The 144,179-nt window shown below is 35.5% G+C and overlaps 5 protein-coding genes across 10 annotated transcripts; 2 read left to right on the forward strand and 3 right to left on the reverse strand.

Moving 5' to 3' along the window:
- Positions 1–2,235: 2,235 nt before the first annotated feature.
- Positions 2,236–53,439, reverse strand: LOC128868205 (V-type proton ATPase subunit C). 2 transcript variants are annotated; one of them, XM_054110037.1, is made up of 11 exons: positions 53,187–53,439; positions 37,251–37,393; positions 35,017–35,170; positions 22,369–23,320; positions 19,140–19,300; positions 12,689–12,875; positions 8,613–8,711; positions 8,288–8,543; positions 8,124–8,221; positions 4,332–4,476; positions 2,236–4,226 (listed from the first exon to the last, which is right to left on the reverse strand). In XM_054110037.1, exons 2-11 carry the CDS (start codon positions 37,380–37,382, stop codon positions 4,128–4,130), a joined length of 2,283 nt encoding a protein of 760 aa, XP_053966012.1. In that variant the 5' UTR covers positions 37,383–37,393; positions 53,187–53,439; the 3' UTR covers positions 2,236–4,127. The 2 variants fall into 2 exon arrangements, with proteins under 2 accessions (XP_053966012.1, XP_053966011.1); XM_054110036.1 differs by lacking the exons at positions 19,140–19,300; positions 22,369–23,320 and having other exon boundaries at positions 53,187–53,425.
- A 1,376-nt stretch (positions 53,440–54,815) lies between these two features.
- Positions 54,816–64,535, forward strand: LOC128868204 (alpha-N-acetylgalactosaminidase). Its single transcript, XM_054110035.1, has 10 exons — positions 54,816–55,274; positions 56,112–56,870; positions 61,629–61,806; positions 61,893–62,162; positions 62,278–62,439; positions 62,541–62,680; positions 62,746–62,856; positions 63,012–63,126; positions 64,117–64,192; positions 64,352–64,535. The coding sequence occupies exons 2-10, from the start codon at positions 56,716–56,718 to the stop codon at positions 64,384–64,386; spliced, it is 1,242 nt and encodes a 413-aa protein (XP_053966010.1). The 5' UTR covers positions 54,816–55,274; positions 56,112–56,715; the 3' UTR covers positions 64,387–64,535.
- Positions 64,536–83,244: 18,709 nt separating this feature from the next.
- Positions 83,245–106,809, reverse strand: LOC128868739 (hydroxymethylglutaryl-CoA synthase 1). Of its 5 annotated transcripts, none has more exons than XM_054111179.1 (3): positions 106,624–106,809; positions 84,891–86,562; positions 83,245–84,829 (listed from the first exon to the last, which is right to left on the reverse strand). In XM_054111179.1, the coding sequence occupies exon 2, from the start codon at positions 86,437–86,439 to the stop codon at positions 85,057–85,059; it is 1,383 nt and encodes a 460-aa protein (XP_053967154.1). In that variant the 5' UTR covers positions 86,440–86,562; positions 106,624–106,809; the 3' UTR covers positions 83,245–84,829; positions 84,891–85,056. The 5 variants fall into 5 exon arrangements, with proteins under 5 accessions (XP_053967154.1, XP_053967156.1, XP_053967157.1 ...); XM_054111181.1 differs by lacking the exon at positions 106,624–106,809 and adding an exon at positions 103,124–103,233; XM_054111182.1 differs by lacking the exon at positions 106,624–106,809 and adding an exon at positions 102,998–103,099.
- Positions 106,810–107,103: 294 nt separating this feature from the next.
- On the forward strand, positions 107,104–108,880 carry LOC128868741 (mitochondrial ribonuclease P protein 1 homolog). Its single transcript, XM_054111185.1, has 3 exons — positions 107,104–107,802; positions 107,892–108,258; positions 108,320–108,880. Exons 1-3 carry the CDS (start codon positions 107,192–107,194, stop codon positions 108,725–108,727), a joined length of 1,386 nt encoding a protein of 461 aa, XP_053967160.1. The 5' UTR covers positions 107,104–107,191; the 3' UTR covers positions 108,728–108,880.
- Positions 108,867–110,602, reverse strand: LOC128868740 (dynein axonemal assembly factor 3 homolog). Its single transcript, XM_054111184.1, has 2 exons — positions 109,704–110,602; positions 108,867–109,632 (listed from the first exon to the last, which is right to left on the reverse strand). Exons 1-2 carry the CDS (start codon positions 110,478–110,480, stop codon positions 108,877–108,879), a joined length of 1,533 nt encoding a protein of 510 aa, XP_053967159.1. The 5' UTR covers positions 110,481–110,602; the 3' UTR covers positions 108,867–108,876.
- Between the last annotated feature and the right edge of the window lie 33,577 nt (positions 110,603–144,179).

A 144,179-nucleotide genomic window follows, 5' to 3' on the forward strand; every position in this document is an offset into this window, starting at 1 on the left:
CGTTTAAGAATACAATTCCCCTAAAATACCTCAGAATCACGGATTGTAGATGCAGATACCAGACGATGTGCAAAATTAGGAGAACGTTATGGCCCATCTACAACCTCAAGCAATCATCAACATTGATAAATATGAAACGACGGAGACTCACGGCAGTGATAACTGGCTTTTGATCTGTTGGAGAACAAGCAGCCAAAATGGTCATCCCTCACAACACATTCTGTCACAGTTGTAAACCACCGGAGAAACGGGGAACAATCTTCCATTTCCTTCGTGAATGCTCTGCCCTTTGGAAGGACAGAATGTTAACTTTGGGAACCTCGAACGACTGTCCGGCTTAGATGCCAACAACCTAATAAGGTCCTTAAACCGCACAGACTGGATATAGTCATGCTGTAAATAACTGTTAAACAAGTTCGTAACGAGGATGTCACTTTAACCAACCAACTAATCACTACCAATTCAGTGCCATTGTCCATCTTTGAGTTGTCAGCATAAATATGATTACTGCTATCCTGCGATATGACTCTGGTCTGCCAGTCTTTGCTCAGATCTGTCTTGGGAAGAGGATAGTCTATTTTCGATGCGCCTTGCAAGTGTTCCACAGATAGCAAAACTAATGCACGACCGTGCGTGCGTTCTTTTAGCATACCTGCAGCAGATTTGACCGCTATCCCTTTGGCATACACATATATCAATGGCTGTAAAATGTAGGATCACTTTCACTTCCAGAATTTTATAAGGTCCAGTCACAAAACAAAGAAACAATAAACTCAAAACTCCAAATTTCGTTTAAAATTTACAAAAATTTAAAATAATAAAAAAAAACAACTATTGTGCCAGATCTCAAGTATTCTCCTACATCAACAATGCTTTTCGTTAGGGCTGTACTGTTGTGGAATTCATTATTTAACAAATGAAAACTGCTTGCAAATCTAAAACGCTTCAAAATGCCTGCTTATTCTATGCTCCTTTCCTAAGCCTTAGCACCTGTTCAATTACCTTCACTTTCGTTCCTCTCCATCGACCCTTATATTGGTATCTTCTTAATTTTTATTAAAGTAATTTTTTTCAATTCGGAAATTCACAGAGAGAACGTAAGTTTGAGTCTCGGTGAAACACCAAAAATAAGAAAAACATTTTTTCTAATAGCGGTCGCCCCTCGGCAGTCAATGGAAAACCTCCGAGTGCATTTCGGCCATGAAAAAGCTCCTCATAAAAATAACTGCCATTTGGAGTCGACTTGAAACTGTAGGTCCCTCCATTTGTGGAACAACATCAAGACGCACGCCAAACACCCAAAAATGGTTTAATCGCCAATTATATATAATATATATCCTCTAGTCTGTTTTAAGACTAGACCCAACAACTGTGCGGGGTTAGAAATGTGTATTATCTAAAGTACAGGGTGGGCCATATAGCGTTTGCTTTTTGAACCACCTATTTTTTTGAGAATGGTAACACAAATGACATGTCAAATGTGTTCATAATTTACTTAAAGGTTTGACATTTACGAAATGGGACGCTATACGCTTGAACAAAATTGGGAAAACCTATTTCCAAAGTGGTGCGTCTTCTTCTCCTTCTGCGGTTACAGTAAATGGCGAGCATTACCGTGACATGCTCATCGAGTTTTTGTTTCCAAAAATTGAAGAGGATAACATGGACGACATTTGGTTTCAACAGGACGGTGCAACTTGTCACACTGCCAAAGTTACACTCGAACTTTTGGCTACCGTTTTTTAAAACCGAATAATCAGCCGAAATTCCGATATCAATTGGCCGCCTCGGAGCTGTGATTTAAGCCCGTTGGACTATTTTTTGTGGGGAGCCGTTAAGGACAAATGCTATGCGAACCATCCAGAGACGATTGATGCTTTAAAACACGAAATCGAAGTTGCCATTCATAAAATTGGAGCCCAAACAATCGAAAATGTGCTTAAAAATTGGGTTGATCGAATGGCCTACTGTAAAGCCAGTCGTGGCAGTCATTTGAACGATATTATTTTTCATTCATAAATGACAATGTTCAATCTTCAAAATAAAAAAAAAAGTTTGAAAAAATATTGATTAGTTTTTTTTTTAATAGCCGATTCAAAAAGCAAATTTGACATGGCCCACCCTATACAAGTTATTCATTCCCGAAATTGTACAAACTTTTATGCTCCGCATTCGACAGGTCTAAGTACTTTACCTTTTCCATAGCTAAGCATACCATTAGAAGAAACAACAAAATTGGAATGTCTTTTTTTCATATAATTATTTACAAGGATGGCGTTAGCTGTTTACTCTTTTACGCTTCATCAAACTCATTTATCTTTTCATACTGACTGCTTAAATACTCGAAATGTACAATTACATAGAGTTTGTTCTTCTTGTTTTTTTTTTGTTTTTGTTTTGTTATTTTTTTGTTTCAAATAAGTAGTGTGTTTGTGTTTCAAGGTATGTCGGTGTGTATGCGTGTTTCTGTAGGCTTGTGTAAGTCGATGTGTACCTTTTAATATGCAATAAAATTTGAATTATTCACTTTTTCTTCATAACAATAGTATATATAGTATGTATAATTATTTAAATTTAAGTTTAGAGTTTACAAATATTATTGTACGTTCTCTTTCTCAACAATGTCGTGGGGTAGAGGGGACACAAAGAGGTTTTTTATGTATGTGTTGTGTGTGTAAGAGAAGTTGTGGCGGTTGATGAAATTAAACTGTGTACAATAATTTAATTTTCGCTTTAAATTGAATTCTCAAATTTGTTTGTAGCGATAAAACAAAGATGCAACAACCGCTAACTACTTCTCTTACGCCCTTCTTTAAGCGATTTAATTGATTTTTGAAATACATTTTGTTTTGTTTTTCACGATTTCAAGTTTAACGCAAGCAATATAGCGCCAGTTATGGTGTATTATTATTAGAAAAAAAATAGCTTTTTTCAATAACATTAAACATACATTCAGTAAATATAAATTTTACTCACTTCAATGCTGGTTGCAATAGGATATAGCATTGAGTACTGCGAATTTAGTATTCCGTTGATTTATTTAATAACTTTAATGTTCTAATGATGTCCTTTCCTTATTACAATTTTCTGTGTGTTTTTGTTTTTGTCATTTATTATGAAATTTAGTTTAACTAAACTCACAACTCGCTTTGCGTTCCATTACATTTGCTTCTTTCGCCTTTACATACACCGAAACTGTGAAACATTTGTATGTGTGAGTATGTAAAAACTTAGAACACTTTTGGGGTTAACAAATAAATCAACGCAAGAATTTTTTAGTATGTATGTGTATAATAGCTGTAAAATTGCTACATCCTGCTTCATGATTCGAAAAACAATGCTATTAGTCGCTATTATCTGGCCGTTTCATTCGCTAAATTGCTACATTGCTACATTTTATAATAAAAAACAAAAACACCCCGTCGATATTTGAAAAATTTAAGAAAGAGTTTTAACTATCAACACAATGACAGATAAAAAGGATATAGAAAATACTGTCAAATTGGCTTAATAAACCACACACAAAAAGTAGAATAACGAAACAAAGAAATCTACAGTTCTACAATTAATTAAACTTTCACAATTCCAGCCAAGTGTTTGCTTAAAAACTTGTTGGCCAAATTATCTTTACAACGATGCTGCTTTCAAATACACAATAGAAGAAATATGTATGTGTGAACTAATTTTCACAATCAATGATAAAACAAATATATAAATGAAAGTACTAAAAATTTAACAACACAGAGAAATAATTACAAAATTTTTAGAAGACGCTTCTTTTATGGCAAAAAAAATATATGAATAGCAGTGTGTTTATCTCTATTATCTGTTCGCTTGGCTGCGAGCGAGCTAACTAATGTTGTTTCGTTTGCACCCTAGGACTGCGCTCCTGCTGTCCATTCACCAAACAAAGTACTGGAACTGACAACATACATACATATGATTTAGTATTTACTTTATACTATTTTAAAGATTTTTATAAACTTTGTTTTTGCTTGATTTCTTTTGTGGGATAATTATAGTTTGTAGCTCTTCTCTCTTATTTTGTAAACATATTTTGTAAAGGTATTTCTCTTCTTTTGTGATTAGGCTAAATTGGATTATTGAGCGTTCAACTCAAAGCAACTTTAGATTTTTGCTGTTTCCACCATATCGATGTTCAGTTTATAAAACACATAAGGATAGTATTCTGATTGGCCAAAGCCCAAACCGGGGATGTCAACGGCCTGCATGAAAGCAATTAAAAATAGTTATTAGATAAAATGCGTTTATTTGTTATTGCATTGGTTTATTGCAATCTACTAAAAAAAATATATTTGTAATTCACTTACATCCATACTGGCGGCATTGCTTTGACCACCAGCCGAAGCGCCATCCAAGTGTCCGTACAGCTGGTTAAGGCATTCGCGTAGACGTTTCACGCTCTTCTTGTTGGGTTCGATGAGGATGGCTTGGAAATTGACGGGTAAACCGTATCTACGTGGGAAAATAGTGAATAAGATGGTTCAATTTAAATACTTTCAGTTAAAATAATAGTGAATTTAAAATAAAACTGCTTATTTCGAGTTAAAATTATATTTTTCCTCTTTAAAACCTATTTTTGGTAGCACTCGTTGTTGGTTGCATTTCAGCATTCAAAATTCTTTTTTCTTTGAGCGAACTAATAATACTGCATCCGGTTAGGGGGCGTCCATAAATTACGTGAGATGTTTAAGGGGGGGGAGGGGGTCGAGTCAAATCTCATCTAATCTTACGTTGGAGAGAGGGGGGGTCTCGGCAAATATCACGCAATTTTTTTCTGATTGAAACAAAAAAATTGTACATGCTTAAGATTTCATCTCAAGCGTAATCGTAGTATGATTAAGATCATTCACTAGATCGTTCGAAAGAAAATAATTTCATTCATACTTCGACGTTATACATTACTACAGTCAAACCACCATATTTGTTTTATACCAAATAGCTCAATTTAATCTGAATTTGCGGTACAGTGTAGCCCGTCGGTTGTTTTCGCGCCACTATGAGCCGAACGCCCTATCACTCAGGTTGACGATTGACAATTCCGGACTTTAAAGAACATGACGGAAAATCATTTGCTCCATTTCTACTTGAACCGCTGAATGCCTTCATCAGCACGCCTATTGATCTCTATTGCCCAAGTATACGTGATGATTTAGAGAAAATATGCTGCAGTACATGCGGTATTTACTTCGCATCTATCACAAGAGCTGCAGAACACAGGAGAGCAGCTCACATTGCACCAGCTAAGCAAGCGCGTATGTTCCGCAAAGTGCGACCCTCACGGATTGTCACAAGACGAGCTAATGAGTTACTGTGCGCATGCGTCAACGGCTTAGAGTGGCTAGATTAGAACGAAGTTGAAGGAGCACATGATTTTACTGAAAATCATATGGACATGTTGGTCCCAATAGTCTCTCTTGAAACCGCGCATGATTCTCCCTGGACTGAATTAGAGTAGATATTCTTTTTTTAATCGCAGTAGTTACGATTTAAGTCTTCTATTGTTAAATTTTTATTACACTTATAACTCTCAGCAATATTGATTACTAGTCTTAACTAGTCGTAAATAAAAGCAGATTTAAGATTAAGAATAGAATAAGATTTTAATTCATCGTTGGGTGTTTAGCCGAGCTCCTCCCCAATTTGTGATACACGTCTTGGGATGATGGACCTAAAGTTTTGTGACGCACCTGAACGGCAGAAATTTTTAAAAGGCGCTTTTTCATGGCAGAAATACACTAGACGGTTTACATGGCTTACAGAAGGGCGGCCGCTATTAGAAAAAAAAAATTTTTTTTATCGTTTTGGTGTTTCGTGTCCATAGCGGGTTTCGGGCCCGGCCTCTACCGAATGATGGTCACCCACAAATCCATTCGACTCTGGCCGTTTTTCGTTAGCGATTAGATTATATATATACATAATTGGCGCGTACACCCTTTTTGGGTGTTTGGCCGAGCTCCTCCTCCTATTTGTGGTGTGCGTCTTGATGTTGTTCCACAAATGGAGGGACCTACAGTTTCAAGCCGACTCCGAACGGCAGACATTTTTATGAGGAACTTTTTGATGGCAGAAATACACTCGGAGGTTTGCCATTGCCTGCCGAGGGGCGACCGCTATTAGAAAAATGTTTTTCTTAATTCTGGTGTTTCACCGAGATTCAAACAAACGTTCTCTCTGTGAATTCCGAATGGTAATCACGCACCAACTCATTCGGCTACGGCGGCCGCCACAGCGATTAGATGAAGCTAAGTAAAAAAACTACCAAATTTTAACAATCCTATGCAATACCCATGCAATAGTTGTTAGTTTGGTTGCTGTTGTTTTTCTAGCGGCACAAGAAGTTCGCATCAACTTTTAGGGAATGCTGCTGTGACTGCGATACCAAAACAACTTCTATTTTGAATTATCAAAAGCTGTTATGACAAAATTTAGAGGGTATACGTTATGAACGCTGTCGTGCCAGCAACAAAAACCGAAAACTCATTCCCTGATATTCTTCTTCTTTCATAGCGTTACAACGCGGGGTGCGTCAAAGCTTCCTTCAAAATGCTCCTCCAAAGCGGTCTATCTTGAGCTGTTGCTTCGTAGTTACGTATTCCTAGCTTCTTAAGATCGTGTTCCATTGCGTCTATCCAACGCTTCCTCGGTCTGCCTTTGGCCTTCACGCCCATTAGCTTTCCTGTCAAGGCTTTCTTCACGGTACAGTCAACAGGCATACGGATCACATGACCTAGCCATCTCATACGTTGCGCTTTAACAAAACGCACAGCTGTCTCGTTCTGAGTTAGATCGTTCAGTTCCGAGTTCAATCGGATTCTATAGGTACCATCATCCATTCTTATTAGGCCAAAGATCTTTCTTAAAATTGTTCTTTCCATGCGAGCAATCTGTGCACAATCATCAACCTTAAGAGTCCATACCTCACAACCATATGTTAGGATTGGTCGAATAAGAGTTTTGCACATAGTGAACTTTGTAGCTTTAGACCAAAGTCGGGACTTGAGCAAGTTAAGGTGGGGGTAATACGCCTTGTTGGCGGCGTTGATGCGATCCCTGACGGCGGAAGTTGAATCACCGCTACATGCGAACATAACTCCTAGGTACTTAAAATGCTGCACTGCTTCAAAAGTATAGGCTCCCACATGGAAATTTGGCATCTGTGCAGGCCGCCTCGATTTCAACAGATATTTGGTTTTGACCTCGTTTACAAAAAGGCCAATATCGTTCGTAATTTTGTTAATTCTCAAGAAAATTTCTTTTAAGTCATTCCTATTTCTTGAGGGAATTGCGATGACATCTGCATAGGCACATATTTGGGTTGTTTTAGCCATCAATGTACCACCTTTGTTGACTTCCCTTACGACAAAGTGCAGCATCAAATTGAATGTGACTGTTGATAAGGCATCACCTTGTTTTACACCTGTTTCAATAGGGAACGACTCTGTGAGCTTCCCTTGAATGATCACTTTTGCTTGTGTTTTTGGGAGCGTTGCGTTAACGAGCCTTATTAGTTTGGCAGGTATTCCAAGAATAAGCAATATGAGCTGGATCTTATCTTTTTTAACACTGTCGAAGGCTTGCTTGAAATCAATGAACAGGCAGTGAACATCTAGCCCGTATTCATAGTGTTTTTCAAACATTTGGCTAAGAACGAAACATTGGTCGATTGTAGACTTGCCTCTACGAAATCCGTATTGGTAGTCTTCAATTATTCTTTCAGCATATTCGTTGATTCGTTCATAGAGAACATTTGTAAAGAGCTTGATATTTCCTGATATTACAAATCTAACAAAATACATTTCACACCAAATAACAGGTCATAAATATTTTCTTAAATATGGAAACCTTACGTTTATACAAGGCGTCGCAAAATTATCCACCCCATCCGAAAATTAATAATTTTTGCAAATGGTGTAGTATCTAAATCTTTGACATTTATAAGGTAGCCAGCTGCAGTATACAAAAAGATAACTAACAGAGCGCACCTCCATCACTCAAAATCATTCTTTTTTTGTTTAGTAAAAAAAAAGTTATTCAAAAACAAAATGATTGGTGTTTAATTTTGTGCCATCTTGTATATGAGCGAGCAGTCTGGTACTTACCTCAAAACGGATTCTACAAATACGCGCAGCGCCTTCACATGCACCAAAGCACAGAAAGCTTCGCTGAAGTTCACCTTCAACCATCTGACCAATGGGCCCTACAAATATTAAATTAAAATATTTACGTTTCATTGAGTATGCATTCGCTTTATCTTAATACGCACGAATTGCTTCTTCTTGTCGGTTATGAGCTTGGTCATCTCATTTTTGCCAGCTGCCAATTCTTCTTCATTGTACACAAAATCACGTACAATGAATTTACGTTCACGCGCATGCAGCTTGAACTCTTCCACCACCTTCTTGAATAGTGTCACATTGAACAAGCAATAATCATTGTCTTGTGTGATCATTTGCGAGGAACGTGGCACAATCATGTCGGTGATCTTCTCATAGTTGGTCAACCAATCGTTAGCAAGAATTCTGTGAGCACAAGATATAAAATTCAATACAATAACGGTGTTGTTAATTACATTAACTGGCAATACTTACTTTGGCACAATTACCAGCAATGTGGTCAAATACTCCGAATCGAGAATGAAGTGCTCCTTCTTGACCAAATCGGCCAAATTACGGGTCAGCAAACTGCCGCTATAAGTGGAGGAAAAGTAAAATAAAAATATGTAGTGAATTTGATTACGAAAAAAGAATCTAGAAGACATTTTCTATTTATACTCTGACATCAAAGTTGTGTGTGTGTACTTTCGACTACGTCGGCTAGCTATCTCCAAAATAGGAACGTATGAACTAACTGTCTAAGTAATTCAAGTGTATTACTCACGGCTCGGAGAAAATTATAGTCTTAGATGGTGGTGCCGATCTGATTATGGAACGATTGTAATACGACTATAAAAAGATGGTCAAGATTCAAACTGGGTAACTCCTGTAAGGAGGAGATCAAATCTCTTCGACGTGCAGGTAGCACTTCTCCGATCTGGGTTCCAGGACATGGCCAAGATCCAAACTGGTTAACTCCTGTAAGGAGGAGATCAAATCTCTTTGACGTGCAGGTAGCATTTCTACGATCTGGGTTCCAGGACATAAGAACATTAAGGGAAATCATATTGATAATGAGCTTGCCAGGAGGGAGTCGACTGAATTGGTCTCAAACGTCTCCTGCCCACACATCGCTATCCCCTTAACTGCTGTTAAAGGGGAATGGCACAACTTATTTATCAGAAAGGCGCAGTACAGATGGAGCTCCATTTTCTCGTATGCTATTTTGAAAACACTTTGGCCCCAGTACATAGACGCAGGACGCGATAGTTCTGGGAACTCTTCGCTATTTAATTTCCAAACTCGTAGCTGTGTTTATCAGTCATTGGATGATCGGCACGCACGCAGGAAAGCTAGGTTTACCATTTAATCCTCATTGCAAAAGCTGTGGGGATTTTTCAGAGAAGGAGACTGTTGAACACTTTCTCTGTAAATGTCCGGGCTGGCTTGGACGCTAGACGATTAAGATCACTGGGTACTGGGTACTTTCTTCGACAGCCTGGGATAGTGCTCCAACCTAGATCCCATCAACCTTCCTCATTACATCACCAGCTCTGACTGTCTGACCGTTGGAGATCTCAAAATGGGTTAAAAACGGCGTTTTAATGCTACTTGGGGAGTGCCAGACTGGCACTTCAACCATTTCACCTACCTAGACGTTGAACAATACCACTACCTACGACAGGAAAGCGATGGACACCGAACTATTTGCTATAAACGAGGTTTCAGACAGGGTGACTCTCTATCGCATGCCTTCTTTAATCTAACGCTGGAAAAATATTTCGAGCTACATAACTAAACCGCTTGGGCACCACTTTTGTTTTATAAACCATTTTTGAACTGCATACAGAAGCGCAGCGCATGGATCTGGAGGTGAAAGCGGGAAATACAGAGTACCTCCTGCCACCAAACAAAGAGTCAGCGTATTCTACGCCTCCAACACATTGACATATACATACATTGCAATGGACTTCGTTTGCTACAAATATCAGTATTGAATTTTAACGATTAATTTCACTTGAAAAATGCTATTAAGTAGACAAATGAGGAGTAACGTCTTATTTTGATGCACAAAACACTTTATAAGTCCTTCATCAAGCGCAAAAGTAAAGACGATGAGGCGGCAGTTAAAAAAAAAGATTCTGCGAAAGACAGTGGTACGACGAGCTACATAAGCTTTACAGCAACATTAGCATAGTACAGCGCATAAAGATTCAGTGGCTCGTACGAGTTGCTACAAATGTCCTAGGTTTGAAAGTATTCGAGGCAGTATGGGACGAGAAGCGCTCCATCGGCGATGCAAAAGTCAAGAAAAAAATTAAGTTGCCGAAAAGTTGCTTAAATAGCGTAAATTAACGATTTGTTTCGAGGAATTAGTGAGAGACGCCACCCTGTGCAAAAGGTGCAGAAGTTTTATAGGTGCTCTTGGTATTACAACTAAACTCATTTATATACACTTGTATATGCAGAAAATTTACAAGATTGCTGTATAGGCTTGGTGTTTTGCAGAAGCTGACGCACGCACAAAGTTCTAATGACAATATTACACCTTTACCGTTACTGTCTACACCTTAACCAATGCACATACACACATAACTGAAGTTCATTTCTTAATTTTTATTCAATTCGACGAATTTTGTAATGCTTTGACGCAGAACTAGTTTCCATGAGTATTAAAATGGGCTAGCAGCCAATGTACGGCCTATTCTAGGTTGCTAGCCTAACTAACAAATACATTTCCCAGTACTACAGAATTCAAAAAAATGTACTTCGAATTAGTTCCCTGTATTTCAGAAAAAAGTCAATTATAGTTTAGTGTCCGTTGGATATGCACCAGAAAGTGTCAAATGTACTTCAGAGCGGGAGAAATGTACTTAAAAAGATGCTTCAGAATATTTTAAATAGATTCCAAAGTAAATACATTGGATATATCAGAAAAACATTTTACAGTTTTTTTCAATTGAATCGACTATTCTGAAGTACACTAGTGAGCATAACTGAGTGCATGACGATTTTGCTTTTCATATTTCCATTGTTTTTCGAGTTACATTTGTTTTCAAATGTGGTTTATTCTTTAATCAAAACTATAAGAATAAAACGTTCAAATTCTATACAAAATTAAGAAATCTGAATTTAAAAAAAAATAAATTTTTTTTAGTCGGAATTTTCAGGTTATGCAGTTTATGACCCATTGAATTTTAGTGCAATAAAGTGTAAGTGTGAAGTGGCTACAAAATCGCGTTAATTTAATTGCTTTTGTTTTTACAACAACAAGCGCAATTTATAAAAACTGGAATTGATTATGTTTAAATTTTTTGCCAATAAACTTCTCCAATTTTTCCACAAACAAATTCATTTTTATGTGGAATAAAGTGCAAAAAGTAGTAAGAGAAAAATTGCACAGGCCCACAACCAAAAACTTTTTCGATAATTTTAACTAATTACTTTGTAATTTGGTGTCCTGATTACGAAAAAAATTATTAAAAAGTTATATCACCCATCAATTTATCACATTTTACAATTAAGTAAAAATAAAGTTTATGTACCAAAATGTATCGGATATATTTCACAGTACTGCGAGGTACAGTTTCTAAAACGGCTATGGGAGTTTCTTGAAGGTTTTTTTTATGCTGAAAACGAATATGACCTTGAAAATGCTCTAGCACGTCAGGATTTTTGGCAATTTGAGGTTAAATAGTCAAAAAATGCAGATTTTGACCATTTTTGAAATTTTTTTTGAGCAAGGTAAAGTTTTTTTTTTAATTTTCCACAACGGCATCGCAAAGTACTAGTCTTCAGCTTTAAAATCCATTTTTAAAAATATTTTTGCGATTAATATAAAAAAAGTTATACTATTTTGAATTCGCCCTTTATAGGGGCGTTAGAGAGTTAGAAAGGTTGAATTTGCATATCTAAAAGTCTCCAATTCAAAATAGAATAACTTTTTTTATATTAATCGTAAAAATATTTAAAAAAAGGACCTTAAAGCTTAAGAGTAGTACTTTGCGATGCCGCTGTGGAAAATTAAAAAAAAACTTTACCTTGCTCAAAAAAAAATTTTTTAAATGGCTAAAATCTGCATTTTTTGACTATTTAACCTCAAATTGCCAAAAATCCTGACGTGCTGGAGTATTTTCAAGCTCATATTCGTTTTCAGCATAAAAAAACCTTCAGGAAACACCCATAGCGGTTTTAGAAGCTGTAAAAAAGCGAGATTTTGCAGGCCTGTGTTATTAAAAATCCAAGCGATTTCTTACTCATTTTTTTTAGTTTTTATTAAAAAAATGAACAATATTTAAAAAAGTAACAAACAAATTTTAACTCGAAAAACATTCTAAATATTAAAAGCAAAATCTTCATGCACTCAATTATGTTCGCTACTGTACTTCAGAATAGTAAAATTTGATTTTCTTTTTAATTTTGTGCACACTTCGAAATTTTGAGTCATATGAAACTTGTTGCAGTATAAACAACATCTTTTATGAAAAAATAAAAAAATTATAAATATGCAATAATTTGCAATGTGTCGCGCTGCTATTATTGTGAACACGGGTGTATATTTTTGTACTTACGTTTGCTTCTTCTCCAAATTTTGCAAGTTACCCTTCAGGCTGTTGTAGGCCGTTGACTTGGTCTTCAAATCGGCGTCAATTTGCCCAATTTGCTTCGAAATAATATCGGCAATATTGCGTAACGACTGCTTAATCGGGTACTTGGCCATATCCCATTGAAAGCGGGTAATGTACACGGAAAGATCGGCTGTAGGTTGAATTTGGTGGATTTGGCGATGATGAGAATGTGGCGAAAATGACGAAAAATGACAATGATGAAAAACGGAAATACGAGATTAGAGAAACTCAGTGTATGCAGTAATTGAATATTAAATTAAAGTTATCGACATTTTATTTTTTATTTTAATAAAAATAAGTATATAAGTTGGTATGTAAAAAAGTAATAAAAAAAGAAATAAATAATTGTAGAAAAGCTAACGTCAAACACTTGTGAGTTATTGGGAATATTTAATACTTTTTCTGTAAAATTTTTCTAAGATGTTTGAAGCTGAAGGAACGAACAAGCGTCTGACGTTAAAGCATAGATTCAAGCCAGAGGTTATATGTGAAATATAAATAAAATATGTATAAGTATTTAAAATATTTTCCTATATCATTTTTTTTTTACTTTTGTACTTTAATATTTCACCTGTGGCTGAAATCTACGCTCCGTAGAATTTTCAAGAAAAAAGTACTAATTAAAATAGTGTGAAAAAAGGTTCAAAGCATTTTTACTCAAGTAAAGGAATTTTATAACAACACATTGAAGTATGTAAATGGTGATTTTATTTATTTATTTTGCAATAAATTAGTAGATATTCAAAATGTGAATAGAAATTTGGAATTTCGACAATATATTTTGTTAGTCACAGCAACAAACACACGACCATTTCGGGACGACACAGTAGTTAGGTTGTTAGAGAGGACAGAACGGAAACATAAAACGGAAATAGCGAAAAATATTATTACACTGAACGAAATTGGTTAAATAAGATTGGACGATTAGCAAAATTCAAGCAATGAAACTGAAAGTAAAAATAATCAAGCTTATCTTTAAGATGACACAACAATACAGATGTATTTATTTAGGCATACAAACTCGGTGCTGTGATATATTGGCATAAAGCTTGAATATTATATTATAGGGGACATGGAAATCTAATATATATATGTACGTAAAACAAAAAGTTTAAAATAAAAAGTAAAAAATAAAACATATATACAATTTATTGCCTTTTAAAACTACACTTTTATTAAACAAATAATTGTAAACCAGTATGAAATTGCATAATAAAATACAAAAAATTATTTAATACATATTTTCCATACAAATTCATAAAAACATTGAATTAACTTAGATAATTTATATATCACAAAAAAAAAAAATTTTTTTGCTAAACCAAAAGGCAGTAAATGATTTTATTTAATGTTATATTCACAATGGCATAAAGTTCAAACATATTTAAGTGTAGTACGATTTGGTTTTTTGAATCTGCACAATACATATCTATTTGCATAAAGTAGTAGTAAAACAACAGCAGCAACAAAATACACACGACGTTGTTTGATGTGGTTTTTTTGAAAACAAATTTTATTCCAGTTACTAATATTTTCATATAAAAATAATTATATCATTTATTGTTCGTTCATTTATTCGCTTGTACTAAGCGCAGATGAGCGGTGAGTGGCGGTGAAGAGTTGTGGAGCACAACACACGGACACATTGGTGGACATTGACAACTAGGTACATCTAGGAGATAATATACATAAGTACATATGTATGTATGTATGTATGCAGTGATGGTAACACTCAAGGATAATCAGCGCTTTACACTGTGCGGCGTGAAAATAGAGCAAAGAAAATATGACACTCAAAACGAAGTTTTAAAGAAAATCAAAAAATTAAATGTTCAGTATAAAAACTGCAGACAGACAAACTCATATATGTGGAATGTGGTATGTGGAATGTGGAATGTAGACTAGACGCTAGATATCGCAAGTAAAAATTTAAATATAATAGAAAAGTTAAAAAACAAAAAATGAAATTTTCATCAATGAGAGCAAACGAAAAACCGACTGAGGAGGAGTTGAAGAAAACGGGATATATGAACACAGATTACACACATATATTTATTTATATGTGAGGTATAGTGTTGTTGTAGTTGGAGTAGAGAGAGAGGTTGGCTGTGTTTTGGGTTGTCTGTGAACTTCTTTTGGAAGATAATATAATGTTTCGACATGTGTACATATTAAGTATATTGATTTGGACACATTCGTATCTGTATGTGTATGTATATGTGACAATTGAAGGGCAAAAACAAATAATTACAATATCCAAGTGATTTTTTTATATTTTTGGATTTTGTTTTGATTACTGTACATTTTCCAAGTATTTAAGCTGACGTATTTCGAAATAGTGACTCACAAAGTTCATCTTTTATTATTATTATAACAAATAACGCATAAGAAATAGAATAACATAAATAAATGTTGCATATTTTAAGGGGTTATACGCAGTTATGACTTTCAAAAAAATCGATTTTTTTTATTGCATTTTTGTAATGTACATATATTCAAAAGTATACGCGCGAAATTTGAAGTAGATCTAAGCAATACTTTCGGAGTTATACCTAAATATGTAGAGATGCCTCGGCACGTTTTAAGGTAGGTATTGAAACTTTAAACGTGTTTTTTTCAAAACGGCATTTTTCAAGTCGGTGTACACGATATCTCGAAAACGGCTTGTTTGATCGGTCAACCGTTTTAACTCAATCCTTAAAGATACATTTTCTAGTAATTAATCGTTCCTTTTGTAAATCTGATACTTATTTTCCATTTTATAATCAATTTACGGCCAAATTTTAACGTAAAAATCGAAATCATTTCTTTTGAAAGCTGCCATTTTGTGAAAATTCACTATTTTGATTAGCCGAACGATTAATTACTAGATAATCTAATATATTAACAAAATTTGTTTGGTTTTTTGATTTCAGATAATCCAATCCTGAGTTACGATGTACACCGTAAATCGTCTTTTTTTAAAGGAGGCTCCAGAAATCGCCTGCAGCGCGCTCTATAATCAACATTTTCATAAATAAAAAATTTTGTTACGTTCTTGAAGGATGCTTTTATAACCGCCAAAAATTTTCAAATTAAAATATTCTGAAGTTTCTTCAGGATAAATCCTTGACAACCCGTCTTTTATTTGCTTCATAACTGCGTATAACCCCTTAAGGGAAACTACTTTTTTTATTTTCTCTAGACTCTAACTTTCTTCGTGTACAGATTTTAGAGCAACTACTAATGAAGTTTTGAAGACAATAATTTTCTAGTACATCTTAACCCTTAAGGGATCTGCGTAAAATAAAAAATAAATGTAAAAAAAAAACAGCACCATTCTGTTCTGCAAATCTGTTTCTCATGAATTTTTACTACATAAAGGGTGATCAGAGTGGAGGTAATTTTTCCAACAGGGTTGTTTTGACAGATTACTTGTGACTACTGTCAAATTATATACATAATTTTTTTTTCAGTATTCATTGTCATTTCATCGTGGAAAGACTTACGCCTCAACAACGTTTACAAATCGTACAATTCTCTTACGAAAGTCGACGCTCTGTGAAAAGTTTTCATCGCGCGGTCAGACCAACTCATGGTGTACATAACCGTCCCTGGCTCAATAGCTGCATCAATAAGCAAAATTTCCGTATTTGGGTTGAAGACCAACTCGAAACCATTCAAGAACATCCATTACATCCATTGTTTTCAATGAATCCATTTGGTGAGGCCTATGGGCTGGAGGAAGCATCGGCTCATATTTCCTCAAAGACAAGGCTGGCGCCAATGCAACAGTGAATGGCGAAAGCGTTCGTGTCATGATGAACGACTTTGATGATGACGGAAATTGAAGCCCGTGATCTCCACAACATTTCGTTTCAACAAGACGGCGCTACTTGCCATACAGCCCGTGAAACAATGGATTTACTGCATCGTCATTGCAATGTGTAATTCATCTCACGTCTCGAACCAGTGGATTAGCCACCAAGATCGTATGATATCACAACTTTGGACTTTCATTTATGGGGGTATGTAAAGTCTAAATGCTTTGTGAATAAACCAGCTTCGATTGAAGCATTGGGAGCCAATATTACTAAAGTTAATCACGAGATACTGACTGAAGTCCTCCATCGAATTATTCAAAATTGGTGTTTACAGATGGCAGTTGCGGTTAACATTTGAAAGGGATTATCTTTAAAAAATAAATGTCGTGAATGGTTCTATCTAAAATAATAAAGATTGCCCAATGAATTTGAATTTTCGTTGTTTTATATAAATTTAAAAACCCGATACCTCTAAACTGATCACCCTTTACAAATCAATAAACAATTAGTATACAATTTCTTTATTTTCTTTTTTTCTTTCCAGCAATCGAAGACTCTCCAATTACTTCCAATAAAACCTATTTGAGCAGTGGAAACATTATTTTAAAAATACTCGATAAATACGCATTTTTAGATATGGATTTTGAAAAAAAAAAAATCTGAAGATACAAATACTATGAAAAACTTGCGCTTGAAAGACGAATTATAAAATTAACTTTCTCTAATGCTGTGATAAGAATATTTACTACAACCTTTGGAAATAAAATGCAATCGAAGCGAATTTCAGTATTCCAAAGCTGAAGAAAATAAGTTTTCGAATTGAATACGTAACTCATTATTATAAATATAAAATCGGAATTTAAACAAAACTTGTTTAACGCTAAAATAGGTATCTACACCTGCGTTCACATAAATAACAGCGCGACATATTGCAAAGTTTTGACTACAAATTTATTTTTAATTTATTTTATTTGTTTTGTTTTTCTTTTAATATACTACAGCAAACACCAATAGTTAAAAGTTTCAAACTTTGGGAATTCAGAAAACAAATTAAAAAAATGTTTATCAAAACTCCAAACTTTTTAATCAGAATTTTTAGTACAATTTCGAGCATTCCGTTTTATAGCCCATTGAATTTTGGTGAAATAAAGGAAAGTTTGAAGTGGCTAAAAAATCGCGTGGATTTTTGATTATTTTTTTTTTTGTTGGAGATTTTAAGTATTTCCGTTCATTTGTTATGTGAAGAAAATGCACAGGACCGCTACCAAGAGAAAAGTAAAAAAAAATTTAATTAGCGCGAATTTCGCGCTACTTCAACTTAGCACAAAATTATACCAAAATTGAGTGGGCTACAAAGCTGCCTACCCAGAATTTTTCTTAAAATACTGATTCAAATTTTGAAACTTGAAACATTAAATTATACGGTGTTTGCTTTAGTATAAGTAAACCATATGAAGACTTATGAAAGCTATGAAAAATATGCAACAATTAAAAAAAAACAAATTAATTAAAAAATAAATAATTGGTATTATTTGGAACACAGGTGTACATCTTTTCCACTAGTACTTCGAAAACCGTTAAATGTGCTTTAGAAAGCATTTAATTTATGCCAATTGCACCTCAGAACTATTTGAAAGTACACCATTTTCAAGCTGCACTCATTTCTTATGGAATCATAAAAAATCGAAATCGTAAAAGACTCATTTACCGACAAACTTTATGAGTCACCGTGTATGGGAATATGCACAAGTATGTATGCACATTCTGTCAAAAAAGTAACGAGAATGTATGTAGATAAACACAAATTATTTACACTATAAATCTATAACATTTTTTTTTTATTACTTTTATACTATTTTATTACTTAAATTCAAAGTAGACCCCTTCCGAAGTAATCGCTTATGAAAAAGAATAACACTTTGATGATTGGATTGCCATACAGTCAAATGAATTTTTCGGATCGCCTTCCATTCTCGCTGCGATTTCTCCTTTATGTATTCTATCGACTGAAAACGCTGTCTAGAGTTGGTAATTTGAGTTTTCAAAAGAGAAATTCACCAGCTGTAGCTATATTAGGTGCATACGTAGGTTTTGAATCTATATGGGTCGAATTTTTTGGATAAATGGTTACCGTCAATGCATTTTTGTTTAAATTTTGACAATCAAGCCATTTTAAGTGACCATTACAGGTACTTTTTTGACAGAATGTTTGTATATTGTGATAATTATTTATTTTGTAACATGTTTGGTAATTTTACAAAATATTTTACACAAAATTTACGCATTGGTGAAGGCAAAGTGTGCGGCAAAGTGAAATATAGAGAAAACGTGAGAGAAAGAAAAAATCTACACAAAAGTGTAAATAACTATAAAATAATATTTGAAAAAAAATGTATATAAAAAATGCTAAGTTCATTGTAGTAAATGCATTTTGCTATAGAAAATGAAAGAAGTGACTTCAAAAAAATATATTCAAGAGAAAAAAAGAGGAAATTAAAAAATGAAGTTCGTTTATAGTTTTTTAAGGAAATAATAATCCATAGTTGACTTAACAACAAATTCAATAGAAATTGTAAACCAGGCATGCTAACCTGGACTTAATGGGAATGCTGGTTGTTCGCACAAATCTGTATCCGGACTGGAACGACCTTGACTACTACTGCCACAACAACTACTCACGGGGGACGATCTATGAGTTGGTGTGAAATTAAATCCATTGTTTATATTTAATTGCAACGTTGATGAGCGACTGCTATAAAAAAATGAGCATCGAGAGAGAGAGAGACACAGAGAGAGAGAAAGAGAGATAACGAGGCGCGCATGTACGTGATTGGATTGATTTGGTTAGGTTGATTGGCAATTATTGATCTTTTTTTTTTTTGGTGAATGGTGGTGCATTATTATGAGCGTAGATTAGTTTTAGGTATGTGTATGTAAATATGTATGCATGGTATTTTCTAAATGTATGGATTTGTCCATTATTTGATGATTTTTTGGAATCGGTTGGTCGGTTGGTTGGTGAGTGAACGAGTTAATGTGTACGCAGCGATTTTATGATTTTTTGTTTTTGGATTTTTGGTTGGACGCTATACATATGTATATATGTGGTTGTGCTGTCAGTGTTACAATGTTGTAATGTCAACTTTATTCGGATGCGAATGTGTATTAAGGATGCGTGCGCGTGTGCATATTTTCTCTGCGTTTTTCTGTACAGTTGTGTGTATGTGTATGTGTGTGTGCGTGCTACAGGTTGTACTAAATTATTAAATTTATTTATTTATTTCGATTAGATTGTCTCTAATATATATTTCTTTTAACAATATGCATTGTTTTGCTATAAAACGGTTAGCAATTCTTCGTCTATTATAAATAATTTTGGTAGAATGAATGTGACTATCAATATTATTAATGAAACAAATTAAGTAAATGTAAGCCATACAAATAGGCCATTGAAAGAATGTGTGTACTAATGAGAAAATTCAATTTTCTTTTTAATATTTACCGTATTCTATATTAAACAAAACGGTCTAATTATTATTAATATTTATTGTAAATTTTTTAACTAATTTATATAAAATCAATTAGTTGCACTAGATACCATTTTCTAAAATTTATTTTTATTCTATAATAAATTAGTTTCGTATGTACATATGTACATAAGTAAGTAATTATCGCAAGTGAAGTCAAGTTTCATGCTCTATAACTATGGAAATGATCGTATGGACTTCTAATGAGAATAAGAAGTATTAAATATTTAATTATTTGTTTCACTAGTTAAAACTGCGGGTAGAAAATGAAATATGCGTATATTTGCTACATCATAAGTAACTACGTTTCTAAGCTGTTTCCAAAGAGTGCGTATTGGCGGAAGTTCTTAAAAGGGTTGCCTTGCTCCTTTGCATCAATACGTGCGATGAGCTGTCATTTGATATTTTTATCATCGAAAAGTTTGGTATTTTTAACATAAATTTACATATAATATTTTCACTTACGAGTTTTATTTGCTTTTTTTAATTTAATTAATTAACTTGTGAAAATTTTCGTGCAATGATTTGATGCATTGCACTCATCAACTTACTTCTACTTTTGGCGTTGAAACACCACACTTAGCCATTGTGAAACGCTGGTACAACGAGTTACAGCGTGGCCGTCGATCCTTGCAGCATGAATTTCATGAAAACACTCCAAAAACGGTTGTTGTGCCAGACGCACAGTCAATTGATAACGCAAGATCGTCATGTGGCATATCGCTAGATAGCTGCATCTTTGAACATTAGTGGGATCAGCGAACATTCGATATTGTATGAATATTTGGTAGTCAAGAAAATTTGTTCTTGTTGGATACCGCATAATTTGACAATTGCCCAAAACAGGACTCGTGTGGATTGGTGTAAAAAATGTTGAAGAAATTGAACCGCGGCGATTCAAAGCACGTCTATGACATCGTAACAGGTGACGAATCTTTGAGCTAAGCATAAGAGCCGGAAATAATCGAAAGTATGTGTATTTCAAGACGAGCTTAATTTAACAAAAGTGGTTAGAGGAAGAGGTCGCCTTTTTTTCGGAAAATCTGGTCACATCACAACTGTACCATTAGAGCAACTTAAAAAAGTCAATTTCAAGTGATACACAACCATTTGTTCATCAGAAGTTTTCGGGGAATTAATGGAAATTAACCGCCAAAAGGAATCATCATTTACTACGCCAATGCGAGCTCTCATGTAGCGGTTCACATAAAAAGGTTTTGAGCACACAAAAGATTGAATTAGTCGGTCATCGCCTTGCAGTCCTGATTTGCTAACTAATGAATTCCGAATCTCAAACAGAAAATACGAGGTCGACGTTTTTCAACTTCTGAAGAAGCTTTTAAGCCTGGTTTTGGATGTATCCACTTCCGAGTGGCAAAAGTACTTTGAAAATTGGTTCAAGCGAATGCAGAAGTGTCTTGACTTCCAAGGGGAATATTTGGAAAAACAATAAACCTATTTTCATTATTGGTTTACTGTATTTTAATTTTTCTTTAGAACTTTTTCACAAACAACTTTTTTTGGCTCCGTGTGATCTCGGGCTGTTCCATAAACCAATAAGACTGCTCTAATCGGATAGGCATTACTTTAAAGTGCACGAAATATACTTGGGTACCGACATTCTAAAATTCTTAGAAGCTTGAAAGTTATCTCAGTAACACGTATTTTTTTAATTCAGCTTTCCGAGTACAACGGATATAACTGTTATTAAGGAATTATGGATAGACTGATAATAGTAGATACACTCGTGAAATTGTGAAGAAAATTTTCTTATAAGTAGTTACAACACCGATACAATCTAATCCACTTATGAAGGAATTTACCGCAGTTATTTGTCCTCAAAAGGGTTTCTCATATGTCTGTCTCCAGGATTTTAAAATTTTTTCTATCATAAACTATTTAAACATAAAAATTTAACTGATATGCATTTTATGAAATTGATAATTTGTCACCGAAATTTTTACCTCTGACTTCATATGCGATTTTTAATTTTTAATTTTTATTTTCAACTTTTTAAATCTTAGCTTCGTCGTATCATGTTTTTCATTCCAACTGGCTCTCGACTTTCGCCGATCTGTATCTCTTCTCTTTGCATGGCGCTCATCTTCACTATAGCTGTTGTTGTTTGGTTTGTTTAATTGTTATGTGTCGTTGTTGACTGGATGGGAGGGGGGTGGGGTGTCTGTTAAGGTATTTGGTGTGGGTGTTGGTGTTGCTGTCGGCTGGTGTAGGATGTGGATGGGAACGTTTATGACTGATTTGTTTGTTTGTTTGTTGTTGTTGTTGTAGATACCTGCTCTTCTTCGAATTTCTTTTATGCCTATGGAACCACCAATCGAATGTATCACTCAAGTCCGACGTGCTGTTGCTGCCTTTCAGATTTTGCTGTTCATGTCCTTCGCCACCATCAGAGAGCGGCGACTGATGGTGCGGGTGGTGATGTTGATGATGGTGGTGGTGGTGGTGGTGTAACTGATGCTGTTGCTGCGGCTGATGGTGGTGGTGGTAGTGATGATGCTGTTGCAACAGTGGATGCTGTAGGTGAAGCGGTTCGTGGTGATGTTGTTGGTGGTGATGCTGTTGCTGCTGCTGCTGTGTCTGCGACTGATGATGCAGTTGTAGTATATTAGCGCCGCTACAACTGATCGTCAAACCCAAACGATTGTTATTGTTTATGCTGCAAGTGTTGTTATTGTTGTTGGAAAAGCTGTTAATTATTTTACTAGTAGTAGCGATTCGGCGCTCATCGGCGGCCAAAGTAGTGGGCGCAGATGTGGAGCAATAGGAGGCATTATTAGTGACAGCAGAATTTGCGGAGGCGCAATCGGCGGCGGAGGTGCAGGCGTAGGCATTTGCGGATGCGGATGCGGTGACGGGCGCATGGCATGTAGGCACATTCAGGGAGGAAGAAGTAAAAGGATAACATTCATCAGCCTCAAGGGTGGTGGCTGTGGCACTCGCACTAGCGCAGGCGCTAACACCGCTCGCGCTCGCGCTAACGCTAGCACTCACATTGGCACTGGCAGCACATTCATCACACGCGCACACAGGCGACGACGCACACAAATCGAATTCACGCTCAGACGCAGACGCTGCAGATGCCTCGCTAGAGGAGCAATTATTTAGGCTTCCGGTGTGGCATGCGGAACAAGTGGTAGTGGTCGTGTCACGACTATTCGATAAATTTGATGCTTTACCCGTCAATTCCGAGTGCGCATGCGTGTTGTCGTCGGGCGGCCCGGGACCTGAGAGACACATATACACACACACATATTGATAGTTGATAGGTGACAATCGAATAAAGGAAATTCAATCAATTGGTTGGTTGGTTGGATGGTTCGTCGTTCGGTCAGTGGACGACGTTGGAAGTGCAGACATTCAGAGGGGGTATAGCGGATGGTTGGTGTCGGTCACGGTTACGGTTTCGATTTCGGTATCGGTGTTGAGTGGATGTGCATGTAGGAAATTATTTGTTGTAAGTGTGCGAACATGTGGATGTGATTTGTGTGCATGGAGGCATTCCAATGCATATCGATGCAACACAGTTGAAGGCATTGGAGACACGTTTACATAGTCACGGTTGATTGCAGTTGCCGGGTTGCAGGATAAGTGAGCGCGATTTTTTCCCGATTATGTACGCCGCACGGATTGGTTGGTTCAGTGTTCAGTGTTGGTTTATTATTTGGTTTTCATTCAATTCAGGTTTAGTTTTCAGTTCGAAAAAATACAAATTTAACGTTTGAGTTATACAAAAAATAAGATTTTAAATGTACTACTCAGAAGAGGAACACATTTAAAACAGTTTTAAATAAAATTCCAAAAAAAAAAATTAATTAAAGTTCAAGAACAAAATACACTACCTAGCCAATTCAACAATTTTTTGTTTTTTGCTTGAAATTTTTTCTCTATAAGAATCTGGAAAAATGTTAAATCGTCTAAGTTTGGTCTTTGGCACTTTTGTGTAAGCCGCGATTAATTAACTATTTTATAATTCAATACTACAATGTTGTTCATTTTTATAAAAAAAATGTTTAAATGTAAGCGCGCACCAAACGACAAGGTTTGAGTTTTAGAGAGTAAGTTAAAGTAAAAACGTAACGAAATTTAAATTAAATATTTTTTAAGAAAGTAAAATATATTAAGAAAACAATAAAAAATTAATATATGAGTTGCAAAAAACATCTAAGCTCTAGAAAAAGAGAAATCAAAAAATCTAAGAGAAACTTAAAATTAAAATTGTACGTACAGTGTAGCAAATTAGGCATTTCAGCAAACAAAATACAATATAACAAGATGAAAAGCAGAATCAAAAAAATATTTGTGCGCATAAAAGGGAAAACACAGCCAGAGTAAAATACATGCAAATCATAAAAAGTACACCAAAGTTTATACTAACACACACAGGCCTTTGAAACGTCCTATTCTTTGTTTATTACTTAGTGAAAAGCCATTAATAAAGTTTTTGTGGTAAAGTTAGAATCTATTAACGATTTTTTCTTACCAGGGATGAAATTAATTCAAAATTATAACTTTACTTATGCTATTAGCAAACCGATTTTTACTGATACTTCAATTTCATTAACAGGGTTGTATTCAATGGTAATAGTTAATACGAGTGGAGCTCAAAAAATTATCGTAATGGAGGGATTGATGAGGGAAGGCTAGGAAGGGTGTTTACTTGGCGACTCGACACAACTACAAATACGAATTTGTGATCAAAGCCGCTAAATAACAACGTCGGATAAACAAGTTACTCAAGGAAAAAACCTCAACTATGGAAAAAATGAAATGAAGACATTCCACACTAAGCAAGGAAAAGCACGACAGATTATTTTGGAAGAGATGCCATTTGTTTACAGGAAATCTTGTTTAAGAAAAACAATGACTAGTGAGGGTCATTGCCTACTCAGGCAATGTTCAGAACGATCAGCGCTCAACGCGGCCAATTTAGGCGACATTCGCAGACATTGTTGAGATAATCCCAAAATTTGTTCGAAAATATGTACGTTTGAAAACGGAAGAAATTGCAGAAATGCTCGGAGCATCATGTAAAACCTTGTTGAACACCCTTCCTGATAATATTGGTATAACTAAGGGCAGGTGGGTGCCGAGAATGTCACACCAGAAGCAACAGGGTTGTCAAGTGCTCAGGCGAATTTTTTAATCACTGTGTTTCTGTCGATGAAACTCGGGTTCAACAGCTGCTAAAAGTGGTTCAACGCTGGCCTAGACACTCAAGGCAAAGCAATCGGCTGGAAAGATGATGACTAAGGTTTTTTCATATTCAATAGGTGGCATATTAGCGATTATAACGAAAAAGCTGTCAAAACTTATTAAGAAATCATACAAAGCTATACTTTTATAGTTATACTAAAATATGTCATTAAGGAAAAAACTAAGAGAAAAATTTAATGTCGCAATAATGTCACTCGTTCGCAAAAGTTGTGTTGTGAAACACTTAACCACGCTGGGTATGGTGTAGATTTGACCTCGTAAGATCAATTTTATTACTCGTACTATTTTTTTTTTAATAAAAAAAAGCTTAGAGGGAAATCATTTCTGATGATTTTTTTCCAAGGCCTAGACAAAGAACTTTTTTGTGATACCTACAAATAAACTTTATAAGAGATTTGAAAAGTGAAATAGGTTTAAATGATTGATTTCACATCCCTTTCGCTTCATTTCGCGACTTTTTTGACCTTAACTCGTATACTACTATGCATACATCCTTTGGAAATAAAAATTGCAATCCACTGACACTAATGAATCAATTACCTACTATAAAGTTTTTCCTTGTAATAATCTCCACTTTTGACTTACGAGCGATACCATGTCATGTTAACCAAGTATTTTGGACATTGTCTTAAATCTTATGAAAATTGGCTTATTTGTAGTATTGAGTATAATAAAAAGAAAGCTGACATTTTTTTTTTTAATTTAATATTTTTGTTTTTTATTCAATGTTGAAATGTAGTTTTTTAAAGTCAAGTGACTATTATACGTTTGGCTTCAGGTTCAACTAGTAAATACCGCTACTTCAAAAGCTCGAAGCAAGATAAATGAGGCAACTGCAGACACTACAAGAATTAAACTGAAAGGTTTGCGGCGCGGGACGTTTTGATTTTTGTACGACCATTTCGCCAAAAAATCGATTCCTTTAGCTCCCTCATCACTGCATTTATCTGTTTTAACTCCACTTTACTTCTGGTTACTCAATAAACAAAAAATAAAATTCCGGGAAATCGTATGAGTTCTTAGAACAGACTCAACTCAATGTAAATTGCTGCCTGAGAGCTGAAGGCCGTTTCAGAAGGAAAAGGCACTTACGGTAGACAGACGTACTCAGAAGTTGAGTCCGGAAACTGCTTTGAGAATGGAATAGAGTACATTTTGTCGGAAGGGTCTTACTTTGAAGGTTACGAAATGGATTTTAATTTTATTTCTTCAATTCAAAGCATAATAAAGAATGCAACCTTTTTTTCATTTTTTTCCCAAGATTGGAGGAGATACTTTTTCAAATAGGCTTTTTTTTGTCAGATCACGTAATTTTTTCCAGTATTCATTTACATTTCACCATGGCAAGACTTACGGCTAATGGGCTGGATCCATATTTCTTAAAAAACAAGGCTGGTCAATCTAACAGTAAATGGCGAATTTATACTTTAAAAAGGATACTCCTGAAAACCATGCGCTACTATTAACCCTTTGCCTTAAAACAACATGTGGAAGACGTGATTCTGATTCTGTGCCTAAAATGATAACCTCGTATCAAATACGACATTGTTTTGACGCACGAGAAAAGCTTTAATCGAAAATAGCATCCAAAATCGTCGCTTGATTCATAAGGCAAGGGGTTAAGGGTGAGTTTCGTAGCTTTCGCAGATGTAAAGGCAGCAAATAAGAATAAAATCAAGACGTTTCACATAAATTACTAGCGAAGCACGGCGTAAAGCTTTTAAGGTTATACATAATTATTGGCTTGGCTTTTCATCTGGAAAATGTATATGCCCTCAAACGAATATCATAATATTCGAGGTGTGGCTATAAAAGTTTTACTGGCCGACTGGTGATGTTAGTACGCATGCGCTAAATGATCTGTGACCTCTAGCTGCCTAATGTGAAACTCTCTCTTTCGAATGCAGTACTACTCTTTGTCTGTAAATAAATCGGTGGAGCTGTAATTTTCATTTACATTAGTTTGGCAAAACGTTGAGTGTAACTTTAGTGCAAGACAATGCGCCGGCTCAGCCACAATTGTCGGTTGGGGCATTTCTACTCAAGTACAGCATTCAAGAGTTAAATTATTCACTTTATGCGCTGTATTTTGCGTAGTGCTGTATTAAAAGTAATAAGATTCGGGTCCGTTGAAGCTATGAGAGAGAAAGTGACATGTGTCGTGAAGAACAGAAAAATACTTCCAACACAGTGGGAAATTAGCATGGAGCGTTTTAGAAATAGAGAAAGGGTGCATATTGGTAAGGTAGCGTACGGTAAATGTGTATGAAATAAAAAACAAAAAACGCTTTGCAGCCTCAGTCTCGGTATTTAGTAGCCGCACCTTGTGTTTAGAAACCAAAAACATTATGCTAAGCCGCACGATTTTTTCAGTAAAAGGTTACTATTACATTTTTTTCTTTCCATCAATCGTTAGTTAAATCGTGCTAATTTTTTGAATTTTTTTTTATTTTTTTATTAAATATAATTTTTTTGGACGTTGAAAAGCTCTGCTTTAGAAAACCTATTTTTACTTTAAAAAATTTAAATATTCATTTATTAGCAACGAAACAATTTCTAGCACAGTATAATCAGATGATTAGTAGGTACAAATAAAAAAGAACACTGTGGCACAATTGACGCGCACATATTTAATAAATACATACATACACAGTACATATAAAAGTATTTTATAAACACATGCATGCAATTTTAAAATGCAATTCAAAAATCAAATCAAATCAAATGCATATAAAAATTGAGAAAAAAAAGAACAATAAAATGTTAAAATAAATATATTTAATAAAAAATTCTCCCAAAGTGAACTGCGTTTCTGCATTCCCAACAATTCAACTCAGTTTATTTTTCGCATATTTCCACAAACATTGTCATAAAAAAAGAAGAAAATATTGCAAATCCTTTTGTGCCACAACAACAAATGCACAAAAATAAACCACAGGCACAAAAGCAAAGTAAAAATTGTAAATTATAAAATACAGTGGGTGATTAGGCTGGACGGAAGTGTAAAAGTGACATCAAATGAACTACACAAATATTAACGTTACAACGAACGAACGAACAAGAGAGAGAGACAATTGAACGACAATAAAACACTGTTTTTGGTCTCTGAGCATGATTTAAAAACTAATTGGTTTTCTGGGTGGATGGTAGCTCGGTTGGTTGCTCGATGTGGGCTATGGGAGAAATGCACATGTGCTACAGTTATTTATGTATGCGTGCACATGGCACATCCCCCACACCACGTATTTATGGCATTCATTCACAATTTAGTCAACAATTCATTATATGCTTGAAAATTATACTTTTGTTATTTTTTCTTTAAATATATATGTATATGAATATTTTACTATCAATATTACAACAAATTTAATGTTGATAAAAATTGTACAGAAAAAAAATGAAAAATGAAGATGCTTAGCATTGGGTTGGTGGTGAGTGGTAAGTAGTTGTATGTTGTACATTTGTGAATAACTTTCAGCTTTTGTATAAAACTCTAGAAAAATAATGCAATTTTGTTGAAGTATGAAAACAATCGACTGCGTCTAAGGAAATTCTGCATAACAGGCGCGTCATAATGGGTCCGTTGCATCAACGAATTTGACTGACAGCAAAAAGGATACAGGATGCACAAAAACTGGCAACTTTCTACTTTTGCCATAAAGTAGGTTAGGTTAGGTTTTTGTGGCAGCCGGTTTAGAGTATCCAACTCACTTAGGCCAGGTAGGTCCGTTGTGGTACCAAGTGGGTGGTAAGTGCTGCGAAAATGAGAACTGTTTGAAGAAGACCAATTTTGTATCGCGCAAAATTTTATAGATGGTATTTTTTATTATATCAAATTAAAGGAATTTAAATTAACGGAATCAATTCAAATGCACCCTTATATTTTCGATTAAAGATTGAAAGAGTGGAGAAAAGGCTAGACTTAACCAATTTGTCCTGAAAAATGAATGTGCGTCGCGACCTCGAACTTATTGTCGCAGCCACATTCCACGACTACCATAAATTCTATTAAACACCTCTTTCGCTTCAAAATAAGTAACCAACAAATACGTGTTTATACTGAACGGAATATAATATTTGCTTTCACGACAAGAATATCTGTTGCTTTTTTGTTTATATGCGGAAATAGTTTCATTGCGGCATCACGCGGCATCACCCCTTTTACAGGCCACGTTAGTGAAATGCGTTACCGCAACGGACTCATTGTGAGAACCCAATAATTGCCTTTTCCCACTGATCCTTAACTACAATTTACGTTTATGTTACGTTTATAAATAAATAGCGGCTTTAAGGTTCAATTAAAGCGACCATAACCAAAACCATATAAATCAGCTGCTCCAACCAACCTTATGGGCATCACTAAATTCGATTAGTGGTTTCCTACCATAATGCCGTCACCATAACCCTATCCAGAGATATCAATCCGATTTTGGTTTTTCGTCATTAACATAAACAGCTGATTGCCGAATTTTTGCATTTATTGAGATTTTATTTTTCGCATTCACCTCACTTTGTTTCGATGAGTTTTAAATTGCAATTTTGACCTGTTTTTATGTTTATTTTTCATATTTATTTGGAACATATTTCAGATATGACTTGGTGCGAAGTTGTCCGTGTTTGCATGACAAACCAATCCATACTAATGGCAAATAATGCTCATGATGTCACTTTTTCTTTTGTTTCTGCACTTTCGAAATGAGCAATTAAATAACTACATATGTATGTAATAATGGTTACGGCACCAATAACGGTAGATAGTAAATATCATTACAAGGCCACTGCTACGGTTATGTCATTATGGTATGGCACCTCTAATTTAACCTTTAAATGCTCATAGCTCCTAAACTCTCTTTCAAAACGGGGTTACTAAATTTTTTGTTTAACAGAAAATGGTAAGTTAGTAGCGCGTTCTTTGAGGCGTATCTAGAGCCGTAACTATACTAAAAAAAGAGATTTCGATGTTTATGAAATACATAGAAGAAAGAATTAGAAATGGTCGTGGTCGTTTAAGTAGCATGAACAAACTAAAACTGTATAGGCGACGTCAAGCAATTTATATTTTACCAACAGCGCAACGATATACACTTATAGACAAAATAATAGAATCGCGATATTTTGGATTTTTTTTTTCATTAATTTTTTTATAAAAATATAGCTCTTTCTACAACTTTTTACAAAATTTATACAAATTCGACACACTTTCACCAAAATTTAAATTTCTTAAAAAAAATTTCAAAAAAATAAAAATGGACGCAGTTTTATAGCTCATTACATTTTAGTAGAAAAAAATGCATGCTTGAAGTGGCTCGAAATTCGCGTTGATTGTTGATAGTTGTTTTCCTGACGCATTTTCTCCCTATGAAAAAAAAATGTGCATTTGTTTTTTTTTCGAATTTTTCTATATCCAGTACGAAGTTTGAAACTTTGATTTATAAAATATATGAGCTATATTTTCATACAAAAATGTGAAAATGAAATAGATAAAAGAAAAGTAGTCAAAACTGATCGCGAAATGACGATACTATTATTTTGTACATAAGTGGAAGGTCCTTTAGTACATATCGAGTAAATGTATAAAAATACTGGTTACACTAAATATTAGAGTAAGAATCCAAAAATTTCAAATACAAATTTTTTATGTTTTTATTTTAACTTTTATAGGTTACAGTATATGCAGAAGGAGGTAACTCGAACATACATTTCAAACGACTCCACTTAATTGCATATTTGCGTTCAATTAATTGTTCCAAAACATCAATAATATTGTTTCGACATAAGTGATATTGCAGATATGAGTATTACAGTAAAGGAATATTTTCGAACAAGAGTATATACATTTTACATTTTTTATTTGCAGTGTGAGAAATTCTCCTTAATAAGTTTTCTGGGCCGTACGATTTTCTAAAGTGCATACTCTTTCGAATGTTCAAATTATAGAAAAAATACATTCTTAGGTGTTGGCAATGTATACCGAAGGTTGCCCTGAACCAAATTTTTTTTGGACGAGTATTTAGTTTCCTACTTGTCTCCATTTTATCCAAAGTGTTTGCTATCTTGTCATGGACTATGCGGCTTTTAAAACCAGGCCATTATAAGAGTGATTCTAATTTGTAAAAGTATTACAAAACCCCTCTTATATATTTGTTTCATAATTTTATAGGAATCACTTTATATTTAATTTCAACAAGGCTCTTAGAATATAATTGTATATTGGTGAAAGAGCATTTTTTAATATTTAAGAACATTTATTTAGATCTAAAATTTTTTTTTTAATTCTAAAGAGCGACCCAAGCACTATTTTCGACACTAACAGCTTTTCACCATTCTCACAGTCAGTTTCATGCAGCCGCGAGACGAAATGAATTGCTTTACTCTTAAACAACATCGGTAAATATTGTAAACTTATTTTCGAGCGAGTGTTGTCCAAATTTCACGAAAAATGAGGCAGACGCTTAAGACGGATATCTCCTCCGAGCCACTCCTAAGATGGCGCTAGAAGCCGTACATTAGTGAAATTGTGTACCATAAATATTGGAAATATTTGCTCATATAGCGAGGGCAAAATATTTCAAAAAAGACCAAAACCAATTTTTTATTTTAATTATTTAAAAAAAATTCTTTTCATTAGACCATTCGGTGGCAGCTAAAGGTAGGTGAGTCTGTAGTTGTCGCAGCATTACTAAATGCTGTTCGCGTCCATTTGAGTTATCATCGTGACCATCATGGGCGGTAAGCCCAAGAAAATTTACGGTTTCGCCTGGAGCGCAATAGAGAAATGGGCTCAAACGACTTGAAATTTACAGTGACAGTTCAATCAAGAATGCAACTCTCTCAGTTTCAATTGAGGCAAAATTTCATTGACAGCCAAATTAATTCTAATTAATTTCCAGGTTAATAAATAGCGGTCAAGATCTGGCTATTGATCGTCGGGTTAAAATAATTACATACGTATTTTTAAATGTACAGCACACAGCGATGCTTACTGATATATACAAGCATAAAGACGATTAAACTTCAAGAAGACCTTGACTATGGTGGTTTCTACCTACGTTCTTTTCTTAACGTCTCCAACTATGTTAATAAAAAGTACTAGATTTTTTAATAAATTGATTTAGTTTTTGCACGAATCCAAAAGAAATCCAATGAAAACAACTTTCAACACTAATCCAAACTAATGTCGTTGAAACTTTTTGATTAGTCATCGTGCAATTCAAAAGAGCTGTCTGAATTCGAATGATAAATACGTTAATAATAAAATCTTTATTATTGTGCGCGTGTGCACACATAAAATTGCGCAAAATTCCATAGAGTTCTGGCAAACCATAGAAGCCATAGAAAAGGGAAGGGATGGAAGATGAGGAGATTGGCATGTCCTAAAATTGATTTACGTAACATCACTACAAAGGACCGAACAACATATAATCTCAATCCTATATACAGATATGCATATGTACCTTTTTATGTTGTATGTATGTACATATGTATGTGTGAATATATGTATGCAGCTACCCTGCAGGGAAAACTGGACTAGATACTGTTTTTTTTTGTGGATTTTTGGTTTTTTAAACACTTAGGCATTGATACTGCTAATAGCAGTCATCTACCTGCAGTGGGCAAAAGTGTCGAAAATAAATGCAACCTAACGCCTTTTTCGTATACTACAACAGTAACGTTGAGACGCCTAGTGTGATTTTAATTCAGTGTACATATTTCTTTCTACTTGGAACGAGGCAGGCAAATGAGTTTGAAGTTTGAGTTTTTTTTGTAGTTTTTCCCATGTGCTCGGGCTTCCACCTAAATAGCACGCCACTGTCTACACTATTGCTTATTGTGGCATTATCCGAGATATATACTTATATTTATAATTTGGTGAATTAGTACTGCGAATTTAATTGGATCTTAGAAAGGGTCAATATAGGATTATAGAATAATAAATTGGATTTTTTAATGATTCACACACTATACCATAAATTTTATTCTAATTAATTTTAAATAATGCTACAGGATCACGTCATAAATATTTTTTATTCGGTTTTAACAATATAAGATGTTCAATATAATCAACGCGTGCGTGCAGTATTAAAAAGAGAATAATTAGATATTATATTATTTAAATAAAATTAAATTAAAATCCAATTGACTATTCAAAGACCAATTTACGCTTTCTAAAAGCCAATTGACTATTCTAAAATCCAATTTACGCTTACTAACATCCGATTGACTTTTTATAAAATCCAACTGGAAATGTTGCAGTTCCGAATTATCGCAAGAAAAATGCAGCGGGTGGCAATTAAGACTTCCTAGTACCCGCCGAGTAAAGTTCACAAGTTGCTTGCATGGAAAAGAACAGGAACGCTGGTCGTAGTTCTAAATTCACTACATAGGAGTGCACCAGCAGTGTAGAGTAAAGTTCCCCAGTTGTTTGCATGGAAAAGAACATGAACGCTAGTCATGGTTCTAAATTCACTACATAGGAGTACACCAGCAGATCGGTATTAGTGGATTTCCCTGCAGGGTACACAACTTGTCTGCGTGTGTAAGTAACTGATGATGTGCATGTTCAAATGTGGTAAGTATTGTATATACGTGTATGTATGTATGCGTGTATGTATGGATATGAAATTGTTCGCACTTTAAAAAAGGATTACAAAAAACATCACAATAATTTTTTCCATATTGAATTTTTTCCGAAAATATGTACGTTAAAAAAATAAAGCTTGAAAAAAAGCTCATCTCGACGAAGCGACACACAACGTTGTCAGACTGAGATGGAATGATTGTGCGCATCAATTAAGTAATGAAATGAATGAACTTTACACAAAAAAGAGTGTAGAGGCAAAATTGTAGCAAAAGAGAAGAATAAAAAAACCAATACAAAGTAAACACAAACATTAAAAAAAGCAAATAACAAGAGAGATACAAGAATAAAATACAAAAGATTAAATAAACGAAGTATAAAAAAACGAAATGGTATAATCGTATTAAAAACTAATAAAAGAAAAGAGAGGGATTTACAGGAGTATTAATTTTGTTAGTCATATATTGACACCGCTTGTTTCCAGCTGAAAATCGATTAGTTTTTAAATCCGTACTTTTAACTCAATAATTACAAGAATGTGGTAAATTGTCTGAATTTCAATTAATTAATTTCGATAGTGTTTACTATAAGTGGGAGTGTATCGGGACATTCCAAACAAAAATTAAAACGAAAAAAATATTTCATTCCATTTTAGGGAGGCAAGTTGATCCACTTTTTTTTAAAGGGCTTTGCAAAAAAAATGCACCAGTTAACATGTTGTTAATACGCTTTTTGTTATTTTAGTTAATTTTGTTTTTGGGATTTACTGTTTTTTTCTTTATTTAAAGTTTTAATTTGGCATCGCAATCAACATTCCAAAAGATCTCTACTAAAAAACAAACAAAGTGTGTTGGTATTAGTATGTTTTAATTTTACCCCTTTTTTGGATTTTTTTTTCTTCTTTTTATTTTAATATTTATTTAATATTTTTTGTTTGGTTGTAGCACACGAGAAAATTTGCTTGCGTGCTTACTTTTCACATATTTTCTATACAAAAACGTGTTTTGTCAAAAGTAAGTAACTGTTTCAGTTTTAAAATTAAAAAAAAAAAGTTCCAACTAAATTTATTAGTTATTGTATAAATTTAAAATTAAATATGTGTTTCTATGTAATTGTATATGTACTTACTGTTGTTGGCGAGCAAATTTTCGTGCAACTTATCGCGTTGATCCTCGAGCACCTCACCCAAATAGGCGGCAACTTTGCGTGTAATTTGCTCCACATAAGTATCCAGTTTACCCAAATCATCGGAGAGTCCGACCAATTGATCGAGTGTACCAACCTGCCAGATAGTACGAATGTGTGAAATTATTTCGTTAGTTGATAATTTTTTTCATAACGTAATAAAAATAACCTAATCCCACCACAGTTGTAACTAGAAATATTCTAAAATGTAGTGTTTATTTCATTTAATTTAGTTATAAAATAAGATCGACAAGGCATCTGCACTAAAATTACGGCACATTGAACAGGTACCAGTAGAGCAACTAATTTTATTTTATTTTTTCTATTTATTTGGTCTGTAAATTTTCAAATTTTGTTTAAATTACTCTAAACTGTGAATGTTGTTTATAGCCTTTGAAATTCTGTGGACCAAAGCAAAAACAAAATACATTGTTCTTGTATTTTTTATTCTACTACTACCACCAATTTAATGTGCCTGGACTTATAAATATATCAAAAGAATAATGTTCTGCAACTTATACTGGAACGAAAAATTGAAGGAAGACGAGGCATCGGAAGAAAAAAATTATCCTGGTTGCGAAATATTCGTCAATGGATCGGAGTCCAAAATATTGGTCATCTTTTGGAATTAGCCCGAAACAGAGACGCTTTTTTAAATACAATATAGTTATGAAAAATGTATAAAAATGTTTTTAATTTTGTGAACATATTTGTTAAGCTTTATTGTATTTATTTAATTTTGTATGCATAGAATTTTATAGTTACACTATATTTTATACATGATCGCTTACATTCGGTAACAAATTGCAAATAAAGAAGAAGAAGGACTTATTTTGGCGTTTACATCCTCTCTTGGCCGAGCTCCTCCGCCTATTTGTGGTGGGAGTCCCGATGTTTTCTCCACAAATAGAGGTTTATACAGTTTTAAGCCAACTCCGAATGGCAAATGGTTTTTATGAGGAGCTTTTTTATGGCAAAAATACACTCGGAAGTTTGCCGTTGTTGGCCAAGGAGCGACCGCCATTAGAAAAAACGTTTTCTAGCAATTGATGTTTCGTGGCCGGGCTTCAAGCCTACGGTGTTTTAAAATTACGCTTCAGAAATCTATACATACCTATAAATAGGAATAGGAATGCATAAACTGGAAATAATGGGTTTCCCCAAGCCTATAGTTTTATTCACATTTTATTAAAATCTAAGATTAATTTGTACGGCTGAAAATTTAAACTGATGTAGGTAGGCGTGTATTTGGAAAATCAAATTTAAGGCCATATTCGGTTCATATTCAGAACATAGTTCTAAAAAATGCTTCGAACTAGGAACTTTAGACAAATCGTGGCAGAGATATTGCCAATATCCTTGTTTTTTGATAGATTTTCAGTTGTTTACAAGCTTTTGAGCCCTTTTTGGGTTTTTGGCCGAGCTCCTCGTGCTGTTTGTGGCGTGCGTCTTGATGTTGATCCACAAATGAAGGGAGCTACAGTTTCAAGCCGATTGCGAAGGGCAAATATTTTTTATGAGTAGCTTTTTCAGAAATACATTCGGAGGTTTGCCATTGCTTGGCGAGGGGCGACCGCTATTAGAAAAAACGTTTTCTTAATTTTGGTGTTTCACCGAGATTCGAACCTACGTTCTCTCTGAATTCCGAATGGTAGTCATGCAACAACTAATTCGGCTACGGCGACTGCCATCTGTTGGATAGAATGTGCATAGTAGCATACGAAACAATGATTTGGTGATGAGGGCGAGATGGATTTTTCGCAAAAATAGTTTCGCATTACTGCCCCTAAAAGCATACTTTCTTTGTTGAAATCGAATTGGTCAAATAGAGTCAAAGTTGTCGGTCACGTTTCTATTAGACAGTTTGTTTACTTTCCGCATTGAGAAGTTGAGCTGTTCTTCTACTCTGCGAGTGTCAAGCACCTTCCATCATGGAAATCATATTTTATTAAAACTTTTTGTTAATTTTCAACCAAATTCACTTATATATTTTACCATAAATAATCGCACTTAATCACAAAACTTTTTGTTTATTTTCTTTTTTTGTCTCTTTCACTGTAACATTTCACAACAGCAAAGCGCGCCGTCACATCCACTTTTTTTTACCTTTTTCTTTCACCTGCTTAAATAAATATATAAAACATACCAGTACCAGTATCCAAGGATTTTGTAATTACCTTCAAGTCGGGTATATGAAACTTGTAGTTGTTGCACAGATTATTTTGTTTGCTACAGAGATTGTTCATGGTGTCGAACGTTTGCTGGCATGTTTTGTCGCCAGGGGCTGAAATAAGCCAATACTCGGACATCTTGTTGATTTCTAAAAGTTTAAGATATTTATTAAGCAATTTCAATTAAATCCATAGTCAGCTGATTGGAAACGCTATGTGTTTTTCTTTGACACACATTTTTTTATAAAAAACAAAATATTATTCTAGAAAAATTTAATCTAAATCAAAGTTTTAAACATTCTACAAAATTTATAACAATTCGAGGGAAAAAGGAATGCATATTTTTTATATGGCGAAAATAAGTAACTCCATTAGGGGAAATATTAAAAAAAAAAATTACCGAGAATTTTGAGCCACTTCAAACATGCACTTCATTATAGTAAAATTATAATGTGCTATAATAAACCTGCATACCCAAATTTTTAATTATGATTAAAAGCTTGAAGTTGTGTACAAAGTTGAGGAAGTTGAGTTGTGTAGATAATTAATATTTTTTTATAAATCTCGTAAAAAGTTTATAAATTTAATGATATTTATTGTAGAAGGAACTACATTTTTATAAAAAAGTATTTAAAACTGTTTAAAATATTGCGTTTCTAATTAGCCGGCTACGGTTGTATATGTTCATATGTATATTAAGCACAAAATAAACACATAAAAACACTCATTCAAATTAAGCAAAAATCATTTCATAAAGAAAATAAAATAAATAATTGGCGCGTACACTTCTGTTAGGTGTTTGGCCGAGCTCCTCCTCCTATTTGTGGTGTGCGTTTTGATGTTGTTCCACAAATGGAGGGGCCTACATTTTCAAGCCGACTCCGAACGGCAGATATTTTTATGATGAGCTTTTTCATGGCAGAAATACACTCGGAGGTTTGCCATTGCCTGCCGAGGGGCGACCGCTATTAGAAAAATGTTTTTATAAATTTTGCTTTCACCGAGATTCGAACCAGCGACCTCTATGTGAATTCCGAATGGTAATCACGCACCAACCCATTCGGCTACGGCGGCCGATCATTTCATACAATACCCAAAAAACAATTACCTGCTCAATACTTCAGTAAGCTACCCCAACCCACCCCATTTCAATACACGCACGTCGAACGCAACGTAACGATATGACATCACGTTGCATTGCAGAGCAGAAGTGTCAATGGTCACTTAATGGGAATGATGTCTCGACGTACATACATACATATGTACGTGCAAGAAGGACTTGCGTTTAACTATTACATAAAATATTCAAATACGTTGAATAGTTGTATGTGAGCACATTACTAAAGCGATAGTTACAAAAGCCTACAATTCAAGAGAAAAGGGTGAGAGACAGAGAGGGTAAACAACTAATAGACGCAGTCATGAAACGAAGGACGCTTCGAATGAAAAAAAAAAAAAAGATTTTTATGTAACTTTAAGTTTAAAAAGCACAAAGAAGGTAGAGGTTAAACTTAAGCGACAAGTCAAGTCGTTGTATGAAACGGCATTTGGCCGCCGCACCGCCGGATGAGTAAATGCATTGCGCTTGTAAAATCAATAGATCCCTTTAATTATTTATAGTGTTTGAAAACTTTCAATTGCTATTGCATTGAACTTGAACGACGATAAGTTAAACGAAGGACTCAGGAAGTGCCATTCAATGGGAATAACCAATACACTGTAAGCGCACGTATGCACATACCCATGCATTACATATGAATATATAATATAATATGTCCAAGGTGCATGGGCATGTCGTATGAGTAATTTAACAGTAACGAACACAATCAAGATTGGAGTGCGGCAAAATCTAAAAACTTGAATGCTAATTAATAAAATAAAATGAATAACAAGAAAGTGACGGATAAAATAAAAAAATAAAATAAAGTGAAATAAAAAAAGGTTGTATAAAAAAACAATTAAAATGAAAAAATAATATACAGAATTAAATAAAATGATGTAGAATAAAAAGAAAGAAACAAAATGAAAAAAAAAAATAAAATAAAAGGAAATAAAATAAATAAAATGAATAACAAGAAAATGGAAAATAAAAATCAAATAAAATGTTGAAGAAAAATACAAAATAAAATGATGAATAAAAAAATTAAGTACAACAAAAAATTGAATTAACAAAAAATTAATAAAATAAAATGAACAAAAATGTATAACAAAATAAACTGAATAACAGGAAAATGGAAAATAAAACAAAGTAAAGTTAAAAGATAAAATGATGCAAAAAACAAAAAAACATTAAAGAAAATAAAATAATATGAAGTGAACTAAACCATGAAAATAATTATTAAAATAAATACATCTTCTATACTATAAAGGTGAATGTCTGTACGTTGTCCGCGCATCACTACGAAACAACAACACCAAATGACATACAATTTTTTATACATTCATATTTTCACCCAATGAAGGTTATAGGCATGTTTTTATGATGGAACTCCCTTCCCACAGCCCCCAGGCCGCGCCACCACTCTCAATCGTCACTAATAATCGAATATTTGCTTAAATTTAATCTAAAAAATCTTAGTTTTTCCTAGACTTTATAATCCGCATAAGCTGCTCAACTATGACCCAAATGCAAATTTCCAAAACGGTTTGATACAGAAAATTAATAAAAATAATTTTGCTTGATATTTTTCTGATTGGTTGTTTTGATTTTATTCAACGAGGCATAGCAACCGATGCCGGGTATTGTAATACTATGGTTATTAATAAAAAAATATTTTCTGTGAAATTATTGTTTGTAATTCTTTTATATACATATTTTAAATCCCTCAAAACTACTCCTACGCGAGCGGCGCCGCGGGTTAGAGCTAGTACTATACTAAAATGAAGTACTATAAAATAATAAATAAAATTCAATTAAATAAAATAAAATGAAATTAAAAAAACTTAAAAAATAAAATAAAATGAAGTAAAAAAACTCCAGATATTAGAATGAAATACAATAAAATTAAAAATTTAATAAAATTAAGTAAAATAAAATAAAATTAAATTGAAAAATGAAAATAAAAGTACTAAAATAAAATAAAAAAGTAAGCAAAATAGGGAAAATATTGCTTTGTTTACAAAGTAGCCGATCGGAAAGCTCTAAAAGCAACGCAGTTGGCAAGTAATAAAAGCTAATTGAGTTAAACTTAATTAAAAATCTATAAAACAGAATAATAAAAATAAAATAGCAATTAGATAATATGAAATAAAATCAAATAAAAACAAAAATCGAAAAATACAAAAAAAAAAACGTTAGAAAAAAAAAATAAAAAAATTATATAATTTACATAAAAAACATTATGAAATAAAGAAAATAAAAAGAAATGAGGTAAGGAAAAAATTAAAATTAATTAAAACCAAAAAAAAAATATCATAACAGCATAAAAGCATAACATAAAACAGAAATTAAGTACAAAAAATTCCTATAAAGAATAATTAAAAAAATATTGAAAAATGTAAATAAAACGGTTTAAAATAAAAATAAAAATATAAACAAACAAAAATTAAAAAATATTTAAATACTTAAATAAAACGGTATAAAATAAAAATAGAAAAAATATTATTAAATTTTAAATTATTAAATAGAATAAATAAATAAAATAGGGTACGGGAAAAATTAAAATTAATTAAAACAAAAAAAAATATTATACAATACAATAACATCATAAAAGTATAGCATAAAACAGAAATTAAGTACAAAAAATTCCTATAAAGAATAATTAAAAAAATATTGAAAAATTTAAATAAAACGGTTTAAAATAAAAATAAAAATAAAAATATAAACAAACAAAAATTGAAAAATATTAAATATTATACCATATATAAATATGTAGCCGTTTTTCTGCGCATATTTGTGACCAGTAAATTGAAAAAATATCCAGTTGATTAAGTTTCGAACTCACAGTATAAGTTTGTCTTCAAGCCAATTACAAGAAACTCGCAGGCTTTTTTGATAGATGACATCTCTAAGGATGTATAGTCCGATTCGTCCCAAACTCACAATATACATATGTACATACATACACATTATATATTAGCTACACGAAGATACATACACAGCTGGTCGGATTTACACGATTATTTTATTTGTATTTTGATTTATTTATTTTTATTTTATATAATATAATATAATATTAGTATTTCACATCCGACATTTCTTGTATACCTACTATAGCTATAGTATTCAATTGTGGAGTATGACCCTTGCAAACACACATTGATGGTATATCCGCAAAGAAATATTCACAAAGATCTTCAAATACCCATTAAGGCCAACAAACAAAATCATCTAACATAAACTCGAAATCACCTTCGTGTCACAGAAAAGTGGCGTAAAACCACAGACTGAGGTTGAACTCAGTGTTTGAGCTAACATCTTGACAAACATGTTTTTAAATCTCAAGCTTATTGTTTATTAGAATTTAAAAAACACGAGTTGTAAACTGACTAAAGCTTACGAATCCCTCCTATCCTGAACGTAATGTGAACAAATTATTCCAGTAAATTACAATGAAATCAAATAGATTAACGAAACTAACGCAAGATAAGTCTTGTTGAGGCCCTATGCTCCCGAGAGGAGTGAACAAGGAACAAAAAAACAAAAAAATAAGAATAAAGGCTATAGGGAGATAGCCATGAGAGAGATGCGCCCACAGGGAATTGCGGATGCGCAATAATTTGTCTTGCTACTTGTTATCAATATTAAGATTTGCTGAAAATTCTCAGATTAGTTTTTTATATGTTTTAGATATTACTAAAATACATTTGAGAAAATTAAAAAAATAATTAAATGGGTAATTTTTCCTACTTGCAAATTTTGTTGAGATTAGTTTAGTTTTTTTGTTTTGTATCGTAATTTATGTTGGCACATAATTCATGAGAAAGTTGAAGTTGAATTAAACTTTAGCAGACATTTTTTAAATAAATAAAGTAATTTGTATGCAATAAAGATCGAACTCATTGCTTCGTATACCGTCAATAATGCGCCCAAGTCTAATGGTAAGCGTAACTTTTCTATATTCAAAAAATTTAATAAAACGAAAGAAAACGAGTAAATAAATTACAGCAATTGCCAGAGTTATTTTACTGATGCAAACGGAGATTCACATATAAATTGCTCACAATAACCTCAAAAATAACTTAAAAATCATTCAAACACTCATAAATAAATTTTCAGCTATTTTTGTACAAAATCAAGCTTTATGTACATACTCGTCCGTTGATGGCACACAACAATTCAATCCGTGAGTGTATTGGCTTAGCGTAAGAACTTAGCTGGCCTCTCAACATTTTCCGCAATAATTAAAACTTTCAGCATTGACAATTTTCACTGTTTGATTATTATTATTTCTCTTTAATATTTGGACTTCTAACAATTTTTCTTTCCCCTTTAAAATATCAGTTTAGTATTTGACACTTTTAAAATTAAATTAATTCAAAAAGTTTTCTATTTATTTATTTTTTAATATTTTCTCAATAGCACCAACAAACGTTTCTGCACACAACGACGCTCTGTCCGCAACTGAATTCGTCCTGAGAATTTTTCGTCCTAACAAGCGTACAATGTAAAGCAGCTAGCCAGTTCTGCGTTGTCGATATTCAAACTATCGAAACCAACGCATCCCTCCCCAAAGTTACATATGGAGCATAAGTCAGGGTGAAATGGTAGTAGATGAAGAGATACAGACACTCTGTATGCGCTTGGACATGATGGCGTCTATTGTTGTCATTTAGCCTTACAGTTGTGTAGACTGTCTGGCTGACTCCACGTCGTTTTATCTTCTTCGTATTGCTATTAGAGGCGCTTCACCGCTCAAACTTCACAACAAAAATACAAAAAAAAAAAAAAAACGTTTAAAGGAATTTTTGGCATTAGAAATGAGTGCAAAATGTCAACAATGCTTACGTTGTTGGCATTTATGTAATTGTTTTTGTTGTACCATGTATAGTAAATTATTGTGTTTTTGATGCAGAAAATACCATGCGATATTGCTATGTGTATGCGTGCTTGCGGTGGAATAAAGTGGATTTTTATACGAGATAAACAAATGGCGCGTAATTTTGAAAGGTGGCTGTGTTTGGCAGTGGAGATGATGGCGACACAGGAAAAAGTATTTCTAATGAACATTTTCATTATTTATAGTGCCGATATCTTCCAAACATTGAAGGCCATCAAGCGCATATATACGCTTATCGTCGCATTTGTTTGCACTATATGCATACATACAAACGTGAGTCCTCTTGTAGACCTTTTTCCGAAGGGCGGTCAGTTTTAGTGTACAAACTTTTTATAACATCAATGCAGTGTAACTATTTACCTATTTATTAATTGTAATTATTTGAATATTTTTGTACTTGCATGCAGTGCCGTGCAAGGTATGCGGAATAATAATAATAGCCGACGTTTGCCTTTCCCCCGACCAAACGCCACGAAAGTCGTAGTCCTCGTAACGAACGGATTATTTTTGTTTTGGCGCCGAATCAAGAAAGGCAGGATTTTATTCCATTCAATTTCAAGTATCGATATTTAAAACTATTCAGGTACAAAAAAAAAAAAGGAAAATGCATCAGCAGAAAAAAAATTTGCAGGTATATAATCATGATGATAGCGGAGTAGAAGAACCGTTTTAGAGCGATGCCATTTAAAACAGCTATTGCTTTGGCACTTATTTTCCTTATCTTTAAGGTTAAACCACTGATTATTACCTCATCGAGGACAGGCCTACTAGGCATTCAAAGTAGTATTTTTGGAATTGACGGTATCGCGTCTTTGCTATAACAAAACAGTGGCAAAGTGTCTCACTAATTTCGCTTGTGAATATCTTAAGCTACTGTGCGTAACATTCGACCAGAGTGAAAGATACTAAAATTGCTGGTTAACAGAATGTGAGACAAATCCAAAAAAAACTTCTATAGGCTACATACCTGCGAAAAGACTGAAGACTGCAACTTCGCCTTCTGATGTCCTCAGAATATCTCAATGGAGCTTCAAGTTAAGGAGCCTAACACTATGCTCTGTAAGCAAATTTTTCAGGAATGTTACCAGCCCAATAAATAGCTGCCTACCGAACATGTCAAAAGTCATCTCTCGCACCGACGGGACTTAGAAATACTTTTGACAACCACTGGATCTGACCGTATATCGACACGGCTTAACAAGCATTGATAGAGTGTCAAATCCCATCTTTAGCTGACAAAGAGCCTTAGCTACTTCGTGGGATCCCCGTTACAGTGGCATACATATTGTTTATGGTAAAGTAACTACCTATCCAGTATCAACCCCGCATATCCAACATACGACTAGCTTAACCATACAATAACCATTTCATTAACATTTCCAAAGTATATAACAATATTTTTACTTTGGCCCGACTACGTCGAAAGAGCTCATTGGCTGACATCGACAACGAAAATTGATAACCGACTGGGGCAGAGTTTGTTTTAGCTGAGATCATTCTCGTTCGCCAAAATCTTTGGGAGATGTTTTATGATGTTCTACTTAAAAAAAAGACGTAGGTATTATCCCAATAAGACTAATTTTCAGCGAACTACGCATTTTTAAGTTGGTAAACTCCGTTATATTAAGAATAAACAGATTTTCTAAACATGTATTGGAAATAATAAACTTTTCTTCTTTTCTGGAAGGAATACACTTTTCCTTCTCCTGGTTAGCTCAAGCGCGCATTTTCCAGGTATATACCTGGGGCCATAACTCGAAGAAGGTAAGCGATTGCAGAGATCAAATGACAACTTTGCTGTAATAATAACATATAATAAGCTATATCTTTGTTGGAAAATTTTTCATTCACCCTAAGAAATGCTGCAGTAGCAAAACAGGCTATGCTTTAATAAGAATTCATTTCAATGAATACCAGTCCTACTACAGCGATTTCAGTGAGAAAATTGTATGAAGTGACTCTGTGAATCCCACATTGCGGGTAGGCGGGTAGTGCGCCTCCTTAAAATGGTTAAACAAGCTGTTGTTAGGGTTGAGCTGCTTTAAAAGCGAATATTATGGCGGCCGCCGTAGCCGAATGGGTTGGTGCGTGATTACCATTCGGAATTCACAGAGAGGTCGTTGGTTCGAATCTCGGTGAAAGCAAAATTAATAAAAACATAATTCTAATAGCGGTCGCCCCTCGGCAGGCAATGGCAAACCTCCGAGTGTATTTCTGCCATGAAAAAGCTCTTCATAAAAATATCTGCCGTTCGGAGTCGGCTTGAAACTGTAGGTCCCTCCATTTGTGGAACAACATCAAGACGCACACCACAAATATGAGGAGGAGCTCGGCCAAACAGCTAACAGAAGTGTACGCGCCAATAATTTATATATTTATTTCAAATTCATTTAGTAATGCGCTGAAAAATCTTATGAAAGCAAAAAGTAAAAAAAATCTAAAGAATACCTTCCTATACTCACACCCAATAAAGGACAACAGAGTTCAGCTTGAAAATTTTAGCTTTCACTGAATGTAGACACAAAGAAAGACTCTTAATTATACGTGCGTATACTCATATTTATTTGGCGTGCATGACTAATGTAACTACACCCAAAACCAAAAGAAAACAAATAATAGAATAACTAAATAAAACAGTAAAAAAATACAATCATATGTATGTATGTAAAATTTCACCAAACAATTTGCAAACGGCGCCTTCAACGGAAGTGTGCCACCCAAACCCCCAAAAAAATTTCAATTGCCACGCGATGTAAATGCAATCAACGATAGCACATTCATACTTACATACACATGTACATATTCATGCATGCATACAGTGCAGTAAAATAAATGTACACACATACAAATAATAGGGGCTGTCAGACAAGTAGTCAGCATGGTAACGAGTCACGATGAACAACCTTGTAAAGTTCAATAATACTTCCAGGACGCGTGGCCAGTCGTACGAACAAACGAATTGTATGATGACTAGGCGGACAACAGGGCGTATGAGTGTTATATAAAGCGCATACAATTCTCTATACGAGTACATATGAATTCGTATAGTATTTATTCCGTATTACACTTATGTGCACACATCCGCACACACACACATGCACTTATACATACATAGTACACATTATTTGTATATACGCTACACAAATACTGACTTGTATAGGTTAATGTAATGTTTTTATATAATTCTTCCCTTTAGTATTTACTATTTTTAGAATTCTCACGGCATCAACTCCCCCATTGGCTTCATGCCGCTGGCTTCCGCAGCGTATGGACGAATTTCGCTAAATGGCTCTGTGAAGGGGAAACTTGCAGTACGAATGCATTGCACAGGACATTGTGGCACCACAATACTTCAATGTTTCTCACCCGCTACGTCGCCAACCAACAGATAACAAAACAAAAGACAAAAACACATAAAACATATACATGTGTACATATGTATGTATGTATTTATTAAGCATGTACATTAAACGAAATTGAATTAATACAGAAGAAAAGTAAATAATTGAGCAGAAAACAATGTGGGCAATTGAATCTCGCGTGACGCGATGCGGTGTAAAACGAGGTGCAGGCGAATTGATTGACTGACAGTGACTACCGGCTGGCGACAAAGCGAATGAATCAAACAACGACGCAGACCCACATTGCGAGTATTTCCTGCCGACACACGCTGCAGAATAGAGCAAACGTCAAAGCACCAAAACCAGTTGTAGCGGTAAAAAAACACCAAAAATAGTTGGAAATTACAAAAACAAACAAAAAAAACATTGACAAAAACCAGAAAAATATTCACAACACAGTAGCACCCTGGCGCCGTCAAGACTAAGTGCAGTGTGCTGGCGGCGCAGGATTCAGTCTATGAGTGCTGGGTGGTTGACTACTACTTGCAATCCACGTCGTATGGCAGCGCTTAGTTCGTGAGCGTGCAAAGTAAACATGATTAGCAGCAAGTTTGTGAAAGGGAAAACAGCAAATGTCATCGTCACTGCGAAAATTTGCGCAAACGAAGCAGCTCGCCCTCTTTGCTAACCTCGAAGCTACACAAATTGATTGCGAGGCGACACTGCGATGTGTGTTGTCGGTACTTGGCTGGCGTCGGCAATGCTAACGAATGCGTTGGTAATGACGGTAACGATATAGTTTCATGGCTAAAAGGCAAAGGAGAACGGGCGATTAGAAGGAGAACGAGAGAGAAGGCGTATTGCTGCTCGCTAACAAAGCGGTGCCGCTTTTATGAGTGTTGCTACTACATCTCCATATGGTGGTGGCAATAGCAAAGTTTGTTGGCACTGTCGGCGTATATGCACACACATACACAAACACTGACGCACTGAATGTCCATGGTGGCGACGATTTCAATATATTTCGACGTCGATGGTGCCGGCAGACATTGGTTATTGTTGTGTGGTGGGTGGACACCCTAAACGCTGACTCAACGGGTGTGCTGCTTGCTAATTAATTAATAATAATCTACCTATTTAATGCTATTTGAACATTTTATGCGGTTTTATTACTTTTTGGACCCCTGCTTAGTACAGTAACCTGCATAGGTTGGTGCACCAACACAACTAGGTTTGGGAACCTACAATTTTTGTTTTATAACGTTTCTCAAATATAGGCTAAGAAGGGCATTTAGTAGTCACTTTTACAATGCGACTTCTACTTTGGTGAGTTTTGAACTAAGTATAGTGATATCAAGAAAAAGGGTGAGAGCACTCAAAATTGAGATACATTTCCAGATCCCCTTCTTTAACCTTTAAAAGCTTCTAATTGCAAGAAACAAAAACCTCTTTATGACAGTGTCGTTTCTCTATAAATAAGATTGACACTTACTTGCTAAATTTTCTATAAGTGAGATTCGAGCGCATTTATTGTATATGTTATTTATGACGTTTGCTAAATTTGCTGCATGAACGCACGAATAATCTAATAAACAAAAACTGTGAGATTAAGTCGAGTGAATTGATGGCTCAGGTCGTTCATTTCCAACAGCATACTTTTATGAGGGCCGAAGTTGTGCCTACATCACAATACCTTTTATTTCGATATTTATATATCTGTAAATGAGAAAATTACACCAGAACTTGTGAAAGCAGAGCATCTATAAGTACATAACAGGGGAAGCCCTCGAAACACCACAACATCTACCCTGTGAATGTGTAATAATAATAAGAATGGTATAGGTCGAAAGGTACTACCTCGCAATATTACATATTTAAAATGAGCCGTTAGTAAAGGTCAGGTCCTTAGACGCAGCCGCAATAAGCTCATCGTCATAAGGGTGCACTTTAGTGGAATGAATAATAAAAGAATGTTAAGTGCTTTTAGTCTTTAATGAACGGAACATCTGTTTGTATTTGGAAGTAACTTCCGTAATAGTTTGCTTAAGTTTATAGGCTGGCTTGCAGCGAGTGGGGGCAGAAAACCGATACTTATACATACGCATATTTGTATATGAGAACATTCCCAAATATAAACACTAATACTCCTAGCACTTATATTTTTATTTAACCCTGGATGGTTACTCTTCATTTTAGTACATTAAGGATACTCTTCGTCGGATCGGCGACCTATTTTTTATGAAGATTCTAGAAAAATACTTTTTAAAAATAAAAATAAGAAAACTCTTTTTTTAGTTGCATTTTTTATTTAAAACAATGAAAAAGAATTAAATACAAAAATAAATAGTCTTTTTCTCTCTTAAATTCAATATGAGTTTGTACTCTTTTTTTTGGTCTTTTAAAAATAATTAACTTTTTATAAAAACAAAAACTAACAAATAAAAATAAAAGTTGCTTTTTTCATATACAACATTTAAAGAAAATAAATCAAATAATATAATATAAAAAAGTTTTTTTAGTAAATAGCCTTTTCTCTACATGAGACACAAAGTTCAACTTTGTGTTCACCACAAATACTTCTTTTGCATATATTGCACGTGGCTTTTGTCATTCTTCGTTTGCTACTCGGACAGAAGTGACAAATTCTACGTTTTTTTGGTCCTTTATCAGCGTTGTCAATGCCTTCCTGCGGATTAGGTATTATATTTTCAATACTCTCCTTAATTGAGGTCTGCAAGGTAGGTTTCTCATGTCTGTCTCTTAAAAAGGGAACCACTAGAGATTCATGAAGATCTTTCAGGTACTGTCGTCGGTTTTTGGGTTTTTGATTTCTATGCAGCATATTGTGTGTATATATGACGTAGCTGTTCACAAAAGTGATATTTAAAATTCCAAAAAATAGGCACATTGGCCACCTGTTGGTTTTTCGAGAACACGAGACAACACTGCACATTTGGTCTAGAGTATCGACACCGCCTTTAGTCTGATTATAAAATTCTACCATGTGTGGCTTTCCGGTTTTCATATTTATTGTTCCTTCTTCATTGCAGCTGGATAAAAGATATACAAATTTATTTGGTTTTGGCTTGTACGATAATAAAGTCAGTTCATTGTCGTAACAAAACATGGATGTTCCGGCTTTCCGTCCTTTAACGTTGCCCATTTCCTTCGGTATTTCTCTTTTATTCGACCGTAAAGTGCCAATAATTGTCAATTTATAGGGTTCGGAAAGCAGAGATTTGGCAAGGGGAACTGATGTGAACCAGGTATCCATTGTTATGTTGCGATTCTTTCCATGGACAGTTTTCGTCAGTTCTTTTACATAGTACTCTCTAAGAGAAATTGCTGTTGGATTAGAGCCTTTCCCCAGATATGGGCTAGCATCTACCATATATTTTGTACCACTATCGCATAACATTACTAATTTTAACCCAAACTTAGCTGGCTTATTTGGGATATACATGCGAAAGGGGCAATGTCCTCTGAAAGCCAGTAGCTGTTCATCAATTGTCAAGTACAAACCGGAGACGTAGTTTTGGCGGCATTTTTGGATGAAAAGATCCCAAACCTTTCTTATAGGAGCAAATTTGTCATTTATCAGTCTCAATCTGACACTTTTGTCATCAAAGCGAAGACACGACATCAAAAATTTAAAGCGAAATTTACCCATAGTAGCCAAGTAGCGCGAACCACAATAAGTAGGATCAAAAAGTTCGTCTGTTGTAAGGTGATTATCCTTCTTAATAGCCGTAAGAACTAGGAGTCCTAGTAGCGCATATATCTCAGATAAATCAGTAGGACCCATTTGCGAATTAGATTTCTGACGATTCTGTATTTCGACATTTGTCCACTGCACAATCTCATCAACAATTTCAGAAGTGATGAATAATTTAAAACATTCAAGAGGATCTACTACTCCTTTGCATTCACGAGACGAGCCTCTAGCTTTGTGCACGTAGTTCATAGCCCGATGATGTGATTTTCCTTTTTTAGTGGACCATTTATGAAAATTTTTCCCGCGCAGAATTGTTTTTGAAAAGTCAATTACATTCGTTCTTGAGCGAAGCATATTTAGCGGAATATCATCTTCATCGGAAAGTTCTTCTTCAGAAAACTCAGACGATAGTGAAACGTCATCTCCAGCAACTGGTGTCTGCTCTTCTTCATTGTTTTCGCCACCTTGATTGCTATCGTCATCTTCCTCTGAACTACCCAAGAAATTGAAATCGTCGTCACAATTTTGCAAAAACCTCTCGATATCAGCTTCAGTTAGTACTTTCTTAGAACTCATTTTTTGCTCTAATTAAATAAAAAGTTTAAAATATTTAACATAAAAAATAATAATTTTTAATAATACTAATACAAAACTATTAAACAAAACATCAAAATATAACAACAAATTTATTACACTGTGAGAGCAAAAAGTCACAGTAAAGTTACTCTTCGTCATTGTGACGAGTACACACCTGTAAATTTCAGCTTGAACAAAATAAATATACAGCATGCGTCCGCTCACTGTAAGCTTTAGTTACCAACTGACGTTGTTGACAAAAAGAGCGTAATTAGAACACACATAATAAAGTTATGCAGTGAAGAGTAAACGAGTCTCGTCGATTCGACGAAGAGTAACCATCCAGGGTTAATAGCCTATCTATACAAGGCGGTTAATTGAAGTGATTTTGTGTCTCAATGAAAGTTTTTATAGTCCACAATTCCAAATGACAACCTCAAACCATAGTAAGTAGAAGCAAAAACAGGTTGTATAATTAGCGGTTATCAATGTAATATATCAATACAAAAAAGTAATATGTATGTATGTGCACACCAAATGGGGCATTGGTTCTTAGAAGCAAATATGAGTTTTGGGCGATAAGTGGGTGTAGCACGAACGAAGTACTAATATTTGAGACACTCAACTACATTTACATACTCACAAATATGCATGCTTGAAGGACATAATTTTATAATTAAATACGTGGTGTCTGCGCGAAGCGCGTGTCATGACTGGGCATGATATATAACAAGGAATTCATCAAGCATTTATACACGTGCCTGCGGAACCTTGACGAAATGAACATAGTACAACAAACAAATTTTACATAAATTAGAATATACTTTCGTAGCTACATAAGAAGTATGGATATGTATATCAGAGATTTTTCTCTTTCTTTCTCTAAAAGAAAGCAATTTAGGAAGCCAGTAGTTAATAATTGATTAGGAAAACAAATATAACCACTGATGCAAAAAAAAAAAAAAAACACAAAAGCACATGGTTGACGACCTTTAAAGCGCGCAATCGCAGAAAAAACTGAAAATAAATAAAATTTTAAAACTATGGAATACGATTTTCAGCATGCAATATTTGGGTAGACTCAATTTATACAACAGAACATGTCCAAAATGTTATATTCTCGCAACTAAATAAATTGTTTGTTTGATTTTAGGCGTAGTCAATTCGTGGTCACTGTCCACCGTGACAGCATAGAGGCCGAAATCACGAAATACACGCAATGGCAGCTGTTACAAACCCGCTATATTTTTATTTCCATTTCACACGGAGCGTTCACAATTTTTGGCCAATTTACGTGCTTATTAAAGAAAATGAGGTAGGTCAAAATCGGGTCAATGCCACTAGTTTCCGGCACACGAAAAATGTGCAGGAAGTTTAAATCACAGCTTTACTTGCGTTTCCTAAACTACATCTAACCAAAACACTACAAAAGTATTTGGACTTTGTTGCTTTTAGATTGTCAATATTCAAATTTTGCGGTAATTTTATCTTATGAAGTGCACGTGAGCTTTGATGATTTAGACCATTCTCATTGATTTGTTAATACCTGTTTTTCTTTCATTTCTAAACAGCTTGTGGAAAGGGAAATTGTATTGCTTGTAACAAATACTAGCAAAGCTTAAATTAAAGCATACGATGCATAAGTTTAGCAATGCCTTTAAGCCCAGCTTGCCGAATTTACTATATTGAGGCGCAAAATTGGGGTGGGAGAACAAACACGCAATCAAAACAAATACAATAAAAATTCACCATAGCTGCTATACGATTTTTGACATTTCTATGCAGCACTGCGCGTATAAACGCAATTTCCACCACGACAGCGCGATGTGGTGTCAGCTGTTTGATGACAGTCACATGACAGCTTTGGATCGATAAATTTTTCGCTCACGGGTTCGCACAAGCTTGAAAATATACTTTTTCAGGAAGATTTTTCTGCTATTTCGCAATATGTTTGTATTATGCTATGCATAGGAGGCGATTACTAGGCAATTGAATTCTTTTCGCGCTTTAGTTAAGTGCCCGAAAATAATACAACTGATGCACACATGATCATACCAGCTTTTACACAAGCACCCAGAAAGTCATGTTTTAACCTTCAATGCAACGTCGCTTTATACACTTTATTCAATTTGTATCGCAACCTACTACATAATTGTGCCTTGATTGGACAGCCATGAATTACATTGATCAACTAACCAACTGGGAAGACCATGAAAATTAGCTATTCCACAAACATTTGTTGCTCCCCTATACTTTTCTTTGCACACTCACACACACTACTTATTGGACATTGGCACAATTTGGCACTTACGTTTTTACTTTCGTGTTTTCTGCGGGGCTGCGAAAACTCACTTTAACTGTCACGGAATTTTGTAAAACTTGCCGAGAATTTGTGCGATATGATGGTGCAACGAATTGGCGTTGGAAACTTTTCACTTACAATTTTCTATTGCCCAAAAATCAATCGACAAAGAATAACGACGGCAACGACACGACGGCCACAGCGACGGCGAGAAGACAGACTGTGCAGAAACTCAACACTACGAATGTGCGAGTAAAGCAGAATTTGTATGAGCACAAAATGAAATACAGAAAAATTCACGTGATAACATTCAGAAGGGAAATTTTCCTTGTGATTTGACATTTAACAGTTTGAGATGCACTATACATGGTGGTTTGAAAACTCGACGATATGATGAACGCTAATAATTTTATTGAAAGGGAATATGATCATGAACAACGAAAAAGGGTAGCATATGAACTGCACTGAAGTAAATTAAACAAAAGCTGTTTATGATTTAACTATAAAATTAAACTATTGAATGTTCACTTCTGATGTATGTGCTTTCTTTAAAATCTTAACAAGTTGCTGTAATTTTTTATTTCTTTAATTAATTAAAAAAATAAATGAAAAGATCAAAATGATTTAAAATGTAAGCTTTTAAAATAGAAGCAACGAAATTCTACTATGCCTCCAAAAAAACTGAACATAACTTCAATAAGCTGCACTAAATTGCCATTTATAATACACAATACAAGTAGTTGCGTAAATAATTCAATCATTACTGCGGCAACATAAAAGTAAATTCTTTCTGCAATAGATAGCCAGGAATAAATATTACAAAGCATACCTCTACTTATAGTAAAAAAATGTACTTATGTATACATTCATTTAAGTAGGTATGTATGCATAGCATACAGTTATTGAATGCAGTTAACAAACTGGGACTGTTTACACTTAAGAACATAATATCCCAATTAGGTCAAACTATAGTATCTGCGTTGGGAAATAGTTGCGAGTATGCTCATATTTTACTACTGTATAAACATACATACATACATATATTAAAAAAAATATACCTACAAAATTTAGTATTATGTTACAATATTACATATATAATATTACAATAAATATACTTAATAAATTTAGTGTTATGCGCATATTTCACTTATGTATATATACATATGTATTATTACAATAAACATACTTAGAAAACTGATTATTAAATTCATTTAAGAAATTATAGAAAATTTATATCAATAAAAATAAATCCTTTAATAATAAATACTTCATAAAATTAACAATTCCCCATTAATACATTTATTTATGAGCAGATCTGACTTTATATATTCACTTAAGCAACATTTTCAATTTAAAATACAAAGTATTTAACTGATTTTAAGATCAAGCGTTGAGTAGCAACTGTAGTGATTACCATACCGCAACTAATCTACCTACATACATACATATGCATATGTGTAAAAAGTACATTTCCTTACATATGCACATACATATGCACGTTTATGTGCATACACTTGCCCTTCTTTATTTATGTTCTGAACGTCAAAATAAAGGCATGTTTCAGTTACCGTTAAATAAATTAAAAATGCAAATTCAACGATTTCGACCATCCATACTCGTAAAACCTGTATAACCTGACAGATCAACAATTGCGATCATCGTGCAATTACAAAAAACAAAAAAAAAGCAACAAAGTAAAAATTGGTAACAGACAATTCCCATTGCAGCGCGCCACACTAACAGTACGGCACCACATTTCCTTTGCCAGCCACACGGATAGGGGGTCTGAGTGCTTAATTTCGCTATCGCTGGGAGTTTACATTTACATTTGGATTTGCGATTAGTTTGGAATTTTCGAAAGTGCGGGTGCCCGTCGTGTATTCACATACTTATATTGTTTTCGAGTTGTTATACGTCCGTACCTTCAAATTTTTGATGAAAAAAGTTTAATTGACAAAACATAATATGTGAAACATTGGATAAAAAGTGCAATAAAAAACAATAACAAACAATCGACAACTAGCCTCGGCGACAGCGGCAAAACCTGCAGCCCGTATTGCGTACATGCCTACATAAATGGAACATGAGTACCTACCAGTATGTTTGTAATCGGTGACTGACAAAGCGGTTTCCGACACCCAGCGTCACAATCACCAGCCTCAAAGTCAGTGGGACAGCCAGTGTGAACGTGTAATCCAACCCTACACGGGGCGGATACTCAGCAAAGCGCACTCGTGCAAAGTTATACATACATACATATATGTATGCTTATCACTTGTCGCATACAAGGCGTCCCGGTTTCAGCGTATTGTGCTTGCTTTTTATTTTTCCTCAATTTCTATTTCCATCTTCTCATGCGTCGGACTCCTTATGATAAATCGTTTGAGTACTCAATTGAAGAATAGTTTTTATGTATGTGCAAATTCCCATAAGCGGGTGTACTTCGTATGTGCATAGAAATGCGTTCATATACATAAATACATACATATTTATGAAGTATATTATTTTGGCCTATAACCGTACATAAAAATTAAAATAAAAAGGTTTAAATTTAATTCTATTGAATTCTAAATCAAAAAAATACCGGAATACAACTTACTGTGACTTTTTGAACATTTCCTTTTATATGCTTAATAATTATATTGAAATCCCAAGGAGTCACCGGAGAATGTGGGAACAAGCTGCAAAAGATTTGTAATGAAATTAGATAAAAACAATCATTGCGGATGAAAGTGTGCAAACATAAATAAAGCATAAAGAGCATTAAAGATTTGTCGTGTAATAAGATCGAAGCATCCACTGAGATGCAGCGGCACTTGCTTTTGTTTATCAACATTTGCTACATTGATGCCCTCATATGCGTCATATGCGACTTATGTATGTATGCATGGAATATGCATGTACACTAATGTTTGTTTGCTTCTATGTGTGTAGAATTTTTAATTGAAAAGCTGAGGAGCACTTTAAAAAGTCACAAATCGGCAAATTAGTAAGAGCGACGACGGCAATCGAGTAGAACCAAAAACAAAAAAACATTCGAATAAAAAAAACTGCGAAAAAGAGCACAACAACGTTGAACTTCAAGTCGGAATCTCAACTTAAACTGATAAGACTGTGGCCACATTTAGCTGCTGAACGTTAAGTGGCTATTATTGCTGCGGTATACATAAGTACTCACTCCGTCGTGTGTAGATTGCCGCCGCCGCCGCCGTGTTGTTTTAGTTTGATATTAGAATTTTAACGCAAGTCTTGCGTCTGCTTCATTGTACGAGCAGTCAGTGGCCCCTTCAGCACCACCTATTGCATACACGAAAGAAAAGCAGAAAAACGCCACTTATCTAGTAGGAGAAGAACATATATAAATCGCATTCACCCATCAACTGGAGACGGCATTAATAGCTCACCGGTTACAAAGTGCAAATAGACTGCGCACAAACGCTGCGCAATACATACGCGTTGACAGGAGGAGCACATTTTTAATCCTACAAAAGTGAAAGTGAAAAACAAAGCATTTGCCGTTTCTACTGCTATTCCTAAAATGTTGTTAAATATCCTTTTTGTATTGCTGGCATCATACCAAGCCACACAGGCGTTGGAAAATGGGCTAGCAAGGACACCACCAATGGGTTGGATGCATTGGGAACGCTTCCGGTGCATCACTGATTGCCAAAAATACCCGAATGAGTGCATAAGGTGTGTATTTATGTGTATATATATATGTGTGTGTAATAATAATAGTAAGCGAGTGTTGGTGCTAGATGAGCTCAAAAGCTCTGGTTTAAATCAAGTTCAGTGCGAATAAATTGCTTTCTACTGGTTATTGACCTTTATGAATTAAAAGTATAATAATAATAATTGAGAATTATGAAAAAATAAACTTTGACGAAGTTTGAAAGGTTTTTGACTTTTACTAATGGCAATTCCATGCTATTTAAAAATCAGAATTAATAAAAATTCAATAAAAATGAGAGGAAAGAAAAAAATGCAATTGATGCTACCTGATTAAATGAATGCCTGCACACTACGTCTTTATAGCATTTTCAAAATAAGTTTTATTTACTCTTACACATGAGAGTAGCAAAATCTAATAAATATTAAAAATCAAATAAAACAACAAATAAATAAAAAAATTAGACTATAAACATTAAAAAAGTGTATAAACAGAGATGAGTTATCTAAATACACTAAATAAAAACTGGAACATTTGAATAAGGAAGGATGAGCATTGCTAAAATTATTGCTGTGCAGTTATTTGATCCTGTAATTCACATTTTCAGTTACCAACACTACTTACTATGTAAAAATGTATTATATAGCTTAGTTAATTCAGTTTATAAATTAAAATTAAATATTTACATCAAACAAAATAATTCTTTAGCTTCAGAAAATGCTTTTTGATCTGAAAATCTTTATAAATTGCTAACTATTACAATTTTTTAAAATAATTAATGCACCCAACTCTCTTTTTATACTGCCTGTTTTACATGATTTTGATATAACACGGTTCAGCTCATTGAGGGGTTATATACCTTGTGGTCCGGTGAAATTAGCGAAAGTTGGGTTTTTTTTTAAAGATATGTAGCAATAATTTTATTGTATAAAAGTTTTTATTATTGGATATTACAATGTTTAAAGAAAAAAAAAAGGCTTTGTTTGTGTAAAAATATTTAAAAATGGCGGAGTTATGGCGTTTTCCCCCAAGACCCTTTTTTTGGAAGAGGCTTGCGGTGGACGCGATTCAAGTCCACCAAGTCAACTGAAATCAAAAAATCGAAAAGATTTCATTAGTATAGGGTTATATCTTCTTAGTGAACGATCAATATATTAAATATTTTGATTTTTGTGAAAATAGGAACATGTTTTTAAAAAACTCCACTTCTACAGTCCTAAAATTGGCATTAAAAAATTCATATCTGCAAAATAAAAATTTATACATAAAAAGTTGATCGTTCACTAAGAGGCGACATCAATTACGAACAATTTAAAAAAAAAATTATAAAAATCGGTTGAATACTTTTTTTGCAATCGCGTCCACCGCAAAAGCATTTTTGGAAAAACACGTTTTTGAGATAATCGCGTTTAAAGTTTCAAGCGCCGCATGAGGCCGTACGCTCAGGACGTGACGACGCACAATTTAAAACGCTGTAACTTTCGATCTATGGCTCAGATCTCTATGAAATTTTTGGAAAATGTTCTCAAGGGATTGTACTTTACGATAAAGAAATAAAATTTATTTTGATTTTTTTGAAAAACACAAGGTATATAACCCCTTAATACAAATGTATACAAGGCGAATCTATTAAAGGTGGTGGTGGTAAATGAGCTGATTTATTTTTTTTGTCTTTCACCGTGTCCATGTAGCTGTCCGTACAGAATGAAACAAGGCGAATTCATTCCTTGTTTTCTACTTTATTGTGACAATCAAACGTACAAAACATTATTGTTGGTCTGGTGCCACCACCTTTAGTGAATTCGCCTTGAATTTATACATGGAATTTTTGTTCTTGCGCGAATTTCAAAACAAAAACTGTTTTTTTTTAAGAGTGTCTTAATAAGAAAACTTTTAAGTAAAGATACACACATACATATGATCCTTCAAAAACGAGTGTGCATTTTAGAACTAACCAAGTATGACTTTGCAATAAAATTTCAAAGTAATCTTTAGATGACGGGTAGCTGGATAACAAGTATTGTACAAGGTGGCGCAAAATTAATCACACTAATTTGTTTTTGACTCATTTTTTAAAGAATTAAAAAATAATTTTAAATGTTGGATTTCTGTATTTGACCTTTACGCGCTCCATTGCTTGTCTGTTTGAATGAGTATACTGCTGCTGGCTTGTTTACAAGTGACTGACGTACGGCAGCTTTGTAAATATTATAAGTTTTTCGAATGGGTGATTAGTTGTGCGCCACTTTGTATTAACAACTTAAGAAAGCGAAACACAGTCGCTAATAATACGTTCACTTATAAGCAGATGATCTACTTTTTCGCGCTTAACTCAAAATCCGCAATTAAAAAGTGAGATTTCCCATACAAAATTTGAGATTATAAAATAATCCTAGATAATAACGATACTTTTTGACAAACAACCCCGTGTTTTCTGTGTTATCGATAATTATTATTACGAATGTGAGGAGAAACATCAAAATAAAAACTAAAAGAAATGGATGCCGGCAAAGAAAACAGATCTGTAAATATAATTCTAGTGAAATTTTTGTTAAATATTATTAATTATGGATTCATTTTACAGAAAACAGCGTGTGTCCATAAACGTTTTGTTCCCTTATTACTTATTATAAAATGCAATATAGAATATCCCATGCGCATTGCTGCCATAATTTTTGCAACCTCAGTAAACGTCGCATACGGATTTCCTAAAACTGTTTATTATTAGCAGAAAATTGCGCAATTAAATTAGCTATACCTTCTCCTTATATTTTCTTCATATCGTTATAATAATTAAAGAAACCAAAACACCGAAATATTCCACTAAAATAATTTCTATGAAGAAAAACCTCTCCAAGCAGTATTGACAGCTGATTGTCAATTTTGCAGGTAATCTGCCATATGTGAGCGGGTAAATTAATTTGGTGGATTTATAGGTGTTTAATGCATATGTGAACGTATTATAATAACAGGCTTTGTTACAATGAAAAATCAACAGAAGCCGTTAATAATTTGAATAAAACCCGACAGATGGGCTGGACATATCTGACATATTTGCCATTGACTGCCTTTTTGGTCCAGTCCGTAATGAATGTGCACGCTTGTTTTCAAGTAGGGATGAATAGTTGCAAAATTTGTTTTTAATCCTAATTTCAATTTCAATTATTATATGTTTTGTAGGATTATTACAATATATGGATTGAATTTTCACTGTACACAGTAATAAAAATTAATTAGTTTTGTTTTACACTCATAAACACATTTGTTAATATGGCTTTTATTATTACTTCTTTTGCACGGTTTATTTTTATATTTACCAAATTTACCATATGTCGCATGTATTTGCACGATTTTTTTTCCATGTTTCTCTAAAAAACACATCTACTGTGTAAAAAAAGAGTTGGGGTATTTTCTAACAAATATTTTTTGATAATTAAATATCAAAATACAAAACATTGTGTATTATAATTTAAAATTGACGATTGTAACGATTTTTAACCAAAAACTGAGCCATAAAAAATTTGCTTCTAAATTTTTTTTTTTTTGTTTTTTTTTTTTTTTTGTATTTGTTGGCGGTGAGGTTGGGTTAAAACTGCCTTCCACCATATAGTAACCATCGCTACTACGTGTGTGGTGATTCCACTAAAAATATCCCTCCTCTTCTCTTGGATGGACTGCTTCAGCATTGCTTCGAGGTCGAGGGCCAAGACGGCGTCCTAAGAAGGACACTTACTTACTCACCCTGCGTCCAGGGCCGCCTGTTGTGAGAAACCTATACTCACTGCTCTTCACCATAACTTTCCATTTCACGCTTCTTTTTTCGGATAATATCCTCCACGAAATTTGCGACGGCATTCTATTTTTCTTCGTCTATCATCATTTTCTCGTTAATTTCTTCAGGTGTACATATACCAATAGCTCGTTGCAGACCTATTCTTTCTATGTTCCACCTCTCGCATCCACCTCTAGTATCTCCATATATGCAGTTTGGTAGACTCACTTTTCCCATTCGCCACAAATATATACTTGCGAAAGGACCCATGTCCGGGCAAAAACTGTGTGAGGTAATAGTTAACCGTGCTTTCCTTCTACCCACTACTTCCAAAGTTTAAAAATAAATATTTGCAGTTAGTGAATTTACATTGCATGCTTCAATACATTAGAAAATATCTACAACAAGTGCATATGTGTGTATATGATATCTAAATTATGATAAATAATTGCAATTACTAAATGCATTTCTAATTAAGTACAATAAATATGGGCATACTCGTATGTATGTATGAAAGTACATATGTATATGCCGCCAGCAATTGGAAGACAATTAGTAGGGCATCTCTCAAAGCGCTAAATTCACGACTCTTCTATAAGAACATAGTATTTGTTGTTGTTAATATATAATAGCATAAAAAATTAGCAATACATTTTTAGAAAATGCTATTGAAATAATAGCCATCAGCCGCATGAAAATCTGGATCATTGGGGCAGTATAGATTAACCGCTTGACAATCATTGCCTCAAGTCTATCGATGAATTGATTGAAAATATATTTTGAGTTTTTTATTTTCAAATTATTTTATCGTTCTTTTTTTGTTTTATTTAATTTAATTTAGTTTAGTTTTAGTTTAAAATGTTTATTTTATTTATTTATTTTAGTTTATTTTTCATTTTAGACGCCTTATTTTATTTTGTTCAATTTTTTTTTTTATTTGTTGTTTTTTATACCATATTTTTCTAATATAATTTATTTTTTTTTGCTCTTTTCTATTGTCATTTTCAAGTGAGAACCTTTTCAAACGCACGACGGACTTGCTGGTGTCAGAAGGCTATGCTGATGCTGGTTATGAGTATCTCATCATCGATGATTGCTGGTTGGAGAAGAATCGCGATAATGCCACAAATAAATTAGTAGCCGATAGATATCGCTTCCCCAGTGGCCTCAATCATTTGGCTGATTATGTAAAATTGATAATTTCTTAATATGCACAAACGCACACATACACAATTGCTTTTATAAAAAATACAATTTTTACCTACATACACAGATACACGATGCCGGCTTGAAATTTGGTTTATATCAGGATTATGGCACACACACATGCGCCGGCTATCCAGGTGTTATCAATCACATGGCATTAGATGCGCAGACCTTCGCCGATTGGGATGTGGATTATGTAAAATTGGATGGTTGCTACGCAGACACATCCACCATGGATGCAGGCTATCCGGAATTTGGTCGGTTGCTAAACAAAACTGGACGCCCAATGGTATATTCGTGCAGTTGGCCAGTCTACCAAGAATACGAAGGCAAAATTGTAAGTTGCAATGTGGCATACATTTGAAGCATAAATTTCTATATTTACTCGTATTTGTATGATATTTAATTTTTTAAGTGGTAATACATTTTTTCAATGCGCTCTTTCATTCAAGCCCGACTACGAGGCTCTCAAGGAGCATTGCAATTTGTGGCGCAACTACGATGACATTGACGATTCCTTTGAATCGGTTGCTAAGATTATGGATTACTTTTCGAAAAACCAAAACCGCATACAACCACATGGTGGACCTGGTCATTGGAATGATCCGGATATGGTGTGTAATGAGAATAACTGTAATATTTGCGCAATTTATTTTTACTGCTAATTCTGGGTTTTTGTGTTTATTTTGTATTTTTTTGTTTGTTTATCACGCAGTTGATTCTTGGCAATTATGGTCTTAGTTACGATCAAAGCAAATTGCAAATGGCGGTATGGGCCATATTGGCAGCACCGCTGATCATGTCAAACGATTTGACCGTTGTGCGTCCTGAAATTAAAGCGATTTTGCAAAATCGGTAAATTTGATGGTAAATTTTTAAGATTTTTGTTCTAAATTTTTATGCCGTTTCTTACTTTGCAGTGAGGTAATTGCTGTAAATCAGGATCCGTTAGGTATTCAGGGTCGCCGCGTGCTTATACAAAAAAACGTTGAAGTTTGGACGCGTCCAATTGCGCCAAGAAACGCTGCCGGGTATGTTATGACAGCAAAAATATACATAAATTTATTAAGAGAAAAATAAAAATATTTAATACCTCTTTCACGAAGGCGGAAACTTATTCCCATACCCAATAATACCCATTGCTTATAAATATAATAATCATACATTTTTATTTCGCTCTTCATAGTGACTATTCATATGCTGTAGCATTTGTCAATCGCCGCACAGATGGCGCTCCCTTCCCGATAGGTTTTATGCTAAAAGAGATGGGTTTACGCAGCCAGCGAGGCTATGATGTGGTTGTAAGTATGATATTAAAAAAATTTACTTATTTTTAAAAAAATTTTAATTTATTTTAATATTAAAATTGTGCATAATTATTGGGCAAGACACAGTTAGATGATACTGAAATAAAAATAATTTGCCTTGTTGAAAGCTGTGCTTATGAGCCAGATCGAAGGATATAAATTTCAGAATATCATTTAGTAAAAAAGCAAAGTAAATGAAATTTTCGATTCGAACGATTTTTTTATGAAATAATGAAACATACTAAGGGGTTACATATGTACGTCCAGCAGCGCCTAAAATGCGCTGAAAGAAAAAGTGTTTTTGGAAGGGATAACATAGAAATAAATATTAACAAATTTTATGCATACAATTATCACAAAATTTATTTTAATTTTTCTTTACAAAAATTAGTATATAAAAAATCACGTGATACAAAGTTCAATGAATAAAGTTGCTCCACGGTCTGCATCACTTCTCCTTGAAATGTTGATGGATCTGTAAAAAGTAAAATAAAGTTGTAGTTATAGTCTGTCGAGTCGGATTTTTGAATTTCGAAAAACTTGGCAATTTACGGCATTTAAAGAAAAAGTATGCGTTTTAAGTCATAAATGTCACCCTTTATGTTTATAAATTTTTTTAATAAAAATATCAAAATCCAGCTCGACATATAGAGAAAACCCTTTCGAATATTAAAAAGAAAACGCATCTAAACATATTAAAAACTGTATGAGTTAACATGCAGACCGTGCCGGTAAAAGTAGTTTTGAGAAAAACGAGTTTAAACTTGCAAACTGTGCGCATCAAACTCCCATCAGGCAGTTACATTTTCTACCATAACTTTGTATCTATGGGAATTTTTACAATCGACTTCCACAGAAATACGCCTAAAACTATAAAGAGTAAAAATAAATAATATTTTTGAAATTTCTGGACGTATGTAATCCCCTCACAATTCAATTTAGCAGCCAACAATTTTAAAATTTTGCTTCTTTCTTTTCCTTTAGGATCTCTTCGATAAGACACAAAAGTTGGGACTATTCAGACAATTGGATACATTTGAAACGCGCATCATTCCAAATGGTAAATATATGCAAATAAATCAAAATACAAAATGAAAAAATAGGTTTAATATGTTTTTTCAATCAGCGCTATTTTTTGCCTCCAGGTTACTGGGAGCACTGAATAGCTATATTTTCTGATTTTTTTGCTCGTAATTTTTTAATAACTTTTTAATTCCAGGTGTCAACTTCTTCAAATTTACTGTATTGAATTAATTACTGTTTTATACATAATTACTATTTCATGTGTTTTTAACAAGTTTTCCCTTAACGAATGTACGTTTGTTCCATTTTTAAGACTAAACACTGTTATACAAAATGCTTTAATAAAAAATGGAAATATATACATACATAAGTATGTACAAAATAAAAAAAAACCCATTTGTGTTTTTACATATTATATTAATTTACAAGTAATTCACAAAAGAATGCTTAGCAATAGATAGAACTCTTTATCAGCAATCTCTAATTACATTACAGACACTTGCATTTTTCTTCACGGAAATTAACTGCTATACTCGTACATGAACACAATATCAGGGATAGCGAATCCATGAAGCACGATGCCAGAGGGGATACTGGGTGGTTCAATAAGTTTTGCGGTTCGATAGGTACACTCTTCATGTGAACGTATAGAATTTTGATTTAAACCTGTCACTTCATTATTTGTTTACAAGCCATTTAGTATCGACGAGTTATAGTTAGTACTGCAAGTATATTTTCTACAAGGGAAGAAATCCAGTATCCAGTATTATTTTTTGAAGGTTAAAGCAAAGAAAATTTATGAACGAATGTTGAAAGTGTATAAGCACTTTTCGCCATCAATTAGTATAGTAGAAAGTTGAGTTGTTGAATTTAAAAGTGGTCGTACAAACCTTGAAGACAATCAAAAACAGCAACAACACCAGAAATCGTAGAAAAATACAAGAAATCGTATTGTAAAATCGTCGAAAGAGATTTAGTAGAAGCCCGTGGCATCTCATTGGGCAGTGTAAACAATATTTTGACTGTAGTATTAGGTTTCAGAAAGCTGTGTGCACAATGGATGCCGTATTCGCAAACAATGGAACAAAAGCACACTTTCTCATCAACATTTAGAGCGTTTTCGCAAGGATAAAGTGGATTTTGAGCGTCAATTCATCATTATGGATGACTCTTGGGTCTATCACCATAATCCTAAATCAAAACAAGAGGCTAAAGGGTTGTGTGAAACTGGATCTTCGACTCTGATACGAGTTCGTGTCCAGAAATGAACCAAGAAGGTTTTAGCATACCTTTTTTGGAATGCGAAAGGAGTTTTGTTGGTGGATTACTTGCAAACTGGTAAAACAATAAATTGTGAATATTACTGTGGTTTGATAGGCCAGGTGAAGGAAGAAAATCGTGAAATACCCAGCTTTCAAAAGAAAATATATTAACTCATTTTCATCAGGACAATGCACCATGACTCAAGAGCATTTTGATAATATCTAAAAACCATTAAATAAACTTCGAACTGGTGAAACATCCACCGTATTCACCAGAATTGACTTCCATCTGTTTCCAGAGCTAAAAAAATGCATGCGTATAAAGCATTTTTCATCAAATGATGTGGTCATAATAGCTGTGGAAGCGTATTTTGCAGCCCTTCCATATTCTCACTTCAGGAATGGAGTTCAAAAATTGGAATCTCATTGGAACAAGTGTATTGATGTTCAGGAAGACCATAGTGAATAATCACCATAAAATTGTGTTTTTCTTATCGAACCGCAAAACTTATTGAACAACCTAGTAGGCACGAAATATGCGAAACTAAATAGCAAACTAAAGAATACATTAATTGCAACACCTATTATAAATATTTCCAGTTACAATCATAAAAACAAATTCGCATCAATTTCACATGGAATCTCATGAAAGCAAAAAAAAAAAAAGACAAATTGAAAGCCTCACAAGCGGTTCAAAAATGATTAGTGGAATAGATTAAGGCGCCCTTCCCAGCAACTCTCATTGAGTGAAGTTTAGATGTTTCCAGACTTGTGCAATGCTTTTCAAGCCGAGATAAGGCAATTAACATGGCGGAAAAGCCGGCAAACATAATAGAAACGCTGCTTCGAAACTCACCTTCTTTCTGGATAGTTAGGCTGGGATCAAAGCTCTTGGGTTGCTTAGACAGCTCAGTGTGAATCAATACTGAACAAAGGGCATAACACAGAACTTAGAAACTGAGACAAAGCATACAAGTCTCTCTGGGTTTCTGGTTTTCACAACTCGAAGAGAAGCTACATAGAGTAGCTACTAATACGAGTAGCAGGTGGTCTAAGCTTTAGCATACCCTTGAAGCTCTCAGAAATGAATATATGGCTTACTAGTAATATACATATGTACTTATACTTACTCATCTGATAGCCAGGTTCGGATCATTTTTTTGCTGCGCCTATAGCATTTCCTGTTCGAATGCATTACACTTCGAAGAATGCACTTAAGAGTTATCGGAAGGGCTGATTCGATTCGGCAGAAGTTCGGCAAGGTTTAAGGACATATAGGAATAAGATTGGGGAATCTTACCTGGACACTGCAATGCACCTCCACGACCATCAGGTGATCTATTTTTATCTAATCTAATAATCTGGCGACCGCCGTAGCCGAATGGGTTGGTGCGTGACTACCATTTGGTATTCAGAGAGCATAGGTTCGAGTCTCGGTGAGACACCAAAATGAAGAAAAAGTTTTTTCTAATAGCGGTCGCTCCTCGGCAGGTAACGGCCCCCTCCATTTGTGAAACAACATCAAGACGCGCACCACAAATAGGACGAGGCCAAACACCTAAAGAGTGTAATCTGGCGAAATAAACGCAACAGAGAACCGTAAGTCCTGAGAACTAGGAATTCAATTCCCTAAACTTTTATTGCTTTAAAAGAATTGATGTGGCTTTAAATTTGAGTAAATAAAACTTTAATGTAAGGCATTTCTTTTAAGTTCTTGGAGCATTAAGTTTGTAGCACCTGGATCACATTGCTAATAAACATTAATAGTATGCGCACACTAAAAGATTCTTCATTCTTGCTTCTAAGTCCACTGAAAAATATAATCATAAAATAAACAAAATCTAAAATCTTATTATTTATGGAACACGGTTTCCTTCATACGACTATGTCGGCTAAGCTTGCAGTAATGCTTTGTGGCAGACAATTCATCGCAATAACAGATTGACGGTGACTCGTATTATTATCTAAAAATTTAATGGGCAACAGAATTTCATACGAAAAATTATTCTAAAAATTCTCATTATAAAGTTTAAAATTTTGGAAAAAATTGCACAATTTTCATTATTTTTTTGAGAGAGTTTGAAAAAACGATGTATTAGGTTGAGAAATAAGTTCGTAGCGTTTTTTCCGAAGACTTTTATTTAAACAAAAAACAATAATTATATCAATAGTTAATTAATTATATATTCGCCGTTTCTGTTTACCAAGCTCTTCCCACCTCTCGTCCAATTTGTTGATGTTCGGACAAAAATCGCCTGGTTTGGTGTCAAAGAAGTTGTTGAGCCAGTTTTTGAGGCTTCTTTGTTATCGAAAGTAACGCTCTTCATATGGTTTCACAGGGAGCGGAAAATATGGTAATCGGTCGGTACAAGGTCTCGAGAATAAGGCGGAGGCTGAAGGACCTCCCATTCGAGCTCTTGGAGTGCGGCTTTGACGTCTTGTGCAACATGGGATCTGGCGTTGTCGGGAAGAAGTGTGGTTTGAACATGTCGATCAGATATTTTCAGTCGCAGTCTCATCGCAGAATAGTCTCATCCACGCGATGTAGTTGGGCATTGGAGAGCTCCCGATTTACGACTGGTTTGGCGACCGTTCTCCTTCAAAAGTGATTTGAGACTTTCTTCATCGAATTCAGAAGGCCTTCTGCTGTGGGACGTGTCATCGACGTCAAAGTCGCCATTTTTGAACTTTGCAAACCATTTCCGTGCTGCAGACTCGTCTATGACACTTTCTCCATACACGTGGCAAATGTCCTGGACTGCTTTGGTAGCTTTTTGACCTTGGCTGACCAACAACAAAGAAGAGCAAATGTCGAAAATTTTGATTTTTGCCTCTTGGGTATTCCATTGCTAAGCCTTAAAACTTAACATAGTTTTGTAGAGCAGAAAGAGTTCTATCGAATGAATACTTACCCTTTGCCAAACAGCAAACAAATCGTTATAAAATAAATGAAATATAAAAACGCTGTGAACCTAGTATATGGTTTTTGTTGTATAATGAGCTAAACGTTTATAAAAAAATAACAGATATTAAATAAACCAACGCACATATATTTTATTGTACCTGAGTGCATTATGGATAAGATTACCGAAATTAGCGCACGAAACGATCTGTATGACACGGTTTACAATCCTGCGGTAACAAAAGATGAACCAAGTTGAAAACCATAGTTTCATGCCTCTATATACTGACACACTCCACAGATGCATTGACTGTTCGACAATCATGTACGGGTTTTCCGATCCTCAAAGGCGACAATCAATTTCTTTTGTCAACGTAGCTACCAAGATGAAAATATACCTGTACCAAAACTTCTTTTCATTACAGCCCAGACAGATGCGGCGGCGTTAATCGGGATTACAGCGCAGTTAATTCTGATTAATATTATAGTGTGACAGACGGTTGTTACGCGGATTAGTGAACAGCTGATTTGTTCATTGGATAGTTTTGTCAGTAAAAGATGGATCTTATACGACAAATACAGGTATTAGCTGCCCTGATACTAAAAAATATTTATTAAATTAAATTAAAAAAATTAATTAGAATAAATTATTAAAAAAATCTTAAGGGGGGGGTAAGGGATAAACGCTACAAAAAAACACTTTTTTCATGAATTTATTGTAGCGAAACGGTTCAAGTCAGTTTATTAAAAGTTGTTGCATATTATAAAGTAACATTTCAAGAATATTTGATAAAATTTTCATGTAAAAATATTGCAAAATGAGCGAATGAGAGCACATTTACGTAGACGTCTTTTCAAAAATACATTTTGCAGTAGTCAGCATATCTCAGCGTAGAATCATCTGAAATCAAAAAAATTGAATAATTTAGTTAAAGTATGAGTTAAACTTCCCCCCAACGTTTATTTTGACGATTTATTTTCATTTTCAGCCATTTGGTAGTCGTTTGAAGTAAAAAGTGATTTTTGACGAAAAAATGCCGCCATTTTGTAGGTGTAAAACCACCTTAAATTGCTATTTCTCAAACTGCTGCGCAATACAGAATGTGTTACCGCAAACTAGCATTACATTCTTTAAAAGTTTCATTATTTTTCATTCACAATAGATATTAACTGTCATTTTTCGGCAATGTTGCCATCGAAAATTACCCGAATCCACTTAAATTATGAGAATTAAATCTAGTTGTCAATCCGCATTAGTTGTCGTTAATTCCGATTAACCCCGCCGTCTGTCTAGGCTATTAAATGCACTGCTTAAGCAAAAGTGCACCCATTTTCAAAGACAAAAAAAAAAATTATTCTCCGTGGAGGTCACGATTTTGAGGGGAAACAAGTGGTAAGTAAAAAACTAATTTACGATAGAAAAACATTCGTTTATTTGGACCACCCTGACATATGCAAGCATATGACAATTTAAATTAGAGTAGCTAAGAGGCATGGAACGGATGAGTTCGTTAGTACTACATACAGTGGCACACTTAAAAATTTGACTTCTTAAAAATCATCATATTTATTACGTGCAAACATATGTACTTCCTATGTGATTCATTTTCATGATTGAGCATCGCGAAAGAGGCGTACGTTAGTTACATACAATATATGTATGCGCGCAAAAGGGGCTAAAGAAATCTCATTTCAAGGAAGATGATGTCAATATAATCTCGGGTGCACCTTTCATTATGTTAGGACAGATTGCACACAGGAAACTTTAATAATGAGGTCTCTTGTGTATCATTTATTTCGATTCAGCTTGGAAATACCCGAATATTTTCTAAGAACAGGATTAGCGCACGCGAAAACCGTATCTGTTGATTGCCTTACTCTACTAGTAGAAGACTCAGATGCAACGAATCTAGTAATTACATTAGAGGAAACCATGTATGACCATGATTCAGCGAAAAAGTAGTGCTATTTGTAACTTATACTAATAATATAGAGTAATATTTGCGGTTTGATAATAAAAATACAATTTTATAGTTTAAAATACACTTGTTCCAATGAGTGAGAGTCTGATAGTCTTCCACAGCTGTTATTTTGATGAAACACGCTTTCCACGCATACATTTTTTTTAGCGCTGAAACAAGATAGAAGTCGCCAAATCTGGTAAATACGCTAGATGTTCGACCAAATTCCCACTTTAAGGGGTCCCAGTGGTCTAGAATTTGCAAAAAATCGATTTTTTTTCCTTTTTGATATTTCGAAAGTATAGGCCTTTAAGAACCCCTGGGACCCCTTAACCCAGTGGTCTAGAATTTTCAAAAAATTGATTTTTTTTCTTTTTTGATATTTCGAAAGTATAGGCCTTTAAGAATACATTGCCAAATTTTTAGATGGATATTCATAGTATTTTCGATTCTACAGCCGCTTTAGCAGATAGAGTCAGATCCGTCGCGCGGCCACTCTCAAAACTTTAAACTCAATTAACTCAAAACTACTTTTTTCGGCCTGGTGTAGTCAAAAAAAAAAAAGCAACTATTCAACCGAATCGTCTGAAATTTTAATATATTGTTCAAAACATCAATGGCTATCGCCCGTACTAGAATCGTATTTATTACTATTTCAATTATTTCGTATTTTTTTATTATTAAAATACTGAAAAAACCGATTTTTAGAGTGTCAAATACAAAACCGCGCCATTTTGTGAATTTTTTTTTATTATATTACGGGACATTCCTACAGTCATACTGATTAATAATTTCTTTGGTGTTTGTGTTTCAGACAAATAGAAGAGCCCAAATGGACAACATCATCCAGGTCCAATTATTCGGAAGGGTTAACTTCAGCACAATTTTTTTTTAATTTTTAAAATTCAATTTTTTTTCAGTTTTGTACAGGGTGGGCCAAATAAGACCTAGCAGTATGCGTGGCTAATTGTGTAAAACGAATAGCGTATTGTAGTCGTTGTTTGTGGTTCCATAATAAATTTCCAACAGTTCAATTATAACCTACAAAAAGAGAAAAATAAATATGTCAAAAAATAAAAAAGTTATTTGTGCTTAACATTAGTAGGTCTTATTTGGCCCACCCTGTATTTAAAAGAAGTTAAATAAGAAAACTAAAAAATTTAAATATATTTTTCATTTTTTTTTATTCCTAAAAAATTTCTAAAAATACCTTAAGTTTTCGAGCTCTAAACCACCCGATGGATTTTAGCCATTGTCAAATTCCTCTTGTGACACGGTGCATTCTCTTGATAAAAAATAATGTTGTTTTTTTTTGTAACCTGGGACAATTTTTTCACAAATTTTTTTCTTTCAGCTTGTCTAAGAGGTTACAATAATATTCAGTATGTACTGTTTTACTAGTTTACAAATAAAAATTACCAGTTTTACCACAAACAATACTCCTTTTGGATTTCGAAAAAACTGATGCTAACACCTTTTTGGTCGATTTCTGGACACGAACTCTTTCGGAGCCAAAGAACCAGGTTTACACCACTTTTTAGTCTCTTGTTTTGATTTAGGATTATGGTGATAGACCCAAGAGTCATCCATAATGACGAATCGATGCACAAAATCTACTTCATCCTTCCGGATTCTACTAACTCTCTTTCAGTGAGTCGACGATTTTACAATACGATTTCTTGTATTTTTTCTACGATTTCTGGTGTTGTTGCTGTTTTTAGATGTCTTTGACGTGGATCGTTTAGAGGCATATACGACCACGTTTAAATTCAACAACCCAACTTTCTTCTGTACTAACTAATGGCAGAAAATTCTTATGCCTTTCGACATTCGTTCATAAATTTCCTTTGCTTTAAACCTTCCAAAAATAAAAATTCAATCACTGCGCGATGCTTAATTTTTTCCACTGTAGAAAATACTGTGACACGTCGTTACTAAACTTCTCATACAATCATATGTAGAGCATACCAACATAATAAAACAAATTTAGGCTAGTAGCAATGCCCTTTCTTATCGAACCGCAAAACTTATTGAAAAAAAAACCTAGTAGCTTAAATGAAGTACATAGATATAAAATACAGTATTAAAGCTTAGCTGGAAGCTTCATAACCACAAAAGAAAATTGTTTAGATAAGTATAAGTATAAAAATGTTTGGACAAGAGACCCATGAAAAGCGAATCGAATCATTCCATCTTTTCATATATTATATTTTAAAGCCGTTTTTGACGGCAAGAAAAGGAGTTGCCTTTATGCCGCGATGTCTGAATTTGGTATCTCAGCGTAACTAAGACGGCTGTACAAAATGGCGTTGAGCAATACCAGCAGATTCGTTGTTTGGTATCGTCGATATTTAATACCAAACGAGGTTTCAGATAGGGCGACTCTCTGTTGTCAGCCTTCTTTAACGTAATGATGGAAAAGATTGTGCAAGGTGCATAACTCATTTGCCTAGGCACCATATAACATATCATAAGAGCATATTTGATGTCATCCGCCTTAACAATCGCGCGGCTAGGTCTTGTCATCAAATAAGTAGTCGGTGAACTTGCGTATCGACATCCACATCACTCTTGACAGTTTTGATTTTGAAGTACTGATATAAGTAGTTTATTTAGGAACCAGATATGAGCACTAATATTTATATCAGTCTTGAAATCCAATGACGAATCTCTTTTCCTAACAAGTGGTACTTTGAACTAAGTTTGCAATTGAGTAGTAAAGTCCTCTCTCGACAACAAAACTTTATAAGTGTCTCATCACGTCTGTCTTATTGTATGGTGCAGAAGCTTTGACGATGAATACATCCGATGGAGTGTTCCTTGGAGAGTTTGGGGAGAAGATTCTGCGGAAGAGTTTTGGATCTTTGAACGTTGGCGACGGTGAGTTGCGCAGGCGATATAACAATGAGCTGTATGAGCTTAATGGTGACAGATACATACTTGTAGTACAGGGAATAAAGATCCTGAAGCTCCGTTGGTTAGGCCACGCCTTTCGAATACAAATATAGATGCACACGACCTCAGCTCTGAAAGTATTCAGGTGGAGAAGACTTAGCTTCACTTGATGTGTCCAAATGGCGAAAGTTTGCATGAGAAAGAAATGACTGGCGCCCTTTGTAAAATGCGACCGCCAGTGAAGAAGAATGTGCATGGCGATATCTATTAACAGTATCTCATTACATGAAAATGTATCTTTACTTTTACTTAGGGAGGCATAGTAAATTTAAAACATTTATTTATCCGTTTTTCTAGAGTTTCTGATTTTTTGAGTTATGACGCAAACGAGTAATAAGTAAGAATTTAGAATATATTCAAATATTTAAAAGTTCCAAATGTTGTAATAGTATAAACATTCCCCATAAATGTTTGCGGAGTGCTGATAAAATGACAGTTCTTGGCCGGATATACATACATCCAGGTCGTTCCGGTAACGTAGAATCGAGTGTTGCGGTCGTTGTGCCCCATTGCAAAGTCTTACCTCAACTCGCGCTTATAACGGTTTGAAAACTACCATTCCCATGTGAAAATTCACTTTTCCGTAGATTGGTTAAGGGGTTGTTTTTTACATTTTTTCTTTCATTTTCTTAAAGTACAATATCTTTAAAATATTGTGTGAAAATTTGAAGTGATTCCAACAAATACTCGAGTTATTTAACAATTAACTAAGGGCGCTCGGGCGCTCCGGAGTCGATAGGAAAACTTTAAATGTGTTTTACTTAAAACTATAATTTTTGAATTGGTGATCATTGTAACTTAAAAATCGCTTATAAAAAAAAAAAAAAATAATTGTGGCGTGCGTCTTGATGTTGTTCCACAAATGGAGGGACTTACAGTTTCAAGCCGACTCCGAACGGCACATATTTTTATAAGGAGCTTTTTCATGGCAGAAATACACTCGGAGGGTTGCCATTGCCTGCCGGGGGGCGACCGCTATTGGAAAAATGTTTTTCTTAATTTTCGGTGTTTCACCGAGATTCGAACCTACGTTCTCTCTGTGATTTCCGAATGGTAGTCACGCCCCAACCCATTCGGCTACGGCGGCCGATTTTAATAAAATTACTGCTTTTGAAAAACATAAAAAATTCGTGCCTGATCGAAGGATTTTTTTTTTTCAAAAATTTCGTTTTTGTTTAAACAATTAATTGTTGGGGTTTTTCTCGAAAATCTGAAAAATATTTCCTAAGGCCGCCATATTGTTAATTTCGAAAAAACTTCGATCAGGCACAAGATTATCTATTAATAAAACTAGTTTCTCTTGTCCGATTGACTTTAGCTAAATCTCCAAGGACTTGTGATGATCACCGCAAGGGACTTCTGGAGAAACGGGCTCCACACAAATAGCGATAACTTTTACAACTACTATTTTGTGTGTAAAATGATATATTAATGCTATGTTTTTATTTTTGTAAAATAAAGCAATTCACTAGCAAAAAAAAAAAATATTGAAAATCATCACTTTTTCGAGCCTCTAACCACCCCGAACCCCTTGAATAGTTGCCACATTTGGACGAAAAAATCAAATTCGCCCTTTGTGATTGCTAAAAATTGTTAACAGCTCTACTCTCCTCTGTCAATTTCAAAAAGGCTTTATTACAAAAAAAAAAAAAAAATATTAATTTGAAAAATTAAAATTAATAATCCTAAATTTATAAAATTTTATATTTTTATACTTATCTCGTTTTTTTATTTTTTGACCTAGGAATTCTAATTATAAAGATAAAACATCACGTTGTTTTTAATTTAATAACTTTTTCATTTCTTCACCAAAAAAAATATAGAAAATAAATAAAAAATAGCAGTTAAATTAGTTTTGCCATAGCACAAATTTAGGGAGTAGCATCAAACAAAAACAACAACAAAAACAATTTTTTCGGGACATCTTAATGCATGACTGGTAACAGGGTAATTTTTAAGGTACTCTGGATACCTAAGATACTCTATGCTTTATTAAAAAGAAAAAAAAATTTATTTGAAAACCAGTAAAATTTAAAAAATTTCAATATTGTATTTATCTCTTTTTTTACATGTTATTTTGAATTTCTTCTTCTTCTTCTTAGCGTCACAGTCCTTGGTGAACTATTTCTTCCATCACAGCTTCTGGCCATCGATCTCGATTTATAGCCACTTCGCTCCAACATTGCACGCGCAATATCCTATTATCAGTTTCCACATCTTCTAGCCACCTTTTCCTCGCGCATTCCCTTTTTCTCTCTCCAATTGGGCGAAGATTAATGCCTTTCTCGCTGATCGTTCCCTTGGCATTCTAGCCACATGTCCCAGCTATCTAAATCGTTGAGACTTAATATAATATATCTTATTATAGTTTCTTTCTTAACTATGTCTTCCAGTTCGGCATTGTGTCTAATCTGATAAGTGCCATCTGTCAGTATAAGCGGACCATAGATCTTTCGGAGTACTCTTCTTTCAAATCACATTACCTCTTTTGTCTTGTTAGCTTTCAGCGTTCATAGTTCACAGCCATATGTAAGGACAGGTCGTATCAGTACTTTATACATTCTTTATTTTTGCTGATGCGATAATATTTTAAATCTGAGCAATTTTAGATTAGCATTACATACTTTGTTGGCTGCACGTATTCTGTCATTGATAGATATCGACATGCCTTGGTTGGTTGATAATGTAATGCCCAAGTAGGTGAACTCATTTACACTTTGGAATGTGTATGCCCCACATTCCAGATCATTGCATACAATGTTTGATCTTGATCTGACAATAAATTTTGTTTTTTTTGCACTGATTATCAGTCCAGCTAGATATATTCTTGCCCTCTAGCTTTTTGAACGCAGCCTGCAGCTCATTTATAGTTTTTGCCATTATTAATATATCATCTGCTTGTTTTGAATTTAATAACTTTTTTTTCAAAAAAGAAATAAGAGTCAAATTTTTTTGGCCATCGAAAACATTTCTCCTAATTATCAATGTTATTCTAATGCTGTAGGTCCCTCCATTTGTGGAACAACATCAAGACGCACATCACAAATAGGAGGAGGAGCTCGGCCAAACACCCAAAAAGGGTGTACGCGCCAATTACACATGCATACATACTCTAATGCATAACATGTAACACGGGTAACCTGGTCCCTGGAGTTCTCTTTGCGCATTCTGCAGATGCCGACCTAGCGGCCTTAACTCCGCGTTTTGCGAACCAGTGGATTACTAAAACTAAAGAAAAGTGCTTTATGATTGCAATGAAAAGCCTTCCTAAAATCTCTAGGCAACACCAGAAACCAACCAGTGTTGGGTCTAGTGATATCGTTGTTGAGCGAACAGGCTAACCCTAATTAATTTTAAAATAGTTATTTATTTGTATATATGCACTTGTACATATGTTTTGTTACTAGGCGATTGAAAAACAAACTTTCTTAAAAATTATTTTGCATTTTTCGTTAAGTCCATTATCATTATTTGTTTATTTGCCTTTATGCTTGGCAAACATTATATTGCATAATCAACGCAACCGACTTAATATCTTTATCGATTTAAAAATTTATTTCTTTTTTTCATAATAATCAAAAATACACAAAACGAAATGACAAAGGAAAGCGTGTTCAACGGAGCAGCAACAAAAAGCCAATAGGTGAAAATGAAACCAAAATGCAAGCTAAAATTGTGAGGTGTTAGTCACTCGGTGTCAAGGCGAAGTAAAATTGGCACAATTTTTTTTAAAAAGCAATTCAACTTATATTAATTATGATTATATACCAACAAAGTGAGCGCTAAAACGAAGCGTGCAGTGATCCTGTGGTCCCCAAAAAGGGAGGGGTACGAGAATGCCTTCATCAAACATAAAAGACTAGCATATCGATAATAATAATAAACGGAACGATGCGAAAAAATGAACTCTGGTATTTAAGTCACATGATTTACTTGCATGCAAGGATGATAGATTACCAGGTTTGGCCATCAGCCATGTTGCAAAATAAAATTGTGAGAGCAACTTCGGCTGCCATGCCATAGGGCAAGGATGATAGATAGATATATAGATTTTAAAATCTTTTCAGCGTGACTTGTATGTACATATATATGTATATTCAGTAGCCGAACATCATCAGACCAGCAATATGCCCTAATAATTTTTTGATTTTTTTGTTTTCATATGATCTTAGAACAGCTATAACAAAATGTGAGTTCTCATGACAGTCGGATGATCTACACTACCGAAACGATACGTATTCATTGATATTCAGTTAAGGATCGCCAATCGCGCAGCGTTCCTTCCAAATGGTTGCCCGTCATGCCACCACTTATCATGTCCTTCATGCCTCTCACTATATGACACCTTTCGAGCGAAAGTATACAAGATAAAACGGCAATGATTTTTCGCACTCTGGCGTCAGCTTCCATCGTAAATTAAATCAATTAGGGAAATTATTATACGCAACTAAGTCGCAGTAGACGAATGGTTTTGTGCATGAGTACGTAGAGAGCGCGGGTAGAGACAGGGTTGAGAGATCACTGTGGGCATGAAATACTAAATTATAGAAAAAGGTTTTTCTAAAAGTGATCGCCTCATAGCACGCAATGGAAAACTTCTGAGTGTTTTTCTGCCATGGAAAAGCTTCCTTTAAAAAACCATCTCCGGCAAAAACTGTAGGTCCCTCCATTTGTGGAACATTGAAGGAGGAGCTCAGCCAATAAAGGATAAACGCTAATTAAGTTAGAAAAAGCAAAATTTAATCATTATTTGATGATAAAAAATCGTTCGATCAACAATATCGATTGTTTTCAAATATTTTATTTATGCGCTCTGTGCTCAAAAACATAATAATTATTGAACATTATTCTTCGTTCAGAAATAATAAGTGTTTAACTGAATCTTTTATTTGTTTGCTCAATGAAAATAAATGTTTGTTCATGTTTATATTTCAAAACAATTTAAAATACATTTGATTTCATTGCTTGCTTCTTGACTTTTTCTTCATTGCTCAACACTACTGATTATTGTATGAATTTTATATTTAAGTCAAGGCGAATCTATTAAAGGTGGAATGGGTAAGTCAGCTGATTTTTTTTCTTTCGCCGTGTTCATGTGGCTGTCAGCCCAGAAGGAAACAAGGCGGATTCAGTTTTTGTTTTCTACTTTGCCAATACTTTTGTTTGACAATCAAACGCACAAAACATTGTTGTTGCCCTAGAACTACCACCTTTAATAAATGCGCCTTGATTTAAATTAAAAAATAAAAATTGCTTATTGATTTTTTTATTTCCACAATAGTAATAATTTTCACTCGATTTTAATTTAAATGCTCTTGAAACAGTGGCCTGTAGCCATAGTCGTATGTTAAAACACCTTCTGGGGAAAGCTAACTTTAACAAAAAAGCAGGTATTTTATTTTTTAATTCCAATGAAATGAAAAAATTAATTAGGCGTTACAAAAAAAAATAGTATTTTTGTTAAAATTACACAAGAAAGTATGGCATCACTTATACATTTTCGACTTTCGAACTTAGAATACTTCCTATATGTAAATATGTATATACTTTGTACTTTTGAATTGAGTAGCTAATAAACTGTGAAACTAATCGGTCGGCTTTTAATTAAAGCGGAATTTAATTCAACAATTTTGATACTCATTATGAAGCAATAATTAAAAGTGATGTCTAATTTTCACCCTGTGTCCGCCATCTGATGTAATCTTGGAAACGCTACTTTTTATTTCAGGACAAATTCTAAAGAAAAAGTTATCTATGCTGTCGAAAATGAAAACTTTTACTAAAAAAGTTAGCGGGCAATTCTTTTTTTGTTGTGCTACAAAATCTGGGCAAAATAGTGCGTTAGGTTTGTTCATGTCCCAAAAGGCAAAATGAAAAGAACAGATTGGGTAAAAGCAGCCGGCACTACATTGAAACCAGGCGTAAAAGCCAGTCTAGTGATGCCTCATCTGGAAAAGTAATTAACCCTTTTCAAAAAGCTGATAAGTTTATGCTTCTTTTTCCCTTAAATCTCATCAATGGATTAAGTATGGTAGTATCCGAGAAATCAAATGTCAAAATTTACACAACCTTTTATTATTGAATCATGGATACGCATTAGTCCCTGCACAAAATATTTCAATTTGACTCAACATAAAAAAAAAAATTATTTTAGCAATAAAAACGGAAAAGTAAGAGAAGCCTATATATTGATAGAAAATATGTAAATCAAATCAGGTCAGTCCATAAATTCGTGCGTATTTTACCTACAATTTCACTTTTGTACGATTTTTGCATACAAAAAATTATTCGCGGAATATAACGGAACTATTTATATTTTCTTTGATATAGGTACATATTGTGCATTCAACAAGTAATTTTAATCGCGGATAGAAGCACGTGTTGTTAAAAAATAAAATGGAATCTTCGAACGCGTATAAGAAGCATATTTTGTATTTTTTTCGGATGGGAGCTAATGCCGCATCCACCATACTCTCCGGATATGGCACCTTGTGATTATCACCTTTTCCGTGGACTTCAATCCCATATGAGCAACAAGAACTACTACTCAAAAGAAGCTATAAAAAGGGATATCGAAGCGTATTTTGGCTCCAAGGACAAACAATTAAAAATTTGCCCAAACGTTGGGAAACCATTGTAAATAATGAAGGAAATTATATTATTGATTAATAAATACTTTAAACATCTTTTTTTTTTTAATTTTAAAACCACCTTTAAAAAACGCACGAACTTATGGACTGACCTGATACTATACATTGGAAAATAATTACAAAATAAAAACCACATTCATTGTGCTTCACATTTTTTGTACAAAATGAGGCGCTGCGCAATGGATGGCACAAGGGACTGATGCGAGTAAATATGCTCAAAAAAATATTTTTCGTGAGCAACGGTTTTCACATTTTAATATTTTTATTTGCTCAGGATAAAAATATGTATTCTTTTCCGGAGCATAAAAATCTAAGCGGCAAACTGACTGGACTAAAGGATGTTTATAATTAAAATTTTAGTAAAACTAACACTAAACTTAGTTTAAAAATATTTCATAGTTAAACTTGCGCTGAAAAACTGGACCTAAGACAAAATTTTTGAAAATCTCATTTATCGTAAAAGTCATTGCTGATTGCGACAGGATATACAAAGACAAATATGTGTACACCCTACTCTCTTTTTACACGATTTTGAAATAACATAGTTCACTAAAAAATTTTATTGCCCGAAATTTTCCTTCTTGCACAAATCTCAAAGCAAAAATGTTTTTTTAAACAAAACATAATTCCAAAAATAATGCTGTATTAAGTAAAAAACTTAAGTAAAATACATACATACAGATGATCCTTCAAAAACGAATCAATAAGTGCTTTTTAGAACTAACCAAGTCCTACCGTGCACTGAAATTTCAAAGTAATCTTTAAGTCGTGTTCAAGATGGCGCAAAATTAATCACACAAATTTGTTTTCGAATCAGTTTTTTACTGATTCGGAAATAAATCATTTTGAATGATGAGCATCTTTATTCGACCTATATGGGCTCCATTGCTTAGCTATTTGTATACTGCAGTTGTCTAGTTCACAAGTGTCAAACTGATATGCTCAAGTGATTAATTTGGCGCCACCTTGTATAAACAACTCGATAAAGCAAAACACAGTCGCTAATAACAGACTTTGTTGCAATGAAAAGAACCAACAGAACCCGTTAATAATTTGAATAAAACCCGACAGATGGACGGCACATATTAGACATATCTACCGTTGATTGCCCTTTTGGTCTAATCCGTAAGGAACGTGCACGCTTGTTATCAAGTAGCGATGAAATAGTTGAAAATTTGATTTTAATTCCTTATTTCAATCTGAATTTTTACATGTTTTGTACTTGTGGACTGAATTTTCATAGTACATTAATTTAAGTTTCTTTTTGTAATAAAAAATAATTAGTTTTGTTTTATAAATAGTTATGTAATACGGCGGCCGACATAACCGAATGAGTTGGTGCGTGACTACCATTCGGATTTAGAGAGAGAACGTAGATTCGAATCTCCGTGAAACACCAAAATGAAGGAAAGTTCTTTCTAATAGGGGTCGCCCCTCAGGAGGCATTGGGAAACCTCCGAGTGTATTTCTGCCATCAGAAAGCTCTTCATAAAAAAAAATATCTGCTGTTCGAAGTCGGCTTAAAATTGTAGGTCCCTCCATTTGTGGAAGAACATCAAGACGCACACCACAAATAGGAGGAGGAGCTCGCCAAAACCAAAATGGTGTAAGCGCCAATTATATATATGTATAAGTATGGATTTCATTATTACTTCGGTTTTTTGGGAAGGTTAGGTTAGGTTAGGTAGTAATGGTTGCCATCCTTTGTGATGCCATTGCAAGAGGGGGAAAAGAGGTGAAGGAAAGGGACGATAGGACGAAAGGGAAAGGGGTAGGGAGGGTTTAGTGTTTGTGGGCTATGAACGGTGACTAGCTTGCGATTGTGTTAGCCTCTTTATGCTGCTGATGAAGTTCATCAGATTTTTGTTATCAAGACCTGCTATATCAGCAGGCGCAGAAAATAAGTGAGAACCAAGATGCTTAAATCTTAGTCCCGCGAGAGCTGGACAGCTAAGGAGTAGCTGCTGAGATGATTCCACCACATCCTCCATACAGCTGACGCAAAAAGGACTCGAAGTAATTCCGAGTCTCACGACATGTGTACCCCGCGGGCAGTGAGGATGCCCACGAAATTTGAGAGATGAGATTTTGTCATCCTCAGAATATCCCTCAAACGCGACCTTACACGTTCGTGTACTTACCCAGCACTCGCTGAGTTGGTACAAAGCCCATCCTTCCAGGAGTAGAGCGCAGGTTGTCAAGGGGATCCCGATCCTCTCCTTTCGCGGTCACAACGCCTCACAGGTCCCTTGTCTGGCCAGGTCGTTGGCTTCGCAGTTTCCAGCAATGTCAATGTGACCAGGTACCCAAATTATCTTTATATCGAAGAATTCTGATGCAATCGAGAGAGAGACCAGGCATTCCCTGACCAGTTTCGAATGCACCATAATAGAGCCTAGGGCCCTAATTGCCGCTTGGCTATCGGAGTAAATATTTACCTTCTAAACAGTTATTACGCAAGTAAGTAGCCAGTCAGCTGCTTCTTTAATTGCGGCCACTTCTGCTTGGAACACACTGCAGTGATCCGGTAACCTGAATTTGAGTTTGATGGGGAGCTCTTGCAGAATACTCCTCCTCCAACCCTACCGTCCAACTTCGAGCCATCCGTGAACAGGTTAACCAGGTCCTGCCCCCGGTCCACTCCTCCCTTGATGAAATATGGGTGGAGAAAGTTCCGCTTGGACTAAGCGAAGGCACGCACTGATCCGGCGACGAGGGGATGAACTCAAAGTTTCTGAGGATGTTTGAGGGCCCATATGTGAGATTGAGCTTATAACCCAAGCCCCTCAGTCTAATTACGGTACGTGCAGCGGCAATTCTCCCTGCGATGTCTATAGGTACCACATTTAACATTACATTAAGCGCTAGAGTAGGAGTAGTTCGAAGCGCCCCACTGATTCCAATGAGTGCAAACCTTTAAACTCTCTCTAGCTTTTTAACTGATGGCGTCTTCTCCAGTGAGTTCCACCAGACAACGACTCCATATAACAAGATTAGAGGATTAGACCAGGTACTTCACCTTGTCAGAAAGCACCAACGGAGCGCCCCCCCCATCGAGGGGAGTTGAGCTCTGGGTATTTTATATTTCCTTGTGATAAGGACGAGCTCCGTCTTAAGAGGATTCATTTTTTGGGAAAGTATTTATATTTTTTTTATCTTACATCATTTTCCAAATCCAAATTTACTCTATGCCGCATGTATTTGTTTACACAATTTTGTTTTGGTACGCTTTTCTAAGGCACGCATCTACCGTGTTAAAAAAGAGTTGGGTTTAAATACATATACATACATATTTTCGAAATTATTAAACGACAATTTTAAAAATGACTATCCATCATCCATGAATTAAACAAACTCAGTTATAACTTTTGATTTTACTGTTGTAACATTTATTTCTTAGTACAATTCCTTTGCTTTTGTTTGTTTGATTTATTTTTTTTCTTCAACTTATACTAAAAATTCCATCAAGTTTCCCACACTATATTTACGAACAATGAGCGTTAAAAACCATATGCCTCTTATAGGTGCATGCAATATTTTTTTCATTATATGTGCTGCATAGATAGTGATAATAAAAATTATTACATATTCCTAGTTATTTAGTTACAAAATTTATTTATTTTCGGTTTTTTAGCTACATATAATAATTTGATACTAAATGGATTCCTTAATGATTGATATTTGTCAGCAGTTAATTGGTAGATACAGTAAATCATTCATTAGATTAGAGCGGGTTGCACTAATTTTATTAAAGTGCCATAGATCAGCAGCCTAACCGTACGTAAACGATTTTTCTTAATCTTATCATACAATTTCTTTATATGCATTTATAAAAAATTGGTATAAAATTTCCAAAGTTCGTTTGATTAGGCATTCACCTGTTTCGCTTGTTCGAGTGTCTCATAAATTAGTCATTTACAGGTTTCAAACAATCGTTTGTTTTTAGATATATTATATATGGTAGCCAAAATGCACAAAGGCCCTACGACTTCTGATATTTTACGGGAGTAGCAAAAACGAAAAAAGAAAAAATGTTAACAAGAGCAATTTTATATTAGCTGTAAAGCCTTTATTTTTGGCATTTTCTTATTACAGACTATCAGACGTTGTAAATAAAGTTTTTTCGCACAAAATACTGTAAGAGCCTCTGTGCATTTTAGTAATAAGTTACATATTCACAAATGACCAGTTAAATATGCCTGCTCTTGGTTTAAGGGTTTCACTTTAACCTATTTCTATAGATTCTCCACACATTTTTTTAAATATATTTAATACGTTGACATTTTCACATACATGTAAAGCTAAATGGTTCTTGACATAAGACATTTATCCGCTGTTAAGCGTAAGCACAACTGCTGGGTTTTTATCTCTGCTTGTTTTCCATTTTTATAAAATTTACATTCGATTTATTATCAGGTTGAAGCGGGCGCCGAAGGAAGGTTAAACTACTTAACAGTGAAAAGCTTGAATATTTAATTTTAAACAAATGTGCTTAGTATGTTTACATGAACGCTAAGAACAAAACCAATTCCTATTGCAGTCAAATAATAAGGCCTGTACAAAGGAAAAGCTGATTCAATCGTTTGCATAGATTATTTCTTCCTTGCCGCACTCACTTAAATTAGCTGAAGTCTTTGTGAGTGCGCCGGCACGCGGCCCCTATTGTTTTTGTTTTCTTTTATTTCTTTTCTTTTGTTTTTTTTTGTTTTTAGTTAAGCCATTTCAGTTAGCAACGTTTAGTTGGCGCAATTGCTTATCGCATTCATGTATATCTTCATACGCATTTCGCTGCATATGTATGCAATATTATAGTAAATAAATTATTATTGTCAAATTTTTGTAAATATCAATATAAAATAACGTACATATGTATGCATGACCTTAATTGCAATTGCACATCGAATTTCTTAAATGAAATATATGTATGTGTGTATGTGTAAATCGCTAGAAGAAAGAAAATAGTTGTGAGTTTTTAAATTAAATTTAATTCTACATTCACCCTTACCTTAATTAATGCTAAGTTAAAGCACTGCCTTTGGCGCGCATGTTTCCCACATACACATTGTAGCACCATTTCTCACACCTGCTGCTTGGATGCGCCATTGCACCCATACCCACGACCATGCTTGGAATCCCTACAACTCACCCTCCACCTCCATATAAACCTGCTATTAATGCACTCCATTCGCAATGGTAAGCGTGCGTTCGTAAGTGCGTCGGTGCTTGTCATCCACTTCCTTGAGGTAATAGGTGCCGGGAAATAGCGCGCTCACACTACCACTCGGCGTGTATGGCGCCGCATGATTGTTTTTCTCACGCACTTCCATTAGCTGTGAGAACAGTTCAGGTGCCACTTTCTCGCGCGCATTTAACAGCGGCAAAACGTAATCCAATTTGGCTACGAATTGCTGGAAGACTTTGTCATCTTTTGTCACCAAAATTGAGTACATTGAGGCGGCTAAGCCGGAGCCATAGGAAAAGACGCCAATACGTTTGCCCACCAGTTGCTCAGGCGCGTTGTTGACCAGCAACGAAACGAGACCAGAGTAAACCGATGGTGTGTACATATTGCCCACCTCAGTGGCGAGCAGCAGTGATTTGCGCGTTTTTGCTTCGAAAACATGGGCGAATTGTGTCATAAATGTCTTTTCGACGTCACGATCGAAGTAGGTACTAGCCAGCGTGGCTTCGTTGAAACGCTCCAAACCGGGATATTTCAGTGCGCGCTTATCGGCGCTGCATAGTAAGAAGTCATTGAAGACTGCACGTGCTACTGATTTTTGTACCAATTTGCAGAAGGGCGTGTGGAAGAGTAGCGCATCGAAGTTGTCCAAACCAACTTCCGTCGCATTTGGATACTTCTTTGCGAACTTCTTACGATACAACTGATAGCACGTGTCCAGCGCGGAGAGATAGCATTGTATCGACAATTTACCGTCTACTACGGGATACTCGGAACTTAAATCAGGTTTGTAAAAGTCGTAGGCGTGCTCCATATGTGTGGCACGCAAACCACGTTCGAAAACGAGCGGCGCATTGGTTCCCACCAACATGGCAATGGCGCCGGCGCCACCAGTAGGACGTGCAGCACCCTTTGCATACACAGCGATATCTGCACAAACGGCTAGAGCATAACGACCATCCCAACTGGAAGATTCTATCCAGTTGATTGAGTTGAAGAGCGCAGCGGTGCCGCCGTAGCAAGCGTTCGTTGTGTCGATGCCCTCGATATCTGTGTTGCCCGAGTCGGCAAATAGCTGCATCAGCACTGATTTCACGGATTTCGATTTATCGACTATGGTTTCTGTGCCAACTTCAAGACGTCCAATTTCTTGCGGCTTGATTTGATGTCGCTCTAGCAGGCGCGTGACAACAGTGAGACACAGTGAGTTGACATCTTCGCGATCCGAGCAAAAGCCCATTTTGGTCTGACCCAAACCGATGGTATATTTACCAGCTGAAGCGCCATCAAATTGTTCCAACTCTGTTTGGTCCACATACTGGGAGGGAAAGAGCACCTCGATGGCGCGTATACCAACATTTTCGGGCCACATTTCTGAAATGGAGTTGTAGCTGATTGCAAAATGAGAAAATTGGAGTAGTGTGCAGTGGTAGGAGCGTCTACTCTTGACTAGTGATTAATGACTGGTAAGTAATGCGATTCGATCAAAGTTGGGCTGAAAGGACAGAAAAGTTAAATATTAATATACATCGGTATGTAATTGGTGTAAATAAGTTACTACTTAGCAGTGTAGTGAAATGCGCGACAACAATAAAATAGTGTTTGAGCTCAAATTACGGGTGATTCATTATGAAACATTGTTTTTCGAAAATGTTTTTGAAAATTAAAAATAGTGCTAAAAAAGTTGTACGGAATGACTTTAAATTAATCCCTTATTCTATACCCTTGAATTCAAGACTGGAATAAAACTGCCAAAAAAGTGAGCTTAAGTTAGGTTGACTTTGAGTTTCAACAAATTTTCGGCAACATTGGTAACATCACGCGGTCGATAAAAAAAAAAACAAAAATGCTAACAAAACTGAAAAACGCCGCTCATCACTAGCAACATAAACAAAGAATTCTATTGCACAGCTGAGATGCAGGATGGGAAGCAAGTAAAGTTTGTAATAAATGCTGATATATTTTAATATACAAGAGTTCTGTTATAAAAAGATTGGAATGCTGGTAAATACGTTGTTTGAAATTTGTAAGTTATGTGAGAAATTTAGAAGGCGTACGCTGCTTTTACAAAATGAGTTTCGGATATGAAAAACGATTGCAAGCAGCATTCTTATGTACGTACCCTAAAGTTCTAAAAATATCACGTTCGTCTGCCGTAAAATATTTGAAGAAGTCGAAGACGTTCATAAATAAATGACTGTAATGGTATACCGAAGTTAAAAACGTTGACAATTTCTTCGGACGAGACCCACAAAAAGTACCTCCCCAAAGTAGCAGAAGATCATTGATTTGTTTGTGATAAAGCCGAACTTAACGTTGCGTGAAGCTGAAGCAGTTTTAAGGGAAAGTGGTTATAAGGGAAAAGTTATAAGTTATAATTATACGTTATAAGGGAAAGTGGCGCAAAGACAAGATTCGAGGACGTTTATGTGCAGAAAACCTCAAATTGCGGAGCACATTGAAAATACCGCTGCTCGCACAGAGAAGAGAAAAAAACTTGCAAGGGCTAAGGAAAATTCAGAAAGGAATTGAGCAAACGGAATATTCCCGGATGCAGTATCTTTTTGGGCGAATACTTGCATACGTCGATGCTGGTGTCCAGCAGATAATCGACAACTTCAACTAACTGTTTAACACCCAGTTCAGGCTCATGTTTGGACCTGCTTCTCCGAAAGAAGAATTGACAATTTAAATGCAGTTTTGATGAACCAAATTTACAAAAAAAAAAACATTATTATCGTCTGTTGCGAAGAGGTTAAAAAGAAGTATACATTTTATTGGATATATATATAGATAATTGGCGCGTACACCCTTTTGGGGTGTTTGGCCGAGCTCCTCCTCCTATTTGTGGTGTGCGTCTTCATGTTGCTTCACAAATGGTGGCACCTACAGTTTCAAGCCGACTCCGAACGGCAGATATTTTTTAGAGGAGCTTTTGCATGGCAGAAATACACTGAGAGGTTTGCCATTGCCTGCCGAGGGGTGACCGCTATTAGAAAAATGTTTTTCTTAATTTTGGTGTTTCACCGAGATTTGAACCTACGTTCTCTCTGAAAATTCCGAATGGTAGTCACGCACCAACCATTCAGCTACGGCGGCATTTTATTGGATATATTGCGCATAATACATCTTATAAGTTTGTTAAAATCAAATTGGTCAAATAGTTTCTAAGTTATGGCGGTCACGATTCTATCGGATGTTTTTTAGCTGCATGCGAACTACCGAAATCGATAACTATGGTTTGACAGCTAAGAATGGCAAACTGTGTTGACATTTCTGCTCAGTAAGGTTTGGCAAATCATCATGAATCAAGTTGTGGAAATTTACTTTGAACAAAATAAAAATAAATATAAAAAAATCTGTTCGCGAAATTCCTACATTTCCTCATTTACCTATTTTGCGGTCAACATAGCTGAAAGTTGAAAAGGTCGAGCCAAGGAGCACCAGGCGATTTGGTGGCTCCTAAAACACTCAGGCTCAAAAGCCCATGCAACATAGTAGTGATGAAGATCATTTGTGGTTAAATGACTGCGTTAACCAATCTAACAGTCCTCAAGCCGTTAACGAGCCACTATTACGCCCATTAAAATTTACTGTTTGGTACGGTTTACATGCTGGCGGCATCATCGGTGCTTATTTATCCAAAAATGGATCACGTAACTCGTAGCCGTGGCGGACATATCCGGCATATGTACATATATGTATATCATCATATTCATATTCAAAAAATAAGTACCAGAAATTATCAGATTATGATAATCAAAAAAATCATTCAAACAATAGTTCTGTTTTGTGCTATCATTTTAAGTTCTCAAGCTCTTAAAAAAATAACCGATATTATATTTATTGTTTTTAGGAAAAAATTAAGCTCGACTGAAAAGAAAAATTGCTGCTATGTTTTTCGATTGGACTTTAAAGATGAGGTTATTTCGCAAAGGAAAGCTGGTTTTTGCGGCAAAGTATTGCCACTGAATTTCTCTATTATCTAATCAGTTTTCAAATAGCTCTAGGTTTCTATAACTCTTTCACGTTCTATGCAAAATATCGTCAGCAATATTTCAACAGTGATCAGCTAGCTATCAAATCTTAAACAAGTAATAGGAATGCAACATTGCGGTAATCATTGCGTAACTCGAACGCAATCAATCTTTTTACTGCACACAAAATTTCTTAAAATTTCAATGGAGCCAATAAAAAATTAAATCTGATTTTATGACTTCATTATATGCAATATTTTGTATATTTTGTGGAAGTGTTGATTTTTTTTTTGTTCTATTCGCATTTGAAATATGCAACATTTTCACTGGGCGTATGGCAATAATTTCGTCATGAAAACACATAATGAGGTGACATTTTTTTTATGAGAAAATAAATAAATATGGGGAAAGAAGAAAATTTGACTAGAACTTGCTGTAAGCAAAATTAAAATATGCATAAAAATACATAGATATAATAAAATTAAATAAAAATAGATTTTAGTAAATTTAGCTTACAGTAAATAAAAAGTAATTATAACAATAAGTAAAACTAAATTTAAATTGATTATAATAAAATGCAAATAAAATAATATAAAAAATAAAATAAATTAACATAAATCGAATAAAACAAAACACAAACGAGAATTAAATAAATGAAATGCGAATAAATTGAAATAATTATAAAAATAGAGAAGGAAAATAAGCTATTTATAATTAAACCGAAAAGTAGTAAAATAATATTTGGTTACGCTTTAAACTCCATTAGTAAGAACGGAATAAATATAATAAATACATTAATATAAAAATTTCATAAATTGAGCAGAATTAAATGAAAAATATTACATAAACAAAATAAAGTAAACTATATTAAAAATAAAAAAATTAGCAAAAAGGTAGGAAAAATTAATAAAAAAAAAAGATTATTTAAATCGGATCATAAGGATAAAATATTTATTTATTTATTAGAAATGTAGTTATGAATAATTGTATAATATTACGAAAGGCACTAGCAACTAAGACTAACGGTCTATCGTTCCCACGACAGTCGGTTCTTCGTAACCGAAACGACCCGGATTTATATCCGGCCAAGGACTGTCACTTCAACAGCATTTCGTCCCCTTTCTGTGTTAACCTCGTAACTTCATTTTTTTCGAAATTGAGATTTTTAGTGAAAAACACTCCTTAGCACTCCTGTTACGTAAAACAAAACACACAATGTTCATAATGGTTATAGAATTTTTTTTTCAGAGCGTTTCGATTTTTCTCGTATCTACATGTTCGAATTCAAAAACTTCGTATCTACTATAAGTATCGCCATATAAAGTTATTTATGTCGATCACACATTTTTTAAGGATTTTTCTAAAATAAATTTCTGTAAATCTATAAGACCTGGTCCAAAAACAGGAGATTCACAAGTTACCGATTTAAAATGCCTCAAATATGATTCGACTGGGGTGTATTACAAATTGGATTACCGACACGATTGGACCGTATTACCTCAAAAAAAAAAAAAGCAAAAGTAAATATTAATCGTAAAAATATTATCACTCCGTTATACAAACGACCGATTTCTATTACGTCAAGAAAATTCAAAGATTTACAAAGTTTGAAGAGTTTACTACCCCAAGATTATCATCATTTTTATGATCAATTAAAAGTTGAATCTAATCTAGAAGCATAAGTTAGAAAAATTGTGAGATTGTTCCGTATTTCTTAGTTGTACTCTTTGTTCTAATTATTCCTTAGTTAATTGCTACTTATTACTTATTTTTCAAATTACTCTGCTGTTGACTCGTACATTATTTTATAAATTGTAAACATATTTTGAAATAATTAAATCGTTTTTTATAAATATTAATCATATGTTTTGTAACATGTAACAAAACCTCCTAACTACAAGAAAGTTATCGGGGTATTTGACGGAAAAACTCGTATCTGCATAAAAATTACAATTATTGCTATTATAGCAAGAAGGTATTTATGCATATAGCAAAAATTATGTTTAATTGTTTGAAAGTAATGAATAAAGATTATGAATGTCAAATAAGTTATAACTTTTCATAGAAGTTAAGTAACTCTAAACATTTTTATCGATTTACTGAAAATTACGATTTTGTAGATACTAGGTTAACACAGAAAGGGGACGATTTCTTGTATACATATGTATGGGGAATGTTTATGCTGCTACAACACTTTCGGTCTATAGAATAAAATAATGTATGTGAATAATAAGCCGTCTTGCCCCAAAACAAATCTATCTGAGTAATTTTATTTGCTGTTATTGCACTATTTCAAATTTTAAATTGCTTGACGAGATTATAGCAAAAATAGAGAAAAGATAATATTTTGAATGCCACTACATAATTTCCATAAAATATATTCAATGTATAAAAACAATTAACCAAAATAAATGATTATTGCAAAAGTTATTTGTGTTTAATATTAGTAGGTCTTATTTGGCCCACCCTGTATTTAAGTTTAAGTTTCAAAAATTAACTTTGAGAAGAAAAAAAGAAAATTGTCAAATTCGCATTTACTATTTATCGGTCGCGATACCAAGAATTGCAACTGTTTAAAAAATTAACTTTAAAAGAAAAGAAGAAAATAAGAAATTGTAAAATTCGCATTTATTGCATTTCCGTCCCCATTACGAAAATGCAATGTTGAATCTATAAAAGCACAAAATGTAAATAGTTTTAGGTCAGTCTTGTTTCTCCGGTCAAATCGAATTTAGTAATTAAATAAAAGAACAACCTTAAATTTTGTTTTTTTTTTATTGCGAGTTAGGAAACGACAACTTAAGTCGTGTTCAACAACTTAGACACCAAATTAAAATCACAAATAATACGCACTTTAAATTTTTTATAACTTGCAATGCCCCTAGTAACACGCATACATACATACATACATGCATGCATTTGTACAAATGTAGCAACTTATTTACAAATATTTGACACACGCACAACTTTCACCTGTTTGCACGACGAATTCTTTAACAATTTAACACACAATCTGTATAACTGAATAGTCTATCTGCCAGCGCTGAATATATGTTAACTTTGTTGTTTTACAAAAAGTGCCAAAATAATGAGCAACGAGACGGAGTGTACAGCTTAGCGTGGAGTGAAAGACTACAAGTAAAATCCAGAGACTGAAGAAATACAACTTGAAGACACAAGAGTCAAATGTTTAATGCGCACAAGAAGCAGCTCGAAGAACTGAAGAGCCTCTAGCAGCAGTCGATCAAACAAAATAGAGTGCGTCAACAGAGCGGCATGCTAAGAGGCAACAACTATGAGGAGAGGTTAATTGAAATGTGCTGGTGCAGGGAGGCGACCCGTTAACACACTAAAGCATGAATGAATGAATGAATGAATATTAAATAGAAAAAAAGCGGAGTACAAAAACAATAATGAAAGTGAAAATGAAAATCGAAATCGAAATCAAACAAAAGAAGATATCCACTAATAAATTCGATCGAGCCGCTAAATAGACATGTAATACGTATGTCTGTATGTAAAGGGTTTTTCATTAAGGGCGGGTAGATGTTGAAAATGTCAATCGTGGCGTTTGCTGTGTGGCATTGAGCGCCGCCCTGCTGGAACCACATGTCGTTAATGAACACTCATTTTGATAATAAAGTTTTATCATTTGAACGTGCTGTGCAATCGTGTAACTTGCCATGATGATTTGGTGTAAGCAACTGAATAATAAACAAAAGATTTGACAGATGTCACCAAAACAAAATGGCTGCCACAGGGCGCCAAAATCGACCCGCGCCAATTGAAAAACCCTTTATATAAAGGGAATTTTTCAGCTATTATCTTTTTAAACAGTTGGTTTAAACAGCTGACGCACGTTTCGTGTTTTGTTTCACTGTCAAACATCCTCAGTTTGGTCTATAATTTAACCATGAATCGTCTTACAAACGAACAACGCTTGCAAATCATTGAATTTTATTATGAAAATGCGTGTTCTGTTAAGAAAGTTAAAGTCGAAAAATTGTGTTCAGCGACGAAGCTCATTTTTGGATCAATGGGTACGTAAATAAGCAGAATTGTCGATTTTGGAGTGAAGATCGGCCAGAAGAATTGCAAGAGCTACTAATGTATCCAGAAAAGGTCACAGTTTGGTGCGGTTTATGGGCTGGAGGTATCATTGGACCGTACTTCTTCAAAGATGCTGCGCTACCGTGAAATGATATCCAACATTTTTTGCCCAAAATGCAAGAGCTTGACTTGCATGACATGTGGTTTCAGCAAGACGGTGCCACATGCCACACAGCACGCGAAACAATGGACTTGTTGAGAGGCGAGTTCGGTAAACATTTTATTTCACGTTCGGGGCCTGTCAATTGGCCACCCAGATCGTGCGATGTAACGCCTTTAGATTATTTTTTGTGGGGCTATGTTAAAGCTCATGTCTATTCAGACAAGCCTGCTTCAATTGACGTATTGGAAGACTACATTAAAGCATTTATATGTGAGATACCGGCCGAAACATGGGAAAGAGTATGCCAAAGTTGGACTAAGCGAATGGACCATTTAAAGCGCAGTCGCGGTCAACATTTGCATGAAATAATCTTCAACCATTAAATTATATGGACTGTACTATCGATTTAAATAAAAATTTCATGAATTTTACGTGTGTTTTTTTGAAAAACTTTCCTATAGCTCTTAAAAAATCACCCTTTACACATGTTTAAAGTAGCCTATACATACATACGTATATTTATAAAGCTGTGGACAAAATACTAAAACTAATACTGAGATAGTTACAAGCAGCTATTGTGGATTGTATTTGCGTTTGATACGAGTACAAAGGTCATAAACAGTCGTAAATTCTTCCACGAAGAAATGTATGCCGTTCGTAGGCAGTATAACTGTAGGTGAACCCACGATGTACAAAATGCAGAGGTGTGACCAATATCAGAGCAGCAAACAGCTCTCAGCGGTTTTAAAGGAATCAGCTGATTTCCTGACACAACGGGGTTATGGCCCGGTTATGAACATATGTATGTATGTGTTGGAAAAAAATAACGAAGACACCACATAGTAGTTGAGAACAAGGCGAATTCATACAAGATGGTAACAGTAGTGCAACACAATTTTACATGCACTTATTTTGTTTTTGCAAATTGGTGGCTTCAATGTCAAACTCAGCTGATCACTTTCCACGAATTTCAAGATAGACAGAGATTAGTGTAACATTCAACTACCATCAAAACGAAAGCAAATCAGCTGTTCTAGTAACGCCAATTTACATGAATTTGCCGTGGTTGAGGATAAATTGAGCTAAAATCCGTGAAGGTTGTCAGCGAAATAACACACAATACAATAATTTCATTATATCCATTGTTTCCACGAAAATCGTATTATACTCGCATGATAATCCAGATGTATACTCATGAAACCGGAATAGCGCTAGTTACAAAAATGCCTCGACAGCGCAGCTGCAGCAAACTTGTGTTTTCACCTTTTTTTATCTTTGTTAGCCACGAATTTTACCCCTGCACTAATTAGTTTGAGTTTTGAGCCTGGAAACTATGATATGCGAAGAGCATTCGGTATCCTCTTATACATTTATACGACTGACATTTTCTTCAGAGTTGCTCTTCAAATTCATGTAAATGTTGGATTTCGGCAAAGTTCGTTGATCAGGAATTTAAACCGTGTAAAGGTTTCATCGAAATGAATCCCTCAGAATATCTAAAGATACAACACATGGTAGAAAGAGAACTCAAGCTTTAGATGGTGGCCGACAGTTTCGGGCAAAAGGAAGAAATAATTAACGGAGCAATAAAATTCACGCAAGCAGCCGGAGGAAATATGTATGATAGTTCAAAAAAAATATCGAAACTATCGGTAGTATTGAAAACTGGCCATGTTTTTCAAAAGGGCACAACTGTGCCATCGATAGTTTAAGACCTCTAAGAATACATTACCGCGGGCACAGCCAATTACGTTATTTGCTTTCAAAATTAATATTGTAAGTTCGTAATTCGATATTATGACAGTTCTTTGCATTTCTAGATTTCCTAATCTTTCCGAAGGGCAGTTGCTTTAAGAGCATTGTACAATCACAATGGAGAGGGAACAGTTCCCCTGCACATATTTTCCATCGGTTTGGAAGTGCTCAATAACTTCCTTGCTATAACATTTTTTACGATTTCGTTTATATTTGCATTTTGCAAAAATATTTATTTATTTGCTTATTGTTCCTTTTTCATAATTTCCTATTGATTCAGTTTCTGTTCCTGGTTTAAGTATACTCCTTTTTGTTTTAGTCTAAAACAAAAGTTAAAAAGTTCCGATAAAAATTTGGGAATATAGTGATTTATTCGTAATTCGCTTGGTTATTAAATTGGCCGTTATGTGAAAACTGGGTTGGGTTTTCTCATTCATTTTCAATGCAGGCTTATTGGAACCTCTAAAGCCTCTTTTTCAGCCCAAGCATGCCACTGTTTTGGCAGCGTTAATCTCTGCTTATCTACTAGAGTTCGAAGCAAATATGGTATCAGGTCAGTCCATAAGTTCGTGCGTTTTTTAAAGGTGGTTTTAAATTACAATAATAAAAAAGATGTTTAAAGTATTTATTAATCAACAATATATTTTCCTTCATTATTTACAATGTCTTCCCAACGTTTATGCAAATTTTTAATTCCCTGCTCAAAAAATTGTTTGTCCTTGGAGCCAAAATACGCTTCGATATCCCTTTTTATAGCTTATTTTGAGTAGTAGTTCTTGTTACTCATATGGGATTGAGGTCCACGGAAAAGGTGATAATCACAAGGTGCAATATCCGGAGAGTATGGTGGATGCGGCATTAGCTCACATCCGAGCTCGCTCAGCTTGCCTAATTTTTGCCTTGCGGTATGAGGTTTTGCGTTGTCGTGGTGAAACAAAACTTTGCGTCTATTCACTAAAGACGGTCGATTTTTGTTAAGTGCCTCATTCAGGTTTGATAGCTGATGGGAATAATAATCAGCAGTTATCGTCTGGTTTGGTTCCAGAAGTTCATAATAAACAATACCGGCCATATCCCACCAAATAGACAGCAGAATCTTCTTGGGGTGAAGGCCATCTCTAGGCCTCGGTTCTGGTGTTTCATCTTTATCTAGCCATTGGCGTTTGCGAACAGGATTATTGTAAAGTTCCCATTTTTCATCACCAGTAACGATACGGTTCAAAAAACTTTCATTTTCAAACCGTTGCAGCAACTGAGAACACACATTCACTCTCTGCTGAAGGTTGGCGACGGAAAGTCTATGCGGAACCCATTTTCCCCAGCTTTGAAACCTTTCCCAACTCAACCAGGTGCCTGTGAACTGTTCCATGCGATGAATTTAACCTCTGAGCTATCATATCGACTGTGAAATTTTGCTCAGAGTTAAAAAATATAATGAAAATATGAAAAATTAAAAAAAAAGTTCCTACAAATTTGCACGCAACTGTAAAGATACAATATAAAAACGTACCAATACATCTGCACACACAGAGTGTTGTCAATTCTTCTATACCCAACCGAAGATAGTGCTGTCTTCAGATAGTTTAACGCGAAAGCAACCCATTCGGCGATTACCCTACGTAGTTTGAGTTTCACCCCTTAAATGCCTGTATACATTTTCAAATATTTCGATCCACCGTATTCATGAAAATATCTAGAGAAGAGCAAAACAAAAAACCTTCGAGGTTCCAGTAATGATGTAAAATTTAAGAGTAGATCTTCGAAAAGGCAAGCATTTTTTTTTTACTTTTAATTTTATATTTCTGGTCAAAAAATATCATAGAAAAATGAACATTTAAAGTCGAAAACGGTTTCACTGTTTTTCAAAATATTTCCCATGATTATCAATACACTTTTGCATTTGCTCGAACCAATTTTCGAAGCACCACGCCCAGTCGTGTTTTCATGGCGTTTTTTACATCGTTTGGGATCCAATGCGAATACACTTTTTTAAAACAGTGTTTTCATGCAAAATATTATCGCTGCTCGTCATGCAAATGCCCTCAATCTAACGGCATGTGACATGACAATCTTGCTCAATCATTTCGCGCACAGCATTTCAGGCACAACAACTGATTTTGAATAACCTAAACGCAATTCGTTGGCGAGTGAACAACGGCCACGAGAAAATTCATTTTACCAGTTTTTTACGGTGCCAAAGTAGGGCGCTAATTCGCCGTATTATGATTTTAGTTCATCGATGCATTCTTGTCGTAATAATCAACATCGAAATTTGTGAAAAATTATCGCACGAAAATGATCTCGGTTTAATTCCATTTCATTGCCGCGATGAATTTTTAAAACCACTAACATGGCTCACGCATCTAAATTTAGAACGTTTATAGCTGAATACATCAAACTTTCCAATGGAATCCAGAGGTGTGCCCAACATCAGACCATCAAACGACTCCCAGCGAATTTAAGGAATCAGGTGATTTGCTAGCGTCAGATGGCATCAGACAATCTTAGAAGCTTTCGAGGCCAGAAACATAAATAGCAACCTTCGTATGGTATATGAATATAATTAACACTTAAAACCATTTGCCCTGTGTTAGTGTGCATCTTGATGCTGTCCCACAAATGAAAGGTCCTAGAGTTATATGCCGCCTCCGGACGGTAGCTGGTTTTTAATGAAACGCCTTTTTATGGCATAAATACACTCGGATGTTTGTCATTATCAACTCATGCATTACCTTTATTAAGTTTATATCCCAATTTTCTTTGGGAGCCGCTTAACTACCAGTATATACCCATTTGGCACTAGTCTGTAGACAGTCATGAAGTGAGTACTTAGTGTAGAACTAAATAATTTTTGTATATTTTCACACTAAAAACTGCCACAGTAGTATGAGGATAGTGTTTCTTGTACCATATAGGTAAGTATTGACCTACTTCAAGCGGTGCAAAAAGGATATAGTGCAATACAGTGAAACCTCGACATAACGAAATCCGAAGAAGTTTTTATAATGATAGTTTAATTTTTATATATCTATGCTGCTTCGAAACTAAAGAAAAATATTTGCAGGTTCTAGTGAATGATATCACCGCATCATTCGCCGCAGAGTTAAGGTGGCCTAATACCATGCCCAAATGGTCCTCTTGTGTACCAGTTTGGATCCAGTTGGATTTACTGCTTAGTATACCGTATTCACGCATATACATATAGTATGTATGTAAGATGATTTGTAAGCATGTAAGCGAAATGAAATCAAGTGTAAAACTTTCTCCGACGTATTGCACAGAGTGACTGCGCGGTTGTGTTGGCCGAACGATCGCCTTGAGCAGCCTACAGATGAGCAAATACATATGTATGTAATTGTGCATGAGCGCAAGCAGGCAGCTAAGCGTAGAGGTTGCTTGGCAAGTGGATCTTGCGTAATTTGGGCAAGTAAAGATCAGGATCACTTTTATCTCGCACGTCTTTGTATGAAAGTACATATGTATCTACATACATATGGGCATATTTTTGCGGCATATTTATGGCTGCTCACAAACTTGTTCTCAGCTAAATTTTAAGTGGAAAGGGAAATATAAAAACAATGCGCTTTATGCATTATTATTTTTTTTTAATATAACTTTTATGCATTCCAGATGCGTTTAAATGGATGTAAACAAGTTTGAATGAATTAAAATCTTTCAATATGTGCTGATATAGATTTACATACATACATATGTAATTATTAATTGTGCATATTGAAATTAGCATCAAACATTTTGCTTAATCTATAAGTCTGTTACAAAATCTGGGTTATAAATTTTATAATACAGAGCTCCGTTTAACAAATTTTGAATATTTCAATTCTACAATTTTTAACGTTTTTAAATTTTTTTTTTTGCATTTTTTTTTATTTGATTTTTTAAATGAAGAACCTTTCAAGAATATTCTGTGAAAATTTTAGATGAATCGGAGCAAAACTTACAAAGATACAGCCATGTAAGTGTTGCTACCTACCTGGCTCAACCGCGCGCCATTTGTACTTTAAAGCGTTTTTCCCACAACTTACGTTTTCAAAGTCGGTGCCCCTCATAACTTTGAAACTACTGAACCTATCTTTTTGAAATTTCGAACACTTTTTCTGTAGATATTTTACAAGGTAACGCCGAAGAGTTTTTTTCGAATTTGTTGATACTTTTGTTTTTACGGTAACTAATTCACCGATTTTTTACGCGAAAATCGTGTTTTTGACCTTAACGTTCCCAAAAATCGAAAAATTTTTAATTTCAAACGATTATCTAACGAAATAACTTTGGTTTTTTGATTTTAGATGATTTAACACCGAGTTATGAGGGGCACCGCAAAACTACTTTTTTTGAGATGCGGCCGAATAATTTCTGCCATTGCCGTATTTTTAAACATTTTTGGATGAAAATTTCAATTTGAAAAAATCATAAAAATGTGCCTTTTTTCCATGAATTAACGTTTCCCCCTGTTATTGTCTTCTGCTAACGAACAACCAAGTGTCGTGGTTTAAGCCTAAGACGCCAATAATAACACTGGTTTACAATGATGATATGATTTTTTTTTTAACCAAAGAACCAAATCTTGCTGAAATGCGAAAATTCAAAAAAGTGCTTTATTTGGGAAGAAAATTACAAATATCGTATGCAAAAAAAAAAAATCAATCAAACCAACATTTCGTTATACTAAAATTGAAGTGGCTATAAAACTACATACACATAAGTTTTGAAAAGTTAAAACATTTTAAGAAAAGTTAAAAATTTTTATGAACATTTTTATGAAAATTTTTTAAAATTTGTTAAATTTTTGAGAGTTTCGTAAAAAGTTCGGAACTTGGATTTATAAGGTTTTTGTTATACAATGAACTATAGGCCGGTAGGTGAAATGGTTGAAGCACCAACCTGGCACTCCACGAAATTGCAGATTGAATGGCAAGGTGTCCCCAGAAGTTTCTGCGTCTTGCGTCTATTGTACTGGGGCCGAAAGGTTTTCGAAATAACACACGAAGAAATCGAGTTCCATGTTGCCGATGACAAATGAGACCAATTGAGTCGACCTCTGGCATGCTCATCTACAATTTCATTTCCCTCTATGTTCTTATGTCCTTGAACCAAAATAAGAGAAATTTTACCTGCACGCTAAAGATATTTGATCTCCTCCTTACCGGAGTTGAACAGTTTAAATCTGCATCATAGAGTCATCAGTGCCTGGATCACAGCTTGACTATCGGAAAAAATGTTAATATCTCCTCCGCTCCCGTGTTCCATAAGCATTTTGCATGTCTGCAGGATCACAAAGTATTCGGCAATTTTAAGGAAATAGATAAATCGGCTGAATTATAGAAACTCTTTATTCCGGAACGGTACACTCGACAGGGCTAGTTTACTCGGGCGGCAGTCCTTGGTCGGGAAAAACCTGATTCATTCCGGTAACGTAGAACCGACTGCCAGTGATGGCATGTGTGCCATAGTAAACGACTACCTCACCTACCTTTCTCGCTTCTTCGCTACGAGGAATCTACAACTTTCCCTGGACAAAGGAGGTCAAACTGCAACTTAAGGTCAAAGTCGACGACAGACCAATACCGACTGTTATTAATCCTAAAGTTTTGGGAGCTACCTTCGACAAATTTCTCTCTTTCTCCGCGCTTACAACCGCATTTGCTACTAAAGTCCAAAAACACAACAAGGTCCTCAAATCGCTTACAGGCAGAACTTTGGGCAAAGACAAAGAAATGTTACTGGCGACATTTAAAGCAATTGACCGGCCAGTTCTAAATTCCGCTGTGATCGTGTCTGGCCGCCTGGGACTTGTGATACGCAGTGGACGAAGCTTCAGACATGCCATTCGGACAGCGACGGGATGCCTCCTGATGCCTCCTGATGCCCCCACTACAACACCTACACAATGAGGCACAGATGCTCTATGTGAAGGAGCACAACGAACTGCTCAGCAAGCAATTTCTGATAGGGTGCTACCGGAGGTCCCACGCATACAGACACCTGCTTGAACCTAAGCACGTCAGGAGACACCTCTTCAATTACGCCGACGATATCCAGGACAAAACAAATCGACAACTACTGGACTATAAACGACATTCATGGGGAGAGACTTACCATCTTTTTAAGCTCCCGACCCCCGGATGCCGTTATCGGAGTCCAACCAGCACCCATAGCAGATGAAGAGCCTCCAGCCATCCTGAGAGACCCGCGTAACCTTGGCACAATTACGTTCTGGATACCGTAGCCGGTTAAATTCCTACTTATGCAGAATTACCCTCGATATACTAAACACATGTCCAGTATGTGAAGGCATCCCGCACGACACTAACTACCTTTTCACATGCCTATCAAACCCACTCATCTAACATCCCTTTTCCTCTGAACCTAACCTGTGGAAACAGCAAGCAAGGCCTACCGTTAGATGAGCTAGACGAAGATGACCGGTGATCTACATAACACTGACAGGAATACGTATACTGCTACAACAACAACAAGGGCACTAGGTGCAGATTTTCCCCTCGTTCCAATTCGGCTTACTTGGAAAGATTACCCTGGCACGACCCTCAAACTCCGGTTGGCGGATAGAGAGATCTGTACGTAGTTCGGAGAAATACAGTTCGGAGAAAACGGCCTAAAAATGCTATCATAGAGAGATTGCCTCCGGAGGTCAACCTCCTTTAACCTGATTGCACTTTGAGCAGCAATCGAAAAAATGTAGCTTGAAAAATATTACGAATATTGTAAAAAGATAAAGCGACTTAAATACTCTTGCGCAAGTGTACAAATATGCATACGTATATTTTTAGTTTTCAATAAAAAATACAAAGTAATATGTAATAAGTTTTTACAATAAAGTAACCACAAAAAAGTAAACAAAGTTTTTTGAGAACACGATAAACGCCTTTCGAATTTTTCAATTAAGAAGTTTCCAACATTTACGAGACAGTTTTAAAACTTCAATTTTAAAGCAAAAAATATAAAAAAAGCAATTTAAATCATTAAACTATATATCGATGGTTTTCGAGAAAAGCGACACAACTCAAAATTAACTCAAATGCGGAGTTTTGCCGTTAAAAGCAAAAATCAACTACAGAGTTTATATATTTTTATCTGGAAAAGCGTCATAAGCGAATCTTGAAGCAATTCTGAGAGATGGCGTTAGTGTCGTTTTGAAAACTGACCCAACTCAGTATTTTGAATTTTTGAATACCTCACACGTATTAAAAATAAAATAATAATTTGTAATATTTGACTTCATTTTGACAAGTATGACACGCTATTTACTATTTTGCCATTCAGAACTACAAAATCATTTATAAAATGAGGCAGGGGAGCTCTGATAATCGTTTTGTTTTTGCTTTTACTTTTTATTCTAAGTAGTGCACGCTTTAATTGGTATAAACGCTTTTCAACATGTAATCTCAATTGCATAAATCTTACATATGTATGTATATAAGTATGGGCATTCATGTATACGTATAAGAAAACATATGTACACACATATCGCCGTTTACTGCAAGAACATTATAACTTAAAATATCAAAGATTCGGGAAAGTATCAAAGAGTCCACAATTTACTATGACTTCCAAGGTAAAAACAAGTAAAATACACATTTTCAGCTCATAATATACTAAAAATAGAAATCAAAATACATTTTTTACACAGCATAAAATACCTGACAGTCATTTCTACATATTTATCTAAAAAAACTGTTTTTGGGTTATAACATTCTTTCAGCGAGCCAGCAATGCGTATGTAGACAGCTGTCGATTTTAGGCATAGTCAAGTTGAATTTCTTTTTAACCATCTAAATTGTCTAATTTGTTAAATTTACAAAATAAAAAACCCCTAATTTGTTGCACAAGCTTAAAAGTATCTCAAAGACACAAATGTACTTCTATGTACATATATATCAATGCATGCATACATATTCTTTAATATTATTTGAAAAAAAAAAATCACTTTTTGGAATTTCATTGTTTACCATTTTAATTCCAAAATTTGTTTTCACTTCTCGCCGAGTGATGAATCGGCGTTTATTTATTTTGCTATATGCAATTATAGAGCAACAGAGACTCAGTGGAGGCGCGATGATTAAGCGAGAACTTACTTAGAATTAGTGATCGACTGATTTTTCGATCGACCAAACGTTTACAAACAACAACAGGCTGTTGAGAAATTTGAACCACACTCGCAGCAATCGTTAAGAAGACTGACTTCAAAATGTTTACGAACTGCAAACATATGCTTTTGGCGGCGATCGCGATGAATGCTTTTTCAGAGTTAATGTTGTTATTTTTGTTGCTGTTGTGTTAATGTTTATTGTGCCACTGTGATTGCTAAGCACCTTTTGCCCAATTGGGTTGTATACAATAACCCAATCATGATATCGATCGCAAGTATGTATGTACATACGTGAGGATTTCAAATGCACTACTGTCGTCACTGAACACTCACTGACCCTGCGCTTGCTTATCGTGAACGATCCACGGCATAGTGATTTGTATGCGTTTTATGTCGCAAAACTATACCTATAATGCTTTGCATATTGTTATTGTAGTAGACATAATAAGAACACCAGTCTAAATGATGTATATGAACGTATGGTATGTACGAGCATTTATAAATACTGCTATTCATCAATTAGTTTGAAAAGAAAAGATTAGATGTCTGGACTACTGATTTTTGATAAGCTTGCCCAAGGAAATATTTGCAACTTAGAAACTGAAATATGTAGCAGCTACTTGGTCAACATTAATTTACATTTACTTGATCCATTTAATGAAACAACTTTTGCCTGAACGGGTTCAAAGTTTAATTGTTTTGTATGTTATTTATCACTTTCGTCGTGTAACTGTAAGCTTTTTTAATGAGTAGTCGCTTTAGCGAATTTTACTCGTGAAAGAAAATAGCAAAACCATTTGCTTTGCTCGCGATTATTTTGCATTTAATACATTTGTTTATAATTTACCTTCCTGTGTGAAAGACGTGCGTTTATACATATTTATAGAATACAAAAATAGCCATATCCTAAATCAATGTATAATACAAACGCACCAGCTCTGAAAGTGTTCGATGCGGTACTATCTGGTGGTAACAGAGGGTGAGGAAGACCTCTTCAGGCGGAGAAGAACTTGGCTTCACTTGGTGTTTCCAACCGGCGCTGGTTAGTACGATAAAGTATCAGGTGGCGCGTTTTATCAAATTCAGCCAAAATCGCTTAAGCGGTTATCGCGCCAATCAAGAAGAAATCCATGTATGCATAAAAAAAAAAAAAAAAAAATGGTTTGTTTCGTCCAAGGGGCGCTGGGATTGCGCGAGGAAGCAGCGGTTACAATTGGAACTGTTAAGAAACTAGATGACCTGAATCTTTGATCTGATGGCTTTTAATCCTTAAAAAAAGAAATATGACAACATAAAAACTATAAATTGTTGTTGTTCTAATAGCAAGTCGCCCCATACTGTCTAGTTAAACTTCCTACACGTCATATGCCCTTCCAGTCTATATATTCAGAAACCGAATCGTATTAAAAGAGTTGGTCCGTAATGCATCTACTCAAACATAGGTTGAATTAAGTTAAGTGCCCGAGCACGACTTTGCAACGGCCACAAACGCGTGCCACTAGGTCACATTGATGAAACATCCCTATTTTGTGGTCGATTGCTTTGTGTCTATTAAGGAGTGAAAACCTTCATCTACTCCTCCTCAGTGTTTCCAGAATGGAGGATGAGCATTTGAGAGTTGAAACCGAAGTTGAAATCGAAGCTGCTATTGGTGAAATAAATACCGAAACTCGCGAAAATGTACTGAAAGTTTCGGTTAAAGGAATGGGATAATTTAGCTAATTTATGATTCATACGAATTTAATTAAAATTTTAAGTACAACATCTTAAAGTAAATGTACAAACTCATTCACAATTGTTTTATATTGTACTGCAAGGGACTAAAACTTTCCTAGTTAAATTATTTACCTTTTTGTATATTTATAGTTCGTTCCCACGATAGTCTGTTCTACGTTACCGGAACGAGCCGGATTTATATCCGGTCAATGACTGTCATTTCAGCAGCATTCCTCGTACATGTATGGGAAATGTTTATGCTGTTACAACAACAACAACACATTTTTTAGTTCTATAGTAAATTTAATATGAATATTCTATAAAGCATAGTTTGAAACTAAATGTGCAAGCGAAACGATGAAACCACTATTATTAGATGATACATGAGCAGAAGTATGTACTTGTAAATATTTTACAAATAGCCAAGTGTTTTCATACAAATTTTTTTTTCTACATAACTGGTAATTACTCGAATTAAACAGCTTTAGATCAGTGGAAAAAAAGTATTCGATGCGATACTAGCTGGTGGTAGCAGAGGTAGAGGAAGGCCTTCTATGCGTTGGGGAAGGACTTGGTTTCACTCGGTGTGTCCAACCGGCGCCGGTTAGCACGAGAAAGAACCGACTGATGCGCTTTGTTAAACTCGGCCAAAATCACGTAAGTGGTTATGACACCACTTAAGAAGAGAAGATCAGTGAAACAACAGTCCTTGATCATGGAAATGTGGAACTTTTTCTAATAAATATCCTTAACGTACATATAAAAAATCATAATTTAAGTTTATTTGAGTGTATTCCTATTTCAATAGGGCCTGTCAGAAATAATAAAATGCAGTGTCGATCAATATATGATATATAATATTTTCTGGAGATCAACGATAAACCAAGTTTTTTGTTAACCATTCTAGTGCAACATATAGCCAGTGTCCATTTTAACAGATGTTGATAAACAATTAATAATATCAACACAATTTAATAAAAATAAAAAATCATTTAGACCGGGACATTAACATTCATGAATATTAAAAATTAGAAACAATTCATATTTTGGAGATTTTGCAATTTCATGTAAATTAACGATTTCACATACATATGCAAAATTCTGAGCTTCTGATAGCTACAAATAACTTGTCAGTCAAAATTTCAGAAATCCCCTCTATAAACACACAAATATTTAATAACACATATGCCGGCATGTGCAAACACGCATACATATGTATCTATATATGTATGTACACGTGTGCAGAGGCAAATCTTTAGGTGAATACCACGAAATCGAATTGGTCTAAGCGTTTTCTGCTTATTCATACGTTTCTCAGCACAGGAGAGTGTGGAGAGGGAGGTTGGCCATAGCTTTGGCGCTATTTGAAATTTCGTAACTATTACTATGCATTTCATGCTCAAAAGCTAATTGAAAAACTTAAATCATCAATGAAAATTGCAATTGTGGTTGTTTTGAAAGTACACGTTGCTTTCTCACAGATAATATTAAATTTTCGCAGTCACATGTGAATGCTTCCAAGGATTTGTGTAGACGTCTAGGAGCACTATTGTGTAGAAGTACATAGATGAAGGATATTCAACTTGCTTATATAGATATGTAACGCATAAATAAATAAATCGTCACTAATTTAGTATTACATCAGCGATCACACTATTGTATTTTTTACTTCCATATGAATACATTCTACGCTTTTCTTTCCTGTGGCGGAATTAAAGAGAAAATAATAAAAAAAAACTTTCACCCGTTGCCACTACACACTTTTCTTACCTTACTTTTGCCACAACTGCGCCTGTGTTTAGAAAACAAATTACGGTTCTTTTTATTATTTAAAATGTATAAAAAATACTACTTTGATTATGGTTAGCTCTTATATATTTGGGAATTGTATTCCTTTTCACTCCTATCGGATTAAATTAACTTGCCGCTGCCATCTAATCGAATGGAAGGCTGATTTTGACAGTTCTCTTTCACTGCGACACAGCTGCTCAAAATGCAGTGCCATCAAAACTGTTGTTTCCAGTGGCCTTAAAACAATCAAAGAAAAGCAACAACTACTCTAAAAACAAAGTATCATTTAAAGCCATTTATATTTATATATATTTATATTATTATTAATATTATTATTATTATTATAAATTTTCCTTAATTTTTACTGTAGATAAAAAGGGGTTCTTTTTAAGCAACAACAAACTTGTTATTTTATCACAACGCGATTTTTGTTGTAACATTTTGCCTACCTCTGACATTTTCAATCAGCTGTTTTTTCATTATTAGTTTATCGCGGTCTAAATAAGTGCATGGGGTTATAAATGGTTGATATATTTTTTAAATAAAAATGTTAAGAACGCTCCTTTATTCAGTTCCAGCACGTAGTATTCTATGTCCATATCTGCAGTTTCCGCAATCTGTGAGTCACAAACGACTCCCTTCGAATTCACTGTTGTTATCAGTAGTGTCGCGAAATTGTGCGAAAGTAGCCACAGATGAGAGCATTGAAAATGAGCCAAAACCGTCTAGAAAACATAATCCCTTTGCACAGACAAAACTAACATCAAATACAGAAGCCAACATAAAAAATGCACCCTATGCCAGTGAGGAAGAACGCGTCAAACTATTGAAGGTATTGCAGTTGGAATTGGACATTGCGCATCAGGAGGGACGGCGCGTGCCTGCGTTGGAGTCTGTCACAGATGAGAACTGGGCTCACATTCTTACGCTGCCTTCAAAGTCGGCGCGTAACAAATACTATAGCTACTTGTGGCAAATTGAAACGAAAAAAGAGGCTAAGGAGCGAAAAAAGCAGGAACGTGCGTTACAGGTGATTGAGCACAAGCAGGAATTGCGTAAACAGCGCGAAGAAAATCAGCACATCATCTATGGTTTAGGGCACACTTCGTTATTCTTACGCATCTACGACTCGACTATCAACCATTTCCAGAATAACAGGTGATTATGAATTTGGTTTTAGACGTCTAAAATTGCACGTTCTTAACCACCCAACTGAAAGTATTTATTTATGTTTATTCTGATTTCAGATTGACTCGGGCAATGCAGTTTTCACCTAAAATTGTGCTAGACTGCTCATATGATCAACACATGACGCGACGGGAAGCACTGAATGCGGCCAAGCAATTGATGCTGTGCTTCGCCGAGAATCGTGCGCATGACGACCCCTTCGATTTACATTACTGCAACGTAAATTTAAATAGTATATCTACAAAAGCTTTAAACCGTTACATACCCACCATGATGAATCCGGAGTTTCCAATGAATGTACATGAAAAATGTTTTACTGAGCTGTTTCCGAGAGAAAATCTGGTCTATCTGACGCCACACTGCCGTACAGATTTGGTGAAGTACAATCCCGATGACGTGTATATAATTGGTGCAATGGTGGATACAGTGAGTACACAGCAATATTCTAGTTTAAATACATGTTTTTACAAAACACATGGTTTCTTAGGTAAATAACGAACCGCTGTCGCTTGCTAAAGCGAAACGTTTGGGCATACGCATGGCACGACTACCACTCGACCGCTACTTACAGTGGGGTGCGGGCTCTGGCAAGTCACTAACTCTTAATCAAATGGTTAATATTTTATTGGATCTGAAAACTACTAAAGATTGGACACACGCTTTGAGACATGTGCCTCGCCGGAAGGTGATCGACATGGCAGCAGATGCGCTGCGACAAAAGCGTGCTTTGGAAAGGCGCGCTGGCCAACTTAATTTTCGTTTAGATGATACTTTAGACGAACGGGATAGAAACGAACAAGCTTTGCAAAACCCTAAAGTAAGAACGTACAAAAAGAATGCCCAATTCAATTTGGAAACATGGGGCTCCAAAAAGAATAATAGAAATTCGAGCTAGTTTTCTGTTGTAAGTTTTTAGTTTATCAAAATAAACATATGTATTTAATAAGCAGTTGAAAAGTATGTTGGCAAAAAAAAAAAGATTAGAATGTAGTAAGTAGTGATGGCTGTTAAACGTTAATATAATACCGTTAAATTAGCTACGTTTCAAGCACTCGTTTCTTCATTGATCTTCTTATACTTCAAAATACTATTTTTCGAATTCAAGGCATTATAGTTGACCACCGGCGTTAAGTTAATTAGTTTCGCATACACTTTCAATTTATCTTCGAATTTCTTCACGTCATCCTTGCGCGCCAAAGTCAATAATGTGCTCTCTAAAATGAGCAATGCGTTATCCCGGAGCACTTCTGCAAAGTTGCTTTTTAAAAATGGAAAATAATTATGTCCCACAAAAGCCACATCGAAAAATTCGCGCCAGTTTTCATTGGCATCAGCATTTTGCAGCGTAAAAATTTCATCTGCCGAGAGAAAGAAAACCTTGCATTGGTCGACGCTAATCCAAGGCTTGTCGTAACTACGCATTGCATCTACATCACATTCGTTATAGGAGAGACGTTCGCCCATTAACAACTTAACGGAACCATATTTCCGCGAAATTTTAAAATCATGAGTATAAACCGAACGAGTTTGTAACTCGTGGAAATATTCTAACAGATTGCGTTCAGTAATGTCGGTGGCACGATAGTCATTATCGCCGTGTACAGAATTCAGCATTTGCTTATCCACAGTCTTGAGGCCGAAGGTGCAGAAGGGTCCGGTCTGTATATCACCCGCATAACCACGATGCATGTATTTTTCGCCGTTACGTACCAGACCAGCGGCGAGTGTTTTATTCGGTTTGCACTGTTCGTATTCGGGGTAAGTAAAAGCGATGCCAGTCTCACGCCAGTAGCGATATTCCTTAAAAGGAGGTATAGATAATGAAAAAAATATATATATTCTGATATAAATATTAATTTTACACAATCTACCTGTGAGCATATTTGCCCCGCTTCTCTGTCCTTCAATACCATATTTAAATCCCAATCGTAAGCGCCTTCGCGATAGTCATAACGTGTGCCCAACAATTTACGTACTCGTCCAGCCCAATACTCTTGCACATCGAAGGTATACTCCGGTCGACTCAGCAGGAAGTTGAACGCATTCTCTAGTCCATCACGCTCGCGATATCTTAAACCCTCAATATGCAGTTGGGGTGCCAACTTCTGCAGCTCGTCATCGTCGGTGACCAATTTTATCATACTTTTCGCCTTTCCTACCAGATATTGATGTGAAGATGGACGCATCAGCGCATTGCCATATACGTCCATGAAGAGATGAACTTTTCGTAATAAGTGAAAACCTTCTGGATTTTCTAGTGCAATGCCAAGCAGCATCATATTGCGCGCAACAATTTCTATGCATCCATCGAGAACATAGAAGTTAACTCTGCCGCCGTTGTGTTTGTACATTTTGGCCATAGTTTTGATGATATGCCGCGGATCACCGGCCCCAAAAAGTAATATATTAAGCGTTTTAGCTGCAGTTGGCGCATCGCCATCAGCGCTGTCTTCTAGTGTCATCTCTGGCGCACCTTTTTCGACGTCTTCGGATTCCACATTCACATCTGCTTCCATATTTTCTTCCTCCACGTCTATATCTTGCCCCTTTTCGGAGTTATGAGCAGTCTCTGCAAGAGGCTCCTGAATCCTATGCGCATTAAAGTATTCTTGATATAGATCCAGCGCTTCGCTGATGCCCCAAAACATATTCGATTTTTCACCGAGTCACTTAAAGTCGTTATCGTATTTTTTGTTAACTGCTTCACTCTTTGTTTGATTGATTAAATGAATGTTTGTGTGATGTTAGTTTATATTGTTGCTATGGCTTGCTTGGAATGTAGTTAGGAAACATGTTCATATGTGAGTATATATGTATGTATGTATGTAAGTATACATAAATAAATTCATTAATCCAAAAATATTTAGAGATTTTTTGTAGTTATACCAGATGTGCTTCTAATTTGAAAAAATTGGGGATTTGCGTATCCATATAAGCTTCATCCTAGAAATATGCAATGATTCGCAAGTGCATTAATGATAGCGGTGCAGCGAGCGTACAAATTTGATCAAGTATACGTCCAGGCTTACCTCATTTTATAATAAATAACAGTAGAATGAGAAAAGGGAGGGAATGAGAGGGAACGGAACAATTATACAGTCGTGCCTGGATATAGTGCAGTATGTATTGCAAGACCTGTTCACAGTTATCTGGTTAGGTTATAAGTTGGGTTAAAAAATTGTTTTATTTGCCCAAAATACAAATTTGTGCTTATACATAAATGCAAGAGATTATTAAAACAAATACTCGCCTTTTCTGAGAATTTCCTTACATGTATGTATATGCACATCTACTGGCGCTTACAACTTTTTTGGGTGTTTGATTGAGCTCCTTCTACTGTTTGTGGAGCGAGTTTTTATGTTGGGCCACAAATGGAGGGGCCTACAGTTTTATGCCGCCTCCGAAAGGCAAATGGTTTTTTTATGAGGAGATTTTTCATGGGAGTAATACACTCGGAAGGTTGCCAGTGCTTACCGAGGCGTGACTGCTATTACAAAAAACTTTGTTTTATTTCATCAAACTTCTAAATTTTATATATACATATGCACAAACTATAAATTTATAGCAGTTTAATAAAAATCTAAAATTTTATAAAAATTCAATATTTTATAATAACTAAAATTTTATAAAAATTAAAATTAAAAAATCTTCAAATTAAAATTTTTATAAAAATCTTAGATTTAATAAAAATCCAATATTTTATAAAAATTAAAAATTTCATAAAAAAATCCAAATTTAATAAAAATTTAAAATTTCATATAAATTACAAATTTGATGAAAATTCAAGATTTTATACAATAATAACTAAGATTTCATAAAAATTCAAAATTTTATTAAAACTCAAAATTTGATAAAAATTGAAAATTTTATGTCATTTCTCTATTTAAAAAAGTGCAATATTTTATAAAAATTAAAAATTTCATGAAAATTCCAAATTTGATAAAAGTTTTAAATTTCATTAAAATTACAAATTTGATAAAAATTTTAAATTTCATTAAACTTACAAATTTGACAAAAGTCCAATATTTTATAAAAATTTAAAATTTCATAAAAATGACAAATTTGGTAAAAATTCAAGATTTTATAATAACTAAAATTTCATAAATATTCAAAATTTTATTAAAAGCCAAATTTAATACAATAAAAATCCAAAATTTTATAAATATTCAAAATTTTATTAAAACTCAACATTTTATAAAAATTGAAAATTTTATGCCATTTCTCTATTTAAAAAAGTCCAATATTTTATAAAAAGTAAAAATTTCATGAAAATTCCAAATTTGATAAAAATTTAAAATTTCATAAAAATTACAAATTTGATAAAAATCCCATATTTTATAAAAATTGCAATTTCATAAAAGTTCCAAATTTTATGAAATTTTTAAAACTTTATGCCAATTCTAAGCATAATAAAAATTCTCTTTTGGTTTACCTTCTAAGCGTTCATGGCTAAGGCCATTATTACTAATGCGTTGACTATCTCCCCGAGAGCAAGCAGTTTTGATACGCATTGGCAGCCCAGAATATGATGTCTATCTTTAACCCTTGTCGTGTTTAGGGTTCGAAAGCCCAGCAAGACAGTCACATCATCTCTTTCATGTTAGCTGACCCCAATTTAGAGATATAGTATTTCTCCGTTTCGCAGTAAAATATGCTAGTTCCAATTTTCAGTCAAAATAACTAAATATATAACTTAGAACTTAAGCAAAAAAAAGGAGGTCAAAAGGTCACAAAGGGTATTTTCAAATTTTCAAATTTTGAAAGTAGTTCGCAGTTATTACCTAGTGATGCTTTTTCGTTCTACTAGCGCGTTTTAGCGCGACGGCGACGAATAGTATTGCTGCCGCATTCGACAGATCCTAAATCTTTACTGATTTTTATTATAGTTCTGGATTAATCTATTTTTTTGTATTTTAGCCACCCGGTCAAAATTGTTTAAAGTAATTTTTTTCATTAAAAACGCAATTACCAATACAAGTACAATTGTAGTGCCAAGGGTGATCAGATTGGAGGTACTTTTTCCAACTGGGTTTTTTCACAGATCTCGCGTGACTACTGTCAAGCTAAATAAATAATTGTTTTTCAGTATTCATTGACATTTTATCATGGAGAGATTTACGCCTCAACAACGTTTACAAATCGTACCATTGGAGTACGAAAATCGACGCTCTGTGAAATAACATTTGAAAATTCGTATGTTCGAATCTCCGTGGATGAAACACCGAATTGATATGTAAGAGATATGTAAGATTTAGGTTGGCGCACTGCCCAAGGCTGTCGGAGAAAGGAGCTCCCAGTGACCTTAGTTTTCTAGTTGCCAAACCCGGATGTTTACAGAGAAAATGCTTAACGGTCTCCTTCTCTGAAAGGTACGTGTGTGTGCCGATCGTCCAGTGACCGGTAAACACAGCTACGAGTTTGGAAATTGAATTGCGAGGAGTCTAAAGAACTTTCTGAGTCCTTCGTATATCGTATTGGGGCCAAAGGGTTTTCGAAATAGTATATGAAGAAATGCAGCTCCATCTTTTCTGCGCTTTCCTGAGAAATATTTTGTGCAGTTTCCCTTTAACAACTGTCAAGGGGATGCCGATGGCCCGGTAGTAGGTCTCTGAGGCCAGTCCAGCTCATCAGCAATTTCATTTCCCTCTATGTTCTTATGTCCTGGAACCCAGATCAGAGAAATATTACCTGCACACCCAAGTGATTTGATCTCCTCATTACAGGAGTTTACTAATTTCGCTCTGCACCATGTCGTCGTCAGAGCTTTAATCGCGGCTTGACTATCGGAAAAAATGTTAATATCTCCCTCGCTCCCGCGTTCCTTAAGCATTTTGCATGTCTGCAAGATCGCAAAGACTTCTGCTTGAAAAACACTAGCAGTATTCGGCACTTTAAAAGAGATCGATAAATTGGCTGGTTTAGAGAAAACTACTACTCTGACTCCCGATTCCATCTTGGTGCCGAAAGTGAAGACAGAGGTGCAAGCTTCGGTGAAGATTTTCCCCTCGATCCAATCCTGCATATTTGGAAAGAAATGTGGCCACTTTTCATTTTGTGACTATTTCCAGCCTAGTTTTTCAGCTAACCTTTCCTCAGGTAGTAAATTAGCTAAACGCTTCTCCTCTTTTTCCTCTGCTAATCGCTATAAGTATGGAAAACAATCGTTTTAGTTTTGGCGAGCGTTTCTAACGCCCATTGTAATTGTATCGAATCCTCCTAGCCGGCGCTGCGCTTAGGAAGAAATATTATTAAAATGCAAGTATCGGTAAGTATTCTCTTTGCTTACCGCATACACATCACCGCATCGCATTTGCTGGCATCTTCAAAGCAATTTGCTCAGAGCCACAATTCAATAAATTAATCGGAAGTATTAAGCAATTTAAGCGCGAAGCTTGAATTACTTTATTTACGTTTCACAAGCAAATCACCCTGAAAACAAACAGCTGATTTAGAGGTGAAGTCTACACTAAAGGCAACAACAGAGACATGTGTGTTTTACTTATATGTGGTTGCCATCACTTGTAATAAATTCGCCTTGGGTATTCTTCTATTCATTCAAACTGATAGAGTGCCACTCTCCTTTGTCAAATTAAATATAAAAAAGAGCGAATAGCGCAAAGAAGAATATCAAAAAGGTAAACTAGTCAAGCTGTTAAAAACAATTTTGAGTGTTTTTTTAAATTAAATTTGCACAAAGTAAGTAAAATAAAATAACTGTTTATTTGAAATTAGTAATTACTTAGTACTTTGGCTCTTAAAAGAAGTCGCACCACAGCCGTGTCAAAATGTCAAGCTAATCAGAGGAAAACTGAAGAAGTTATAGAACTTCGACAGACAGAATTTAGCCAGGGCAACTTGGTACTAGTGCAGGTAGAAGCTAGCAACATAAAAGCAGAATTTAGAATTGAAGAAGTTAGAAAATATGAGACTTATCTGTTTTTCAGTTGAAATCGTTGTTATTCGAGAACCTCGAAGTTGACTACCAAGCTGAGAAATTAGGTCCTTAGCCAAGTCTGGAGTTAGCTGCAATAGTTTTTGCAAATGCAGTCAAATGGAAAGAATTGTTCACATCCCAGAGCGAACGTCAGCATACTGCCTCCTCTTCGCGCGATAAATCATAAGCCAAATAATTAAAAATCTTTTTATGAAGTAAATTCACCGTTTTCATTAAAATCACTAATTCTTATTTTATCGTTTAATTTTACCACAACAAAATTGTTGTCGCTTAGTTTGCGATAATCGACTTGTTACCAAAAGAGCTCATTTTGTCTTGTCGATTTTCGTTATGAAGTGGGTTACCGAATAGCAAAATCGTTAAAATTGTGGTTAAGAAAAGATAACAATGCGAATATCGTTAAAATATGTTAGTGCCTTCCGCTACTGACATGAAAAAAGCAGTTGAACGAAGAGTGGCTGCGACAGAAAATTCCTGATTTTATTTTTGTTGAAGGTTGATGTTCGGAAAAGTCGTATTTGAAGTTGGACGGTGTGGCCTAAATACATAATTCGTTACGAAAATTTGGACAGCTTCAATGTCACTTATGCGTATGTAATCCATACGTGATGCTATAGCCCATTAATCTCAAAATGCCAAAGGCATTAATTTTGAATAAATTGATGTGTTTTTTGCAGGTTTACTAATTTGCGAAAAAATGTAAATTATTACAAGAAAATTATTAAAATGTAACGGTGCTTGTGCCATAACAAAGTATGCTGATATATTTAGTGTTGAAGCTGATTCACGACCCAATTCGTATTCATATCCATATTTATATTCATATACGCATTGATTTTCACACCAACCTGCTCTCCTATGTGCCTTCATCTCGTAAAGACACACACATATAGACACACTCATAACAAAGAGGCACACAAGGCGCGTAAGTAATTAATTCCTTCCGATTTCGAATGGGTCCATCAAGCGTAACTTCAAAGTGTTGCAACATTCGCTTGATCTTGAAAAACAAGCGGAAAGCAAGCATTACGTGCCGGTATGATATTTCGATGTGGAACACTGCTTTGATTTATTCGCAGAACAATTGAGGCAATTTGATGGATTCTCACTGCTCACCGCTCAATGCTCACTGCTGAGTACTCCTCGCCTCATATGCTTTTTAATTTATTCGCTGTTCACTATTTCCTCTTGCCCCACGCGCCCAAAATGTGGAGACTGCAGCGAATTGCAAAAATCAGCACAGAAAAGCGAAAGCGGATGAATGATGCACTTTTTGGCTAAATGCTGAATGAGCAAATGGTATTACAGCAATTATTGTTGTTGCTTTTGCTAGTTGTTTGCATGTTAGTTGTTGAGCTGACACAATTGTGTGTGTGTATATGTGTGTGTGCGGTTGCGGCTGTTGCAACTTATTAAAAATTATTGCATTCGCCGAAAAGTACATAAAAATATTGAACATAAAAGAAATCGGCATCCTTTGCACTTTGCGCCTTCGCCACGCCACAATGGTGCAACACACACGAGCAGTAAACAACAAGTAGACATTGCCACAAACGAACCAAGTCAAGCCAAGCTGGTGGCAGGAGCGACAGCACCAATTGCATTGCTATGAAAAGTTAAAGAAAAAAAAAACAAAGTATTGCTGCGGCTGCAAAGTAACGAATTAAATCCGATTGAGTGCACTTTGTAATAAATCTGCCACTGGGTGTCGTATAAGTCGCATAAGTCAGTCGAATTGGATTGCTGTGACCATGAACTGCCTCAAACTGTACTCATATTGTAAATGTTTTATGAACTTGCGGACATTAAAAAAAAGTCTGGATTTACATATAATTGAAAAACTGATACGTGCTGTTTTCACACTTGATGTGAAACTGCTTAGCCCTAATATAAAATCTGTGGGAACAAACACTTCTTTCGTAAAGTCTATGTTGAAAATGCTGAAAACCTAAAACATCAAATCGCTGAATAAAGTGCATAAATCTTAAAAAGCAACCTGGATAAGGAGCTGAAAACCTAAAAGTCTTACTGCTGAATAAAGTCTAGGACACCTAAAAAGTTATATAGCTGAATAAGGTGTTGAAAACCTAAAATATCAAATCCCTGAAACTCAAAAATCATCTAGCTAAATAAAGAAAACCTACAAACCATTAAGTGGTTGAATGAAATTCTGAAAATTTAAGGACCCATGTAGCTGAATAAAGGCGCTGAATAGTTGAAAACCTTATAGTGTAAAGTGTTCAGTAAATCTAACACATCATATAACCCATGCAACTGAGAAAATCTTAAAAATCGTATAATTGAATAAGGTGTTGAAAACGTAAAAAATCGCATAGCTAAAAAATATTCCTTATTGACCGTTTTACCTTGTGGCACGAACTCATGATGCACAACGCCCCTGCAATCGAAGCAAACGGGAAGCAAAACTTTTACATTCGGCAGAACTTGTCGCGTTTTTTTCGATCTTGGTTCGTGCGGCAGCTTCCATTGAGATGATTGAGCTTTGGTTTCCACATCATAATCATAAACCCTATAGTTCATCACCTGTAACCTATGACCCTCTGGAATAAATTTGGGTCGTCGCGGACAGAGTCCAACATCTCATTAGCAATGTTCATGCGGTGCTTTTAACCGAAATTGAGCAGTTTTGGTACGAATTTTGCGGCGACCTGTCTCATGCCCAAATCATTGAAAAAACTCGAATGGAACGAGCCAATCGATATGTCTACGTCCTCAGCAACTTCTCTAACGGTGATTCGACGATCGGCCAATACCATTTCCTTCACTTCATCAATTTTTTCGTCTGTTGTTGAAGTGCTCGGGCGTCCGGCACACTTTTCCTCATTCAAATCTTCTCGACCTTTTAAGAACATTTTGTACTTAAACGTTGCTTTGGACCAAAGTAGCTTCTCCGTATGACACAGTCAACAACAGAATACATCCGCGCACTAAATTTCGTTTTTCACACAAAACTTGATACAGGTTCTTTGATCCATCTTTTTGAATAGGTAAAAATCGAAGACGAGCCGAAACTCGTGGATCAAGCAGCTGTCAACAATTAAGTGAGAGCTATGAGTACCAACATATCGCCACAAAAAAATCGAAATTCGAATATACGTTGTGGAGACCGGGGTTGGTTGGCTATAGGGGCAGGTAGACTAAGTAACAATAACTCGTCATCATCACGTGATTTTCATCAACCAATCATGAATATCGATGTCTCCCCATGACCCGCGAACTTGTGCGAAGTGAGCCGCGGCAGTCGCAAGGCGTTCGTGAGTGAGATCACATGTTGTGTTTTTGTTCTCGGTAAGTAATTTTATTAGCTCGTACTTTTTTTGTTATTGTGCCTATGTATCTGTTAGAAACAATGCCAAATAAAAACATAATAGTTCTACTATTATTATTATTCGGTATATAACGCAGTATTGCTCCTATGTTAGTGCCAGAGTTTGCATATTATGAGCAATTAAAATGCAAAATGGCGTCAGGGGCTGGTTGACAAATTTTCTTCGGGGAGGTTGACTAATTAGTCAACCAACCCCAGTCGCTCCTACTTTCATGATCATCTCTCATGGAATTGCTCTATAGTCTTCTGTCACATTCTAATTTACTGTTGTATTTTTACAGACAATGAGGACTTACAAAAGAAAATCTGAAAGGGGTAATTCTCCAAAAGATATCATAGAAAGAGCTTGCCAAGCGATTATCTTCGATAATGAAAGCATAAACGCCACGTCAAAGCAATACCAAATCCCGTACAAAACGTTGCTTCGTTATGTAACTAAACTAAAAAATAAGTTAGAAAGTAATCCTAACCTCACGAGAGCTGATTTGACCCTGGACACGGCCGGGTACATAAGAAATAGGCAGACATTTAACGATGACGAAGAAAACAAACTGGCAGCTTATTTGAAGACGGCTGCTGATATTTATTATGGATTGACACCGTATGAGACACGCAAATTTGCATTTGAATACGCAAAAAAGAATAATAAAACTATGCCTGAATCTTGGAAAACAAAATTAATGGTTGGCGAAGATTGGCTTGGTAATTTTTTAAAACGTCATCCCTCATTATCAATAAGATCACCTCAAGCTACGAACCTGTCTAGAGCTACGTCGTTCAGCCAGAAAAACGTAAATGATTTTTTTGGTAATTTGAAAATGGAATGTTGATGAGACGGGACTTACAACAGTTCCCGTGCCTAATAGAGTCAAAGCTCGCCGAGGTATTAAAAACTTGGGGAAAATGACATCGGCTGAAAGAGGCACTTTAGTAACGATTGCAGTAGCTATATCAGCTCTCGGCAACATGGTTCCTCTTTTTTTTGTTTTTCCAAGGGTTCACTTCAAGAACAATTTTCTTACTGCGGGTCCTGTAGGTTCAGAAGGTTTTTACTATAAGCAGATCTCGGCAACATGGTTCCTCTTTTTTTTGTTTTTCCAAGGGTTCACTTCAAGAACCATTTTCTTACTGCGGGCCCTGTAGGTTCAGAAGGTTTTTACTATAAGCAGATCTCGGCAACATGGTTCCTCTTTTTTTTGTTTTTCCAAGGGTTCACTTCAAGAACCATTTTCTTACGGCGGGTCCTGTAGGTTCAGAAGGTTTTTACTATAAGCAGATCTCGGCAACATGGTTCCTCTTTTTTTTGTTTTTCCAAGGGTTCACTTCAAGAACCATTTTCTTACTGCGGGTCCTGTAGGTTCAGAAGGTTTTTACTATAAGCAGATATTATTAGACTTGTTTACTCAAAGATAAGTTTTGATTTAAAAAATACTTTTTCTGTTTTGATAAAAGATTAAAATTGTTATGATAGTCTATATTACAAGAATGTTGATATTTTTTAAGGTTAGATTAGGTTTGTTGAATAATATTAATATAAGTGTGATTTTTGATGAGCGATTTATTACAATAATTAAAATTACAATTAAAGTTGAAAAGAAAGTACAAAGAATTAATCTTACTTATGGTTATTTTTAAGTTCTTTTTTAAGATTTAAAGTGAGAGAATTAAAGATTGTTTGTTAGATTTATCAAAGTTCTTTATGACCTGAAAAAGGATCTTGAATTTAAGTTTGCTCATTTTAATTAAAAAGTTTCTATCATTTAGTAAATTTTTGTGTTCTATTTCATACCAAACCTCTTAATTTATACTAATTACTGCCTAAGTCAAGCTGCCTCATGCATATAGTCAACCTGCCCGGACATGGGGTAGGTTGACCAAGCGTCAGGGGGTTATCGTATTCATAGACTATTTCAGAATATGTACCGCGCTGAGATTTGTGTATGGTACTGGCTCATGTACAAACTACAGGAAAATGTGTACGTTATGCATTTATAAATAGTTTTATTGTGTTTTAATGGTATTATAGCTGATCGTCTACCTATCGGTACTGCTGTTTTACTAATATTGTTAGCTATCATATGTGCACTGCATTTCTTTCGAAGTTTTTGTCCTGTTTTCGCAGTATCAGGAAAGTCAAGCCATACAAAACTCACTTCTCCAGCGTTGTCATAATCTACAATATATGCACTAGTTTACCAACGGCGTCATTTGCTAAGCCATCGGCTACATCAATGTTCATCGTAATCATGTAGTACAGATTTTTCGAGGAAAGAGAATAGCTTGTATGCCGTAGGCTTATATATACATTTCGTGGCGGTTTTCGTAACGCTAGCTCGTGTGTCGCGGCCTTGAAATTATACGATGACGCGCGTAAAGAAGTTTCACTTCAAAAATCAGGATGACATTTTCATGCATCATATCAGCTATTCAGAATTCGAAAGCAAATGCTTTTCTACGTTCCTAGGTCTATACTTCTTTCAAGTTTCATTCGAAGCCATTTTATTGCAGCTACTTACACATATGCAAATACACCCAAATCACTTGTAACAACAAATACAATTCCAGCTACAGAGAACTGCAAATAAAAGTCTGCATTAAACAATATTGGAGAAACAACAATGAGGCCAATAAAAAAACATCACCATGACTATGGATTCAAATGTACTATATAGTATACAAATGCACATAACTGCTTGCCAATGTGTACATACATACATACACAGTACACTTGCACATATATGTATATATGTATTTATGTGCTTATATATCCATTCATTTTATTACCTTCTAGCTATGTGCTTTTCTACTCTCTGCCAAGTAGTGATTATCATGTAAATTATTGGAAAATTTCTATGTCTGACAACTTGCCTGACTCTAGAGTGAGTTGAACTGACTTGCTGACTACGCTAGCAGAGTGGTTGACTGGTTGACCGGCTGACTGGTGGCGAATCAGCGAGTTGTTAATGCTGGACTGTGGAATATAGCAGTGATGCTTGCAATTGGTTAGAGAGATTAATGTGTTGTTTTTGTTATATTCTTATTTCTGATATTGCGGTATTGGTTGGCGTTTGGGGTGTTGGTTGTTGGTTGTTGCTTGCTGCACATGCTACCGCATAATATATTAACTAAGTAAACTTTACTGCTTACTCGGGTAAAAACCCATCTCAAACCAGCGGCTAGTTAGATAAACGAATTTGTGTGTGTGTCTACGTGTGAGGGTATGTAAAGAGCAATGAATACACTTCGTATTGCAAACCTATGTATCATAGTTCCACTCATTGTATGAATTTTTGTTATAATCTTTTCTACGAAAAATTTACTTGGTTTTATCCACATAAAGGGTGTTCCATATTTGAAATTTCTTTTTAAACAAATGTTGTTTTGAAACTGATGGCGTTCAAAGTCATCATGATAACACCTCGTAAAAAATTACTTTTTCTACACTTTGCTATTGCACTTTGTATTGTGGAAATATATAATTTATGATATTAATTATAACTCCAAAATAAACTCTCCGCTACCCACTGCGCCTGTTGTAGGTTTTGTGCAAATAGTGGTGATGCTGGCTTGCTAATGGAATAAAACCCATATTCGCAGTTATTGTGCGAACCACGCGTGCTAAGGCATTCAATTTTGGCTCACTTTGTAAATTTCGGGATCCCAAGATTTTTTTGGGATTCCTCTTTTAAGCTTAGTTGGTAACGCTTTGACGCTTTCATTGCACATAACGGTTAAAATATCATAAAATGTGTGCTCTATTTAAATAATTAAAAACAATAACTGCCTATCTACTTTTGCGGTTCACTGGAATTGGTACTGTTTTTTTTTCTGTTTTCCTGTAAAATTTTTCCCTTGAGCGGACGCCCGAGTGACTGAAAAAATTGTCCACTTATGAGAAAAGTGTAAAAAAGGTTAGTAAGATGTTATGGGAGGGTTATAGGAGCGTTACCCGCTCAAGAGAAAAAATTAGAAAAAACTCTTATGGATTTATGGTATATACTGAAAAAAGTGCCCGCTTATGGGAGGTGTCCGCTTAAGTGAGGTATTCACTAGGAAAGAGTACAGAATACACTCTAATTTTCTTTTTTTTAATAAATTATGTACATATGAAATCCAGGCGTATACTTAAGTTTTCGAAGTCCCAAAATTCTGGATTCTGGATCCAAGTATTAAATACTTAGTGCTGACTCAATATGACCGTTATGTCCGAGAGCGTGCAACTTATTTCAGAAATATCGACACATTTTGCATATCCGCTTGTTGGAAATTTAGTGCAAAATTTCCAGATTAATAGCTAACGAGGAACATTTGACTCTGCATATGAAGAAAACTATAGAAGCTATAGCAGCTAGAATTGGACATCGGATTTTGTCGAAGACACATTTTTATCTCGTCATCTGGGGATCGGGAAAGCGGCACGTAAATGCTGATAATCAAATATATCCCTTAAAGTGATCGTTTTGTGTAGCGTTTATGTGTTCATGACAATGGCTAAATGGTACCGACATTTTGAAGAGCTTAAACTGGTAGTTTCGGTTAAGTTGTTGTTTTGATTATAGAAGGAAGGCATCGGACACTACAAACCGGACCTGAAAAAATGTATGTGCACTTATGGCACTAAGAAAATGCTAAACTTTAAACACTTTGTGATGGACAAAATCCACCAACGATGAGGTTTATTTAGAGAACTTTGAGGAACCTGAAGTTGATGTTAGTTCCCGTACAAATATTTCAAGTCGTAATATTTTGAACATTACAAAAAAAAAAAAGTTTTTCAAATAGTGGAAGATGATTTTATACATTCAATTATACAATTCAATAATATTCATTTATTTCTTTCCTTTTGTGTTTGACAAAAATGTTTGTTCATAAGCTACATTTGTTTAAAACTATTTTTTAAAGGTAATTCAATTGAACCCAAATAATTAAGCTTGAAATAAAAATACTTCAAATAAGCAAAATTTCTTTGATAAGAACTATTAAACATAAATATTAAACCTACATAGGTGCATAGGTAGATACCTATGAAATGAGGCTTTCAGCTGTTAGTCCATAGATGTCGCTAGGAGTATTTTTAAACCTTCCTAAATGCCTTGTTTTTTTCGTCTGTCATCTGTCAACAATATTCAGTTAATTGTTTGTTACGTTTCGTACAACAATGCATTTTTAACGCTCTTAAAGTTGTCGAATTTCGTGCCTTCAAACTGCGATTTGCGGACATCGAAAAAACACTTGTGAAATGATGCTCTCCCGGTTCAGAAGGAAGTCTTTTTTCCATCGAATCGTTACGGGTGATGAAAAATGTGTGTATTTCTCCAATCCCAAGCATAAACGATCGGACCATTCGACCCAGCCACAAGCCAAAAACAACGGCAAAACCAAATCGCTTCGGCCGCAAGGCAATGCTGTGTGTTTTCTGGGATCAGCGTGATATGATTTGGTACGTGCTATTAAAACCAGGTGAAACAGTTGACGCTGCACGCTACCAACGACAATTGGCCGATTTGAACAGCGCTATACACCGAAAACGCCCAGAATATGCCGATCGGCGTCAGAAAGTAATTTTTCTTGATGACAATGCACCGCTACGAACAAGAGCGACCCGGGAATTGGTGCAGACGTACGATTGGGATCCGCTGGACGTACGAATGGGAACCGCTGGTGCATGCGGCTTACTCACCACACTTGGCGCCTTCCGATTATCATTTGTTTGCATCGATGGGCCACGCATTTTCCGAGCAGTGCTTCAATTCTCACGAAGAAGCCAAAAATTGCTCGATGATTGGTTTGCGGCCAAAGACGGCCAATTTTTTTGGCGCGGCATCCACAAATTGCCTGAGAGATGGGAAAAATGTGTCGCTAGCGATGGCTATTATTTTGAAGATTCAATTTGTAACCATTTTTTGTTAATAAACGTTTGAAAGTGATATCTGGTACAGTTGCTCCCGGACAAAGTGATCCCGTGTTCTCTTTTACAATATTAACTACATATTTCGTGTACAATTGTTTTGTTCGTTAATTGTTTAAGTTAATATATTAGATCACACCAGCTTAATAAACTACCAACAACATGCGCGCACAACCATAAACAACTTTCCCCACGATAAAGCTAGAACACAACCCGGTTATTTATTTTGTCACTATAAAAACCTGAAAAACTGTTTTTGAAAATATCATAAAAGCTATGCCAGTTTTTTAAATAAATACAGAAAATTAATTTTAATTCAATGTACGTAATGAACAAAAAGCTAGAATAAAATGTGAACTCAAAAATCAAAAAACTTGCAGTTTAATTTAACAACTTAACAATCAAGACGCCAACACAAAAGATCAGGGATTCGACTTGATATTGACCTGATATAGGCTTTTATAAAAGTAGAGTTCATTATACAACAATAATATATATATCTTAGCTTAAAACTTTTTGCAAGTTTAAAAAGTATCTCAAATTTTCTTCAAATTATTCAATGTTTTAAACACAATTTTTAGAAGGTTTCGGGTATATAGAGTTTTTAGCTATGCAACTTTACTCGCTCTTGCATGCTTGCCACATACCTCCCTCTCCATTTTTTTACACACAAATTGTCAGAGAAAAGAAAAGAAATTTTGATTTGCAAATATTTTGACGTTTCTTTTCATTTTTTCACAGAACGCGCATCGGAAGTGTAATGAAAACGGGAGAACACTTTTAATTTCACGTTTACACAGAACGAGAATCGACCCCCAGTACATGTCTGTTTGTATACTGCGGCTGTCTAGTTCACAAGTGTCAAATATGATTGATGTACGACGCCATTTACGAAGATTATAAATCTTCCGATAGGATGATTAACTTTGCGCCACCTTGTGTTTATAGATATATGTACATTGGGACATTAAAAGTCGTTTCTCGCACAGTTGGCGTCTTTTTCTTACTATGAACTGTAGTGCACATTTGCATGTACCAATAGTATACCGGAACCGGAACAGCTCCGGTTATTGATGACTTAGCCGGAACTGTGTCAAATCCTCAACGAATGCATTCTAAATGTGACCAAAACCAAAGAGAAAACAAAAGTATTCAATGCCCAATCATGTAGCACAGGCCAGGCGCAGACGACTCGAATGTTTTGTGCCGAATAATTCACTCGTCACGTCAGATTATTGTTGTCACATGTGTAGCATTTGAATTTGCATTTTTAATGGCGTCAGTACAGTTTGTGACCATTTCGATGAAGTAAAATTTTTGTATATTTTTATTTCTCTTTAAGCGTATACGAGGAATGACGATATTTATATTTTATGAATATAAAGTAAAAACTACTGCTTCTTAACTAAAATGTATCTGTGGCTTTTCACAAAATGAGTTATTTCAACTTAGTCCGTTCAACATGACAAGGACTGGGCTAGACAGGTTGCTCTTAAGCAAGAGTTCAGTCAGTGTCAGAGAGGAGGCCTTTGTGGTGTTGAGAAAACATTTCCCAAATCAGATCCCCACATGCTTATAGGTATAGATCATAGCAACCTTTTGTTCAAACTAATCAGGTCTTTCACCGAGACTACACCTAAACTATCCACACCAGGCCGGGTCGATTTGTGGGGAGGGGAAAAAATCGCCCATTGCTCTGTGAAAATCATATTCTAGGGATCAAAATAAGAAAATTTGACGTAGGAACCATACCTCTAAAACGAATTCTGATGTCCCCCAATATGGGTCGAACTTTTAGGGTCTTTTGTAAGGAGGCAAAAAAATCGCCCATTGCTCTGTGAAAATCATATTCTAGGGATCAAAATAAGAAACTTTGCCGAAGGAATCATACCTCTAAAACGAATTCTGATGTCCCCCAATTTAAGTCGAACTTTTTGGTTTCTTTTCTCATGTAAAGGCCAAAAATGGTGATATTTTGAAATGATTGTATGGGGAGCCCCCCAGGGGAGTTCCAGGGGGTGTGCCACTGGCATGGGCAGATCGGCCGTCCAAAGTTAGTGGGGGTCGGTCATACATTTGGACTCGATTGGAGCACTCTAAATGGGTCAAAGTGGGATTTTTCGTTCGACCCAAATTGGGGGACATCAGAATTCGTTTTAGAGGTATGGTTCCTTCGGCAAAGTTTCTTATTTTGATCCCTAGAATACGATTTTCACAGAGCAATGAGCGATTTTTAAATCGACCCGCCCTAGTCCACCCGTCGAAGCAGTGGCTCCTTAGAAATCTGAAGCTCATTCTACTAAGCTCGGCATATTCGCGCAGGAAGTGCTCATGAATCCTACCTCTTTGTCATCTTTACATCTCCTACAGAAATAATTATTTCCGTGAGAAGCTGTACATTCTGTTGTGAAAGCCTGAGTAAGTTCGTTGCCTTTCCTTTAACGAGTGTTTTCTATAGTAAATACGTTACTCTGCAGGTGTACGGATTTATACATTTGCTATTAGTTGCTCTAGTTTTTGTTCAACTGCTGAATAGAGGAAATCCAATAGGATTGTATGTTTTCACTCGACTTCCGAAGTCCTAAGTGAGACTTTTTTCTCGCGCACCCAATTGGTTCCTCATTTCACGAAACACGAAGCGCTGGTAGTAATCTTCGATAGCCTGACTATCTACAAGAAGGGTTTACTTTGGAAGTGCGCGGTCTATCAGGCTTACCAGTGTTTTTTGCTTAGAACCATACCAGAATCCTAGTTACTTTTATCGGGAAGTGACTGTTGTATTTGTGATAAAATCAGTTTTCCGCTCGTGAGGATTATTATGATTTTATGCGATCCTGTGCAGAGCTTTATCGTCTCATTGAATCCTTGACCGAATAATGGCGGTATCGATATAAACGAGGCTAAGATTGAGCTGGCTCTCTCACACCAATCTATTGAACTATTTTCGTAAAATATTTTGTAAAAAATGGGTCACACACAGTTTGGATTCAAACAAGCTATGGGAACGCGCGAAGCGTTGTTCAGCCTTCAAGTTCTGCTACAAAACTGTAAAGACGTTCATAAAATTATTTTTACATGCTTCACTGACTATGAAAAGGCTTTTGATAAGGTATTGCACACAAATGAGCATTGAAAAAAGGAAATAAGGTGCATTTCCAACTTGTATTGGGGCCAATGAGAATGTGAGACTACAAAACGATTTGACGAGTGACGTTGCAATCAGGAGGCGAGCTCGCCAAGAATGTGTTTTGTCACCAATGCTCTTGAATTTATACTCGGAATATAGATTTGAAGAAGTTTTGGCATTAGTCAACTTAGGAATAAAAGTCAACGGCGAAATAATAAAAAAAAATGCGATTTGCCGATGACACCACAATATTGGCTGATAAATTAATGTTCTGCAATATCTCGCTAAAGAAGTTAGCTAAAAACGTCTGCAATGTGCCCTAAGTACGAGTATTAACACCCAAAAAACTAAATTCTTGGTTGTTTCAAAAAAGTCTCAACAAATCACCAATCCAAACATTTATGTACAGGACCATGCGATCCAAAGAGTACAGCGATTTAAGTAGTTGGGATGTTGGACAAATGGCAAAGAAATTTGCTATCGAATTGAAGCAGCGAGGGAAGCTTTCTTCTATTATAGGAGAGTTCTTTCCAATAAAAGCTTGAACATGAAATTACGTTTTCGGTTTCTAAAATGTTACGTTTGGTTTGTTTTGTTGTACGTTATGGAGGCGTGAACACTAAAGGATACGAATATGAATAAATTAGAGACGTTTGAGATGTGTTGCATGAAATTATCGTCAGCAGACAAAGTTATTAACAAATATGTAAGTCTTAATGAAACTTAAAAAGGATAAGAAGCTGAGGATAGAGCGCCGCAAAACTACATATTTTGGTCATATGAAGCAATCAAATGTCTTGGATACGTAAGGTAAGAGACTGATGCTTTCACCTTTCACCGAGGAAGAGCTTCAAACCGCGGCAAGAAGCCTCAAAAGAAACCAAGCTCCAGGCCCAGATGCCATCCCAGCTGAAGCTCTCAAACTGGTAGCTGAAAGTTGACCAGATGTGATGCTCGATGTTTACAATGCATGCATTGCTCAAGGCATCTTCCCTAAGCTGTGGAAAATACAGGAACTGATGCTGATCAGTCAGGGTAAGGGTGACCCAGCGCAACCGTCCGCTGGCGTCCGCTTTACATGCTGGACAGCGAAGGCAAATTACTTGAGCAACTCATACAGTGCAGACTTGCAGAGTCTGTTGAGAGTACAGGAGGATTATCAGCAAGGCAGTAAGGTTTCCGATGCGGGAAATCAGCCCCTGGCGCAATAGAGGAGGTGGTAAGCAGCGCTCAAGGCAGACGCCACTACCGGAACCGCATCACCGTCCTGGCAACGCTTGATGTACGAAACGCCTTTAACAGCCTACGATGGATAGACATTATAAAGGCAATACGAGAAAGGTTTCGAATACCTGCATACCTGCTAAGGATTCTCCAGAGCTACCTGAGTGAGCGTGAACTGCTGTACGACACACCAGATGGCCAGAAAACAAAAGCGATAACGTCTGGCGCAGCTGAATCTGAGCTACGATGAGATATTGAGCATAGAATTACCAGAAGATACATATCTAGTAGGATACGCGGACGATATAGCGGCGGTCATACCAGCTCGGGACATTGAGGACGCTAGAAGGAAGCTGAACCAAGTCATGATAAGAACGCAAATATAGCTTGAGGACCACGGCCTGGAACTCGCCAAGCCTAAAACCGAAGTCATCCTTATGACACGAGGTCACATTCCACTCGAGGTCAGCATGCAAATAAGCGACACGTCCCTAGTGACCCAAAAAGTAGTGAAATACTTGGGTCAGCAAAGGTCACTGGTATGCTAAGTAGATTTATGGCAAACATAGGTGGGCCAACACAGAGCAAAAGAAAGCTAACTATGGCGACCACAAGTTCAATTCTCCTGTAAGGCAGCGAAGTATGAGGAATTGTACTAAACTGCAAAGCAATTATAACAGAACGGAGATGCCAAAACATGCTGCGGTGGCAAAGCCGATGGGGCATTGAACCGAGTGGCAGATGGACGGCGAAACTTATTCCATCAATTGACAAATGGATCCAAAGGAACTTCGGGGAAGTGAAGGTAACCGATTCCAAGTGCATATACTGCGAAGCGATGAGCGATGACGCTGAAAACCCATTTTTCAGTTGCAATAGATGGCTCGCGAACAGAAATGCTCTGAGGGAGCAGATTGGCGACATCGCAACGAGCAACATAATCAGCAAAATGCTCGAACGCGAGGACAGCTGGAACGCGGTAACGAAATACATCGAGAACGTACTACGGAAAAAAAGATCGACCTCGACACAGTGCAACAAAGTGAAGCCGCACAGATAGAGGCACAAGAAGACGAGCCTATAGCATGATGCAATAGCAATCTAGCAAATGTCCACTACACAAAATTATAACACAGAAAAATTCAATCAAACCAGCTGCTCTTATTTAACTTCGAAAGTGGTCAAAATTGTAATAAGCATTTCGAAGACAATTGCAAAATGGTTTATACAACTGAAAAATGCCAAAAACATTAGTCTCAGAATGATTTTTTGCTATTCAACAATGCCTAACATTGTTTTTCTTTCATAAAAATCGATCAGCCTTTATACTCGTATGAATACTAATACATACCTATGATCAGAAAGTACCGGGAATGTTTAAATAAAACAAAGCAGAGTTAAATTGCAGGCAAATTTATTTTATCTCCTTCAAAATATAAGCCGTCTGAAGCAACACACATGTGCCAACGTTTAACCCAGTCCTCCTTGCACCCCTGTTAGGCTGGCGAATGGATGGCCTTCAGCTCCTTCGACGCATTCTCTTTGATCTCCTGTATCGACTAAAATCTCCTTCAACGAAGTGGTAACTTCAACTTGGGAAGCAAAAAGAAATCGCACGGGGCCATATCAGGTGAATGTGGTGCTTACACGATGGTATTTAATTGGTGTTTGGTCAAATAATCCAGCACAATTTGGGATCGGTGCGATGGCGCGTTATCATCATGCAAAATTCAATAATTGTTTGCCCACATTTCCGGCCGTTTGCGACGTACAGCATCTCTCCAACGCTTCAAAACGGATAAATAGTGACTGATGTGTGTCTTATAGTCCTACCAACATAAGAAAAAATATGGACCGTTTCCCAGGGGCGCCGTTCGTTTAAATTAAACATTCCCGGTACATTTTGATCATAGGGTATATTTGTTTATTTGTGGTTACAATTTTGAGTTTTTTTTCGGTTTAAAGCAAAGCACAAAACTTTATATTTTGCAAGTTTTTTCTTTGTTACCATCCGCGAATTTAGCGCCTGTAACTAATCTCACTAATTCCGGTCACATTTATTAAATTTAGCACTGGGTGAATTTATTTATCTTGCAATTTTATCCATGAAGAGCATTTGATACTTCTTCCACTCCGATATCTGTGAAATAACCATGCCTTTTTATCTTAAATAGCCTTTGAAAATTGAATAGCCTTAGGAATTGATAGAAAAGCGAACCTTTTTACCAAAATTAAATAAAGTAATTCCAATAAATTAGCTCGCGTGCATGCTCGTTGTCGAAAAATGGGTAAATGATTGGCTAATAGAAGAAGAAGAAAGATATCATGTAAAGCTATTAATTAGTTTCGAATTGTCGCATTTTAGATTTTATAAAAATTGTTTGCGTATATACTCGAATTGGTAACGCCTGCAACTGTTAAAAAAATAATATATGTATATCAATGCGAAACGCGATTACGCCAAACGAAAGATTATCCGCTACGTTAAGATTCCTTGCCTCAGGGCAAAGTTACGAGGACTTGAAATTCATGAAAAATATTTAATCCCAGTCTCTCGGCTTAATAGTAGTAGAAACATGCTCAGCAATTATTTCTGCACTAAAGCCATTCGTTCCTATCCAATGCTTCGGTGTTTTCGGTTTTTCGACTTTTTTATATTTCTCTTTTTTTATTTACCATATTGCTAGCTAGTTTTTTAGACACTTAACTAACTGAACTATTACTTCCTGCCTCAAGCTCACTTTTTTCCATCGATGCGCAAACTTCAAGCATCAACATAAAATGCGATAGTTGTTGTTGTTGTTATCAATGCAATGTTCGCGCACCACACAACAAACGATGATGCGCGAGCCGCTCGCTCAAAATCAAAATTTGCTCGTAGTTTCTAGCCTAATTAAGTGATTAACTGTGAACTGAACTAGAAATTCATATAATTAGTTAAAATTTTTCCTGCAGGGTCGCTAAAAATGGCTATGGAGCCGTGCCATCAGACGTGGTGAATCACTTAATGCGGACAATGATTAGAATACGATACTAATATATCCACAAGTGGTTCTCATTGTGAGCCATGCATGGAAATAATAAAATATACAATTCTATGCTCTCACAGCGGATTGGTTGAATTTCTCGCTCTATTAAATACCCACCCATTTACCCATTCAAGTATTTGATGCATGGCCGTAAGCTTACACATTTCCAATTGATTGCTTTACATGTATGCATTTATATGGGTTAACTTGTGCTTAATTGGGGATAAATCTTTTCTCAGGTGCTTGCTTGAGCTCCCCCTCACCAATTTGTTGGTTGGGCTCTTTAATGTTGTTCTGCAAATGAAGACACTTACAGTTTTATGTCTTCTCCGAACAGAATTCTTTTAATTGAACTTTTTCGAAAAAAAAAAAATGTTCTATCATGTGAGATTTCAGGTTCAAAATGAACAACCAGCTCTGCATTCACCCAATGGTAATCGCGCGCAACCCATTCGGCTACGGCAGCCGACTGCTTCACTCCCATAAATGTATTGATGTGTTATCTATGTACATACGAGTATATGTACATATAATGCACTCATACAGAGAAAATGAGTCGAGATATGATTTGACGTTGTCGGCGAATTGGCGAATGAGTTTATAATGAATTCAATTCGATTTCGATCGAACAATGTAAAGTGGGCGGTACTACTATGGTACTTGATTTGCTTAGTCGTACATAAATGTGGCATAACCATGCAAGGAAATCCACGAGTATCTACAATACTAGCAAGTGGAGAAACACGGACGAATTTTAAGCCAAACCTATGAATTTTACTCTGAAAACTTAAATTTACCTAGAAAGTTCGGAACTGGTATTAAATTCGATAAATGGATTTTATGCCCCACATCACTTTTGCGGTAGTAACGAAACCGTGAGTGCAGTCTTAAGAGATCTCAGTGGTTTAGAATTTTCAGAAAATCGATTTTTTTTTTTGATATTTCAAAAGTATAACTTTTAGAATATACTGTGAAATTTTTGGAAGGATATTCCCAGTATTTTGTACAGCCGTTTAGCAGGTAGAGTCAGATTCGTCACGCGACGGCATCAATGGTCGCATTCAAATGGTCAAAACTTTAAACTCAATTATCTCAAAACTACTTTTTTCGGCCAGGTAGTTTGTGAAAAAAAACTATTCAACTGAATCGTCTGAAATTTTAATATGTTGTTCACAATATCAATGGCTATCGCCCGTACTAGAATCATTATTTGAATTATTTCGTATTTTTTTGATAAAAAACTGCAAAAACCGATTTTTAGAGTGTCAAATTCAAAACCGCGCCATTTGTCAAATTTGTTTGTTTTTATTCTAGTACGGGACATAGCTACAGTCATACTAATTAATAATTTTTTTTGATTTTTGTGTTTCAGACAAATAGAAGAGCCGAAATGGACAACACCGTCCAGGTACAATTTTTCGGGAGGGTCAACTTCAGCGCCATTTTTAAAATTAATAAAATAATTTTTTTTTTCATTTTTGTATGTAAAAGAAATTAAATAAAAAACCTAAAAAAATTAAATATCGTTTCTATTTTTTTATTGTAAAAAAAAAATTACTGCCCTAGACCACTGGAAAAAATTTCGTGCTCTAAACCACTGGGACCCCTTAAGCGGACACTTAAGGGTCTGCAAAATTTGTGCGCTTATAAAATTTGTGTTCGTTTATGCGAAAAGTGTAAAAATATTTAATAGTACGAGTATGTTATGGGAGGCGTAATGTGTTTTGGGAGGATTGACCGCTCAAGACAACAAAATTTCAAAAATATTCTTAAAAATGTGTGCACTGAAAAAAACGTTCGCTTATGGTAGGTGAGTACTTAAGAGACATGCCCGTTAGGAGAGAGTATACTGTACATATGTGATCTGGTCTATGACAAGGTGCTTCAGAAGTCAAAAAATTATTTTGTACTTTTTTACCGATTCGCATAGAGTTTGAGCCACTCCTTCAGTTGGTGACAACCATTAAGTCAAACAAACGAAACGAATTGCTTTCATTTAACAGCTGTTTTCTTGAAAACTTATTTTTGCATATTAGTTTCCTTTTCCTACACCAGAAATCTTTGTATAACATTCAAACTGTTCATTTATTGGGGGATGTGCCGCTCACAATTTCAACTTCCAGCCTACAACAAACGTGCGAGCAAATTGAAGAACAAAATTTGAACGCGTAAATGTATTGTAAGCTCTTTCTAAGCTCGAAGTTTTATATCATATTGGTGAGATTATTCATATCAGGTACAAAAATCTAGTATTAAAATATGACAGCAGTCAAATAGTGCGCCACAAAATCTCAGTAGGAGAATGGGTACAAACAACTGATGCAGGCTTTTAGTGCTGTGTGGCAGGAAATTACATAGCCTGAAGATATGCTGCGGTTTCGCTTTTCCACATTTTGCAGGTATTGCATCATATATTTGATCGCTTGCATTACGTAGCCATGCATCTTACAACGATTTTGCAAGGCAAATGGCAATTTCGTTTTCCCAAAAAAATTTTTTTGTATTTTCGTTGCCGTACACTTTTTGGTGCTCGATTCTGCCGATACAATTTTGTGTTCCATTCTAAAAGTGCCAAAATAAAAAGGAAGTTCTGAGCCCTTCAGAAGCTTTGTAAGGGGAGTTGGGGTTGTCTTGAAAATCTGAAACTTAAATACTTAAAATCGTTAATATCAAGAAATGCGTGTGTCAGACAAAGATAGATACATACTCGCTGTGTGTTGTGCTCTTTTCTGAGTTGGCAAGAAATCTACCTTTTTACAGGTTGAGTGCAACATTTAGCATTTTGTGCACGGTGGAAGAGGGTTACCTATTTGATCACATCACGACTTCATGGTCGTTTGAGATCTTTTAGTTTTCGGTTTTGACATTTTCACTCTCTGAAGGCAGATTTTCTTACTCGAAACTTGAGTCCACTGAGGTACCTATGTACATTCTTCGAAGTAGGTGACAACTTAGTTTTGAACTAGAAAATTATTCCGATTCCCCCGACAAGGAAATTCAACTAAACTATGTAAAATTACCTTAGTGTTGGTAGCTTTTGTTGATGGACACACCTGAAGCAGAAGTATTAATGCTATGCAATGGATACAGCGAAATTGGACACTGACCGTGGGAGTTTTTTATTGCCCAAATTGCTCCTAATCGTATAATTTTACTACTCCAGTAATGGAGAAAATGCACTACAACCAAATGAAGGAATAACCAAAGGCTCAAAAGGAGCACAAAAGACCAAAAATTGCAAAAATTAAAAGCTCAAGCAGAAAATACAAATTTAATAGTAAACACAAAGTAACAAAAGATAATACCACGAAAAATTTTGCTTAACAAAACAATATTTGAGCTATTGCTGCTTGAGAATTTGTAACACGTTAAGGTGCTCGTAACAACTTTGCACTGGATAATTTGGTCGTAAAGTGCGGCAAGAGCGCTTAGAACAATCATAGAGCGAGCATTCAACGCTCTGAATGCTGGTCCTGCAGCATTTTGAGATATAGTCGTAACGTTTAGCATAACATGCATACAAGTGTAGATATGGCACACACATACGAGTATGTACCTAAGTAGGTACGATAGACTCCTGGCTAAACGCTGTGTGAATTTGAACAGGTTCGGCGCACATAAAATCCCGTCAATAAAGAATGCTTAAGTGGGACGAAATGACCAAATGCTGTACGAACGAGTGCACATATACATACTTATATGTATATATGGAGCCACCACCTATGCGCGCACTTACATTGGTGAATATGCACATATGCACGTACATCTGTATGTTTGTGCATATTTAGTGCGGCTATAAAAATAAAAAAAAAACATCAAGAGAATATGCTTTTATATGCTATTATTGTGGCTGGGTTACGTTTAGAAAGGTGAAAAGTGTTAATCGTTACTTGAACTTGGGCTTTGTGCAGTAGCTTCACCAGCGCGACGTAATATTACATAGAACAATTTAAGCGAATTGTATAGCACGTATGCATATGGTTTACAGCGGACTTTTCCATGGAATTGCCTTATTTTTGAACTGTATAATGGTGAAAATTCCTTAGCCCTTAGTAACCTAGGTACTAGAATTCCAGCTAGATGTGAGTGGGTTGCCAATATATTGGGTTGGGGAAAAAGAAATGTCGTATTTGTGATCGAAATTTGACGCTTTATTTAACGTACTTAGAATTATCCGATTCAAGTCAAATATGCCCCGTTTTGTTCGCAAACTTGTTGCCATTTAGAAGGCAACTTCATTATCCCCCCTTTATAAAACGCCCCCTCCTTATTTGCAAAAAACTCAGACAACCAGTTTTCGCAAGCCTCTTTTGAGGCCAACTTGGTATCACCAAGGGCGTTTTGCATGGACCGGAAGAGATGATAGTCACTTGGTGCCAAGTCCAGACTATATGGTGGGTGCAATAGGACATCCCATCCGAGTTCCCGTAGCTTCTGGCGGGTCATCAAAGATGTGTGAGGACGAGCGTGGTCCTGGTGGAACACAACACCATTCCTATTGACCAATTCTGGCCGCTTCTGGTCAATCGCCTGCTTCAATCGGTCAAGTTGCTCACAGTAGAGGACCGGATTAAGAGCCTGGCCATAGTTGAGCAGCTCATCTATACTAATATTATAAAGAGGAAAACTTTGTTTGTTTGTTTGTTTGTTTGTAACGAATAGGCTCAAAAACTACTGGACCGATTTTAAAAATTCTTTCACCATTCGAAAACTACTTTATGAAGGATTAGCATGGATTACATTTTATTTTGGAAAAAAATAGGGTTCCGTAAGATATTTGGATTTTTCCGACACAAACTGAAAAAAATCTTATATATAAAATAAAGTCAACTTTTTGTGTGTGTTCGCTAACCGGCCGTGTCTGCACCGAATTAAACCAAACTTACACACATTGTTAAGGAGGTATTGAAGATGGTTTCCGTATAGTTTGAATACCTATTGGTAGATAGGGTCTCGAGATATAGGTCAAAACGTGGACCCGGGTAACCTTCGGATGTGTATGTACAATATGGGTATCAAATGGAAGCTGTTGGTGAATGCTTTAGTTCAGAGTATTTCCATCCGCTCCGTGACTAGGGTCTCGAGATAGAGACCAAAACGTGGACCCTAGAATGTGTTTGTACAAAATGGATATCAAATGAAAGCTGTTGATAAGTGCTTTAATACTGGGTAATTTTCATACCTATTGATGACTAGGGTCTCGAAATATATGCCAAAACGTGGACCCGCCGTGTCTTTGCACCGAATTAAACCAAACTTATGCACATTGTTAAGTAAGTATTGAAAATGGGTTTCGTAAAGTTTGGTTGTAATTCGGAGCAGTGGCAACGGGTACAGCGTTCTTTTGAGCCAGCCATAATGTCGCTTACTTTTTTAACGCTTATGGCGGAACTGAACTGTCAAATTGACAGTGTGAGTTACAATGTGTCAATATTTCTTTCTGATTTGGATGCCATAAGGAAAACCGTAAGTGTAAAAATTGTTTGTGAATTTTTTTGGAGTGGATTTTGGAACAGTGAATAATTTCTTACGAAATTTGAGAATTTAATGTGAAATCCGAATGAAATTATGTGTTCGTGGAAAAAACAATTTTTTTCGTTTTTTTTTTTTTTGAAAAATATAAATGGATAATAGTTAAAAAAGCTCCAATGCTTAATAAAACATATAAATTGAAACGAAAAATTCATGGATGATCATAGAAAAACAAAAAATATTGTTTATGCCAAAGCGCTTGAATAAAGAATAAAGAAGTAAATAATATGAAAACCATATATTTTCTGTTCTAAACCATATCTATTCTATTTTAGTGTGCCCAGCGAAGGGGGCCGGGTTTGCTAGTAGTGGATAATTCCCTTCCAATCCCACCAAACACACAGCAAAACCTTCCTGGCGGTCAACCCGGGCTTGGCGATGGTTTGCGCCGGCTCGCCGCTTCTCGACCACGATCTTTTTCGCTTTGCGTTGTCGTACGTGATCCACTTTTCATCGCCAGTCACCATCCGCTTCAAAAATGGGTCAAGTTCGTTCCGTTTTAGCAGAGAATCGCAAGCGTTGATTCGGTCCAAGAGATTTTTTTGCGTCAACACGTGTGGCACCCAAACATCCAGCTTTTTTTGGAATCCAATCTTCTGCAATGGTTCCAAATGGTTTTGTGGTCTACACCTAGTTCCTGACTAATCGAGCGAATGTTCACATGTCGGTCTCTTTGGATAATTGCAACGATTTTATCAGTCTCTACGACGATTGGCCTACCAGTACGGGGTGCATCTTCGACATCTACTACACCAGAACGAAATCGATCGAACCAACGCTGTGCTGTGCGAATCGTTACAGTATCAGGCCCATTAACTTCACACATTTTTGTCGCCGCCTTCGATGCATTTTTACCTCTAAAGTAGTAAAAACGTAAAATATGACGAATTTCTTGCTTGGTGGACTCCATCTTTGACGCGCTATAACTTAAGACTGAAATGTACGATCACAACACTGTCAAAGAGGCACTTGTAGTACAGATTGTCGTCTTCAAATCGCCGTTTAGTGTGCCCGATGCAATAAGTACAACGCAAGATATGTTTAAATGTCGCGCTCAATTGACAAATTACGACATTACTTTTTCCCCAAACCAATATATATATATACATACATGATTGGCGCGTACACCCTTTTTGGGCGTTTGGCCGAGCTCTTACTCCTATTTGTGGCGTCCGTCTTGATGCAGTTCCACAAAATGGAGGGACCTACAGTTTCAAGCCGACTCCGAACGGCAGATATTTGTATGAGGAGCTTTTTCATGGCAGAAATACACTCGGAGGTTTGCCATTGCCTGCCGAGGAGCGACCGTTATTAGAAAAATGTTTTTCTTAATTTGGAGTTTCACCGAGATTCGAACCTACGTTCTCTCTGTGAATTCCGAATGGTAGTCACACACCAACCCATTCGGCTACGGCGGCCGCCGTTGTTGCCAATATACCTGGTCGAAAAAAATGCCTACGGTTCTTCACTGATGGCTCAAAGCTTGACAATAAATAATACCGAGTAGATGGTAGGTATGCCGCTGCCAACCTATAAACTGCGTGGTGCAAGTAGCATTGTCACCACAGCCAACACGAGATGGGTTGATAGTCTGGCATGTATTGCTTCAAAAAGAATTTGATCAAAATGGGACGCTAGTCGTTCAAAGGCGCTACTTAATCGGTCAGAGGAAAATATTTCTGTATTAGTTGCACTTATCACGGGCCACTGTCTCATAGGCCAACATGCTAAAAGATTGCAGATTGCAGAAAAAAATATTTTTTTATTTTAATAATTTTAAAAATGGCGCTGAAGTTGACCCTCCCGAAGAATTGGACCTGGACGGTGTTGTCCATTTTGGCTTTTCTATTTATCTGAAACACAAAAACCCAAAAAATTATTAATCAGTATGACTGTAACTATGTCCCGTAATAGAATAAAAAAAAATTGTTTGACAAAATGCCACGGTTTTGAATTTGACACTCTTAAAATCGGGTTTTTTTCAGTTTTTTAACCAAAAAAATATGAAATTATTGAAATAATAATATGATTCTAGTACATATTAAAATTTCAGACGATTCGATTGAATAGTTTGTTTGTTTTTGACAACACCAGACCGAAAAAAGTAGCTTTGAGATAATTGAGTTTAAAGTTTTGTCCATTTAAGTGCGACCATTGATGTCGCCGCGTGACGAATCTGACCCTACCTGCTAAAACGGCTGTAGAATCGAAAATATTGGAAATATCTTTCCAAAAATTCGACAGTATATTCTCAAAAACCTATTTTGAGATATAAAAAAAAATCGATTTACAAAAACATACAATTCATCGTGCGCTCAGGTCAGGAATTTTGCGATGAAGCCCATTTTTGGCTATGGCTGCATCAATAAGCCAAATTGCCATATTTGGGTTGAAGAGCAACCCGAAGCCATTCAGGGATTACATCCATTGGAAACAACCGTTTAGCGCGGCTTATGGGCTGGAGGAATCTTCGGCCCATATTTCTTCAAAGACGAGGATGGCGCCAATGTAACAGTGAATGGCAAACGCTATCGAGCCATGATGAACGACGTTTAGATGCCGGAAATTGAAGCCCGTGATCTCAACAAACTTTCGTTCCAAAAAGATGGCGCTACTTGCCATGCAGCCCATGAAATAATGGATTTACTGCGTTGTCGCTTCGGTGAGCAATTTATCTCTCGTCTCGGGCCACTGGATTGACCGCCCAGATCACACATTTGGACTTTTATTAGTGGGGGTATGCAAAGTCTAAATGCTTTGGATAAATCAGCTTCAATTGAGGAGTTGGAAGCCAACATTACTAAAGTTATTCACGAGATACCGACCGACCGAAGTCCTCTAGCGAGTCATTTAATATTGGTGTTTACGAATGGTCGAATTATAGCGCACTTGGGGCCGAAAAATGTCATGAACGGTTCTATACCAAAAAAGTAGTAAAGATTCCCAACCAATTTGAATTTTCATTCCTTTATTTCAATTTAAAATCCGATACCTATAAATTGATCACCCTTTATGATTGACGCTTACGCCGTTTTTGGATATTTTGCCGAGTTACCTCTCCTATTTGTGGTGTGCCCTCGATGTTATCCCACAAATGGAGCGACCCACAGTTTGAAGCCGACTCCGAACGCCAGATATTTTTTTGTAAGGAGGTTTTTCATGGCCGAAATACTCTCAGAGGATTGTCATTGACTGCCAAGAGCGACCGCTATTAGAAAAAAACTTGTCCTATTCATTTAGATTCGAATGGTAGTCACGCATCAACCTAATCGGTTATGGCGACCGCCTAATTTCCGTCGTTTTTTGTTTTTTTGTTTTTTATATTTTATGTTTGTTTTTTCCACTTTTTAGTTTGGTTTTTGGAGAATGCTGCATAGCAGGCGTAGGTACCATCGATCGAAAAAATGGCAGTTGGAAGAAGCAATGCTCGGAGAGTATGGCAGGTCAGGTAAGTCCTCCCATTTCAATACTTCTAAGTGTATGTAGGTCTTCACCCCTTTAGCGCTATGATGCCTAATGTCGTGTTTCTCTTGGTACTGTGACCAGTGCGCACTCTGACTCAAACGCATCAATTACATTAGAAACTGACCACCTGCGTTGGTTTTACTCGATTTTAATAGTTCATAGTATAGCTCACCGAGTTGCTTTCACACCTACCAGATTAGACCTTAGGTAATGTAACTTTTGATGACATCTGCCATAGGTTTCCTGCACGGTTGTCTTTGCCCTGTTAGAGAGTGTATATTAAATGCATTGTAGAAGTTCGGATTTTAATACAATTTTTGTCAGATTGGCATTAACAAATGTTCTTGTGTAATAAATTTCTTTACTAATAAGCTCCTCGGTATTTCTATCGTATTATATCAAAGTTTCTTAAATGACTTAATGAAAAAACACATTTGCTCTACAAATAAATAAATGCATAAACACATACATACATATGCATTTGTTATACTAATTTTCTGTTTGTATACATAAATCAAGTCTGACGCACGAAAATGCTTTCGCTTGACGCAAATGGCTCCCGCAAATGTATCCGATTAAAATGATTTTGTCGTAATAAAAACTTATAGACAATAGGGCAGTTCACACTAATGTGGCAATCGTATAAGGAGAAAAACTTTACAAAACGCACAGCTGTCTCGTCTTGGATAAGTTCGTTCAATTCCGAGTTGTACCTAATTCTGTAGCTGCCATCTTCATTTTTAATGGGTCCGAACACTTTCCTTAAAATTTTCCTTTCGAAGTTAGCAATAAGCGCACCGCCATTCATTTTTATAGTCCGAGCCATATGTATGTGAAAATTGGTCGTATGAGAGTTTTATACACGGTCAGCTTCGTAGATCTAGATAAAAGACGATACCACTTCAAAGGTATACGCACCTACATGAAGATTCTGTGCATTTGTGTGCCGCCTTAATTTCAGCATGTACATATTTCGTTTTACACTCGTTAACGAAGAGGCCAATATCGTTGGCAATTTTGTCAATTTTTAAAAAGGGTTCATTTAAGTCGTTCGTGTTCCTCGAAAGAATGGCGATATCTTCTGCATAGGCACATATCTGCGTTGTTTTAATTAGTAATGTACCACCTTTGTTGACTTCTTTTATAACAAAATGCCGCATCAAATTGAATATGGCAGAGGATAGTGCATCACCTTGTTTGACACCAGATTCAATTGCGAAAGACTCTGTGAGCTTCCCTTGGATGATTACTTTTGCTTTTGTATCCGTGAGCGTAACGATGATTAGCCTTATAAGTTTTGCTGGAATTCCTAGGCTAAGCAGTACGTAAAAAATTTTATCTCTCCTGACGCTATCAAACGCTTGTTTGAAATCTATAAAAAGGCAGTGAATATCCTTTTCATATTCATGGTGTTTTTCAAAGATTTGACTGAGGAAAAGGCATTGGTCGATTGTGGATTTTCCCTTGCGGAAACCACACTGATAGTTTTCAATAATGGTCTCTGCATATTCATTGATACGATGATAGAGGATATTGGTAAAAACCATATAAGCAGAGTTAAGCAGTGAAATACCACGATAATTTTTACATACTCTCTTGTCTCCATTTTTGTACACTGGGAAGATTATGCATCCCAGCCAATCAGAGGGTGTAGATTCTCTTTCCCATGCGTCTATCACTAAGTGGCACAAATATTTATGCAGTTGTTCACCTCCTTCTTTTAAGAGCTCAGCCGCTATAGAGTCTTCACCGCTTGTTTTACCGTCTTGGAGTTTCTTAAGAGCCACAACGACTTCGTCGAATGTTGGTGGCAGAATACTGTTTTCACACTTGGATGCGTTTGTTGGATTTGGGAAATGTGCGCCTTGAATTTAATCTGAAATGAAGCTAAGAGACTGGAACAGAGCAGATCTAAATACATAGAAGGAATTTGTTGCGGCAACTTGTTCCTCGCTGGAATCATAAAAAATAATAATATAATATAGGGTTTTTTAATAGGTGCGCATCAACTTTTTTCCGATAGGTAGGGCGAACGACGCAATATTTTTTATTTTTCGCTTGTCATTTGTAAACTTCATTAGTATACATTTCATCATGGAACGCTACACACTTGAGCAACGATTGCAAATTGTGCAAATTTTTTATGAAAATAATCGTTCTGTTGCTGCTACTTTAAGAGCATTACGGCCATTTTACGGTCCATTTAACAAGCCGTCCCGTTTTGGGGTTATGTGAAGTCATTGGTCTACAGTAACAAGCCGGCGACGATTTGTGAGCTCAGAGCCAATATTGAACGCGAAATTGCTGGAATTTTGGCCGATTTATGCAAAAGAGTGGTCGAAAATTGGGTTCAACGATTGGACTTCGTAAAACGTGCACGCGGTGGTCATGCAAAAGAAATCGAATTTCATACTTAAATGTATATGTTCAAACTCGATAATAAAAAAAAAAAATAGTTAAAAAAGTCAAACCGTTTGTGTTTTATTCAAAAAAGTTCAAAAGTTGAAGCGCTCTTACTGAAAAACCCTATACACATTTGCTAAGTTTTTGTTAGCCTTTTAAGGGGTTACATACGCCCAGCAGCGCCAAAAATGCGCTAAAAGAAAAACTGTTTTTAGAAGAGATAACAACAGAAATAAATATTAAAAACTTTACACATTGCTAATTAGTACTTATACTTTATAAAAAAATTAAAATAAAATTAGTACATAAAAAATCACGTGATGCTCCACGGTCGGCATCATGTCTCCTTGAAATGTTGATGGATGTGTAAAAAGTAAAATAAAGTATGTCCACTAAACATTGAGACTAACTTCTGGCATACGCCATTTGAAAACAAACAATTGAATTAAAAATTATTTTTATTTGGTACTTCAGTCGATTGGTTACATATCAAAAATACATTTAGATTACACTCAATGTACCATTGCCTTCGATTTGTGGTAGAGTGGGCCGAATGTTCCGATTTAAGTTTTGGACGGTGTTTATAACGATTCCTTTCAACTTTCGCTTGATTCGATTGATCAGCTGTTGCTCGTTTCGTGCCTCCTTGCCTGGGGCACCTTTGGAGGATTGTCCTTTTTTGGCACAAATGGTATTTTTGCTAAGTTAACGAATCCAATGTTTTTTTTTGCGTAATGGCAGCTTGCAAGGTCTGGCCAAAACATGATTACGTCGCAATTGTGATATTTATCGATGAATTTCTTCAGTTTTGGCAAGCATTGACCGCTATAATAATCAGCATTGATCGCTTTGGCTTTGTTTTTGCGAAGCAATGGAATCTGAAACACCCTTTGAAGAAATGGCCACCCACACCAGCACCTTCAGCTCGAATTTTTATTTGCTGGCATATTTATTGGTGTTGTTTCGATATTGTCAGTGTTAAAACCGTCGTTGCCACTTAATTCATGATGAGAAAATGTGAAGTACGATTCATCATCCAAAATCATGAAGTTTTCATTCGCAAAGTGTTCACGACGAAGTGCACGGCAGCAAATTGGTATTTTTTCGAGTTGTTTCGCTGTATATTTTGGTGTTTGCTTACGTTTACCATAAATTACATTGTTTTTCTTCAAAATCTTGTGCACGACAGATTTTGAAATGCCAACTTTTCGTTCTAATTTGCGTGTTGATTGACCAACCTTGTTTTTGGCACTTAAAAGCAGTGTTTTCGTTGTTGCGGCACTTACTTTTGGTGAGCGACCCTGTATAACCTTATTTTCCGGTTCCAAAACACGAAAAATAGTCGCATGGGAGAT

Source organism: Anastrepha ludens, chromosome 6, assembly GCF_028408465.1.
Source record: "Anastrepha ludens isolate Willacy chromosome 6, idAnaLude1.1, whole genome shotgun sequence".
Taxonomy (NCBI): domain Eukaryota; kingdom Metazoa; phylum Arthropoda; class Insecta; order Diptera; family Tephritidae; genus Anastrepha; species Anastrepha ludens.

Coding starts and splice junctions, on each gene's coding strand:
- LOC128868740 (XM_054111184.1), bottom strand. CDS start 110,480: ATGTTTTGGGGCATCAGCGAAGCGCTGGATCTATATCAAGAATACTTT. Junction 109,633..109,703: donor CGGGGCAAATATGCTCACAG/GTAGATTGTGTA, acceptor CCTCCTTTTAAG/GAATATCGCTACTGGCGTGA.
- LOC128868739 (XM_054111179.1), bottom strand. CDS start 86,439: ATGTGGCCCGAAAATGTTGGTATACGCGCCATCGAGGTGCTCTTTCCC.
- LOC128868741 (XM_054111185.1), top strand. CDS start 107,192: ATGTTAAGAACGCTCCTTTATTCAGTTCCAGCACGTAGTATTCTATGT. Junction 107,803..107,891: donor AACCATTTCCAGAATAACAG/GTGATTATGAAT, acceptor TTCTGATTTCAG/ATTGACTCGGGCAATGCAGT. Junction 108,259..108,319: donor TTGGTGCAATGGTGGATACA/GTGAGTACACAG, acceptor ATGGTTTCTTAG/GTAAATAACGAACCGCTGTC.
- LOC128868205 (XM_054110037.1), bottom strand. CDS start 37,382: ATGTCCGAGTATTGGCTTATTTCAGCCCCTGGCGACAAAACATGCCAG. Junction 35,171..37,250: donor TTCATATACCCGACTTGAAG/GTAATTACAAAA, acceptor ACTATCTGGCAG/GTTGGTACACTCGATCAATT. Junction 12,876..19,139: donor AGCATTCCCATTAAGTCCAG/GTTAGCATGCCT, acceptor TTCAACCTACAG/CCGATCTTTCCGTGTACATT.
- LOC128868204 (XM_054110035.1), top strand. CDS start 56,716: ATGTTGTTAAATATCCTTTTTGTATTGCTGGCATCATACCAAGCCACA. Junction 62,440..62,540: donor ATTGGAATGATCCGGATATG/GTGTGTAATGAG, acceptor TTTATCACGCAG/TTGATTCTTGGCAATTATGG. Junction 63,127..64,116: donor AGCGAGGCTATGATGTGGTT/GTAAGTATGATA, acceptor CTTTTCCTTTAG/GATCTCTTCGATAAGACACA.